The sequence below is a fragment of the Carcharodon carcharias genome, chromosome 5, assembly GCF_017639515.1.
Source record: "Carcharodon carcharias isolate sCarCar2 chromosome 5, sCarCar2.pri, whole genome shotgun sequence".
In the NCBI taxonomy this organism is placed as follows: Eukaryota; Metazoa; Chordata; class Chondrichthyes; order Lamniformes; family Lamnidae; genus Carcharodon; species Carcharodon carcharias.
The window spans coordinates 198,437,096-198,570,780 of NC_054471.1; the positions used below are offsets into that span (position 1 = coordinate 198,437,096).

The window sequence follows — 133,685 nt, forward strand, 5'->3', positions numbered from 1 at the left end:
GCCGGTCCTGTCCTTCCCTCAACCATGTCTCTGAAAGCAACAATACCATATTCCCATGTGTTAATCAACACCCTCAATTCATCTGCCTCACTTGTAAGACTCCTCGTATTAAAATAGATACAATCCGGCCTCACATTATTCCTTTGTGCCTTAACAGGTCTATATGTGCTCTGCCTTCCAAACTGAATTATTTTCTCTTCTATATTTGGCTGTGCATCACCCTCCACTTGTACCTCCATTCTGTGGCATCCTTGACCGAGGCAACACACAATCCTGGAGTCATGTCTCTGGCCGCAGAAGCACCCGTCTGCACCCCTTACTATTGAGTCTCCTACCACTATTGCTCTTGCACTCTTACTCCTCCCACCTCGTGCAGCTGAGCCACCCACAGTGGTGTGAACTTGGCTCTGGCTGCACTCTCTAGAGGAACTTTCATCCTCACCACCTTCCAACACAGAAAAACAGTTCTTGAGTGAGATGCACTCTGGGGCTTTCCTGACTACCTGTCTGCCTCCCTTCTTCTGATTGGTAGTCACCCAGTCCCGCTCTGACCACGCTTCCTTAAACTGCTGAGTGACCATATCTAAAAACGTGCTATCCACGTAGCCCTCAGCCTCGCAGATGCGCCACTGTGTCTCCAGCTGACACTCAAGCTCTGAAACCTGTTGCTCGAGCTGGTCAAGCCGGTGGCACTTCCTGCACATTGGGTCACCCAGACTGCAAGGAGTGTCTAAGAATTCCCACATGCTGCAGGCCGTACAGCACACGAGACTGAGCTCCCTCGCCATACTTATCTGTTTTTATATAAAAGACTGTTTCCATAAATTTAAGCCCTGCTCTGCTCACTGAAGGTCTCGCTCTTTATAGTCTGGTGCTGCTCTTGGCTTGCCCTCCTGCTCTCTTCATTGAACCAGGGTTAATCCCCTCGCTTAATGGTAATGGTAGTGTGGGGGATAGGCTGGGCCATGAGGTTATAGATTGTGTTCGAGTATAATAATTAATTAGCAGTTATTAATTAATTAACACGTTGGAGATGGCAGGGCAGGTGGTGTGCTGTGAATGCAGGATGTGGGAGCTTCTGTATACCAGTGTGATCCAGGGTAAACACGTCTGCAGTAAGTGTTTGCGGCTGCAGGAACTTCAACTGTGAGATATTAGGCTGGACGCTGAGCTGCAGATACTGCGGCACATCAGGAAGGGGGAAAGTTACCTGGACAATTTCAGGAGGTGGTCACGTCCCGTATGACAGGGTCTCCTGATTTGGTCAGTGGTCGAGGACAGGAGGTGTGACTGCAAGTGAGGAAGGTGAGGGGACCCAGAGTGTAGGAGCCTTGGCCCTGGAAATTGTCCAACAAGTTTGAGGCTTTCTCAGCTTGTTTGGATGAGATTGGGGGCTGCAGAGTGAATGAGCTGACTGACCACGGCATTCAAGCAGGGGGAGTTACAAAAATATAGTGGTAGTAGGGGACAGTGTAGTCAGAGGGACTGACACCATTCTCTGCAGCAAAGAGCGAGAGTCCAGACGGCTGTGTTGCCTGGTCAGTGGCAGGGTTCAGGACATCTGCTCGGGGCTGGAGAGGTACTTGTAGTGGGAGGGGGAGGACCCAGTCGTCATGGTCCATGTTGGTACCAATGACATAGGCAGGACGAAGAAGAATGTTCTGCATAGCCAGTATGAGGAGCTTGGCACCAAGTTCAGAAGCACAATCTGAAACATCATCATCTATGGACTGTTACCTGAGCCACTTGCAAATTGGCATAGGACAAATCAGATTAGGGAGATGAATGTGTGGCTCAAAGACTGGTGTGGGAGAAGTGGGTTCTGGTTCATGGGGCACTAGCACCAGGAAAGTGGGATGTGTACCGTTGGGATGGTCTGCACCTGAACCATGCTGGGGCCTATCTGTCACATTAAGTGCAAGTGTGCAGGCCCACCCCCACATGCCAACGGGAAAATTCTGGCCATAATCTAATCAAGCAGAATCCGCATGGCTTCATGAAAGGGAAATCATGCCTGTAACTTTGTTAGAATTCTTTGAGGAGGTAACTAGCAGGATAGATAAAGGGGAACCAGTAAATGTAATATATTTGGATTTCCAAAAGGCGTTCGATAAGGTACTGCATGTAAGGCTACTTAATAAAATAAGAGCCCATGGGGTAGTATATTAGCATGGACTGAGGACTGGCTAACTAATAGAAGGCAGAGAGTTGGCATAAGGGGGGCATTTTCAGGACGACAACCTGTAACTAATGAAGTGCCACAGGGATCAATGCTGGGGCCACAATTATATTAATGGTTAGGATGAGGGAAGTGAATGTAGAATCACATTTGTGGATGATACAAAAATAGGTGGGAAGGCAAGCGGTAAGGATGACAGAGTCTACAGAGGGATGTAGACAGGTGAAGTGAGTGGGCAAAAAAGTGGCAGATGGAATATAATGTGGAAAAATGTGAGGTTATGCGCTTTGGCAGGAAGAATAGAAGGCTGCAGCACAGAGAGAATTGGGAGTCCTAGTGCATTAATCCCAAAAAGCTAACATACAAGTTCAACCGGTTATAGGGAAGGCAAACAAAATGTTGATCTTTATTTCAAAGAGAATGGAGTATAAAAATAGCGATGCCTTGATACAACTATACAAGGCACTAGTTGGACCAAACCTAGAATACTGTGAACAGTTTTGGTCCCTTTGTCTAAGGAAAGATATACTGGCATTGGAGGCAGTCCAGAGAAGGTTCACTAGGTTGATTTCCGGTATGGAGGGATTTTCTTATGAGGAGAGGTTAAGTAGGTTGGGCGTGTACTCATTGGAGTACTCATTGAAACATATAAGATTCTTAGGGGGCTTGACAGGGTAGATGCTGAGAGGTTGTTTCCTCTTGTGGGAGAGTCTAGGACCAGAGGGCATAACCTCAGAGTAAGGTGTCAGCCATTTAAGACAGAGCTGAGGATGAATTTCTTCTCTGAGGATAGTGAATCTGTGGAATTCTTTACTGTACATGGTCATTAAGTATATTCAAGGCTGAGATAGACAGATTTTTAATCAGTAAGGGAATCAAATCAAGGGTTATGGGGAAAAGGCTGGAAAGTGGAATTGAGGATCAGATCAGCCATGATCTCACTGAATGGTGGAGCAGTCTCGATGGGCCAAATGGCCTGCTTCTACTACATCTTATGGTCTTATACTCCATCTGCCATATTCCTGCCCACTCACTTAGCCTGTCTAACCCCCTTGAGGCCCCTTTGCATCCCCCTCAAATCCCACATCAGGGCACCAGCAAGACATGAAATGACGACTGCAAAAGCTGCGCAGACAGGCATTCTGAGGGCTCCACACCACATGAGTAACACTTGTTGATGCTTGATGTGAGCATTGGTTGAAACATCCTGATGTCAGAGTACTCCATGATGACACTACTGATGATGTGAGATAATAAGTTGTATATCGCTAGAACCACATCTCAGAATCTGATTGGCCACAACCATGGTAGCAACTAGCTGCATCATGAGAATACAAAAAACATGAACACAGTGCAATATGCTTGCAAGTGCCAAAAGTATATACAATGATTGTACACCCGTGTCTCCTATTTGCCTTCAAAAAGTACTTAAGCTTTCTTTTCCTATTGCTATGTCTTATGTGGTGGAGGCAGCTTGCAGACTGCTATGCCCTGTTGTTTTGCGATGACTTTGATGAGCATCCTCTGGTAGCCTGAGGCCTAGAGGGCCCTGGCCTGCTAAGGGTCTCCTGCACAGGCGCGGGGCACCCACCATGGCCTGATCTGCTGGAGGCAATGGGATCACTGGCAGGGGGGAGGTGGAGCGACAGGGCACTCTTGGAGTGTATGGGATGAAGCCCCTGATGACGCCTCCCTGATTCCTTGAGGTGAAGGTGCCTTGTCCCCCTCTTGCCTAGTCACAGCTACACATGGCTAAAGAGGTGGAGTGCAGGCTCAAGCACACATCTGGGCGCTGCTGTGTGTTCCACACCTGGGTTTTCAAGGCAGCCCCCACCCCTTCCATGGAGGCAGCCAAGTACGAGTGTGACACAGCCATAACTGCAGACAGAACTGGGTTTCTCCTCCAGCCTTCAGTCCAGTCTGCACGTGGCCTCTGGCATCTCTGCCTGATGGTCCTCTGCCTGTCTCTACATCTCCAATGTGGCTCTATGGTGGAGTCCAGATGCTCGTCACCTGCATGAGGCTGAGCAGGGGCCTGACCTCCTGCAGTCCTCGGAGTGTCCGAGATCTTGGCTGTCACTGATTCCGCCAGCTGTGGACCCATGCTTGTGAGGTGCGGACCAGATTGTGACCCTGAGCCTATTCTAGAACGTGCACCCACCGAGGTGAATGTATCTGCACTGGTAGCGGGTGCAGGTGAATGCCGTGACAGCATCTCCTGAGGCACTTGAGGCATCCTGCTCAGAGGTGGAGTTGGGGGCTGGTTCTGTGGCTGATCCCCCTTTTCTGGCTGGTACCTGAATGAGGAAAAGAAAGATATAGTGAGTGCCTAAGCAGGTTCCCCTATTAAAGCAATGTTTTACTCAGTCACATCTAACAACTGCAGATTGGAAGCATCCTCACTGGCTTCCCGGGAAAGTCCTTTTCACCTTCAGGACAGGCACAAGTGGTCCTCCTCCTCCTCCCCGGCCGCCGCCTCCTCCTCCTCCTCCTCCCCGGCCGCCGCCTCCTCCTCCTCCTCCTCCCCGGCCGCTGCCTCCTCCTCCTCCTCCTCCCCGGCCGCCGCCTCCTCCTCCTCCTCCTCCCCGGCCAGCTCCCCGGCCGCCGCCTCCTCCTCCTCCTCCTCCCCGGCCGCCGCCTCCTCCTCCTCCCCGGCCGCCGCCTCCTCCTCCTCCTCCCCGGCCATCTCCCCGGCCGCCGCCTCCTCCTCCTCCTCCTCCCCGGCCGCCGCCTCCTCCTCCTCCTCCCCGGCCGCCGCCTCCTCCCCAGCTAGCTTGGCAGCCGCCTCCTCGAAATGGGTGAGGATTCTGATGTCAGGCAGGCTGCCTCCAGCTTTGGCCTCTCCCTCCTGTTGTGCAGTTTAGGAGCTCCCAGAGCCTCCCCCAGTAAACGATTAACAAGCAGGGTGTCCTGCAACTGATGGAACATTGATAGCATGAAATGGCTGCCACATGTTCTGTGCACATTCTGTCCCATCTGCTGCTGAGTCCTGTAACCCAACCTCCTGTCCGACATCCCTGCACATTTGCACGCTTACACTGCCCTGCCTGGTTCCCTTATGAGTGTGACTTTGCAGTGAGCAGAGGGTGCCACGTACCCTGCTGCAGTGCAGGAGATCATTCATCCTTTTGCAGCACTACTGGTCAGTCCTCCTGTGGGCCTCAGTGGATGCTAACCTCCGTCCAGGCCGTCATGGCCAGGCAGGAGGGCTTCCTTCCCGGACCATCCCTGGGGAAACAGCCTCTCCTGCCTTTCCTGGGAGGCCTCGAGGAGAATCTGCACAGAGGCTCCCCTGAAGCGTGGGGTCACGTTGTCTGTTCTGGGACATGCTGCCTGTGATGTGGCAAATCCGGAGCTCCTGGCCTGCAGTCAGTGAGTGGCTGTCTGGGGGCCTTATAAATATGGCAGGTCTTCCTGTCCACCCTGCTATGAAAACCAGCGACTTTCTTCTGGATACATAACAAGCTGAACGGCGCAAGATTGCGAGTGGTCTGCTGTCCGGCACCCCCCCTCCCCCCTCCTCTCCCCACCCCGTAGAATTGAATGTTATTTAATTTGTATTTTATTAAATACAAGGGTGCTGTCACTAAATAATCCTCGGCTTTATGAACAAAACCTAATATTGTCTATATTCTGAGCCCCAGACCTGCCACCCAGCCTTTTAACAGTCATTTTTTTTCCTTTTATCGTTACCATCTTCATTGTATTTACTTTTTCCATATCTTAAATGATAAATTTAGGCATGTCATTGCCACCTTTTCTCATTTGAAGCCTAATCTAGCAGAGCCCAGATGGCAACAAGGGGCAGGGTGTAATTTAATTGATTCATGTTCAGCCCATCAGTTGGAGAACAAGTGGGAAATCAAGCGTTGTTTCTGAGGGGGTGGCCCATAGATTAAGTACCTGTCGCATCAGGCCTTCCTCAGGATTCAGACACTGGGGGCAGAGCGCACCCACCCACCCCCCACCCCGAGAGCTGCTAGCCAATCAGAGGAGTGGTGGCTACTGCTGGTAATGCACCCAGGGAGAGGCCAAGGATTGCTGAGGGACCCAGGCCACAGGGGATGCCTGGGGAAGGGGTCATTGGAGAGGCGAGTCAGGGAAGTCAAAGGCAAGGGCAGGGGGGCGGGTGCCACCCCATTGTCCGATTCTGGGCTCTTCAATTGGGCGCTAAGTGCCTTTGAAAGAGGGACCCCCGACCCCACCCCCAGAAAGCTGCAGGGAAACCCAACAGGGTCTTCTGGGAGGCACAGGAAAGTCAGGCCACTCACTTGTTATCCCTGAGCCACCACTTCATTCCAGTAGGGCTCATGCATAATTGGTATCTATTAGCTCCATTATGAGCCTAATTGACAACCTGCTACGGATTGGCGGGTTTCTCCCATGGACCAGTTTCCACCACCTACTTAATCATGATGATGTTTTCCCTCTGCTGGGAGACTGATGTGCAGCTTCTCCTGTAAATCAGGGAGCCTGGCCGCCATGTTCCCAACAGGATTAAAATCACATTGTCAAATGATTTACACTGTTCCCTGATGTTAGGTAGGTGGATTTTCCAGGTATATTGAGATGTGATTAGAATCGGCTCTATAAAATCTAATACAGTCTTGAACTTATTGGGCTTATTGCCCCTTCCTTTGGTAGATATTAAATATTAAGCCTTAATAAGGGGAGCACTTTCCAACTCTACTGAATTGTCACTTGAAAGAACCACCAAGTTTATAGCTGGGTTGAAACCTGTAACCTATTTAAATTAATGTCAAAGAATGAAGCATTATATACATTTAATTCATTTTCTCATTTTAATTTTCCATGACTAGAGGCAAGTAACAATTATGGATGTTTCGAAGAGAAGCATAAATGTTCTCTGATCAAAATGACAATGGCACTTGCTTAGCAATAACTTGCTCACAGACGCCCAGTTTGGGTCCCGCCAGGGTCACTCATCTCCTGACCTCATTACAGCCTTGGTTCAAACATGGACAGAAGAGCTGAACTCCCGAGGTGAGGTGAGAGTGACTGTTCTTGACATCAAGGCAGCATTTGACCAAGTGTTGTATCAAGAAGCCCTAGCAAAACTGGGGTCAATGGAAATCAGGGAATCAGGAAACTCTCCATTGGTTGGAGTCATACTGAACACAAAGGAAGATGGTTGTGGCTGTTGGAAGTCAATCATCGCACTTTCAGGAGTGTGACGGAATACTCCCCGCTTGCTTGGATGAGTGCAGCTCCAACAATACACAAGGAGCTTGACACCATCCAGGACAAAGCAGCCCACTTGATTGGCACCATGTCCACAAACATTCACTCCCCTCACCAATGACGCACAGTAACAGCAGTATGTGTACCATCTACAAGATGCACTGCAGGAACTCATCAAGGCTCCTTAGACAGCACCTTCCAAACCCACGACCACTACCATCTAGAAGCACAAGGGCAGCAGACACATGGGACCACAGCTGCCTGGAATTTCCCCTCCAACCACACACCATCCTGACTTGGGAATATATCGCTGTTCCTTCACTGTCGCTGGGTCAAAATCCTGGAACACCTTCCCTAACAGCACTGCACTGGGGTATTCTTACAGCACAGGGACTGCAGTGGTTCAAGAAGGCAGCTCATCACCACCTTCTCAAGCACAATTAGTGATGGGCAACAAATGCTGGCCTTGCCAACGATGCCCACAGCCCATGAATGAATAAAAAAAAATGGACCAAAATTTGCAGGCTCATACTTCTTTCATAGTTCAAGTGGCATGAGAATGGGAGTGTGGATGGGTTACCTGAGAGGCCCCATTATCTGCAGCAGTTCAAGAAGGCAGCTCATCACCACCTTCTCAAGGGCAATTAGTGATGACTAACAGATGCTGGCCTTGCCAACGACATCAACTTCCCAAGAAAGAATTAAAAAATTATCACAATTGCTTTGTCGTTAGCATATCTAGCTCGTTAATTTGTGCAGTACAATTTTCTCAAAATATGCATGCAGAACCTTATGGAATTCTTCTGGATTCATACCAACATCCTCACACACCCGGAAGCGCTGTGCAGGTGGTGGGGTGGGGGTGGGGGGTGATTCCTTGAATCGGGTCCTGCACTCTTTCGCAGTTTAAGTTCTGAAAAGTTTAATAAAGGGAAAAAAAATTAAGGACATGGCCCTTCATGTAAAGCTGTCACATGAGCCTTTTAGCATTGTATTGATATTCTCTAATTGTTGATCACTTTCTCCATTACTAGTCTTCGATTAATTGATAAAAATTCACTCATGTTTCCCTTACATGTATCGAGATTTTTTATTTATGCACCCAATAAGAGAAAAGGCCATTGGACTCGTACATCCTCGTCCTATTCTTCAATTAGTTTCCTGCCAATATGCTATCCTGCACCCCGCCTCAATCCTCCACCACCATCTCTGCAAAAGGCAAAAAGAACTCAGAGGCGTGTAACCAACTTGGTTTTAGCTTAGGGGATCATCCAGCTGAAATATTAATTCTGTTTCTCTCCACTGACCCTGCCAGGCCTAGTAGGCATTTCCAGCATTTTCTGTTTTGATAGCTAACTTAGTAATTCACTATCAAAAATTCTTCTTTACCCCTCATGTAGAATTAATTATTTTCAAGATTTAGTCATGTGCTGTGATTGCCTCTACTTTTCTTAGGGCTGAATTTCACCCCCCCACCACCCACCCCCGCCATTGGGGGAGGTTGTGTGTGGGGGCGGGCAGGAGTGAGTGTGAATCCGATTGGTGCCCCCGATTGGGTGCACGCCACCATTTTACGTGGAGAGGCCAATTAAAGCCCGCCAAGCGTGACGCGCACCCGGAAGCGCTGTGCGTGGGGTGGGGGTGGGGGAGGGAGGGTGATTCCCTGAGTCGGGTCCTGCACTCTTTCGCAGTTTAAGTTCTGAAAAGTTTAATAAAGGGAAAAAAAAATTTAAGGACATGTCCCCTCAAGGGAAGCTGTCACATGAGCTGGGACATGTCCATTAATTTTTTCAAAATTTTTTAATTTAATTAATAAACTCTTCACGAACCCTCATCCCACCGTGGATGAGGTTTCATGAAAAATGTGAAGGCCGCCTGGGCTCTTCACCTGCTCCCCCCGCCAAAGTTGAACGGGCAGCTTTCTAAACAACTTCAATTACTTTCTTAACGGCCTTAATAGGCCTTTGACAGTTCGGAGGGTGTGCAGCTGAGTTGACTGTGCGCCCACCGAACTGACGATCTAAATGACATGCGGTGAGTCCAGGACGCACGCCCGACGTCAGTATGCATCGTTTTGCGTGTCGGCAAGCAGGCCCCGCCCCCACTCGCTGACTCGAAAATTCTGCCCTTAAAGTCTATACATCACAGGACTGCAGAGGAGGAGTTCTCATTTTCTCTTCTGGGATCCTATTGCACTAATCAATCAAAAAGCAAAACTTAATTCATCCAAATTGCTCATTACTTCCTGAGTTTTGCAAGTCACCTCTGGTTTTCCCTGTACCTATCATCAGGGGCATGCAGTCTACTTTCATGCTGTCCTTGCCTTTAACAATAATAAATACCTAAATGAGATATCCTCTTACATCTCCAACTCTCCAGTGAGCGCAAACTCCGGGTATCAAATTTATCTTCATAGCCCAATGTCCTCAGATGGATATTACCTCTACACCTTCTCAGGTCACAATATCTTCCTTTACCTGGGGATAAAGCTGAACACAATACTCCAATATGAGGCCCCTCAAAGCCTTTTTACCTAATTACCTGTTGCTCTAAATGGTCCAGGCAAATCAAGCCAACGCCAGGTTTACCTGGGCCATGGCCCTCCTGCCACTGCATCTGGATTTTGAAGAAGTGACCAATGATCACTGGTCCAATCACTGCATGAAAAAAATAGCTGGACCAGGTTTATGAGACACAGCCTTTATTTTCTGACACTGTCTCGGGCACTTTCTATTTTTTCTCTTTCTACCTTGCAAATTAAGTTTTTATGGTAAGATATGGAAAGCCTGACTGAAATGTTAATGTACCGCATCGATAGAATAGTTGGTGTTAGCATCTGTCATTTGTTGAAGAACTTTGCTAAAGTTGTTGGGACCAGGCACTCCCATGGATCCATTCTTGGCATGCCATAGCCTATCCATATTTCATTATCCATTTTAACAGGATGCTTTCTAATATTGAATAAGGCTTAAACAACAAACTTTAATGTAGAAAAGTATGCAAAGGCACATCACAAGAGTAATCAAACAAAAATTGGCACTGAGCCAGGATATGATATGAGCAATGATTAAGAGCTTGATTGAAGATTAAGGGGTGTCTTAAAGGACAGGTGAGAGCTCATGAGGCTGAGGGCTTAAGGCATAGATAACTAAAGGCTTAATCACCAATGATGAGATAAAGGGAGTGGGGGATACACAAAGCCAGAGTTGGAGAAGAATTCTTGTAAGATTGTAAGACTGGTGGGTGTTCAAGTTGGTATGGTCATAAAGGAGTTTGAACATGAGGTTGGCTCTTAAATTTGAAGGGTTGTCCAGATGGGAACTAGTATAGGGCAGTAAGCAGAGGGGAGATGATGGATAAACAGGATCTGGTGTGAATATAAGCAGCAGAGTTTTAGATTCGCGAAATTTATTTGGGGGGGGGGTGGTGCAGGGGGGGTTGGGGCTGTTCAGGAGAATATTGAAATAGTTGAATTTGAAAGTGAGAGTATTGGCCAAAGATGGGCTGAGGGAGGGGTAGAAACTGTTGATGTTATGGAGGTTTTAAGTAGGTCATCTATAAAGTGGAGAGCATATGGGGTCCAAAGCGTGGTTCGAGATCAAATAAGACACCAAGGCTATGTGCAGTTGGCTTCAACCCGAAGCAGTCATTGAATAGAGGGATGGAATTAATGATGAGTGTTGAAGATGATGACTTCAAACTTCCCAATCTTTACATTGAGGACAGTGCATCTCATCCAGCATTGGTTGAGGAATAAGCAGGCTAGACAGCACAATCAGTGGAGGTGCAGAGAGAAGTGATCGAGAGGTAGAATTGGGTGCCATCACTATGTGTGGAACCCGATGCCATGTCTATGGATGATGATGACAAGGGACTGCAAGTATATAAAAAAGAGGAGAGTGCCAAGGGTAGATCATTGGGAGACTCCGGAGGTAACTATATGGGAGCGGGAGGATAAGGCATTACTGAAGATATCTGGCTACAGTTAGATAGGTGAAAGTGGAACTGAGAGGGCAACACATGTCAGCTGGATAATGGAGGGGAATAATTATGGGGAGGCGGTGGCGTAGTAGTATTGTCACTGTACTAGTACTCCAGAGATCCAGGCTAATTCTCGGGGGGACTCCGGTTTGAATCCCACCATGGCAGATGGTGAAATTTGAATTAAAAAAAAAACCTGGAATTAAAAGTCTAATGATGACCATGAAACCATTGTCGATTGTCATAAAAACCCACCTAGTTCACTAATGTCCTTTAGGGAAGGAAATGTGTCATCCTTACCTGTTCTGGCCCTACACGTGGCTCCAGGCTCACATGTGGTTGACTCTCAAATGCCCTCTGGAATAGCCTGGCAAGCCACTCAGTTCTGAAGGCCAATTGGGGATGGGCAATAAATGCTGACCCAACCGGCAACGCCCGCATCCTGTGAACGGATACAAAAATTGGAGGAGGGTGGTGGGGCCAATTGTGTTAAAAGCTGTGGGGAGATTGCAGGGGGTCACAGTCAGAGAATGTATTTTGCGACCCTTGTTAAGGCTGTTTCATGTCTGTGGTGGGAGAGGAAAAGGTTCAAACAAAAAGATGCAGAGGAAGTGGGCATGGATTTGAATGGTGACACGTCTAATGACTTTGGAGAGGAAAGGGTGTTTGGAGATGGGATGATAATTTGTGAGGAGAGAAGTCAAGTGTGGGTCATTTTGAGGAGGAGGGTGGTGATGTCAGATTTGAAAGAGAGGGGGGCAAAAGCTGAGGAGAGGGGACCATTTACAATGGACTAGATTGTTTATATGTTCTGGAAGTAGTTGAGATTCCAGCATTAAATGGGGCTCGTTATTGAGTGCATCAGATCAGTCTGGCATTCCTCCCTAGATGCTGCTTTTCTTTCAGCAAATTCCCTATCTACTTTTACTAGGGATACCCACAACTTTAATTTTTTGGGGAGAAAAATATACTTTATTCATAAAATATCTGAAAGAATATTACAAAATATTTCAAAATGGCCACCACAAAAAGTGCAATCTATTCAAGTTTTCCGCATAGATCATAAGGCATTTCAATACAATCAATGAACATTACAGACATTTCAACATGGTCATTACAGACAGTCAGTGCAATGCTATTCAAGTTATCTACATAGATCATGTTGCACTCTGAGGTGCTTCAGTACAATTGTGACACATAGTTTTCACTGCATACATTCATTGTGAGTCATACAGCCCGAGGGGTCTATACAAATTCCAGCTCCTTGGTGCCCTATGGCAGAAAGGTCTTAGACAGCGACCTTTCCCCTTTGGGCCTTTGCGGTGGCTGCCCCAAGCTTTAGTGCATCCCTCAGTATGTAGTCCTGGACCTTGGAATATGCCAGTCTGCAACACTTGGTTGGGGACAACTCTTTGCGCTGGAAGGCCAACAAGTTTTGGACAGACCAAAGAACGTCTTTCACCGAGTTGATGATCCTCCAGCTGCAGTTGATGCTTGTCTCGGTGTGTGTCCCTGGGAACAGCCCGTAGAGCGCAGAGTCCTGTGTCACAGAACTGCTCGGGATGAAACTCACCAAATACCACTGCATCTCTCTCCAGACCATCTTTGCAAAGGCACAATCCACAATCCACAAGGAGGTGAACAACGGTCTCTCCCCCACCACAGCCACCTCGAGGGCAATGTGCGGAGGGAGTGACACTCCTGGCGTGTAGGAAGGATCTGCCTAACAGCAGATGAATGTTGTAATGTGAAATAAAAGGTACTAACTTAATAAGAATATATTGCTGAGCAGAAATTAATTAGCTGTACAGAGAACAAGCTGCATTGATTTAAAATCATTTATCAGGTATTGGGAGCAAATTACCCTGATATATTTTCCTCTATGGATTTAATTTCAGGTTTTGAATTTGAAACTTAGTTGATTTTGAAAAAAACTGAAATGCATTCAAGTTTATTTTAGCAATTTACTACTGAATTTATATCTAATCAGTGGCATACCACAACGTGACTAAATATCACTTGACTGGGAGAAGAGCTGCCCAGCAAAATGGCTCTTCTCAGTCTCACATTTCAGGAGATAAATATGGAGTGAGGAATGCAAGGCTCACAACTGTTAGTCCATGTGACCTATTGCTTTAAAGAAAGGAGATACGACCCTCATGAAATGATTCTAAATTTAACTGTTTGCCCAGCAGTTGATGTTTCAGCCGAGACCAAAAGGTAGAAAAATCAGAGCTCCAAGGAGAGGGGAAAAAAATTAATTACTGCTTAACCGATCGAGTGAACCTCCTGACTTTGGGGATGAACCTTGCGGTGGGATTCAAACCGATGCTTGGAGGCGCACAGACAATGGACAGTTTGGAGAAGCAACTTATTTGTCCCATTTGTCTGGAAATGTTCACAAAACCAGTGGTAATTTTACCATGTCAGCATAACTTGTGTCGAAAATGCGCCAATGATGTTTTCCAGGTAGGTTTTTCAATTATTGCTGATATTTGACCATGGTATTGCTGTTAATTTTATGAATAGATTGAGTATTAAGAGTACCTGCTTTCTGTGTTTATATTTTTAGTAAATGTATAAACTTTTTAAGTAGGTGAAAAGTGCCCTTCAGAAAAATAGTTTTGAAAAGATGTTTGGAGGCCTGCTTGTGTGTGAGGTTGTTTAGATGGCCGAACTGCAAGTAAAAGGACAACAGAGAAGGGAAACGAGAAAGGAAAATATGTCAGATCACAAAATTTGGTGGGAGGGGAGAAATGATCACTGAGTCCGGCTCATTACTTTTTTTTTTAAAAAAAGCACATTCCTCCTTTCCTGACCAATGGTAGATGGCACTGGTGTTCAGCTGCTTTAATATAATTGAAGCAAAAAAAAACACACAATGGAGAAGAACTCCAAAAGAGGAAGATTGACAAGAAGACAAAAGAGTATCTGTAAACAGGTGGTGTGACTGAATCATTTTTCAGGGCTGATTGACATTTTCATTTGGTATGTAATTCTCAGGCTTCCAACCCATTCTGGCAGTCAAGGGGCTCGACTACGGTGCCTTCAGGGGGTCGCTTTCGCTGTCCTTCCTGCAGACATGAGGTAGTACTTGATCGCCACGGAGTTTATGGCCTGCAGAGAAATCTCCTGGTGGAAAATATCATTGACATCTACAAGCAAGAATCATCCAGGTTATGCAATATGCTTTATTTATAGAGACAGCTGGACAGAGAATATATATGCTTTAGTGAATGGTTTGCACCATAGAAGAAACATTTCATTTCTCTGCCGTTTCTCTTTGTTCTTGCTGCTTCATTGTTTGTGCAGAACCAGCCTCTTACAACCATTGCAGAATTACCTGGAAAAACTCAGCAGGTCTGGCAGCATCGGCGGAGAAGAAAAGAGTTGACGTTTCGAGTCCTCAGTTTTGAGGACTCGAAACGTCAACTCTTTTCTTCTCCGCCGATGCTGCCAGACCTGCTGAGTTTTTCCAGGTAATTCTGTTTTTGTTTTGGATTTCCAGCATCCGCAGTTTTTTTGTTTTTATCTCTTACAACCATTCACTCCTCTATTGTTCTATTAGCTGAGGTGGAAAAAGAAGCCAATTTTCCACCAGCTCCATTCAAGGATTCAATTGTTAGTAAGTGTGAAGAAACAATATTAAATATTCCCCTTGGGAATGGAGTAGAATTCCCCACAATGGAAATTCAAATAGGAATGGGTAAAAATGGTCACAGTTTTTAAATTAAGAAACCAGCATGGGTGGAAAGAAGAAAAGGGATGATGAGATAAGTTAGGCAAGTCTGATTAGAGAGCATCAAGCTTTGGACTTAACATCCTGACAACAGAGGAAAGGAAGGTGAAAATTGTTGAGTTCTACAGTTTACATTGTTGGGAAGCACAGAGCAAGGTTCTTTTATATGTAACTGGGCTTTTGGGAGCAATATTCAAATGGACCTTAGTGGTCCAGTGTTACCTCTTCATCTTTTGCTCAGGGTTTCCAGAATAGTAGGAGGCTATTTGGATCATGTCTGCGCTGACTCTTTACTAGAGCAATCCAAAACTATTCCTACTGCCTTGATCTCCCTCAACAGCCCTTTGTCTGCCACTGTTCCAAATAAATATTCAATTTTCCTTTAAAAGATGTCATGGCCTTTGCCTCAACTAGCAAAGAATTCCAGGTTCCAACAGCTTATTTTCTGTTGGAGTTCTAATTCAAGGCCTATTTAAGGCCAGAGACCAATGATTGATGGATAAAAGGGGGAAAATCTGACTCCACACATTTCGTGGAGTTGTTATTTGTAAAATCCTCAAAAATGAAGCTATCTGATGCCATCAGACATCTCTTTATATGACAGCGTACCGTCAACATCACTATTCATATAAAGCCACCTTTAAAGCAGGAAGCTGTGACTGATGGACTGCACTGTGCGGTCAATTCAAACCTCATGCAAACCATTTTAATGATAAAACTAAATTCTCAATGGCAAAGTTAATTTAATCACTTTTCTCTTCAGAATCTTCTGGTCTCATTCATTTAGACAATCTAGGGTTGTGGTTGTGACATATTTTTCCGGATAACAATAATGGGTAAAAGATCTAATTATTGACTTAAAAATTTATATCATGCTTTTCGCATTCATAGATAATCAGATGTGCTTTGCAGCCAATGAAGTCACTGTTGTAATTTAAGAAAACACGTCAGCCAGTTTGTGCACATTGGGATTCTGTAAACAGCAGTGAGATTAATGACAAAATAATTTGTTCTAGGAATAGGGGTTTAAGGCTATGAGTGACTGAATCAGAGACAAAGTGCTATCACTGAGTTAAGTATAGCACCTGATAAGTCCCCCAAGATCGATTTAATTATTAACCATTCATTTACATTTTATCTTGATATCTTGATCACTATTCTATTTTCTCTGAATTTATGATTAGTTATTAAACATTTCACATTTAAAGTTTATGAATTATGCAATGTTCTCTTTGGTTTACACATTTTTACGGCACTTTATATGGTTGGGGTTGGGTTTGGGGATGTGTTGGGGGTAGGGTTGGCGACGTGTTGGGGGTTAGGGGTAGGGTTGAGTCTGGGGGTGGGGGTGTTGGTGGAAGAGGTGCATTTGTTTTTGGAGAAACAGTTAGCTTCCCGAAATTATGGTCACAGTGTACTTTATTCTGCTTTAACATTTCTAATAATTCATCTCCTCCAGGCCTCTGCATACCAAATCTGACCAGCAGTTAATGTGTGAAGAGCATGAAGATGAAAAAGTAAATATTTACTGTCTAACTTGTGAGGTCCCAACTTGCTCAATGTGCAAAGTCTTTGGCGCTCACAAAGATTGTGAAGTGGCACCTCTTCAAAATGTCTACAAACGTCAAAAGGTATCTTATTGATATTTTGTTTTCATTTAGGATATAAATGTCCATCTTAAATTTCATATATATTCATCAGGATATAAATGCTTTAGAAGCAATTCAGAGAAGGTTCATTTGACTGATACCTAGGATGGAGTTGTTACCTTAAGAGGAAAGGTGAGGCTGGGCCTGTATCCATTGGAGTTTAGAAGATTGAGAGGTGATCTTATTGAAACATATAAGATCCTGAGGGGACTTGACAGGGTGGATGCTGAGAGGATGTTTCCCCTTGTGGGAGAGACTAGAACCAGGGGGCACAGTTTAAAAATAAGGTGTCTCCCATTTAAGATGGAGATGGTAAGAATTTTTTTCTCTCAGGGTCGTGAATCTTTGGAACTGTCTTCCCCAGGGCGCAGTGGAGGCAAGGACAATTAATATTTTTAAGGCAGAAGTAGATAGATTCTTGAGTAACAAGAGAGTCAAAGGTTATTGGGGATAGGCAAAATGTGGAGTTGAGGCCATAGTCAGATCAGTAATGATCTTAGCAAAATGGCAGAACAAGCTCAATAGGCCAAATGGCCTACTCCTGCTCCTAATTTGCATGTTCATATATCCTTATTTAAATAAAATCTATGTCCCCAATACTTTAAGAACATGAAACTGGGAGAATTGATTGACAGCTCATCACATACCAAATGATTGCTGCAGATGCGAATTCTGTCACTGATCTGGTTTTTTTTTTATTCATTCATGGGATGTGGGTGTCGCTGGCTAGGCCAGCGTTTTTTCCCCATCCCTAATTGCCCTTGAGAAAGTAAGTAATATATTCCATTTACATAAACTGGGAGCTGTTTGCACCTTGGCAAAACAGTGCAATCACTTGCCTGTATTTTATAGTTTGATTTTGTGCTTTACTCTAATTGGCTCAGATAAAATCTAGTTTTAAATAAAAACAGAAAATGCTGGAGAAACTCAGTAGGCCTGACAGCATCTGTGGAGAGAGAAACAGTTATTTGTTTCAGCAACAGCTGTTGTGCTATCTATCCAGCACTCTGACATCCACATGCTTTTTGTAATGAATGGAGTTCAGATTTTATCATTCTATGATCTGAGAAGCAGCAAACTCCACTATTCTATAGGGTTTTCATTGACAATTTTCTTGCAATTGGGGTTCGTGTTATAAAATGGCCTAGAAGGTTCTCTTGAGAATCTGCACAAAGAGACATTTGTTCATTATCTTCCTTGGTTTTCACCCCTTATAGCCTCCTATCACATGTGGAGCAGCTGTTTGTGATACCTGCTACCTGTTCCCTACCTTCCTGAATCCTGTGCATTTGCTCTTGCTATTTGTAAATACAGATAAGAAAGAGATCAACCATAATCTAATTGAATGACAGAATAGGCTAAAGGGACTGAATGTCCTATTCCTGATCCTTCGTATGTTTGAATTCATGATTGAAACAAACGCTCCTCCTTGGTACTCCTGCCTTTACTGACTGACATATACAATCGCACATGACTTCATTGAAGGGGAAGAGGAAGAGAAGAACATAAGCGAATAACAAATGAAGTTATGCTGTAAAAAAAGCAAGGTGACAAGAAAAACAAGAACAGAAAAAGTGAAAGGAGAAGAGAAGGACTCAGGGAGAGAGAAAAGCAAAGACAGAAAGGGACGAGCGCCTGGCGGGGTTTGTTGGCAGATTGCAAGCTGTTGTTGCTGTGCACTCGGCTATGGGATCGTTGGGCTGAGAGAAATGAAAGATTATTCATAGTTCCCTTTGGTGTAGAAAAGCTGGCGTACCTCAAATTGAGTGTTTAAAAATAATCTTAAAGGAGTTGCTATTAGGTTGCCTGCAGAGTTGTTCAATGCATTGAAGAAATGGATCTTGAGTTATCTTTGTTGACAAGAATAGCCTGTGCTCTGGCCTAATAAGTGTTGCTATTTTTTGCAGACTGAGCTGAGTGACGGTATTGCAATGCTGGTGGCAGGAAATGACAGAATCCAAGCAATCGTTACTCAGCTGGAAGAGATTTGTAAAACCATTGAGGTGAGTAGACCTACACCAGTATATTTGTAACTAAAGCTGTGAAATGATGACTCCCTTCGAGTTATTATCCATTCGATGGCCCTCAAGAAGTGTCTTAATTCAATTAATAAGAACTCCAAGCTTACAGGAGTTGTCAATCCCACTCTTCTATCATTCCCGTGTTCCCTGGTTTATATTAGTTCCCATTCCAGCAAGGCTTAATTTTGAAATTCTCATACTTGTTTTCAAATCCCTTCATGGTCTCACTCCTCCCCCCTCTCTGTAAACTCCTCCAGTCCCACAACTCTCCAAAATCATAACAAACTTCCACTTCTGAATCCCTCACATTCCCAATGATATTTGCTCTATCATTCATGGCCATGTTTTCAGTTACCTAAGCCCTAAACTCTGGAATTCCCTCCCACTGCTTCTCTAAATCGTTGTTCTCTTTTAAAATTCTCCGTAAGTCTTTTTAACAAGTTTTTAGTCACCTATCTTAATATCTCCTTCTATGGCTCAGTGTCAAATTTTGTTTGGCAACATTCCTGTGCAGTGCCTTGACACATTTTATTATGGTTAAAAACATGATGAAAATGCAAGCTGCTGTATAGTGTCAGTGAGTAAGGAGCAGTATTGTTTGGGTTTGTCATTAGCTACCATTTCCTTGCAAACATTTGGCAGCCAGGAGTCTTTAAGTCAATTGATGAAAGGACAAATAAAAAACAGGCAAGGGTCTGGGGCACTGTATCTTTTTAGATATGTCAGATCTATTCAATGTGTTATTTCATATAATAGTAAAGGTAATATCAGTGCCATGCAGGTGGTACTCTGCAAAAGGGCAGCATGAAGCTCTCCAGCATTATAGAGGTGTAGATGAAGTTTACCTCATTAAACACAGAATGAGTTATTCTGTTTCATCGCATATTTTAGTATGGTACATCAAAACCAGACCATTAAAATGCAAGTCTATTTTTTCTTATCTTTTAAAAAGCTGCAGACATCAAAGTGCTGATATCTCAAAATCCCAACAAAGTACAGCACAGCTTCCTAAATTTAAACTTTGAACTGTGGCTTTCCTGTGCCATGTCCAAAAATAAAACCAGTCTTAACCTATTTTCTATTTCAGAATGTGCTATAAACAGAGCAAATTCTGCCTTCCTGTAATTTGCTTCCTTCTGATTTAAATAAAATATTATTTTGCCATTAACATTTTGACAGATTATGTATGAAAATGAAAATTTATTTTTGTGGATAGTTGAAAACGTTTGATCTCAAGGCAGCTACTAACCTTAGCGACTCTTTAAAGTCGCGGAATGAATGTTGGAAATATATTTAATAAAAAATGTCCAAGTCTGGTATTAATAAGATAAATGATGTAGTAATCTCATTAGGTATATTACAATGATTTAACAATGAATTTAGTAACTGAAAAAGATTGCAGTCAATAACGAAAGAGAAAATGATGCTTGTATATTGGATGACGAGTTCATTGAAGCATAAGACAATGGCAGAATATTTCCTATAGCTCCTGAATACATACGGTGTGTGTTACCCATAGATTCATTGTTCAACATGAACTACTTTGTCACGCACTATGAATTAATAGTTTTGGTGTGTTTACATATTAAACCGTGAAGTTTTCCTTTTATTCTCTCATTTCTTTTATTTTCATCAGTATAGAAACAGGCCAGTTAGTTCTCCAAGCTTGTGCCTGTGTTTCTCTCCACGTGAGTTATCTAGTCTTGCTTTTCGTCAAAACATGCTAGTATCCCCCTTTTTAAGCAACGTTTAAAAGACTGAGCTTTGCAGCAGTGAATTCCAGGTCTTATTCATTCTATAAATATTTATTCTAACCTCCCCTTCGTTATTATTGTTAATTCGTACTTATTGACATATAGCCAACCAATGAAAACAATCTACTTACCCTAATATAACTCATAATATTATAGTCACCTCTTGTACGTCTCAACTCCAGAGAAAAAAATACTAAGGGCAGAATTGTTCCATTGTCAGGTAAGTGCGCACCAGTCCTGAACGAGAGTAAAATAGTGCACGATGACGTTGGGCAGGGACACGTTATCATGCACTCTCTCAATATTTCGCTCGGTGGGTGCGCGTGAGAGAGAGGCGGCAGTGTGCCCACCGACATTTAAGAGGCGTGTTAAGGCCTTTAATCAATTAGTTAAACAGATTTTTTGCTGCTCATCCAACCATTTGATTGGCGGGCAGGAGAATAGGCCAAGCGGCCTTTGCATTTTTTGCAAAGCCTCATGCACAGGTGGGATGAGGTTTCAACCAGTGATTTAAAAAAAAAACACTCATTTCTAACATGTCCCTGCTCATCTGACAGAGTCACATGAGCGGGGGACATGTTTTTGACATTTTTAAATTCTTTATGTTTTTAAAATCCTTCGGCTCCCTGAGGCATTTCTGTGCCTTCAAGGAGCTTTCAGTGCACTCAGCCGCGCCCATGTGGCATTTTAGAGCTCGCTCACCCCTCCGCCCCCCCACCCCCACCACCACCACCACCACCACCACCACCACCACCACCACCACCACCACCCTGGCAGCACTGAGCATTTCAGGGCACAATTCACACCGGCCAGCCGTTAATTGGCCAGCCAGCGTGAAATGGCAGCCGGGGCCCGATCGCGGGTGGCGGGCAGTTCCCAGGTCTGCCTGCTACCCCACCCGACATGGTAAAAATCCTGCCCTAACTTTTTAAACCTCTCTACTATGGTATGGTATGCAATCCCATTTCCCTGCCTGGGAGGTTGGTTAGCTCAGTTGGTTCGGTGGCGAGAGTGTGGCGCAGAATGATGCCAACAGCATGGGTCCAATCCCCATGGTGGTCATGGTAGCTCATGGAGGCCTGCCTACTGAGCATGGTTCATGCTTGATACAGGGCTGGTGCCCCACCAGCTATAAAACTACCCGTCCCTTTCTAATCGAGAGGGATGCCTATGGTTCCTCATGGACTGCGGCTAAAATTACTTCACCTCATTACATCCTATTGAATCCAATTTTGTATTGTCGACTCTTATGGTTTGCCATGGAATAAATAAAGCTAACTAACTTAAGTCCCTGGCTTAGCCCTGCCTCCTCCTTTGAAAAGCGAATCATTTTTGCCATCCTTTAGTTCTGTGGCATAATATTTCATCCCTTCATCAATAGGTCCTGAAGATGCTGGTTGTGAGAGGGGTTTTGGTGGTGGATGGGCTGCCCAGAGGTGTTTTGGTGGTGGATGAGCTGGCGCAAGGGGTTTTGGTGGTGGGTGGGCTGGCGCGAGGGGTTTTGGTGGTGGGTGGGCTGGCGAGAGGTGTTTTGGTGATGGATGAGCTGCAGAGAGGGGTTTTGGTGGTGGGTGAGCTGGCGAGAGGGGTTTTGGTGGTGGGTGGGCTGGTGAGAGGTGTTTTGGTGGTGGTTGAGCTGGTGAGAGGGGTTTTGGTGGTGGGTGGGCTGGCGAGAGGTGTTTTGGTGGTGGGTGGGCTAGTGAGAGGGGTTTTGGTGGTGGGTGGGCTGGCGAGAGGTGTTTTGGTGATGGGTGAGCTGCAGAGAGGGGTTTTGGTTGTGGGTGGGCTGGCGAGAGGTGTTTTGGTGGTGGGTGAGCTGGCGAGAGGGGTTTTGGTGGTGGGTGGGCTGGCGAGAGGTGTTTTGGTGGTGGGTGAGCTGGTGAGAGGGGTTTTGGTGGTGGGTGGGCTGGCGAGAGGTGTTTTGGTGGTGGGTGGGCTGGTGAGAGGGGTTTTGGTGGTGGGTGGGCTGGCGAGAGGTGTTTTGGTGTTGGGTGAGCTGCAGAGAGGGGTTTTGGTGGTGGGTGAGCTGGCGAGAGGTGTTTTGGTGGTGGGTGGGCTGGTGAGAGGGGTTTTGGTGGTGGGTGGGCTGGCGAGAGGTGTTTTGTGTTGGGTGAGCTGCAGAGAGGTGTTTTGGTGTTGGGTGAGCTGCAGAGAGGGGTTTTGGTGGTGGGTGAGCTGGCGAGAGGGGTTTTGGTGGTGGGTGGGCTGGCGAGAGGTGTTTTGGTGGTGGGTGAGCTGGCGAGAGGGGTTTTGGTGGTGGGTGAGCTGGCGAGAGGTGTTTTGGTGATGGGTGAGCTGCAGGGAGGGGTTTTGGTGGTGGGTGAGCTGGTGAGAGGTGTTTTGGTGCTGTGTGGGCTGCTGCAGTGGCAGTTGTTCCTGGAACCAAAGGTTTCTTTCAGCATTGGGATAAATGATGAGCTTCTTCTCCTGGTAAGTTTGTGCTGAGAAGGGGCTGAGACAGCTGAAGCCCTTTTCACCAACTTGGCCCTGAAATTGTAGTTAATGAGTAAAGCAGAGGATTAAGCATTTACTTGGCTTAGTTTGGGAGGTGTGATGGGCAGTGGGTAGCAATAAGCATTGATAACATGATATAGTCATAATGCAGCTGCATATTACAGGGTTAAAGGCAACAAACACACTGGATTTAAAAGTGAGAAATTGTTTCAAGTGTGTGATTTGGTTAAATTTGGTAGGACCCAGCCCCAGGTGAGGTTCCCCAAAGTTGTTGATCCAGGCGAAACCCCTCAACTTGTCACCGTCTTGTTGGAACACCCCAAAATTGGAAACCACGGGTGAGGAGGGATGAACTGTCTCCCACCCCCACTCCCACACCCCCCCTCGTACATCCCCCCCTCCCACCCCCACTCCCACACCCCCCCTCGTACATCCCCCCCTCCCACCCCCACTCCCACACCCCCCCTCGTACATCCCCCCTCCCACCCCCACTCCCACACCCCCCCTCGTACATCCCCCCCTCCCACCCCCACTCCCACACCCCCCCTCGTACATCCCCCCCTCCCACCCCCACTCCCACACCCCCCCTCGTACATCCCCCCCTCCCACCCCCACTCGCACACCCCCCCTCGTACATCCCCCCCTCCCACTCCCACTCCCACACCCCCCCTCGTACATCCCCCCTCCCACCCCCACTCCCACACCCCCCCTCGTACATCCCCCCCTCCCACACCCCCCCTCGTACATCCAGCCCCCTCCCACCCCCACTCCCACACCCCCCCTCGTACATCCCCCCCTCCCACTCCCACTCCCACACCCCCCCTCGTACATCCCCCCTCCCACCCCCACTCCCACACCCCCCTCGTACATCCCCCCCTCCCACACCCCCCCTCGTACATCCAGCCCCCTCCCACACCCCCACTCGCACACCCCCCCTCGTACATCCAGCCCCCTCCCACACCCCCACTCCCACACCCCCCCTCGTACATCCAGCCCCCTCCCACACCCCCACTCGCACACCCCCCCTCGTACATCCCCCCCTCCCACCCCCACTCCCACACCCCCCCTCGTACATCCCCCCCTCCCACCCCCACTCCCACACCCCCCCTCGTACATCCCCCCCTCCCACCCCCACTCCCACACCCCCCCTCGTACATCCCCCCCTCCCACCCCCACTCCCACACCCCCCCTCGTACATCCAGCCCCCTCCCACCCCCACTCGCACACCCCTCCTCGTACATCCCCCCCTCCCACCCCCACTCCCACACCCCCCCTCGTACATCCCCCCTCCCACCCCCACTCCCACACCCCCCCTCGTACATCCAGCCCCCTCCCACCCCCACTCCCACACCCCCCCTCGTACATCCCCCACTCCCACTCCCACTCCCACACCCCCCCTCGTACATCCAGCCCCCTCCCACCCCCACTCCCACACCCCCCCTCGTACATCCAGCCCCCTCCCACCCCCACTCCCACACCCCCCCTCGTACATCCCCCCCTCCCACCCCCACTCCCACACCCCCCCTCGTACATCCCCCCTCCCACCCCCACTCCCACACCCCCCCTCGTACATCCAGCCCCCTCCCACACCCCCACTCGCACACCCCCCCTCGTACATCCCCCCCTCCCACTCCCACTCCCACACCCCCCCTCGTACATCCCCCCCTCCCACCCCCACTCGCACACCCCCCCTCGTACATCCCCCCCTCCCACCCCCACTCGCACACCCCCCCTCGTACATCCCCCCTCCCACCCCCACTCCCACACCCCCCCTCGTACATCCCCCCCTCCCACCCCCACTCTCACACCCCCCCTCGTACATCCCCCACTCCCACTCCCACTCCCACACCCCCCCTCGTACATCCCCCCTCCCACCCCCACTCTCACACCCCCCCTCGTACATCCCCCCCTCCCACCCCCACTCCCACACCCCCCCTCGTACATCCAGCCCCCTCCCACACCCACTCCCACACCCCCCCTCGTACATCCCCCCTCCCACACCCCACTCTCACACCCCCCCTCGTACATCCAGCCCCCTCCCACACCCACTCCCACACCCCCCCTCGTACATCCAGCCCCCTCCCACACCCACTCCCACACCCCCCCTCGTACATCCCCCCTCCCACCCCCACTCCCACACCCCCCCTCGTACATCCCCCTCCCACGCTGCCCCTCCCACATCCTCCCTCCCACATCCTCCCTCCCACATGGTCCCCTCCCACATCCCCCCTCCCACACCACTGCCCCCCACCTCCCACACCAAGCCCCGACACACTGCCCCCACACCCCTCTTCCCACACCCCTCTTCCCACACCCCTCCTCCAACACCCCTCCTCCAACACCCCTCCTCCAACACCCCCCATTCCCACACCCCCCATTCCCACACCCCCCATTCCCACACCCCCATTCCTACACCCCCCATTCCTACACCCCCCATTCCTACACCCCCCATTCCTACACCCCCCATTCCTACACCCCCCATTCCCACACCCCCCATTCCCACACCCCCCATTCCCACACCCCCCACTCCCGCACCCCGCATTCCCACACCCCCCATTCCCACACCCCCCCATTCCCACACCCCCCATTCCCACACCCCCCACTCCCACACCCCCCATTCCCACACACCCCATTCCCACACCCCCCACTCCCACACCCCCCATTCCCACACACCCCATTCCCACACACCCCATTCCCACACCCCCCACTCCCACACCCCCCATTCCCACACACCCCATTCCCACACACCCCACTCCCACACCCCCCACTCCCACACCCCCCATTCCCACACCCCCCACTCCCACACCCCCCATTCCCACACCCCCCATTCCCACACCCCCCATTCCCACACCCCCCACTCCCACACCCCCCACTCCCACACCCCCCATTCCCACACCCCCCACTCCCACACCCCCCATTCCCACACACCCCACTCCCACACCCCCCATTCCCACACACCCCACTCCCGCACCCCCCATTCCCACACCCCCCATTCCCACACCCCCCATTCCTACACCCCCCATTCCTACACCCCCCATTCCCACACACCCCATTCCCACACCCCCCATTCCTACACCCCCCACTCCCACACCCCCCACTCCCACACCCCCCTCCTACATCCCCCATCCCCCCCCTCCCCCCACCACTACACCTTCTGTTGTGGCCACAATAAGATTTAATCACAGATACCTTTTCCCCAGACCCGATTGTTCTGGTTTTAAAGGAACCAGTTGGATCAGTTGGAACCAGTTGGATCAGTCTTGAGTTAAAGATAAGGGTAAGTTTATTAACTGCTAAAGGTAAGGAAGGATAAGGCACACGCATATACGGTCATACAGGTTAAAAGTAAGAATTTAGCTTGAAGTAAGTGAAGTAAAAAGGTATACGGAACAGTCCTTGACTCATGGGGAGTAGGTGACTGAGTGATGTGGCTGTTGCGATTCGAGATTCTAGTAGAATTGACTCCGTTAGATGAATAATTAGTTTCGAGGTTCCAGTACAGTTGACTCCAGTGGACGCATAGCCGGTTTCGAGGTTCCAGTAGAGTTGAATTTGGTAGAGAGGGAGAAAGATCTGGATACCTGCAAAATTGCGATTTTCAGGGGTACTGTATGTGGCTGTTAATTCTGAGTCAAACTTCCAGCACTTGCTCCCGCTCAGACACCCACCTACCAGACAGACACCAGGATAGCTTTTCAGTTCAGTTTTAACCCCTCCTCTGTATATTCCATGTGGGAAGTGAATTCACAAATCTGTCCGGTCATCGTTCACTCATCTCCCATTATGTCCCATTGTCTCTACCAGAGGGAGTAGTTAGTTTCTGGGTGTCTTTAGAAGTACCTTGTCTGGCAACAGGGTGGGGTTCCATTACCTCTTAGGGAGTCGCCCTGCAGCATTCCAGCCAGTGACTTGTGTGCATTTTAAAAACTCAGGTCTTATTTTTAAAGTCCAATATTTCTGGATACTATTTGGTGTTTTTCCTTCATTATCATGACAACAATGTATTGTTTTTGATAAGTAGCAGGGGACAGAATGCTCAGGCATTCTAACTGAAGGCAGGGTTGCGAAGGTTGCTGGTTCTATTGCTGAAAGCCACAAGACATCCTGGTGCATGTTGGTGATTCAAGCTGGAGCTGGAGAACAACTCACAACAATTATTTTATTATTCACACCTTTAGACAAAGACCTAAATATTAAAACTCTACCAGTACAATTAACCCCTACTATTTGAGGCACCAGACTGGGTGATTCAATGATTGCCAAGGTGTGACACCCTTAACATTGAATTATGCCTCTCTCATACCATCAAGTTTTACCAATACATTAATGCTAAAAGGTTAGTTAAGGAAAAAGTGGGACCTATCAGAGATGAAGATGGAAACTAGTGTGTAGATGCAGAGGCTGTGGGAAGGGTTTTGAATGAATATCTTGTCTCCGTGTTTACAAAGGAAAGGGAGGATGTAGATATAGTAGTCCAGGAGGAACACTGCGAGATATTGGACGGGATAGTCATAAAGAGAGAGGAAGTACTCGAAGGGTTGAAATCCTTGAAAGTTGATAAGTCACCAGGGACAGATGGATTGTCTTCGAGGCTGCTGAACAAAGTCAGGGAGGAGATAGCAGATGCTTTGAGGATGATTTTCCAATCTTCACTAGATACAGGGGAGGTACCGGAGGACTGGAGAAATGCAAACGCAGTTCCATTGTTTAAAAAGGAATCAAAGGAAATGCCAAACAATTATAGGCCAGTTAGTCTTACATCGGTGGTGAGCAAATTAGTAGAATCAATCCTGAGAGATAGGATTAACTGTCATGTAGAAAGGCATGGACTAGTCAGGGATGGTCAGCATGAATTTGTTAAAGGAAGGTCTTGCCTCACAAATTTGATTGAATTCTTTGAGGAAGTGACAAGAAGGGTTGATGAGGGTAGTGCAGTGGATGTTGTGTACATGGATTTTAGCAAGGCATTTGACAATGTCCCACATGGCAGATTGGCCAGGAAAGTAAAAGCCCATGGGATTCAGGTAATGTGGCAAACTGGATAAAAGGTTGGCTTTGTAACAGGAAACAAAGGATAATGGTCGATGGATGCCCTTGCGAATGGAAACTTGTCTCAAATGGTGTTCCACTGGGCTCTGTGTTGGGACCCTTGCTGTTTGTGTTATATATTAACAATTTGGACGTGAACGTGGGGGGCACGATTGGGAAATTTGCAGATGACACAAAGATTGGCCGAGTAGTGGATAGTGTAGAGGATAGCCATAATCTCCAAAACGATATAGATGGATTGGTGAAGTGGGCGGTAAAGTGGCAGATGGATTTTAACATAGAGAAGTGTGAGGTCATACATTTAGGGAGGTCAAACAGTTACAGGGATTACACAATAAATGGGAATATACTAAGAGGGGTAGATGAAGTGAGAGATCTTGGCGTACAAGTACACAGGTCCCTGAAGGCAGCAATTCAAGTAGATAAGGCTGTAAATAAGGCATATGGAATGCTCTTCTTCATTGGCAAAGGTATAGAATATAAAAGTAAGGATATAATGTTGCAATTGTATAAAACACTGGTGAGGCCACAACTGGAGTATTGTGTGCAGTTCTGGTCACCACATTACAGGAAGGACGTAATACCTCTGGACAGAGTGCAGAGGAGGTTTACAAGTATGTTGCCAGGGTTAGAAAAGAATAGCTACAAGGAGAGATTGGATAGGTTGGGGTTATTTTCCTTAGAACAAAGAAGGCTGAGAGGTGATTTGACTGAGGTGTACAAAATTATGAGGGGAATAGTTGAGTGGACAGGATAAAATTGTTTCCCTTGATGGAGAATCCTAGAAGCAGGGGACATAGATTCAAGATAAGTGTCAGAAGGTGTAGGGGGGACATGAAGAAGAACTTTTTTATGCATAGGGTAGTGGGTGTCTGGAATGCGCTGCCCAAGTTGGTGGTAGAGGCAGAAACTCTAAACTCTTTTAAAAAGTACCTGGATCTGCACCTAAAGTGCTGTAAGCTGCAGGGCTATGGGCCGGGTACAGGAAGGTGGCATTAGAAAGGGCACCTGGGTGTCCTCAGGCTGGCATGGACAAGATGGGCCAATGGCCTCCTTCTGTGCTGTAACTTCTCTATGGTTCTATGGTTCTAAATTCTGGGAGGCAGCACACCATTTGGGATTCGTTATTATGGTTTTCGAGCCTGTGTCCAGTCTCCCTATTAGTTCTCCTATTACCAATGTGTTCACCCGTTTAACTCTTCCCGTGGCCTGTGGGAAACCATACTTTCCCTGGTACAATAGCTTTCCTCGTAACTGCTGTTCTTGGAGTCAGCATCCTTGGAATAATATTCAATATTGAAAATTTATTTGTCAAGTTAATATCTTCAGGTTTCCCCTCATTCCTATTCCTCCTCCACCCAGATGACTGATTACCCAAACCTCATCCTCATCTTCTGTTACTCTGTCTGCCAGTGTGACAGCAACCTCTTGGAATGTGTGTTCCAAAAGCCCATATCCCTCATATACATGATGGAGTGTTCCCTTCTGTTCATATAGCTGAGCAACTTTGAGCAGCAGTAAATGAACTGAGGTGAAGTGGAGTGAGTTGGGTGGGAGGGGGGTGCGTGGGTGGGTGGTGGGGTGGGGTGGGAGGGGGTTGTGTGGGTGGGGTGGGGTGGGAAGGGTGGGGTGGGAGAGGGGGTATGTGGATGGGGTGGGAGGGGGGTGCGTGGGTGGGTGGGGTGGGGTGGGAGGGGGGTGCGTGGGTGGGAGGTACGTAGGGGGAACCAAGCCATCCTGGAAGTAACACATTCAGTGATATTTGCATAACTGCCTTTGTGCCCTTTTTAAACTTCTAATGTGTAGAACGACAGAATGGTACAGCACAGAAGAAGATCATTTGGCCCATTGTACCTGTGCTTGCTCAGTCAAAGAGCTATCCAACTATTCGCACTCCCTAATCTTTCCCCATAACCATGTAAATGGAACAAGGTGAGTACAATCCCACCCAACTAGACAACAATAGATGGCAGATGGTGAGGCCAACCTGTGTCTAAGGCAGCGGAGGGATAGTTTATCTTTGTCACAGTCACATAAGCTATACGTGAGACTCATGGTGGTTTCAGAAATGCCTGTCTATCCCTCTGACTATTGAACCCCCTCTGAGCGTTACATTTTTACACTTTGCCCGCCCACCCAGTGCAGTTTTTTACACATGGTGCCAAGGATGCTTTATACTGCAATCCCTCCCCTCCATTCCCTCGAAGTCTTGACATCCTCCCCAGTATCCAGTGGTGAAGATCAGTTTGAGAGTGTCACGAGGATTCCTGGATTTCCTGCCTCTTCTTACCCCATAGCCTCATTGCCATTCAGTTACAACCATCCTCAACACCCTGGGGCTGAGGAGTGACTACCTCCTGGAACGAGCACTCCAGGAAATTCTCAGCTTCCAGCATGTGTCCTCCCTTGAATGCAGCTGCTCTTCAAACTCAGAAACCCTAAATTTGAGTGCAAGTGGAGGCATTTCCTTCACACTTGTTTATCTCAGAAACATGAAACAAGCATGTTCCGACTTGGCACAGCATGTGTAGGCAATGGATCTCAGCTGTCCATCATTTTACTACAAACCTTTCTGCTTACTTTATACATTTTTTTAAGTTTGGTTGAAAGGTCAGAAAATTGGACTGAATATAGGGAACAGCAAAGGATGGCTAAAATATTAATAAGGAGGGAAAAATTAGAGTATGAGAGAAAGCTGGCCAGATATATAAAAACAGATAGTAAGAGTTTCTATAAATATTTTAAAAAGAAATGAGTTAACAAAGTAAGTGTTGGTCCAATGGAAAGTGAGTCTGGAGAATTGATAATGGAAAACAAGAAAGTGGCAGATGAATTGAACAGGTATTTTGCATCATTCTTCACCATAGAGCTTACAAATAACATCCCAGAAGCAGCTATAAATCAGGAAATGGAAGGGAGGGGGGAACTCAGGAAAATTACAATCACCAGAGAAGTGGTGCTGAGTAAATTGCTGGAGCTACGGGTTGACAAGTGCCCGGGTGGACTTCATCCTGGGGCCTTAAAAGGAGTGATTAGTGAAATAGTTGAAGCATTGATTTTAATTTTCCAAAACACCCTAGATTTGGAGAAGGTCCAATTAGATTGGAAGATAGAAAATATAACTCCACTATTCAAAAAGGGGAGACAGAAAGAAGGAAATGACAAGCCAGTTAGTTTAACATCTGTCATAGGGAAAATATTAGAAGCTAATATTTAAGAAGCTATATTAGGGTACTTGGATAGAATCAAATTAATCAGACAGAGTCAATATGGTTTTGTGAAAGATAAATCATGTTTAACCAATGTATTGGAGTTCTTTGAGGAAATAACGTGCTGTCAATAAAGGGGAACCAGTGGATGTACTGTACTTAGATTTCCAGAAGACATTTGATGAAGTGCCACGTCAGAGAGTATTGAGTAAAATAAAAGCTCATGGTATAGGGGGTAACATATTGGCATAGATAGAAGATTGACTGGCTAAGTGGAAACAGAGAATAGCCATAAATGGGTCTTTTTCAGGCTGACAAGATGTAACGAGTGGTGTGCCACAGGGATCAGTGCTGAGACTTTAACTGTTTATAATTTATATAAATGATGAAGGGATGGATGGGATGGTTGCCAAATTTGCTGATGACACAAAGTTAGGTGGGAAAGTAAATTGTGAAGATTATGTAAGGAGGCTACAAAAAGACATAGATAGGTTAATTGAGTGCAAAGATCTGGAGTATAACATGGGAAATGTGAAATTGTGCATTTTGGCAGGAAGAATAAAACAGAAGCATATTATCTAAATGGTGAGAGATTGCAGAACTCTGAGATGCAGAGGGATCTGGGTGTCCTAGTGCATGAATTGCAAAAGGTTCATACGCAGGTACAGCAAGTAATTAGGAAAGCTAATAGAATGTTATCATTTACTGCAAGAGGAATTGAGTACGAAAGTAGGGAGGTTATGCCAAGCAATAGTGAGAACACATCTGGAGTACTGTGTACAGTATTGGTCACCTTATTTAAGGAAGGGGTAAATGCGTTGGAAACAGTTCAGAGGAGGTTTGCCAAACTAATACGTGTAATGGGCGATTGTCTTATGGGGAAAGGTTGGACAGACTAGGTTTAATCCACTGGGGTTTAGAAGATTAAGAGGTGACTTGATTGAAACATAAAAGATCCTGAGGGGTCTTGACAGGGCTGATATTGAGAGGATGTTTCGTCTTTTGTGCAAATCTAGAACTAGGGGTCACTGTTTAAAAATAAGGGGACACCTATTTAAAATGGAGATGAGGCGAATTTTTTTTTTGAGGGTAGCGAGACTTTGGAACTCTCTTCCTGAAAAGGTGGTGGAAGCAGAGCCTTTGAATATTTTTAAGGCAGAGGTGGATAGATTCTTGGTAAACAAGGGGGTGATAGGTTATTGGGGGTAGGCTGGATGCAGATTTGAGGTTACTATCACATCAGCCATGATCTTATTGAATGGCAGAGCAGGCTCAAGGGGCTGAATGGCCTTCTCCTCCTTGTTTGTAGGTTTAGGATCTCTTGACTGGATTATTTTTGTATACCAGATTTTTAATTAGTGCAATTTGGATCCTTGTAATGTTGTTATCCTCTACTTAATTAATGTTATGCCCTTAAACCTAATTAATTACTGATTATTAACTTTATATTGTTGCCTCTTGGTTTAAATACTTAGCACCTTCTCCCATCTCTGCACTCCCACTCTCACTCTGTTCAGCCAAACCAATCAGTCCTGTGTGCACAGCTTTACAGAAACCTGTGCTATACAGGATATAAACATTTAAACAAATAATACATGTAGTTAAGTCATATTCAGTGTGTTCCTTTCACTGCCTCTGATCCTTCAGTGAGAGGGGGAAACCAAACTAACTTTGTGTCAATTGGGAAAAAAGGTCAGTGGGAGCGCTCCTCCTTTCAATGTATTTTTAATATTTCTTTGTCACTTTGTTGCCACATGGAGACAGGGCCTTGACTTCCTACTGGAAGCCCAACTGAATTACAAGATGCATAACTGGACATCCCTCTGGATATTCGTGTTGCAAATAGTCAAGAGGCCCACAATATGAAACCGGCTTGACAGCTGCTCCAGTGCTACCCAATCCCAAGGGATCACGCTATACGGTCTAGGATGCAGATTCCTCCATTTGTAACGTGGCTTCCGGAGGTCAGACTGCTCCAGTGTGGCCTCAAGGGCAGTCTAAATTCAGATCCTCTGCTGTTTACAAGGAGACACCTAAGGATACACAAGTGTTTGGTAATCCGGAGGAGTCTGGCAGAGAGGTGCATGGAGCAACAAAGCTGCTTAAAAGTCAGGGAATCATGATTTTTAACATCCCTGGAATTTCATGGTGTAATCTTACGCCGGATGACAGTGATAGTAAAAGACGCTGTTAGGTTTCAGTTGGCTATACACAGGGCCTAAAATGTGGCAACACTTGCTACCTTTACCTCTGATTTTACAGATCTTGAGCTTGTATGCGCTACGTGCCCCATATGCATTTTCTCTTCCTCTCACTTCAGATTTTTTTAAAAACTACATATAGTTAGCAAATGCCATACGTGCACACAGAAGATCTCAAAGGAAAACCTATTGCCTGAGAACCCCAGTAGTGTTCTTTTCCAGAAACTGGAAATGTTGCCTGACATAAAATTCAATGCCTAGCTGATTTCAGTTGAGTGGAAACTGCTGCTTTGTTCATTAACCTCTTTTTGTATCTAAGGCACTGTTAAACTGAGTAGTGAAATTTAGTATAGTATATGTAGATACTTATTCCAGATGGAGTTCAATTTGAAAGTAATGGATGAAACAGGATATGCTGAGTGTAGACATGACTTGCAATCCTAGCCTGTAAATATGCTCTGTGAATCTCTTGTTTATTTGAAATGTTAATCCACACTGAGGATGCAGTCTGTGTGGAACTGAAGTCATTGCATTAATATCTGTGGTATGTGCTTACTGCATGAGAGCAATATATTGCTTTGGATGTAGTAACTGAGCTCATGGCTTTGTTTAATCATTATTTACCAATGTATTCTTAAGTCTCATGAAAATGTACTGTAATAATCCACATTACAACAATTCAATCTAGTATATTTGATTTACCTGATTCCTGATACCTGATTCCTCTTTTGATCGTTGTATATAGAAGTTCAAATTTTTATTGTATAAAATTTTATTTCAATTTTAAAAGCTGATGTTATATTTGAATAAGTGAAAATACATTTGGCCTAGCTGAACAAATGAATTTCATTTTAAATAGTTTGGAGGAAATTAACTTAATAGTATGCTGTAAAAATTACTTCCAGATAACTTTGCTAAGGATGATTAAATAAATGTTTACTTTTAACTTGTAACTCTGTAAGTGAAGTGGATTTCATATTTGTTAATAATTTTGAGAGTCCCAATTTTTACATTTTGCCCAAAATCATATTGAGGATCTGGTTTTTGCATTTAAGTGTTGTGCACTGAATGCAAAAAACAAAAAAGAGAGAGCAGCATTATCTCTCAGAGCTGCAACATGCTGCTCTACATATTTGTGGAATGTGAATTTCCCCTCACAGTTCCCCACACAACCAGTTCCCAAACTTTTTATGCTTATCATGAGGAAAGTCCTGGGACAGAGTCGGCCCAGCTTTGCACTAAGTGCGGTAGTGGGCGTGGAAATTGACAGTTTACCCGCCGGCCGCAATGGCAGCTTCTCACGCTGTATTGTCCCAAACCCGCTGGGTTAATTATGCATTCCCAGGAAACACGCTGTTTCCATGGTGGGTGGGCTCTCATTCCCCTGCCACGCCATCACCTCGCTGCTTCATCATGCTGGGTGCCACATTTAAAGTGCAGCCGCACGAACACCTCTCAGTGCTTCCAGCCCAGGACCTGCTGCATGGAAGCCAGGATGGCCCCAAAAGGCAAAAAAGACGCAGCCCTCGGTTTAGTGACGTGTCCATCGAGCGCCATTTGGATGCCGCGGAGGCCCCGCCGTGATGTCCTCTACCCCCAGCTCTGGCCGCAGGAGGGGCAGCAACATTACCAATCTCACTTGGGAGGCAGTGGCAGCGGTGGTCAGTGCCAATGCCCTTCAAAAGAGGACAGCCACCCAGTGCCACAGGAGGATGAATGATCTCCTCCGTTCTGCCAGGGTAAGTCACTCTCCTCATCACTCTCAACTCACACACTCACAAACCCATCACACACTCACAGGGCCCTCACTCACTGTCAGTGCAAGGGTCATCACCATTCACTCTCTCACACTCACTGTCATTGTCCTCATCCTGTCCATGGGACCACCCACCTCCCACACAGGCCAGACATACTTATCATCTGGCCTGGCATGTGTCCCACTTACTCTGCCTCTCCATCTGTATCCATGCAGGACAAGCTGACACACAACAAGAGGGAGAGGTCACAGACTGGTACAGGAATGCCTGAAATCAAGGTCCTCACAGTCTTTGAAAACAGAGCCATCCAGCTGGCCGCCAATGACCAGGACCGGTCCTGTGCTGACAGTGATGTTGGTGCTGCTCAACCAAGTGAGGATCCAGCAGTGCAACATCCATCAGACAACCATGCTGTGAGTGATGTGTCCTGTTTCACAGGCCCCTGCCATGCACTGATTATCCCTCCTTGCTTCCGCTGGCACATCTGGGAAACAGCCGAGGGACTCCTATCGAGCCCCGAGGGAAGCTTTGAAGAAGAACCTGCTGAAAGCCTCCCTGAACTCCCGTCACAGCGCTCCCTCGCACACTTCACCAGCGCAGAGAGACATGCCTTCATGATACATAGCTTTAAAGCAGCCTCGGGATCACAAACTGGTGAGTACATCGCACTTTCTGATCCACAGCATGGGTTGGCAGAGGCTTCCCAGATCCCCGGCACTTGGAGGACTGCTGGAGGCCAGAAATTTGCTGAGTCCGAGTCAGATGACCAGCCTCTGGACTTGGTCATCCCTCAGTTGCTGGAGCTGCAAAGGCAAGTTCAGGAACATCAGGAAGGGATGTCCGCTGCACTCCTCAGATTGCAAGGCACGATGGAGGAATCCGTCAGCCTTCAGGCTGAGGTGATAGCGCCAGCATGTCAACACACCGAGTTCAACACTGGCAGGATGGCAGCTGCCATAGAGACCTTGGTCCTGCAGTGCTGCGCGGGCTGAACTCAATTGTCAATGCCATAGTTGGCCTCCAACAGTGTGTACGTGAGGGGAGTGCAGGGCAACTCGACCTCACTCCAGCCAAATCTTCCCCTCACGGAGTCAGCCAGGGGCCCTTGGGCACCCTTAGGGAGGAGGATCAGCAGGTGTACACCCCAGGTGGGGCCATCCATCCAGGTGACTCCAGGAATGTCCAGCCCACCTGAATCCCTTCTTCCTGTGACCTCAGCAGCTCCAGCTCCACAGGCCGAGGAGGGAGCCACTCCCACACAGCAGAATCCCGTAAGCAGGCCGGGGCCCTCCAGGTCTCAGCCTCCAGAGGATGCCACCAAGGTCATCACAGACAGGGTGTCGCAGTCAGCAGGCTGCCTCCACCTCCACTGTGGATGTCCAGGGAGCATCAAGACATAGCGGCAGAGTTAGGAAAGTTAAGAAGATATAGTTGCACAATCTGGGCATGGGTGTTATCACTTGTACATAATGTTCATTATTTTACTAAACTCTCAAGAATGTCTTCCTGCCAATGGCTCCTTGTTCTGATGAGCAGTGTTCGTGTCACTCAGAAACTGAACTGGACTAGCCATATAAATACTGTGGCTACAAGAGCAGGTCAAAGGCTAGGAACAGTGCGACGAGTAACTCACCTCCTGACTCCTCAAAGCCTGTCCACCATCTACAAAGCACAAGTCAGGAGTGTGATGGAGTACTCTCCACTTGCCTGGATGAGTGCAGCTCCCACAACACTGAAGAAGCTGGACACTGTCTAGGACAAAGCAGCCCGCTTGATTGGCACCCCACCCACAAACATTGACTCCCTCCACCACTGACGCACAGTAGCAGCAGTGTGTACCATCTCCAAGACGCAATGCAGGAATTCACCAAGGCTCCTTAGACAGCACCTTCCAAACCCACAACCACTACCACCTGGAAGGACAAGAGCAGCAGAATAATGGGAAGACCACAACCTGTAAGTTTACCACCAAGCCACTCACCATCCTGACTTGGAAATATATCACCATTTCTTCACTGTCGCTGTGTTAAATCCTGGAACTCCTTCCCTAACAGCACTGTGGGTGTACCTATACCACATGGACTGCAGCAGTTCAAGAAGGCAGCTCACCACCACCTTCTCAAGGGCAACTAGGGATGGGCAATAAATGCTGGCCCAGCCAGCGAAGCCCACATCCCATGAATGAATAACATCAGTGGTAGGGAAACTATTGGAAAAAATTCTGAGGGACAAGATTAATCTCCACTTGGAGAGGCAGGGATTAATCAGGAACAGTCAGCATAGCTTTGTCAGGGGGAGATCATGCCTAACAAATTTGGTTGCATTTTTCGAAGAGGTGACTAGTTGTATAGATGAGGTTGGTGCAGTTGAAGTAGTCTGCGTGGACTTCAGTAAGGCTTTTGACAAGGGCTCGCATGGGAGACTTGTCAAGAAGGTAAGAGCCCATGGGATCCAGGACAATTTGGCAAATTGGATTCAAAATTGGCTTAGTGGCAGGAGGCAGAGGGTGATGGTCGAAGGTCATTTTTGTGATTGGAAACCTGTGACGAGTTGTGTACCACAGGGATCGGTGCTGGGACCCTTGCTGTTTGTAGTGTATGTTAACAATTTAGAATATAGGAGCTTTGATCAGTAAGCTTGAAGATGACACGAAAATTGGTGATGTTGTAGATAGTGAGAAGGAAAGCCTTAGATTACAGGATATAGATGGGCTGGTAAGATGGTTAGAGCCATGGCAAATGGAATTTAATCCTGAGAAGTGTGAGATGATGCATTTTGGGAGGACTAACACAGCAAGGGAATACACAATGAATGGTAGGACCCTAGGAAGTACAGAGGATCAGAGGGACCTTGGTGTGCATGTCCATAGATCCCTGAAGGTAGCAGCACAGGTAGATAAGGTGGTTAAGAAGGCATATAGGATTCTTGCCTTTATTAGATGAGGCATAGAATATAAGAGCAGAGATATTATGTTGGAGCTGTATAAAACACTAGTTAGGTCTCAGCAGGAGTAGTATTTGCAGTTCTGGCAACCACAGTATAGGAAGGATGTGATTGCACTGGAGAGGTTGTAAAGGAGATTTACCAGGATGTTGCCTGGACTGGAGTGTTTCAGCTATGAAGAGAGACTGGATCGGCTGGGGTTGTTTTCATTAGAGCAGAGGAGGCTGACAGGGGACCTGACAGAGGTGTACAAAATTATGAGGGGTATAGATAGGGTAGACAGGAAGAAACTTTTCCCCTTAGCGGAGGCGTCAATAATCACAAGGCATCGATATAAGGTAAGGGGCAGGAGGTTTGGAGGGGATTTGAGGAAAAATATTTTCACCCAGAGGGTGGTTGGAATCTAGAACACACTGCCTGAGGGGGTAGTAGAGGCAGGAACCCTCACAATGTTTAAGAAGCATATAGATGAGCACTTGAAATGCCATAGCATACAGGGTTACAGGCCAAGTGCTGGGAAAATTGGATTAGAATAGATAGGTGATTGATGGCTGGCATGGACATGATGGGCCAAAGGGCCTGTTTCTGTGCTGTATAACTCTATGACTATGACATTCTCGGAGGCTATGTGAAGATCTATGGAGTGTCCTCACTGCATGTTGTCATCATCCTCCTACAATCGAGCGACTATTAGGGCCTCTACTGTGTCTCCATGACAGGAGCATTATCATAGAGAGTATGTGCACTGCCTTAAGCCAGACTGGAGTCAAACATTCCATGGTGTCTCCTCACTGCATGTCATTATCATCTTTCACAAATCTAGCAGCTGTGAGGGCCTCCCGAGCACACCTGCCTTGTCTGGCCAGTCTGAGGGCCTCATCGCCATCAGCATTGCTCTCAATGTCTTCCTCATTGGAGGAGACCTCCAGCTCCTGCATTTCCTCCTCAGCCAGCTCCTGTCTCGATTGCTGCGCAAGGCTGTAATGGCGCAGCAGACGAAAACGATGTGTGACACCCTCTGTGGACTGTATTGCTGGGCTCCACCAGACCAGTACAGGCACTGGAACCTCATCTTCAGCATCCTGATGGTCTGCTTCACCAAGTTGCGAGTTGCAGCATAAGCCTCGTTACACTGTCGCTCTGCTGCAGCCTGAGGCCAGCGCACAGGTATCATCAGCCACGTCCTCTGTGGGTAACCCTTGTCTCTGAGGAGCCATCCCTGCAGCTTCTGTGGACCCTGGAATTCTTCAGGGATCTGAGACGGAATGAGAATGTAGGAGTTGTGGACACATCTTGGATACCATGCGAGACCTGCAGGATGCGTTTGTGGTGGTTGCACACCAGCTGCAAATTCAGTGATTGGAACACCTTGCGGTTGACATAGTTGACCGTGTGTTGCGATGGGGATCTGAGCACCATGTGAGTGCAGTCGAAGGCACCCTGCACCTGTGGGAAACCTGAGATCTGGGCAAATCCAATCGCTCTTGCATCCTGACTTTCCTGGTCCCAGGCAAAATGCACAAAGTTGTGTTGCCCTCATGAAGATAGCATCCGTGACCTCATGAAGACATTTGTGGGTGAAGGCTTGTGACATCCTGCAGAGGTCACCTATGGAGCCCTGAAAGGGGCCACTTGTATAGAAATTGAGCATCACAGTCACTTTCACAGCCACTGGCAGTGGATGCCCTCCATGTCCCCTTGGTGCCAAATTCTGCAGCATCTGGCAGATATGACTGACCAGTTGCCTAGACATATGCAGAATTCAACAACACTGGTTCTCGATCATCTGCAGGAATGAAATGTGGCGTCTATAGATCCTGGGTCTAGCGAGGCACCAACCAATGACAGCCCATGGTGGGTCTTCAGCGGCATGTGCGGGAGCCTCAGCCGCCTCTTCTTCCTGAGGGTGCTGCTCCTCCCTCTGCATAGCCAGGAACCTCAGTCACTGTCTTCTCCATCATCTCTGCTCTCTGTATGCCATGCCGTGTACAATTAGTTCACCAGGCTCCATGCTCCTGATGTACTCCTCCTGCAGGATGAAAGACAGAGATGCGAGGGTTAGCATGGGTGTACTAAGAACCTCTCTTGGTTAAGTCTGAAGGCCCCTTAATGCATCCCGGAGAGTGCTGGACACCACTTGGTTGTCCAGAGTTCAGTGCGCTGCATGGTTGCCCGAAACCCCACCCACACCTGCCCCACTCCACCTGACCAATTGGCAGCAGCTTTGCCCATTGGACTGCAGGCTGTGCTCTCAGCTCAGGCACAGGCATTCTCCTAACCCACACTGCAAGGCTGCACCGTTAGCTTGAACCATGGGGGAGACTGGTCCACACGGGGATGATGACATTGCAAGGGGCTGTGAGCAGCTCCAGCAGTGACTGCTCCATGGCCGGCTTTAGTGAGGAGATTGTTCAATGTGCCCAGTCATCCAACTGTTCTACGATCCACTAAAACGCCCATTAGTTTACAGTCTGTGCTCAGGGGGTGAAAAGCTCTGGAGCATTTGGTGGCAATTTGGTGGCTCTACGTTGTTTGAGTGCCCAGATAAGCCACAGGCCTGGCTCCACGCATGGCAGTGTGGTTGCATCTGATTGGGCTCAGTTGCAGAGGAATGGTCACTTTATACAAGGTGGCTGCTTCCCTCCCTCCCACCCCACATGTGCTTGTGCACTACCTTCAAATTCAGGTCTGCCCTTGCCCCCACCCCCAAGCCGCTTCAACCTCAGGGCTTCCCTTGCCCCCACCCCCAAGTCACCTGAACTGCAGGGCAGCCCTTGCTTTCCCCTTCCAATGCGCCTCAACCTAGAAGCCCAACAGGCGATCTGGGAAAGCGCTGCACAATGTTACTGTGCGCTCACCTCCGAGTTCCCCTCAAAGTGCAGCCCGCCAAGTGCACGCCTTTTATATGCTGTTGTGAAACAGGCTGGTGAGGTGGCTGACGATCCAGGGTGGGGGCGATGATTCCAGCAGACTGTCCTTCCAACAATACGCTGATGTATCACAGTGAGGTTCCCGACATCCGATTGCAGGAACTGTGGCCTGCCGTTAGTGGGCTAAGCGGATGATCACAAACTGGTTTCACAACATGATGGTACCAGTTTCTGGCTGTCTCCCCATGTTGTCTGTTCACACCGCTAAGCACGCCCAATGCCAGTGGGTGGGAAAAATTCTGCCCTTAATGTTGGCTATGCACTTGCCCACCGAAATCAAAGGAAGTCAGCTGCAAGATATTTTAAAGTCCTATTGTGCATTTTCTAGCAGCAAGCGCAAGCATAACAATGGCATGAAAACACATTTCAAATACATAGGGCTCATGGAAAATAACTTTTATTTAGACTAAATCTGTTTCTGCTCTTAATTAGGGCCTTAAATAGCTCCTTGCATTGTTTTCGACCTACTTGGAAGTAAATTTTATGTCATGTTCACTGCAGTAACACATGACTGTAACAAGCTGAGAAAGCATCAAGTGCACCTGATACAAAACAACAGGAGAATCACGTCTAATAATCCTCCAAATTTATAATTTTTTTTTCCCGGCGACAACCACTGTTGAGTTGGAAAGTGACCCAGTGGTATAAGAAACTTTTTTAAAACGGCTTCACAAAGCAAAGTTTGACTCTGTTTATTTATTTATTTTTCATTCATTTATGGGATGTTGGCTTCACTGGCTGGGCCAGCATTTATTGCCCATCCCTACTTGCCCTTGAGAAGGTGGTCGTGAGCTGCCTTCTTGAACGGCTGCAGTCCATTTGGTGTAGGTACACCCATAGTGCTGTTAGGGAGGGAGTTCCAGGATTTTGACCCAGTGACAGTGAAGGAACAGTGATATATTTCCAAGTCAGGATGGTGGGTCACTTGGAGGGGAACTTCCAGGTGGATGGTGTTCCCATCCATCTGCTGCCCTTGTCCTTCTAGATGGTAGTGGTCATGGGTTTGGAAGGTGCTGTCTCAGGAGCCTTGGTGAATTCCTGCAGTGCATCTTGTAGATGGTACACACTGCTGCTACTGTGTGTTGGTGGTGGAGGGAGTGAATGTTTGTGGATGTGATGCCAATAAAGCGGGCTGATTTATCCTAGACAGTGTCAAGCTTGAGTGTTGTTGGAGCTGCACTCATCCAGGCAAGTGTGGAGTATTCCGTCACACTCCTGACTTGTGCCTTGTAGATGGTGGACAGGCTTTGGGGAGTTAGGAAGTGAGTTACTTGTCGCATGATTCCCAGCCTCTGACCTGCTCTTGTAGCCACAGTATTTATATGGCTAGTCCAGTTCAGTTTCTGGTCAATGGCAAACCCCAGGATGTTGATAATGGGGGATTTAGTAATGGTAACGCCATTAAACATCAAGGGGTGATGGTTGGATTCCCTCTTGTTGAGATGGTCATTGCCTGACACTTGTGTGGTGCAAATGTTACTTGCCATTTGTTAGCCCAAGCCTGGATATTGTCCAGGTCTTGCTGCATTTGGACATGGACTACTTCAGTATCTGAGGAGTTGCGAATGGTGCTGAACATTGTGCAATCATCTGTGAACATCCCCACCTCTGACCTTATGATGAAAGGAAGGTCATTGATGAAGCAGCTGAAGATGGTTGGGCCGAGGACACTACCCTGAGGAACTCCTGCAGTGATGTCCTGGAGTTGAGATGACTGACCTCCAACATCCACAACCATCTCCCTTTGTGCTAGGTATGGCTCCAACCAGTGGAGAGTTTTCCCCCTGATTCCCATTGATTCCAGTTTTGCTGGGGCTCCTTGATGCCACACTTGGTCAAATGCTGCCTTGATGTCAAGGGCAGTCACTCTCACCTCACCTCGGGAATTCAGCTCTTTTGTCCATGTTTGAACTAAGGCTGTAAAGAGGTCAGGAGCTGAGTGGCCCTGGCAGAACCCAAACTGGGCATTAGTTAGCAGGTTATTGCTTAGCAAGTGCCGTTTGATAGCACTGTTGTTGACCCCTTCCATTACTTTACTGATGATCGAGAGTAGACTGATGGGGTGGTAATTAGCCAGGTTGCATTTGTCCTGTTTTTCATGTACAGGACATACCTGGGCAATTTTCCACATAGCTGGGTAAATGCCAGTGTTGTAGCTGCCTTGTTGCTCTGCCAGTGCCTGCTGCACTTGCTAACAGATTCAGTGATACTGCCAACTCTGGCTTCAACCACAGGAACATGCTTATGTGTCTCCGAAAGCATCCTCAGAACATTTTTTTCAACGTTTTTTTAAGCTGAGTATTTTCTTTACATCACGCAACTCATCTCGTAACAGAGGAATGTTTCCAAAAGCAGGTTGTTAGGGTTTGTAAAATATGAACTTCCTTCAGTGCTTTCAGTGCATGTGCAGAAACCAGCCATTCCCTCGTGAGTATGACACACTGTCTCTAATTGTCTGCTCAACTTTTGATCCACGTTTCCATCCAGAAAGAACGCAGAATAATGTTTAATGAGTCAGTTCTGGAGCTTTTCTTTTTATCTTTTTATTTTATCCATCTGGACTTGTGCTTGATATTTTGATGCTTCAGGAAAACGTAACCAAAAAAGTAAGCACAGACTTAATTTGAAATTTGTCTTCTCTGAGAGCTGCTGGCAATATCATTATATACCTCATCCCAAGGGGGTATGGTAGAGCCCTTTGTGTTTTGTTTGCCATTTTCCTATGGCAAAGTACTTGGCTTATGTTTGGTGGCTTCCCAAACATCACAATTAAGAACAAGAATCTGGGACTTGAGCCTACATCCTGAACTCCCATGTCACAGGACAGGGCATTGGTGAATCAGAGGCGTACCAAATTTCTTCCTGTTTCACTCATTCTTTCAGTCATGTCCCTGTCACATGACTTGGATAGAAGGTTGGCTAGCGAACAGGACACAGAGGGCAGGCTTAAACGGGCCTTTTTCTGGTTGGAGGGATGTAATGAGCAGTGAGGGATCAGTGCTGGGGCCTCAACTTTTTACAATTTATATAAATGATCGATAAAAGGACTGAAGGTATGGTTGCTAAATTTTCTGATGATACAACGGTAGGTAAGGAAGTAAGGTGTGAGGAGGACACAATGAAGCTACAGAGGGATATACATAGGTTAAGTGAGTGGGCAAAGATCCGGTGAATGGAGTATAACGGTGGGGAAATGTGAAATTTTCCATTTTGGCTGGAGAAATAAAGAAGCATATTGTCTAAATGGTGAGAGATCGCAGAGGAATCTAGGGGTCCCAGTGCGTGAACTGCAAAAGGCTAGTATGCAGGTGCAGCAAGTAATTGGGAAAGCTGGAAGCATTAGAATGTATCATTCATTGTTCGGGGAATTGAATACTAAAGTAGGGAGATTATGCTTCAGTTATCCAGGGCATTGGTGAGACTACATCTGGAATACTGTGTACAGCATTAGTCTCCTTATTTAAGGAAGGATGTAAATGTTTTGGAAGGAGTTCAGAGAAGGTTCACTAAACTAGTACCTGGGATGGGCGTGTTGTCTTATGAGGAAAGGTTGGACAGACTAGGATTGTATCTGCTGGAGTTTAGAAGAGTAAGAGGCAGCTTGATTGAAACATATAAGATTCTGAGGGATCTTGACAGGGTTGATGTGGAGAGCATGTTTCCTCTTGTGGGAGAAAATAGAACTAGGAGCCACTGTTTGAAAATAATGGGTCACTCATTTAGGACAGAAATGTGGAGACATTTTTTTCTCTCAAGGTTGTGAGCCTTTGGAATTCTCTTCCTCAAAAGGTGGTGGAAACAGAGTCTTTGAATATTTTTAAGGCAGAGCTAGATAGATTCTTGAATAACAAGGGAGTGGAAGGTTATCAGCGGTTGGCAAGAAGGTGGGGTTGAGGTTCCAATCAGATCAGCCATGATCTTATTGAATGGCGGAGCAGACACAAAGGGCCAAGCGGCCTACTCCTGCTCCTAATTCATATGTTTGTGTGTTCATGTTCCCTAACTGAAAGGGCTTATGATTGGTTAAGAGGCCTAACTGGGTATGAAGAAATCCATGACAGCAAAATAGCTTAAAAGCAAAAAACTGCGGACGCTGGAAATCCAAAACAAAAACAAAAATACCTGGAGAAACTCAGCAGGTCTGACAGCATCTGCGGAGAGGAACACAGTTAACGTTTCGAGTCCGTATGACTCTTCACTCGAAACATTAACTGTGTTCCTCTCCGCAGATGCTGTCAGACCTGCTGAGGTTTTCCAGGTATTTTTGTTTTTGTTCAGCAAACCAGCTGCCTCATACTTCTTGATTTTCGTGGAAGGTGCCGCTACGTCCTTCAACTGAACATTGGGAAGACCAAAGCCTTAGCAGGCCCAACAGTAAGCTTTACTCCATTGCCCATGAAACCTGCCCCAATCTGGGAGCTTCTTCAGGTAAAACCACACTGTGTGAAATTATGCATAATGTTCCACCTGAAGCAGAGCTTCATATCCCACATCCTGTCCAGCATTAAGATTGCTTACTTACACTTCTGCAGAATTTCCTGCCTCTACCTCTCCACTGCTGTTATCCTCAAACTTGATTATTCCAATGCCTACCGTTCCAGCATTCTCCAAAATCAGCAGCCTACATTTTATCCTTTGCCAAGTCCCACTTGACAACAATCTCCATCCCCAATAATCTACGTTGACTTCCTCCAGCATAATTTATTGGATTTAACATTTTCATTCTTGTATTTAGATCACTCCATAGTCTTGCCCTACCTCTGTAATTTCTTTCAGCCTTGTCGACCACCACCCCCTCCTGGCACCCATTGATTCTATCATCCCATGCCCTTAGAAACTTTGAGGCTGCCCTTTATGCATCATTCCTTCTTTAAACCACTCCATCTCTCCACTTCTCTGCCTTTTTAAAAAAAAACTTACGCAAAACTCATTTCTTCTATGTGGTTTTTGGTTACCCTTCCTAATCATTTTCTGTATTTCTCCTCTGCCCTGTCCCCTGTAGTTCAGTGACTATTCCTTATCTATCGCCATTGTCAAAGATAATTTTTTTTACACCAGAAGCATTGTATAAACACAAGCAGTTCTTGATGTTTTACATATGTGCCATTTGGAACCTCATCCGAGCAGCAAGTATATAAGCATATGAAATAAAGTGCAGGAGTGGGCCATTCAGCCCCTCGAGCCTGCTCCACCATTCAATAAGATCATGGCTGATTTTTTTTGTGTTTTGAATTCCACGTTCACATGTATCCCTAATAACGTTTGACTCCCTTGCCTAAAAAGAATCTGTTTACCTCCATCTTAAAAATATTCAGTGACTCAGCCTCCACCACCTTCTGAGGCAGAGTGTTCCAAAGTCATAGGATCCTCTGGATGAAGAAATTTCTCCTCATCTCTGTCCTAAAACAGTATCCCCTCATTTTGGACTCGCCCACAAGATCCTTTCCACATCCATCTTGTCAAGACCATTCAGGATCTTGCATACTTCAGTCAAGTCACCCCTCACTTTTCTAAACTCCAGTGGAAACAAGCCCAGTCTGTCCAACCTTTCCTCATAAGACAACCCACTCATTCCAGGTATCAATCTAATAAACCTCCGCTAAACCGCCTCCAAAGCATTTACATCCTTCCTTAAATAAGGGGACCAAAACTATACACAGTATTCGAGATTTGGCTTCACCAATGCCCTGTATAACTAAAGCACAGCATCCTTACTTTTATGTTTAATTCGTCTTGTAGTAAGGGATAGCATTCCATTAGCCGCCTTAATTATTTTCCGTCCCTACATACTAAATTTTTGTGACTCGTGCACCAGAACACCTAGATCCATCTGCACCTTGGAATTCTACAGTCGTTCTCCGTTTAAGTAACACTCTGCTTTATTATTCTTCCTGCCAAAGTAAACAACTTCACATTTTCCATATTATACTCCATCTGCCAGATTTTTGCCCACTCACCCAGCCTATCTATATCTGTCTGCAACTCCTTATGTTCTCTTCAGAACATATTTTCTTCCTATCTTTGTGTCATCCGCAAATTTAGCGACCATGCCTTCGCTCCCCTGATCTAAGTCATTGATGTAAATTGTTAAAAGTTGAGGCCCCAACACAGACATCTGTGGGACTCCACTCGTCACATCCTGACAATCAGACAAAGACCCATTTATGCATATTCTCTGTTTTCTGCCAGCCAGCCAATCTTCTATCCATGCTAATATGTTACCCCCTACACCATGAGCTTTTATTTTCCGCTATAACCTTTGATGTGGCACTTTATTAAATGCCTTCTGGAAATCCAAGTACAATACGTTTACAGGCTCCCCTTTATTCATAGCGCCTGTTACTTATTCAAAGAGTTCCAATAAATTGGTTAAACATGATTTCTCTTTCATAAAACCATGCTGACTCTTCCCAATTACCTTGAGTTTTTCCAGAGTGCTTGCCCCATGACAGACATCAAGCTAACTGGCCTATAGTTTCCTGTTTTCTGCCTCCTTCCCTTCTTGAACAGAGGGTTATATTTGTTACTTTCCAGTCTGGCGGAGCCTTTCACTTTTTCCTTTATATCCCTGTGCTCTTTTTTCACACAACATATATTTGCAAGTAAGTGCTTTTTCTTAGGCCAAAAGCATTTCCCTTTGTTTTATTTCCTTGCCCTAGTGTAGCAGTAGAAAAAAAGTGAGATAATCATCTATGTTAATGCCTAATATCTGCTCCAACTGCAGATTATTAATAATCCATTCCTAGTCACCGTTGAGTAATCTGCCTGCACACGTCAGCCCCACTGGTGAATGCTGGTTCATCACATTCCAAATTAGCTGGCAACATTCACAAGAAAATTTAATTCTATGTTCCAAGGCATTGATTCAAGTAAATATACTACAGCACAATGCATTGTCTTCGGGCTCATTTCACGCTCCATTGCTTGCACCACTAAGGTCTTAATTTAAAAAGTAGTCACAATTCCAGTGATAGTTATCTTTTATTGCTCCTTAACTTAAACGAGTGGGGGGAAACCCTGCAGTAACGTATATGTGGAAAGTTACCAAAAAAGGCAAGGTTCACTTGGCATGCATTGGATTGTGGATGACTGACGTGAATTATGCATATTTATGAAGTGAGTGACCTGCTTAATGCACTTGTGACCATTTGTTTGCATTATGAAGTCACCTTTCCCTGTGGAACAATAAGTTCCATCTAATATATATTAATAGGAACAATCATCACTGGGAAAATTATGAGGATAAGATGGGTTGCACAAAGATTTAACATTTCTCGTTAGTTTCCTCTCACACTCTAATTTCTTACTCATTCTCTGCCGTTCTTTATATTCTGACCAATCATCTGTCCTGCCACTCACCTTTGCGCAGGTACATTCTTTTTCCTGAAGTTTGATGCTTTCCTTAACTTCTATAGTTAACAATGGATGGGGGTCCTCCCCTGAGAATTTTTCTTTATAGTACGAATATACCTTTTCTGAGTATTCTGAAATATCCCTTTAACTGTCTGCCACTGCTTCTCTATTGATCTATCCCCTTGCCTAGTATCCCAGTTCACTTAAGCTAGCTCAGCTTTCATGCCCACATAGGAACAGAAGAAGGCAGTTCAGCTTGTTGAACCTGCTCCGTCATTCAATATGATCAGGGCTGATCGGACACTTCAGTGCCTTTTACCCACACTGTCCCCATAACCCTTTATGTTATGTTAATCAGAAATCTACAATCTCTACTTTAAACAGACTCAATGTCTGAGCTTCCACAGCCTCTGGGTTGGAGAATTCCAAAGATTCACAACCCTCTCAGTAAAGACATTTTTCCTCGTCTCGGTCCTAAGTGGCTTCCCCCTTATTTTTAAATTGTGTCCCCTGGTTCTAGACTCCCCAACCAGGGGAAACATCTTACCTGCATCTACCTTGTCTATTCCTTTAAGTATTTTATAGGTTTCAATGAGATCGCCTCTTATTATTCAAAACTATAGAGAATACAGGCTCAGTTTCCCCAATCTCTCTTCATAAGACAGTCCCGCCATCCCCGGAACAAGTCTGGTGAGCCTTCATTGCACTCCCTCTATGGCAATAATATCCTTTCTAGGTAAGGGGACCAAAACTGCACACACTACTCCAGATGCGGTCTAACAAGCTTCTATATAATTGAAGCAAGACTTCACTACTCCTGTACTCAAATCCTCTTGCATTCCATTAGCTTCCTAATTGCCTACTGCAGCTGCATGTTAGCTTTCAATGACTTGTGGACAAGGACACCCAGGTCCCTTTGTACATCTACACTTTCTAATCTCTCTTACCGTTTAAGAAATACTCTGCACATCTATTCCTTCTACCAAAGTGGATAACCTCACATTTTCCACATTATATTCCATCTGCCATGTTATTGCCCACTCACTAAGTCTGTCCAAATCCTCCTGTAGCCGCTTTACCTCTTCCTCACAACCCACATCCTCGCCTGGCTTTGTATCATCTGCGAACTTGGAAATATTGGTTCCCACATCCAAATCGTTGATATATACTGTGAACAGCTGGGGCCCAAGTATCAATCCTTGTGGTACCCCACTAGTTGCAGCCTGCCAATGCCAGAATGACCCATTTTTTCCTACTGTCTGTTTTCTGCCTGTTAGCCAACCCTTAGCCCATGCCAGTATATTACCTCCTATCCCATGTGCTTTTATTTTGCTAATCAACCTCCTATGGGGGATTTTATCAAAAGCCTTCTGAAAATCCAAGGAGAGGGTTTTTCTGCTCGTGGATGAGGTTTCCTAAAAAATGTAAAGGCCACTTGGCCTTTCCGCCTGCCCGCTAACCATAAGATTGGACGGGCAGCAAAAAGCTTCACTCAGTTATAATTTTAATGGCCTTAATAGGCCTTTTAATTGTTGGCGGGTGCGCTGTCGACTCCTGCGTGCACCCACTGACCGAAATATCGCTCGAGTGTGCGATGACGCCGGGACGCTCGCCCGACATTATCACGTGTCATTTTATGCTCATTCAAGTCGGGCGCACGCCCGCTCGATGAACGTTATATCCTGGCCCAAGTAAACTATGTCCATTGACTCTCCTTTATTAATTTTGTCAGTAACATCCTCAAAAAACTCCGAGTTTGTCAAACCTGATTTCCCATTCCCAAATCCATGCTGACTATGCCCAATTAGATCATGATTATTCAAGTATCCATTTATCACATCCTTTATAACAGATTCTAGCATTTTCCCCATGACTGATATTAAACTAACAGGTCTGTAGTTCTTTGTCTCTCTCCCTCCCTTCTTAAATAATGGGGTGACATTTGCTACCTTCCAATCTTCAGGAACCATTCCTGAATCTACAAAATTTTGGATGATAATCACCAATATCTCTATAGCAACCTCTTACAACACTCTGAGATGCAGAATATCAGGTCCCGGGAATTAGCAACTTTCAGTCACATTAATTTCTCAAATACATCCTTCCTACTTATCCTAATTTCCTTCAACTCCTCATTCTCCCTCTTCCCTTGTATCTTGAAATTTGGGAGATTTCCTATATCTTCCTCAGTGAAAACAGACACAAAGTAATCATTTAGCTTCTCTGCCATTTCTCGATTCCCCATCAGGAATTCTCCCGATTCTGCCTGTCATGAGCCCGCATTTGCCTTTGCCAAACGCTTCCTTTTTACAAATCTATAGAAGCTTTTACAGTCCCTTTTTGTTTTTTTTGCTAGATTCCAATCATATTCTATTCTCCCTTTCTTTACCAGTTTCTTGGTCTTCCTTAGCTGTATTCCAAAAACCTCCCAATCCTCAGGTTTACTGCTACTACTGGCAAGTTTATAGGCCTTTTCTTTTAATCTTATACAATCCTTAACTTCTTTTGTCAACCAAGGTTGACTGACTTTTTGGGGTTTTTGCAACCTGAAGGTATGTATAGGTGCTGTGAGCTATGTAATAGTTCTTTGAAGACTATCCATTGCCTATGTACAGTCATACCATTTAATGTATTTTCCCAACCCACCTCAGCCAATGTAGACTCAAAGATTCATAGACATTTACAGCACAGAAGGCGGCCATTCAGCTCATCATGTCTGTGTCAGTCAACAAAGATCAGACTACACTAATCCCATTTTCCAGCGCTTGGCCCATAGCCCTGGAGGCTAGAGCAATGCAAGTGAATATCTAAATACTTCTTAAATGTTAGGAGAGTTTCTGACTCAACCACCCTTTCAGGCAGTGAGTTCCAGACTCCCACCAGCCCCTGGGTGAAAAAATTTCTCCTCAACTTCCCTCTTAGCCTTCTACCTCTTACCTTAAATCTATAGCCCCTGGTTATTGACCCCCTCTGCTGATGAAAAAAATGCCTTCCTATCCACCTATCTATGCCCCTCATAATCTTATACACCTCTATCAGGTCCACTCTCAATCTTCGCTGCTCCAAGGAAAACAACCCCAGCCTATCCAATCTTTCCTCATAGCTCAGACCCTCCACCCCAGACAGCATCCTGGTAAATCTCCTCTGCACCATCTCCAGCGCAATCACATCCTTCCTATAATGTGGTGACCAGAACTGCATGCAGTACTCCAGTTATGGCCTAATCAGCATCTTATACAGTTCCAGCATAACATCCCTGCTCTTCTACTCATTGCCTTGGCTAATAAAGGCAAGTATCCCAAATGCCTTCTTAAGCACTTTATCTACCTGCCCTGCTACCTTCAGGGATCTATGGATATGCACAAGGTCCCTCTGATCTTCAGTACTTTCCAGGGTCCTACCGTTCATAGTGTAACCCCTTGCCTTGTTAGCCCTCCCCAAGTGATTACCCCTCACTTTCCCGGTGTTGAATTCCATTTGCCACTGCTCTGCCCATTTGACCAGTCCATTGATATCCTGCTGCAGTTTACGGCTATCCTTCTTACTATTTACCAATTCTCGTGTCATCCGTGAATTTCTTGATCATACCCCCTACATTTAAGTCCAAATCATTTATGTATACCACAAACAGCAAGGGCCCCAACACCGAGCCCTGTGGAATCCCACTGGAAACAGACTTCCAGTCACAGAAACATCCCTCTACCATCAACCTCTGCTTTCTGCCTCTCAGCCAATTTTGGATCCCATGGGCTTTTTACACTCCTGGCCAGTTTGCCATGAGTGATTTTATCATGACTCTTGCTAAAGTCCATGTAGACCACATCAAATGTATTACCCTCATCAACATTCCTGGTTACCTCTTCAAAATATTCGATCAAATTTGTCAAACATGACCTTCCCTTAACAAATCCATGCTGACTATCCCTGATTGATCTGTGTCCCTCCAAGTGAAGATACCCTGTCCCTCAGAATCCTTTCTAGTAACTTCCCCACCACAGATTTTAGAGTGACTGGCCTGTGATTTCCTGGTCTATCTCTCCCTTTTTTAATAAATGGACAATGTTAGCAGTCCTCCAGCCCTCTGGCACCTCACTTGTGGCCAGAGAGGATTTGAAAATTACTGCCAGGGCCCCTGATATCTCTTCCCTTGCCTCCCTCAACAGCCTGAGATACACCTGAACCGGGCCTGTGGATTTATCCACTTTTAAGGCTGCTAAACCCACTAGTACCTCCCCTCTTTCTATTTTAATTTCCTCCAATATTTCACAGTCCTCCACCCTGATGTCTATACATGCATCTTCCTTTTCCATTGTGAAGACTGACACAAAGTATTAATTGAGGATTGCCACGAGGGGCAGGAGGTTTAGAGGGGATGTGAGGAAGAATTTTTTCACCTAGAGGGTGGTGGGAATCTGGAACTCACTGCCTGAAAGGATGGTAGAGGCAGAAACCCTCATAACATTTAAGAAGTATTTGGATGTGCACTTGCGATGCCATGGTATACAAGGCTAAGGGCCTAGTGCTGGAAAATGGGATTAGAATAGTTAGGCACTTGTCTGACCAGCGCAGGCTCGATGGGCCAAAGGGCCTTTTTCTGTGCTGTAGGCCTCTATGACTGTACCCACATCTTCCGGGTCCACACACAAATTACCTCTATGGTCCTTAATTGGCCCTACTCTTGCCTTAGTTATTCTCTTGCTCTTTATATATTTCAAAAACCCCTTTGGGTTTTCCTTTACCCTAACCATCAATGCTTTGTTATGCACTCCCTTAGCTTTCCTAATTTCATTTTTAAGTTCCTCCCTGTACTTTTTATACTCCCCTAGGGACTCTGCTGCATTGAGCCCTTGGTACCTGCCATAAGCTTCTCTTTTTCCCTTAATCCTAAGCTTTATGCCCCTTGACATCCAGGGTTCTCCAGACTTGCTCCCCCCTTTGTCTTTATGGGAATGTATTTGCCCTGTACTCTCGCTATTTCCTTCTTGAATGCCTCCCACTGCTCTGACACAGTTTTATCTGCAAGAAGCTACTCCTAGTCCACTTGAGACCAAATCGTATCCCATTTTAGTAAAATTAGCCTTTCCCCAGTTAAGAACATTTATTCCTGCCCCAACCTTATCCTTTTCTATAACTATCCTAAATCTAGTTTATGGCCACTATCTCCAAAATGCTCCCCCTACTGATATGCCTTCCACCTGCCTGGGCTCATTTCCAAATATTAGGCCCAGAACTGCCCCCTCCCTTGTTGGGCTTTCTATGTACTGGCTAAAAAAAGTTCTCCTGGATACAACTTAAGAATTTTGCTTCCTCCTTACCTTGCACACTAAAACTATCCCAGTTAATATTTGGGTAGTTAAAATCTATTACTGCCTTATTATTCTTACACTCCTCTGAAATTTGATTACATATCTGATCCTGTCTCTTTCCCTGACTGTTTGGGGGCCTATAGGACACACCCAACAGCGTGTTTGCCCCTTTTGTGTTTTTTACTTCTACCCATATGGCTTCATTTAATGATTCTTCCAAGGTACCATCCCTCCTCGCTGCTATAATTGATTCCTTGATCAATATTGCAACCCCCCTCCTCTCCTAACCCCCTCTCTATCTTGTCTGAATACCCTATAACCAGGAATGTTGGGCTGCCAATCCTGCCCTTTTAGCCAAGCCTCAGTCAGAGCTTTGATATCACACTCCCACGTGTCTATCTGTGCCCTCGGCTCGTCTGTCTTATTCCTCATGCTCCCTGCATTAAAACATATTCCATTTAGCTTTGTTAAACTCACTTTTATCTTATCTAGCCTATGTTTCCTCTGCCTTCCAGACTCACTCACTAGCATTTTAACTTCTAATTCCATCTCAGCTTCTCTCCCCTCTGAACCATTTTCAGGATCCCATCCCCCTGCCAATTTAGTTTAAATCCACCCCAACAGCATTAACAAACCTCCCCACGAGGATGCTGCTTCCGTTCCTGTTCAGATGTAACTTGTACAGGTCCCACCTCCCCCAGAAACGGTCCCAATGCCCCAGGAATCTAAAACCCTCCCTCCTGCACCATCTCTCCAGCCATGCACTCATCTGCTCTATCCTTCTGTTCCTATACTCACTGCTGCGCAGCACCGGGAGTAATCCAGAGATTACTACCTTTGAAGTTCTGCTTTTCAATTTCCTACCTAACTCCCTAAAATCTGCTTGCAGGACCTCATTTCCCTTTCTTTCTATGTCATTAGTTCCAAAATGGACCACAACCTCTAGCTGTTCACCCAACACCCTTCAGAAGGCCCGGCAGCCGTTCCGTGACATCCTAGACCCTGGCACCCAGGAGGCAACAGACCATCCTGGAGTCATGTCTACGGTCACAGAAATGCCTGTCTACTCCCCTCACTAACAAATCCCCTACCACGATTGCCCTTCCACACTTCTTCCTCCCCGTCCTGAGCAGCTGGACAACCCACAGTGCCATGGCCTTGGCTCTCGTTGACCTCCACAGAGGAACCGTCACTCTCATCATTTTCCAAGGCTAAAAAATGGTTTGCGAGTAAGATGCACTCGGGGGATTCCCTCATGACTTGCCTGGTCCCCTTCTTCTGTCTGGCGGTCACCTATTCCCCCTCTGCTGGCAGTTCCTTAAGCTGTGGGGTGACCATGTCCTGAAACATGCTATCTAAGAACATCTCAGCCTCGTGAGCGCACCATAGTCCGCCCAGGTGCTGCTCAGGCTCCAAAGCCCGGAGCTCGAATTGCTCCAGTCAGAGGCATCATCCAGACCTCAGGAGCGTCTAGAATTTCCCACATAGCACAGGATGTGCAAATCACAGCACTGAGTTCCCCAGACATATCTTAACTAAATAGAATATGGACCCTTGCTGTTATTTTACCCTGACTCCTACTTGAGTCTCGCTGTTTTAACTTCTCTCTCCAAAAGTCTTGCTGTTTTAACCTCTCTCCTGAAGCCTCACTCTTTTAGCCTCTCTCCTGAAGTCTTGCTGTTTTAACCTCTCTCCTGAAGTCTCGCTCTTTTAGCCTCTCTCCTGAAGTCTTGCTGTTTTAACCTCTCTCCTGAAGTCTCGCTCTTTTAGCCTCTCTCCAAAAGTCTTGCTGTTTTAACCTCTCTCCTGAAGCCTCACTCTTTTAGCCTCTCTCCTGAAGTCTTGCTGTTTTAACCTCTCTCCTGAAGTCTCGCTCTTTTAACCTCTCTCTCCCAAAGTTGAACTGAAGACCCCACCGCTCCCCATGCCCTTTTCTAACTGAAGTCCCTGCCACTCTCCGCGCCCTTTTCAGGCTGAAGTTGTTATCTTTGTAACGTCTTTAGTTTTGCCTTTTTGTTATCTTTGTAACATCTGGTCTTATTCCTTATGTTGGTATGTTCCTTGTTTTTTTCTCTCTGTCCCTTCCTGATATTCTATGATCCTCATTTTCCATATTACTATTATGGTCTCCTGCCTTGAATCTACCCCTTGATTTGTCACATCTACCCAAGCCTGGATCCCTCACACCCTAGTTTAAAGCCCTCTCTACTTCCCTAGTTATGCGGCTCACTAGAACACTGGTCTGAGCACAGTTCAGGTGCAGGCCATCCCAAAGGTACAGACCCCACTTTCCCCAGTGCTGATACCAGTGCCCCACAAGCCTGAACCCACTTCTCCCACACCAGTCTCTGAGCCACACATTTATCTCTCTAATCTGATTTGCTCTTTGCCAATTTGCACGTGGCTCAGGTAATAATCCAGAGATTATTATCTTTGAGGTTCTGCTTCTTAATTTGGTGCCTAGCTCATCATACTGACTATGCAGAGCCTCTTTCCTTGCCCTGCCCTTGTCATTGGTACCTGCATGGACAAAGACGACCTCCCCCTCCCACTGCAGGTTCCTCTTCAGCCCTGAGCAGATATCCTGAACCCTGGCACTGGGCAGGCAACACAGCCTTCTCTACTCTCGCTCTTTGCTGCAGAGAATTGTGTCAATCCCCCTCACTTTACTGTCCCCTACTACCATTACATTCCTGTTTTCTCCCCCTGGTTGAATGGTTTCCTGTACCATGAGGTCATGGCCAGCCTGCTCATCCACCTTGTAGACATCGCTTTGGTCCACATGTTGTGAACATCTCAAAACAAATTGCAAAGTCTGAGGCTCCCACTGCAGCCTGCTTGATCCCATTGCCTGTCTCACCCATGATCACATCCTCCTGTCCCTCACTGCTGACCAAATTAAATACCTTATTCTCCAGGTGTGACGGTCCTCTGGAACAAAGTGTACAGGTATTTCTCCTCCTCCCTTATGTTGCATAGTGTCTGCAGTTCGACTTCCAGATCAATAATCCTGATCCGGAATTCCTCTAGCTGTTTACACTTTCTGTAGACATGTTTGTCCTAGATTGCCTTGGTGTCCAAAAGCGCCCACATTCCACAGCTGCAAAATAACACCTGTCCTGACGTTACTTATGTTATTTAGTTAACTTAATTTAATTACCCTCTTAATTAACTTGGAATAATTCCTATGTATGGTACATCTCTCTCCCATGTGCACTGAATTCCCACATGAATCTAATTCGCTACTCGCTCGGTCTCCATCTCACTCAGGTGTAGTCTCCTGTCTTGCCACGCACCATTACTGATCATCAAGCAAGAAGATGTTGACAAAATCTAACAAAGCCTTGATGACAATCATTGACACTGTGGTGTTTGGAGAGATGCAAAATACGCACAACAATAACTTCACTGCATTACCTCAAAAATGGTGGGTGAAGAATCTGAGTTCAAAAGGGACACAAGGTGCAGTTCTAAAAGCAACTTATTTTGGACAGCAAATTACTAAACTTGAACTAGGTCCTATAAAGCTCAAAATTGTTCAAAATATGAACTCCCAAAGACAAAAAAGTATTGGAGAAGATTATAGATTTGTTGAATTTGCTACCACATTGATTCAGGTAATTAAAAAAGTACAAGTAGGATGCTACTCCTTTCAAAGGAACAAAGCAACTGCTCTCAGAGCTCCTTGCCTAGTGTTGAGAATTTTGACACGAGCATAGTCATACTGCACGTTGATGTGAAATGCCAAGTTTGCAACTATGTGGATTACACCTCACATGATGATCAAAACATAAAAAGTGATTTTTAAAATGTATTCATGGGGTGTGGGCATTGCTGATGAGCCTCATTTATTGCCCATCCTAATTACCCTTGAAGAGGTGGTGGTGAGCTGCTTTCTTGAATGGCTACAGGCCATGTGGTGTAGGTACATCCACAGTGCTGTTAGAGAGAGGCATGCTGGATTTTGATCCAGCGACAGTGAAGGAATGGCAGAATGGTGAGTGACTTGGAGGGGAACTTCCAGGCGGTGGTGTTCCCATGTGTCTGCTGCCCTTGTCCTTCTAGGTGGTAGCAGTCATGGGTTTGGAAGGTGCTGTCTAAGGAGCCTTGGTGAGTTCCTGCAGTGCATCTTGTAGATGGTACACACTGCTGCTACTGTGCGTCGGTGGTGGAGGGAGTGAATGTTTGTGGATGGGGTGTGAATCAAGCGGACTGCTTTGTCCTGGAAGGTGTCAAACTTCTTGAGTGTTGTGGGAGCTGCACTCATCCAGGCAAGTGGACAGTATTCCATCACACTCCTGACTTATGCCTTGTAGATGGTGGACAGGCTTTAGGGAGTCAGGAGATGAATTACTCGTCACAAGATTCCTAGCCTCTGACCTGCTCTTGTAGCCACAGTATTTATATGGCTAGTCCAGTTCAGTTTCTGGTCAATGGTAACCCCCAGGATGTTGATAGTGAGGGATTCAGTGATGTTAATGCTATTGAATGTCAAGGGGCACATGTGTGGCACGAATTTTGCTTGTCACTTATCAGCCTAAGGCTGGGTATTATTCAGGTCTTGCTGCATTTGGACATGGGCTGCTTCAGTATCTGAGGAGTCGCGAATGGTGCTGAACATTATGCAATCATCAACAAACACCCCCACTTCTGACCTTCTGATGGAAGGAAGGTCATTGATGAAGCAGCTGAAGATGGTTGGTCTAGGACACTACCCTGAGGAACTCCCGCAGTGATGTCCTGGAGCTGAGATGACTGACCTCCAACAACCACAACCATCTTCCTTTGTGCTAGGTATGACTCCAACCAGTGGAGAGTTTTTCCCCCGATTCCCATTGACTGCAGTTTTGCTAGGGTTCCTTGATGCCACACTTGGTCAAATGCTGCCTTGATGTTGAGGGCAGCCACTCTCACCTCAGCTCAGGAGTTCAGCTCTTTTGTCCATGTTTGAACCAAGGCTGTAAAGATGTCAGGAGGTGTGACCCTGGCAGAACCCAAACTGGGTGTCAGTGAGCAGGTTATTGCTAAGTAACTGCTACTTGATAGCACTGTTGATGGCTCCTTCCATAAGTTTACTAATGATCGAGAGTAGACTGATTGGCCAGGTTGGATTTGTGCTGCTGTTTGTGTATAGGGCACACCTGAACAATTTTCCCCACTGCCAGTGTTGTAGCTGTACTGGAACAGCTTGGCATATGCAAGTAATGAGTTATCGGAGAAGTATAATTCTAATTGTTTCACAATGCAGTCACACATTTGTAATGTGCTTATATTACTTTTATTGGATGATGATCTAATGGCTGCAAAAAAATACTTTACTTTCAGTGATCCTTCATGAGGTGGCATTGTTGCTATCATACATTGCATTTCCCTCAGTCTACCAGCTGCACCAACTTTTAGATATATTCAGAGCTTTCTTTAATTATATATATTAATTAATAATATTAATCAATATATGAGATGGATAAAAGTTATTTTTGCCAGTGTCATTAATGTCTTTTTCCCAGCCTGATTTCCTGTTTTAATTTTAAATTCAACCTTTCCCAACTGTGCAACCAGTGCAAATGGCCCAGGGTGCTGCAGCTTCTAAGCTATTGTGCACTTCTGTGCTGCAAATGGCCCAGGGTGCTGCAGCTTCTAAGCTATTGTGCACTTCTGTGCTGCTGCGCCATCAGTTTCCTTCAAAAATAAAACCACCCAAAGTCGCTCTGTTGCTGGTCTTTCCTGTTGCTGTTTATACCACTTCAAATAGTAAAAAAAATTACTTGAATGCAACCCGAGGGTATATCTTTAAGATCAAATTAAGGAACATCTGGGGGATGCCACAAGGGGGTAAAGGCAGCCAGAGGCAGGCTGGCCCTAAAGTAGAGGGCAGTTGATTGATGCTCAGGCATTTGGGGAACGAATTGGAATTGCAGCAGAGAAGTATTCCCTAATGCTTTGGCATCAGTCTGAGTGGGTAGTGGGACAGCTTTTGCTCCAACTAATAAGATTGGAAAGATAACCTTAGGGTTAATCTGGCAAGCATCTGCCATCAGAATGGCAGAAACAAATAGATGAGTGTTAAATCAGCAAGTGACAGAGGGAGTCAATATAAATCCAATTGCAGATTTCCTTTCAATCATGGACCCTACACACTGAACTCATACTATTATCAGACCAATGGACCATCGTATTTGAACAGATTCTCAGCAAATCTAATCTTAACATCTTGGGATTGTATAGACAAATTTATGGGAATACAAGATGCAGAAAATTCTTCCACCCCAAGGACCTATTTTTCATCCTAAAGTCAGAATTGTTGAATGCCAAGTCAACTGGGTTGGAGGAATAACATTGTTCTGAGATGACCTGATTATACAATGAAATCTTTGCAAATTGCATCAAGGGATGTGGGGATAGTGCAGGAAAATTGTGCTGAGATAGAATATCAGTCAAGATCTAATTGAATGGCAGAGCAGGCTTGAGGGACCGAGCGACCTACTCCTGCTCCTATGTTTCCATGCACAATTTCAAAACAAAACACACAACACGTTTGCCATCCAATTGAATGTTTAATATACTTAATGGTATATTTTTGTGTTGCACCAGTAGTCACTTAGAATTGGAGTTTAAATTACATGATTAAGAGAAAAACTGAAATAAGTACAGACAGTGAGTGTTTGAGTTAAGTGGTATCAGCCTAACTGAGCTCAAGGGAACAATGCAATGGATCTAACCATATAAGTGGGTATTCTAGGTGATCCATAATTTTTACCCATCTCAGGTTGACTTTCCTGGATGTCGTCTGACTGAAAAAAAAATGCTATGTAAATTGCTAACCTTTATACCACGAAATTAAAGTAAGTAAGACATTTTTACCAATAGAGGGAGACCTTGTCCTGGGTAAAATCTCTCTACGGACAGACTTCAAGCAGATGCTTGCCTAAGTCTAGATGTAAAATTGGGTCTGACTTTTGTGAGAGCTGCCTCTGTGGGAAGGTGAAACTTTAGAATATCACAGAGCCACAATTTGGAGAGATACCAGAACGACTACTCCCTCACTGCCTTTCTGGAGGACTCATGAGCCCAGATTTTCGTCCGTGTGTCGGATGCGCAGAGTCAGGACAATTCCCGGCTCCACAAACCTGACTTACAAAAATGTCTGACTGGGCGTCAGATTTTACTTGCGGTGTGCGAGCTCTATCAGGATACTGACTAGGTGACCCTGGAAGGAGTGTGGAAGATGCTGGCTCCGGGGGCTGGGCTGGGTAGAAGGCCTGCCTCTCTGCACTTGTACTGTATCGAAGATTTAAAACAAAAAGCAGAAAAACATAGGGTGTGTGAGGTGAGAGCTGGAGGGCTGTTTTATGTTTTTATGTCAACCCCTCCCCCCCAATATACACCCATGCCCCATTCATGCCAATCCATGCCCTCTACCCACTCCCCATGGCCCCTCATAATCTCCACACAAACCCATGCTCCTCTGCCCAGCTCCCGTGGCCCCTCATGCCAACTATGTCAACCTATAACCCCACCCATTACCCATGGTGCTTTATAGCTCCTATGCCAACTTAGTGCCAACTCATGGCAACCCTTGTTCCCCAACAATCACCCCTTGCACCTACCATTCCATCTCACCCAATATCCACCATGGGCAGACCTCAGGACCCATGCTGAGATTAAATAAAATGAAGTTTCAAGTGTCTATTTTTTTCTTAAAAAAACACTGTCAATCATAAAGACCCATTTATTATATTTGCAATTCTTCAACTACAATTATCCCTTATGAAAACAAACATTTCATTCAATTGCATAATCCCTTATAAAAACAAGCATTGGAATTCATGGTCCCATTTCAAAGAGTCCATAACCACTTGGATCTGTCATTAAAACTATGAAATGGCAGGCACCCGAATGTGATAATGGACAATAGTGAAATCAATCATGCAGCACTAATCCCGTAACAGTAACCCTAAGGCTTATGTCAACAGAGTGAAAGAGCAAGCGACCATTTTTTTAACACTCCTGACACTTTTTTTCAAAGAGTGAAGAACAGGAGTTTTAAATGCCTTGACACCTTGATGCTTTTTATTCATTCACGGGATGTGGGCTTTGCTGGCCGGGCTAGCATTTATTACCCATCCCTAGTTGCCCTTGAGAAGGTGGTGGTGAGCTGCCTTCTTGAACCGCCGTAGTCCATGTGGTGTAGGTACACCCACAATGCTGTTAGGAAGGGAGTTCCAGGTATTTGACTCAGCGATAATGAAGGAATGGTGATATATTTCCAAGTCAGGATGGTGAGTGACTTGGAAGGGAACTTCCAGGCGGTGGTGTTCCCATGTGTCTGCTGCCCTTGTCCTCCTAGGTGGTAGCAGTCTTGGGTTTGGAAAGTGCCATCTAAGGAGGCTTGGTGAGTTCCTGCAGTGCATCCTGTAGATGGTACACACTGCTGCTACTGTGCATCGGTGATGGAGGGAGTGAATGTTTGTGGATGTGGTACCAATCAAGTAGACTGCTTTGTCCTGGACAGTGTCGGGCTTCTCAAATGTTGTGGGAGCTGCACTCATCCAGGCAAATGGGTAGTATTCCACCACACTCCTGACCTATACCTTGTAGATGGTGGACAGGCTTTGAGTCAGGAGGTGAGTTACTCGTTGCACAATTCCTGGCCTCTGACCTGCTCTTGTAGCCACAGTATTTATAAGGCTAGCCCAGTTCAGTTTCCAGCCAATAGTAACCCCCAGGATGTTGATAGTGGGGGATTCAGTGATGGTAATGCCATTGAACATCAAGGGGCGATGGTTGGATTCTCTCTTGTTGGAGATGGTCATTGCCTGACACTTGTGTGGCGTGAATGTTACTTGCCACTTGTCAGCCCAAGCCTGGATATTGTCCAGGTCTTGCTGCATTTAGGACACAGACTGCTTCCGTATCTGAGGAGTTGCGAATGGTGCTGAACATTGTGCAATCATCAGCGAACATCCCCACTTCTGGCCTTATGATGGAAGGAAGGTCATTGATGAAGCAGCTGAAGATGGTTGGGCCGAGGACACTACCCTGAGGAACTCCTGCAGTGATGTCCTGGAGCTGAGATGACTGACCTCCAACAACCACAACCATCTTCCTTTATGCTAGGTATGACTCCAACCAGCGGAGAGTTTTCCCCCTGATTCCCATTGACTCCAGTTTTGCTAGTGCTCCTTGATGCCACACTCGGTCAAATGCTGCCTTGATGTCAAGGGCAGTTACTCTCACCTCACCTCGAGAGTTCAGCTCTTTTGTCCATGTTTGAACCAAGGCTGTAAAGAGGTCAGGAGCTTAGTGGCCCTGGCAGAACCCAAACTGGGCATCAGTGAGCAGATTATTGCTAAATTTCACTTTGGTCGCTTTGGCAGTTTATCTTGACGCTTTTGACAGTTGTTCTTCACAGTACCAATGAGTTGATGCCAATGTCAAGGCAACTCACTTTCCAATAATGCTTTTATTTATCATTCCTACTTGGACACATTACAATTTTGCAAGTTTGAAGGGTGCTGTTCTTTGGTTGCTTCATTGGTGGATAAATCCAAAATCAAAACATCCAGGTCCATTAGTATCTGTAGCATGAGAAATTTACAAATTAGTGGGGGAAATGATTTCATCTTTACACGTAGCCTGTAAGCCTCTGCTGTTTGTAGTTAAGTTGTTCATGATGATAATAAAGTGGGTATTTCTCATTTAAAGGACTCTTGTCGGCCAGCACAAGGCCTAGTCTATAAATCAGCATAGCACGGACTCCCTGCTAAGGCCTGTTTCTGTAAACCAAGGGAGAAGAAAGTTCAATTTGTCATTTGATTAAAGCCAAAATTACATGTTTTATCTGATGACTGCTCAGCAACTTTGGAAATAAAGAATGTAACAATATCCGCTTTTGTGAGAATGTTGAGTTAAATTTCTAGTTCATAACCTCATTCCAGCTCTAATATTGGCCTTTTAATTAACTCATTCTGCAGTTAGTATAACTTACAAAATTCGGCATATGATTTGTAAAAATATTTTCCCTACTATATTTGTAAATGTTGGTATTCAAATTTCAGAAGTGTTTTGCTGTTTTTGAACTTTATCTGATTCCCCATGAACTGTTTAATATGCTTCAGGGGGTGAATTTTACAGGACCCCAGCTCGTATATTTGATGAGGGGGAGGCAAGTAAAATAAAGTGGGTGGCCAGCTTGCCACCTTCATGTCCATCCCGATGTGGCCCCATATTGCGCTGGGTGGGTAAAGTGCCAGGCAGCCCACCTGCCCTTTGACCTATTGAGACCCTTAAGTGGACAATCAATGGCCACTTGAGGATCTAACTCCCTCTCTGCTGCAGTAATACATGTGGCTGGGTGTGATGCGGGGGAAAGGACGAGTAGCCCAGCAGGTTTCACTGTATCAGCTAAAGGCAGGCAGGAAGGGAGCCCACCTCCTTTGGGGTGCCCCCTGTGCCCATCGAGAGCACCCCCCCCACCCCTCAAGATTGTGCCCCCACTTTGTGCCTCCCCGGCTTCTAAACCCTGAAATCCCTCCTCCCCCTTGCTGGAGCTGCGAAAACAACTCTAACCAATGTGGCTGAGCTTACCCGAAGCCCAGTATTGATCTTCAGCTCTTCTTGGGACTCCTGGTAGCTCTAGCAGTGGCCACCATTGTGTCCTGGCACAGCTGGGACTATAGCCAACCTGGTGGGACTCTCAGTCCCTGAGGGGCAGAAGTCCCATTCTGAATTCATTCAAGCCAGGCCCCGGAATATTCTCGCGGTCAGATTGAAAGCCAGTTTGGTGCCGACAGAATTTTCGACCAGGGCTGGGGGTGATGAGAAATACGTTCCAACACTGGTAAAATATTACTTCTAGTTTACTCCTGTTATAATTGAATTCTTGTGCAATATTTACATCGTTAATAGAATCATAGGGCGGAATTGTTCCCAGATTTGCATTAAATGCATTTTACCCGCCAACCACGATGGCAGCTTCTCAGGATGTATCATCCCAAACTGACCACATTAATTATGCATTCGCAGGAATCACGCGGTTTCCATGGCGGGCGGGCTCTCATTCACCCACCGCGCCATCATCTCGCCGCTCCATCACGCCATGCGCCATATTTAAAGTGCAGCCGTGCGCACACCTCTCAGTGCTTCCAGCCCAGGACCAGCTGCACGGAAGACATGTCCCCAAAAGGTAAAAAGACTGCAGCCCCCAGGTTTAATGATGCATCATTCAAGCGCCTTTTGATGCCGTGGAGGATCACCCTGATGTCCTCTACCCCCCCTCCCAGCTCTGGCTACAGGAGGGTCAGCAACATCACCAACCTGACTTGGGAGGTGGTGGTAGCGGTGGTCAGCGCCAATGCCTTGCAAAAGGGGACAGCCACCCAGTGTAGAAAGAGGATGAATGATCTCCTTCATTCCACCAGGGTAAGTCACTGTTCTCATCACTCTCAATTCAACCACTCTCAAACCCATCACACATCCACAAGGCCCTCATTCACTGCCAGTTCAAGAGACACCATCATTCACTCTCTCACACACACCTTCATTGTCCTCATCCCATCCGTGGGGCCAGTCACACAGGCCAGGCACATTTATCATCTGGCCTGGCAGGCGTCCTGCTTACACTCTCTCCATCTCTATCCATGCAGGACAAGCTGGCACACAACAAGAGGGAGAGTTGGCCCCCAACAGTGTGTTCGTGAGAGGGGTGCAGGGCAGCTCGATCTCACTCCAGCTACCCCTTCTCCTCAAGGAGTCAGCCTGGGGCCCTTGGACACCCATAGGGAGGAGAACCAGCAGTTGTACACTCTGGCCGTCCACCCAGGTGACTCCAGGAGTGTCCAGCCCATCCGAGTCCCTTCTTCCTGTGACCCCATTAACTCCAGCTCCACAGCTTGAGGAGGGAGCCACTACCACACAGCAGGACCCCAAAAGCAGGCCGGGGCCCTCCAGGTCTCAGCCTCCAGAGGACGCCCGCCAAGGTCATCACAGACAGGGTGTCGCAGTCAGCAGGCTGCCTCCACCTCCACTGTGGGTGTCCAGGGAGCACCAAGACGTAGCGGCAGGCTTGGAAAGGTAAAGAAGATATAGTTCACAGCCTCGGCACAGGTGTTAATCACTTGTACATAATGTTCATTATTGTAAATAAACTCACAAGAATGTCTCCCTGCCTATGGCTCCTTGTTCTGATGAGCAGTGTTCTTGTCACTCAGATGTGAAACCTTTCTGCACAAGATAAAGGCAGGTGTCTCAGTGCAGGGCCTCTTCCCTGTGTCTGTGCAGCTTTCAGACCAAAGTGATGGGCCAGCCTCATGCTCCCTGGACACATTACTGATGCCTGCAACTCAATGGTGCTGGTCATTGCTGCCAGAATGTTGTGGACAGGCGTCACAGAGTTCCCTCATTCTCTCTGTGTGCTCTCAGCACCTTTAATGTGGGGCTGGCCCCATCTCTTCAGCATCGGGGACCAGTGACACTGTGCTCCTGGAGGGATCAAGTGATGAAGGCGGACAAAGGGTCAGATGCTTTTAAAGTTTCATGGCTGTGCCTCCATTATATGACCCTGATCACGAAATGCAAGCGAGCTGCCCTCAGCCAGACAGGAGTCAGACATTCTCAGAGGCTATGTGAAGATCTATGGAGTGTCCTCACTGCATGTCATCATCATCCTCCTGCAATCAAGTGAATATTAGGGTCTCCGCTGCATCTCCATGACAGGAGCATTCTCACAGAGGGTATGTGCATTGCCATAAGCCAGATTGGAGTCATACATTCATAGATACAATGTGAGGATCTATGGTGTCACCTCACTGCATGTCGTCATCATCCTCCACAAATCTAGCATCTATGAGGGTCTCCTGAGCATGTCTGCCTCGTCTGGCCAATGTGAGGGCCTCATCGCCATCATCCTTGCCTTTGAGGACCTCCTCACTCTCATCACCATCGACACCCTCCTCATCCAGCTTTCCCATCCCCTCCTCATCCAGCTCCTCCATCCCCTCCTCAGCCAGCTCCTCTCCCCATTGCAGACCCAGGTTGTAAAGGGCTCAGCAGACGACGATGATCCATGACACTCTCTGTGGTCTATATTTTAGGGCTCCACCAAACCAATCCAGGCACCGGAACATCAGCTTCAGCATCCCGATGGTTTCCACCACCAAGTTCCGAGTTGCAGCATGCGCCCCATTATACCTTTGCTCTGCTGCAGTCTGAGGCTGCCGCATGGGTATCATCAGCCATGGCTTCTGTGGGTAGCCCTTGTCCCCGAGGAGCCAACCCTGCAGCTTCTGTGGACCCTGGAAGACGTCAGGGATCTGTGACCGACTGACAATGTAGGAGTTGTGGACACACCTTGGATACCATGTGCAGACGTGTGGGATGTGTTTGTGGTGGTCGCACACCAGCTGCACATTCAGCAAATGGAAGTCCTTGTGGTTGACACAGTTGACTGTTGTGATGGAGATCTGAGCGTCACGTGAGTGCAGTCGATGGCACCCTGCACCTGTGGGAAACCCGAGATCTGGGCAAATCCAATCACTCTTGCATCCTGGCTGCCCTGGTTCCAAGCAAAATGCACAAAGTTGTGTGCCTTCACGAAGATGGCATCCGTGACCTCATGGATGTATTTGTGGGTGGAGGTTTGTGATATCCCACAGAGGTTACCTGTGGAGCCCTGAAAGGAGCCTCTGGCATAGAAATTGAGCGTCATGGTCACTTCCATGACCACTGGCAGTGGATGCCCTCCATGTCCCCATGGCGACAAATCCTGCAGCAGGTGGCAGATGTGAGCGACCAGTTCCCTGGACATGAGCAGTCTTCAGCAACACTGGTTCTCAGTCATTTGCAAGAATGAAATGTGGCATCTATAGACCCTGGGTCTAGCCAGGCACCGACCAACAACTGCTCACTGTGGGTCTTCAGCAGTGTGCGCGGGACCCCCAGCCTCCTCTTCACCCTGAGGGTGCTGCTCCTCCCTCTGCCTAGCAAGGATAAAAGATAGAGATGCCAGGGTTAGCATGGGTGCACTAAGAACCTCTCTTGGTTAAGTCTGATGGCCCCTTAACACATCCCAGAGAGTGCTGTCCACCAGTTGGATGGCCAGAGTTTAGTGCGCTGCATGGCTGCCCGAAACCCCACCCACCTCCCCCCCTCCACCTGACCGATTGGCAGCAGCTTTGCCCATTGGACTGCAGGCTGTTCTCTCAGCTCAGGCACAGGCATTCTCCTAACCCACACTGCAAGGCTGCACTATTAGCTTGAACCATGGGGGGATACTGGTGCTAACCGGGATGATGACATTGCAAGGGGCTGTGAGCACCTCCTCCAGTGACTGCTCCATGGCTTTAGTGAGGAGATTGTACAATGTGTCAAGTCATCCAACTGTTCTGCAGCTCACTGAAATGCTCATTAGTTTGCAGTCTGTGCCCGAGGGGTGAAAAGCTCTGGAACACTTGGTGGCACTTTCATGTCTCTGTGTTGCTTGAGTGGGCAGATAAACTAGAGGCCCGAATCCAGCCAAATCAATGTGGCTGCGCCTGAACTGTCTCAGCTGCAGAGGAGTGTTCACCTTATACAAGGTTTCCCTACTGCATGGCCGCTTCCCTCCCCCTCCTCCCCACATGTGCTTGTGCTCTAACTTCAATCTCAGAGCAGCTCTTACCCCCCCAACACGCCTCAACCTCAGATCAGCACTTACCCCCCCCAACACGCCTCAACCTCAGATCGGCACTTACCCCCCCCCAACACGCCTCAACCTCAGATCAGCACTTACCCCCCCCCAACACGCCTCAACCTCAGATCAGCACTTACCCCCCCCCCAACACGCCTCAACCTCAGATCAGCACTTACCCCCCCCCAACACGCCTCAACCTCAGAGCAGCTCTTACCCCCCCAACACGCCTCAACCTCAGAGCAGCTCTTACCCCCCCAACACGCCTCAACCTCAGAGCAGCTCTTACCCCCCCAACACGCCTCAACCTCAGAGCAGCTCTTACCCCCCCAACACGCCTCAACCTCAGAGCAGCTCTTACCCCCCCCAACACGCCTCAACCTCAGAGCAGCCCTTACCCCCCCAACACGCCTCAACCTCAGAGCAGCTCTTACCCCCCCAACACGCCTCAACCTCAGAGCAGCTCTTACCCCCCCCCAACACGCCTCAACCTCAGATCAGCATTTACCCCCCCCAACACGCCTCAACCTCAGATCAGCCCTTACCCCCCCCCCCAACACGCCTCAACCTCAGATCAGCACTTACCCCCCCCAACACGCCTCAACCTCAGATCAGCACTTACCCCCCCAACACGCCTCAACCTCAGATCAGCTCTTACCCCCCCAACACGCCTCAACCTCAGAGCAGCACTTACCCCCCCCCCCCAACACGCCTCAACCTCAGATCAGCACTTACCCCCCCCAACACGCCTCAACCTCAGATCAGCACTTACCCCCCCCAACACGCCTCAACCTCAGATCAGCCCTTACCCCCCCCCCCAACACGCCTCAACCTCAGATCAGCACTTACCCCCCCCTCAACACGCCTCAACCTCAGATCAGCCCTTACCCCCCCCCAACACGCCTCAACCTCAGATCAGCACTTACCCCCCCCTCAACACGCCTCAACCTCAGATCAGCACTTACCCCCCCCCAACACGCCTCAACCTCAGATCAGCACTTACCCCCCCCCAACACGCCTCAACCTCAGAGCAGCTCTTACCCCCCCAACACACCTCAACCTCAGATCAGCACTTACCCCCCCCAACACGCCTCAACCTCAGATCAGCACTTACCCCCCCAACACGCCTCAACCTCAGATCAGCACTTACCCCCCCCAACGCGCCTCAACCTCAGATCAGCACTTACCCCCCCAACACGCCTCAACCTCAGATCAGCACTTACCCCCCCCAACATGTCTCAACCTCAGATCAGCCCTTACCCCCCCCCCCCAACACGCCTCAACCTCAGATCAGCCCTTACCCCCCCCCAACATGTCTCAACCGCAGGGCAGCCCTTACCCCCCCCCAACATGTCTCAACCACAGGGCAGCCCTCGCACCCTCCAATGTGCCTCAACCTTGAAGTCCAGCAGGCGACCATCACGAGCGCTGCGCAACATTACTGTGGACTGATTTTTGGCCGTCTAACTGCCGAGCATGCCCAATGCCAATGGGCATGTAAAATTCTGCCCTTGGGATGGTTGCAGCATCAAAGGAGGCCAGTATGTCCGTGCTGGATCTGTGCAAGAGCAATTCAGCAAGTCCAGCTCCCCCATCCTTTCCCCACAGCCCAGCAAATGTTTTATTTCCACGTGTTTACCTAATTCCCTATTGAACGCCACAAACGAATCTGCCTCCACCACCTTTTCATCAATGCATTTCAGAACCCCTAACTACTTGCTGCGTAAAAACCTTTTTCACTCATGTCGCTGTTGGTTCTTTTGCTACTCACCTTACATTGGTGTCCTCTGTTTCTCGGCCCTTACATCAATGGGAACAGATTCTCTCTACCCAGTCTGGACCTCTCATGATTTTGAACACCTCTTTCAAAACTCTCCTCAACTTTCACTTCTCTTAGAACACAACCAGCTTCCAAGTAACTGAAGTCCCTCATTCCTGGCAGCATTCTCTTCTGCACCCTCTCTATCTTCTTAAAGTGTGGTGTCCAGAATTGTACACAATACTCCAGCCAAACCAATGTTTTATAAAGGTTCATCATAACAACACCTTGCTTTCGTACTCTGTGCCTCGACTTATAAAGTCCAGGATTCCATATGCTCTTTTAACCACTTTCACAACCTGTCCTGCCACCTTCAATGATTAGTGCACATATGCTCCTGGGTTTCTATGTTCCTGCACTCCCTTTACTATTGCATTCTTTATTTTCTATTGTCTTTCCTCATTCTTCCCACCAAAATGCATTAGTTCACACTTTTCTGCATTAATTTTCATCTGCCACATGTCTGCCCATTCTACCAGCTCTCTATGCCCTCTTGAGGTCTATCGCAATCCTCCTCACAATTCATAATGCCTCCAAGTTTTGTGTTATCCACAAATTTTGAAATTGTGCCTTGTGCACCCAAGTCTAGGTCATTGATATCATGGAGAGCAGTGGTCCTTGTATCAATCCCCTGGGGAACCCCACTATATACTTCACTCCAGTAAAAGAAAACTATTCACCACTACCTTGTTTCCTGCCACTCAGCCAACTTCGTATCTATGCTGCCGCTGTCAGCCATCTTAATTTATTGTATTACCACATTATGTTCACTAGAGCTTAATTGTGCATTCTAAATTTCCAACTTCACTATTTTAAGTCAGCTTGTTCAGAAGCATGCATTGGAAGAATCTCAAAGTGTAGAGCTCCTGGAATGCAACTGGTCTCTATAACTCGCTGTGGTTGTTGGATGTTGTATTTGCATTTTATAATTTCCAGCTTAACATTTGAAGATATGTTACCCTCCAAAATCTCAACATATTATAAATGCAAGTTATTTATTTTAATAAAGTGCTTTTTCATGACCTTAGGATTTCCCAAAGCACTTTGCAACCAATTAAGTATTTTTAATTTTCAGCCGCTGGTGTAATGGAGGGAAATTGCATTGTGATATTTTGATACCTTTCACTATTAAACTTGTCAATGAGCACTAGACTGACAGCTCAGTTTGGTGGATGATGTGTTGAGTAGTACATACAATATCCGTGAGTCAGGTAATACACATGCTTGTCTCTATAGCTCCTTCTGAGCACTAATGTATACACACGTAAAATGCATGATGGAGCTCATTCAGAAATGCGATTGAATAGTGTTCCAGATAAACCTAGAATGCCCAATGTGTATAGCCAATATAATGTGCCTGCCATAATGTTAGCTCCAAAGCTCAAGAGTAACATGACTGACTCGTGCCCACAACCTTCTGACAGTGAGCTTTCTGTCTCATCTATGATAAAGAAGGGCTGGAGCAAAGGAGAATTCTAAATTACCTTCCACTGCGGAAACTGGTTACATCTTCCAAGGATGTCATTTTAAATTTAATCGTCAAGCTCCTTGTCCAATTTTGATATCTAGGCCTGGACAGTGAGTGCATTTTACAATTAGGAAGGGCAGGACATCAAAAATCAGCAAAACCTTGACCTCCCCTGTTGCCTGTATTTGAACTTTCTAGTAGGCTCACTGGATAGCAGCTGCTGAAGTGTCTCATTTCAAATCTTTTCTTTTCACAACAGTTTTCGGTCAAGGTCATGGAATTCAAAACCCAATAACCATTGTTGTATTTGTAAAGAAGTTATTAGTACATGGTCTGCTCCAATAAATCTGAAATATATATTGTAGAGAAAAATAATTGAATTTTTGGAGAAGCCAAATGGGTGTCATCTTTTATTTCAATGTGGTCTAATAAAATATCTCAGAAACAGTACACTGTTAAGTTTATGAGCCTGTTAAACAGAATGGTATTACCTCTGCACTTGTCAATTCAGTTCTTGTGCCTTAAATTTTGTGAGTGAACTGGGATGCATAAAAAGCTTCCATTTATTTATTGGAAAATCTATATAGACCAACATGAAGGATACCTTGCGGTGATTCTATGCACTAGCCCTTTGCAACCTTGCATAATAAACTCCATTAGTAGGGCTGTAGCAATATTGCTACAACAGCATGAAACATTGTTGATGTTATAGCGTCGATCTTCGGACAACTTTTCTTAATGGAAACATTTAATTTTATTTACAAGACAGCAGCAGCAACTACACTTGTATATCAAACTCCACAACTAAAAAAGAACTCTGACTGTAGAGGTTCCCCACGCTGCTAACACATTAGTTTGCACAGATCATGTGAGCTTACAACACAGGATTATTCTTTAAGCTACAGTCCTATGTTTCCCAGAACAATAATTATTACGTTTCTCCCCCTTTAACTTTTCCATACATTTTATATTTACAAGGATATTTATCTCATGAAATTACAAGTTCAGTCTTCCAGGTAAAAGTAAAAATACCTGGAAAAACTCAGCAGGTCTGGAACTGTATTCCTCTCCGCAGATGCTGCCAGACCTGCTGAGTTTTTCCAGGTATTTTTATTTTTGTTTTGGATTTCCAGCATCCGCAGTTTTTTGCTTTCAGTCTTCCAGGTAGTTTCCTGATCCGTGTGGAATATCACAGCTCCATGACTTCAGATTCATTTGCAGGAACGACGTTCTCTGGAACCGCATTTACATCAGGTGCCTCATTAGACACAGGCAGTTCAGTGACTTCCACCCTGACAGAGACATCGGGCATGTCTGTCCTTGGTTGAGCAACTTCAACAGGAAACACTGGCTCATCAATGGTTACAGGTGGAACATCATTTTGTTGCGTGATCTCTCTTTCTTTTAAATGGTCCATGTATTTATGGGTGATCCGGCCCTCCACTTCCACGTGGTATGACAAAGGTCCGGTCACAGAGCTTACTTTACCAAGTAACCACTTTGATCCTCCACTGAAATTCCTTACCTATACTGCTTCTCCAACAGTAAATTAACAGCTCTCAACTATGCAAATCATGAGTCGCTTTTTGGTTGCCTCGACTTTTCTCCACCTTCCCCTCCAAATTGGGAACTGTTAGACTTAGTCTTGTCCAAAGATGGTGCCTCATCAGTAATTCTGCAGATGTTGTCCCTGTCATAGCGTGGGGAGTTGTTCTGTAGTGAAATGGAAAATGAGCAAGCTTGGTCTCCAACGAATCACCTGTTAACTTTTTCATTCCTACCTTAAAAGTTTGAACTGCCCTTTCCGCGAGTCTTTTTGATGACGGATGGTACACTGCAGTCTTCGCGGGGTTAATACTGTTGAGGTTGATAAATCATTGGAACTCAGTGCTCATAAATGCAATGCCATTACCTGAGACAATTACCTCTGGCAATCCACGGATGGCAAAGCTTTGGCTTGGTTTTTCTATAGTGGTGCCTGATGTCAACGACTCTACCTCATAAACATCCAGCAACTTGGAATGAGCATCTATAATCACTAGAAACATGGTTCCAAGGAAAGGACCGAAGTAACCAAATGCAATCTCACCCAGGGTCTACCAGGCCACCCTCATGAGTATAATGGGACTACACAGGCAATTTTTGTAGCTGTTGACATTGCACAGTGTTTTACCACATTTTCAATATTGTCGTCCATCCCTGGCCACCAAAGATAACTCTGTGCTATCGTCTTCATTCAGGGGATCCCTGGATGGGCACTGTGTAGCTCTACTAAAAGTGGTTCCTTTCCTTGTGCAGGAACTACTACCCGTGCACCTCCATAATAGAATACCATCCTGACTGCTCGTCTCGTGTCTTCAGCTAAAAAATGGCTTCAATTCATCAGAGACTTGTCCCTGGGACCAACCATGTAACACTTGGTCTCTCACTCAAGACAGGACTGGATCACAATTCATCCAGTTTCTTATCTGCCTGGCACAGACTGGTGAGGAATCTAGAAAATTCATCACTAATATGAGTTCCTGTGGAATTGGGATACGTTCTTCATTCTCTTGCAAAGGAAGGTGACTTAGGGCATTGGCATTTGGTATATGAAAGGTGTGTTCATGTGCTGCCAAAATTGGGGGCCATTTTTGTATTCTTGCAGAGGCTATGGAAGGTATAGCCCATTCCTCACTAAACAGACCCAGAAGTGGTTTGTGACCTGATGCTATTGTGAAATGTCACCCGTGCACGTTTTGGTGGAATTTCTTTAAACCAAAAATAATTGACAGGGCTTCCTTTTCAATCTGAGACTATCCTTTTTCAGCTGTGGTAAATATCCTGGATACATAGGCCTATTGGCCTCTCTGTGCGGTCGTCCATTTTGTGAGATAGTACTGCTCCTATTCATAGGGAGACACATCGCAGGTTAGCACCAATTCCTTCATCTGGTCATAATGCACTAGTGGATTTGAAGAATATAACAGCTGTTTTACTTTCATGAAGGCTTCTTTTTTGGGGTGCCTCCCAAAACCAACACTGGTTTTTTCTTAGCAGTGAAGATAGAGGGGCTAGATTTGTGCTTAAATTTGGTAGAAATCGCTCATAATAATTTATCATTCCTAAAAATGATTTAAGTTCAGAGGTGTTCTTGGATGCAGGTGTGTCGCTTATTGCTTTAACCTTCTCTTCAGCTGGGTTTAACCCTTGGGCATCTACCAGGTGGCCCAAATAAATAGAGTCATAGATGTCTACAGCACAGAAAAAGGCCCTTCGGTCCATCAAGTCTGTGCCAGTCAAACAAGTACCTAACTATTCTAATCCCATTTTCCAGCACTAGGCCCATAGCCTTGTAAGCAACGGCATTGCAAGTGCACATCCAAATACTTCTTAAATGTTATGAAGGTTTTTGCCTCTACCACCCTTTCAGGCAGTGAGTTCCAGATTCCCACCACCCTCTGGGTGAAAAAATTCTTCCTCACATCCCCTCCAAACCTCCTGCCCCTTACCTTAAATCTTTGCCCCCTGGTTATTGATCCCTCCACCAACGGGAAAAGCTCCTTCCTGTCTACCCTATCTATGCCCCTCATAATTTTATATACCTCAGTCATGTCCCCCCTCAATCTCCTCTGCTTCAGGGAAAATAACCCCAGTCGATCCAATCTCTGCTCATAACTAAAACTCTCCAGCCCAGGCAACATCCTGGTAAATCTCCTCTGCTCTCTCTCTAGTGCAATCACATCCTTCCTAGAATGCGGATTCCAGAACTGCATGCAATACTCCAGCTGTGGCCTAACCAGCGTTTTATACAGTTCCAGCATAACCTCCCTGCTCTTATATTCTATGCCTTGGTTAATAAAGGCAAGTATCCCACATGCCTTCTTAACCACCTTATCTACCTGTCCCGCTACCTTAAGGGACCGGTGGACATGCACGCCAAGGACCTTCTGATCCTCGGTACTTCCCAGGGCCCTACCATTCATTGTGTATTCCCGTGCCTTGTCTGTCCTGCCCAAGTGCAATAGCTCACACTTCTCTGGATTAAATTCCATTTGCCACTGATCAGCCCATCTGACCAGCCCGTCTATATCCTCCTGTAATCTAAGGCTATCCTCCTCACTATTTACCACCCCAACAATTTTCGTGTCATCCACGAACTTACTGATCAACCCTCCTACATTCAAGTCTAAATCGTTTATATATATCACAAACAGCAAGGGACTCAACACCGATCCCTGTGGAACCCCACTGGACACAGGCACCCAGTCACAAAAACACCCCTCGACCATCACCCTCTGCTTCCTGCCACTCAGCCAATTCTGGATCCAATTTGCCAAATTGCCTTGGATCCCATGTGACTTCATTTGCCTGAAAAGTGCATTTTTCCTTCTTCAGGTGCACTCCTGCTTCGATAAATTGATTCAGGACTTTCTCGAGGCTAGCCTAGTGTTCCTTTTCTGTGAATCCAGTTATCAGTACAGTGTCTAGGCAGACGGCAACCTGAGCTAGTCCCTGTAGTAAGCTTTCCATTTCCTCTGAAAAATGGCACAGGCTGAGGAAGCACCAGGGGGCAGGTGTGTATATTGGTATAACCCTTTGTGGATATTTATGATTACAAGGTCCTGGGAGGCGTCATCCAGTTCCAGTTGCTGATAGGCGTGACTCATGTCAAGCTTTGTATATCTTGTCCCTCCTGCTAGTTTGGCATATAGGCCTTCAATGTTGGGATAGGGTACCTGTCCAGTTTGACTTCTCTGTTGGCCGTTAGTTTATAGTCCTCATAGATCTGGACAGCCTGGTCTAGTTTAAGGACAGCGACCATGGGTGCTGCCCACTCTGAGAATTCAACCACTTTTATAACACATAACCTCTCTAGCTGGTTCGACTCAGCGTCAACCTTCTCTCTCAGGACGTGTGGTACCAGTCTTGCTTTCAAGAAACGGGGGGTTGCTTCTGGGTCCACATAGATCTTGGCCTGTAGGCCTTGGATTTTTCCCAGTTTATCCTTGAAGACGGTGTCATATTTTTTTAGCAGCTCTGGCAGTTCTCCTGTTTGCAGCTGGAAGATTTCGGACTAGTTTACTTTAATCTCCTTCAACCAATCACACCCTAGAAGGCTTGGCCCTTCATCATGTACCACCATCACTGGTAGGTGATTGGTGTCTGTAATGAACAGTTGTTCCGGTGATACCTTTTACTTGGATTTCTTCGCCTGTGTACATTTACAACTTGGCTGGTGTTTGTTCCAAATTTAATTGTTGATCACCTTTATTTAAATATGTGAAAGTGTGTTCTCCTATTACAGTGGCAAAAGCAGCCCTGTCTACTTCCATTTTTAATTGTTTACCATTCACTTGCACTGTGATAATAATTGGCTCTGTCTTCTCATCTTTCATGTTGAATAATGAATAAATGTCAGGATTGGTCATTTCTGGCTCTTCTACACTATAGAATTCATTGGGCTTCGTCTGTTGTTTGGAAGCCTGTTTAAATCTCACTTTGCAATGTCTCATTGTGTTCATTTCTGTGACAAAAATAACATTCTACTGCTTTAAATTGTCAGTCGCTAGAACACTGATTGTTTCTACATTGATGAAAGTTATTTTTCAATTTAGTTGCTAAGCTGTTTCCTTTCATTTTTCAGTTAGTGGTGGCTGTTTCCTGCCTCACAGCAGAGTCCCGGCTTTTTGCGCCACTTTCGGCTGACTGTTCCCACCCAACTAGGAGAATAGCGCCATTTTGCGCCCCTTGAATCGCTTGTGAATCCCTTAGAGTGCTTTCCATTGTAAGTGCTAACGCTTTCTTTAAATCAAGATCCACTTCAGCCTTTGCTGAATAGTGTCTTCCTGAACGGCACATACCAAACGACCTCTGAGCATGCCGTTGAGGGTTTCACCGATAATCGCAATATTCCATTTGTTGTTTTAATTTCACCACATAGGTGGCAATGGTCTCCCCCAGGCCGCTATTCCATGAATTGAACTTGAACCTCTGCATTGTGACTGAGGGCTTGGGTTGAAAATGTCCCTTAATGAGGTCTACAATTCACTGAAAGTCTTTGAACCTGGAGCACTGGGGGCCATCAAGCTTCGAATTAAACTGTAGGCTTTACTCCCACAAATACTCAGGAGAATTGCTCTCTTTTCCTTCCCCGAGATTTCATTGGCTTGAAAGTAGACATTCTATATATCGAGACCAGTCAGCTGTGGCTGGCTCAAAGGGATCGATCCTGCCAAACTGTGGCATCTTGATTAAGTTTATCTTCCTTTCTTTTTAATTATCTTAGATACTCACAATCGCTGGGCGAGGGACAGCACCAAACCTGATTTATCCTTGTCGCCAGTTTGTTATCGAGTTGATCTACAGACAACTTTTTTTAGTGGAAACATTTAAACTTTATTTACAAGACAGCAGCAGCAACTACACATGTATATTAAGCTCCACAATTAAAGAAGAACTCTGACTTAGCGGTTCCCCGCGCTGCTAACACGTTGGTTTACACAGATCATGTGATCTTAAAACACAGGATTATACTTAAAGCTACAGTCCTACGTTTCCCAAAACTATAATCACTACAGCTGAGTAAGATATCACTTTGGTCAGAACTATACAGTCCACTGCTCCCCTCCTCCTTGTAAAAGTTACATGAGCTCCCTTGTTGCCTCAGTTGCTAAAGGCACCTGCGACTGAACAATGAGGACTAGAAGTCCTGAGATTTGATTCATGCTCTGTGCTGAGTTGACTGATCTCTGCTGGGCGGCTGTAGAGGTGCTAGAATTGGACTCAGTGCATTTGGACCAGAGATGCCAGATCCCACTTCTAATTACTGCTTAGTGGAAATTTCATGTGTGTGCATGTCTAATGAACAGTAGATGACTTTGATTCTAATACCTTATGGTTTAATAACTAATATAAGCCTATGACTTATAAAAACAAGTAATCACACTGAAAGTGCAATGGAATATGAAATTTAACTTTCAGAATCATTAATCATTGATTTTCTTTATTGGTGCCTCCTGGATGTATGCTAAGTTTAATTATACCGCTGGTCCCTAAAATGCTATAACCAGCAGGTTGTGTGAATCAAGTCACAATGACTCATAATAGCATGTTGTTCCATGAGTGTACTTCATTCACGTTGACCATTTTTCATAACCAAACCTGGTAGACGGTTTAAATAATTTCCTGGCTTAGTAAAGACCAGCAATTCAACAAAGGCAAAATACTGCGGATGCTGGAAATCTGAAACAAAAACAAAAAATGCTGAAAAAACTCAGCAGGTCTGACAGTGCCTGTGGAGAGAAAGGCAGAGTTAACATTCCGATTCCATATGACTCTTCTTCAGAGCTAAAGGGAGGTAGAAATGTGGTGAAGTATGTACTGTTTAAAGGGGGGTGGGACAAGTGAAGCTGGATAGAAGGCCAGTGATAGGTGGAGGCAAAGGAGGGATTGCAAAAGATGTCATTAAAAAAAAGGTTGTTAATAGTGGTGATACTGGCTAAAGGAGGTGCTAATGGTGACATTGAGAGTGGAAAGCAGAAGGTGATAATGGCCGGACCAGGGTAAGCACTCTGGGAAGTGACAGATGGCCCTAGTGGGGGTGGGGTGGGGGGAGGGGATGGAGGTGGGAGAAAAGATCCAAAATAGGCCAAAAGCTGGGGATAAAACAATGAATAAAACCGGAAATAAATTTTAAAAATAATAATAATGAAAATAAGTGGGAAAAAAATAAATAAAAATTAAAAAATAAAAATGAATATAGACAAAAAGGGATCAAAAAGGGGTGGGGATGGAGAGTGAGTTCATGGCCTGAACTCAGTGTTAGGTCTGGAAGGCTGTAAAGTGCCTAATTGGAAGATGAGGTGCTGTTCCTCCAGTTTCAATTCCTTGGTCTCAGAACCAAACTGGATGTTGCATTCAGCAGCTCACCCATCAAAGCATATTGACATTGAGTTTTTATTGTGGTAGAAATATTATCCTATGGAGATTTTCTGTTGACATGATATACTCATTTGAAAAGCTGGTGGAGAAGAAAGTCTTTATCCTGTAAGTTTGTAATGGATGTAAAGCCAGTGTTGTTACACGCTGTATACGCCAACGACTGATACTTGAGGAATTGCAAGCTTCAGCGTGTTAACAAATCAGGTGAACTTGAACCTGTGCTGCAAACTGAGCCATTTGTCAGGGAAGGTTGGGCAGCAAGGAACTGAATGAGGCATTAGGGCCTCATAAGTGATGTTCAAATCTTATTGCTAACAGCTCGGATAAATCTGTTGATAATTCCATTTGAAGAAACAATAATCGGTTATTTGACCAAGTTTCCTCTCCTGTAGGTAGGCCTTGGATATCTCAAAAAAAGTGCCTGTTCTTTTTTGTGTGAAATTTTGTGAGATAAAAGGCTGGGGAATAGAACTTTTTCATCCTGAGCACAAAACTTCAGCATGGGTCAGCAGGGATAGATGCTGAATAAAACTCCCTCTCATCCATCCTAACAAGCTACCTGCGCTTCAACCTCTGAAGGGTAGCCATTATTGCACCATCCTGCATTTTTTCCATTCCAAACAGCAGTCATTCTGTGGTTTTGCTTACTGAGATTGGCCATCTAGTACTGGTTAAAGCTAACTTAGGGGAAGGAGCATGTTGTGGGCCGATGCTCACTAGGAATTGATTAAGACTGACCAAACTTAAGTCATACAGCCAACAGTAAGAGGATAATCACATCCCATCAGATCAGCTTAGATGTAATTAAAAGCGAAATACTGTGGATGCTGGAAATCTGAAATAAAAACAGAAAATGTTGGAAAAGCTCAGCAGGTTTGGCAGCGCCTGTGGAGAGTGAAACAGAGTTAACACTTCACATCTGTATGACTCTTCTTCAGAGCTGAAGAGAGGTAGAAAAGTGATGAATTTTAAGTGTTGAAGAGAGCTGGGGTGGATTTAAATTCAGGTAAGTACAGGTAAAAAAAAAAGGCCATTCTCCATATGTGAACCCTGATACTATTGAAACTCTGATCAGCCATTTGGCACCACAGTTAAACCCAAACCTGTCCACTTCTATATTTTCTGGCAGGGATTGCTGGCTGGCATTCAGAAGCTGATTTTTTTTCTCTCTCCTTAATTTTATGACTATAAACCAATTGTAACCCTCCACCCATCACCGTTAAACTGAAATCAGCTTGCTCAGAACAGATTAGGGATCAAATCCAGATTTTCCTGGTTTCTATGTCTCCATACACATTGCGCAACATATTTGCCATCATGGTGGATATTGATACTGGCACCAAATATTTGTGTAGATGTTCACTGCTCATGTATTTCCTGTTTTGGCCCAGAAGTTTCCCAAGTGTTCTAGTCTCCCACTGTAAATTTGGCAGGAGGTCAGCAGAAGCCTCAGAAAAGTGGCCAACCACATTATTTTCCTGGGGTGTCCATCAGCCTCTGGTCAAAGCCACAGTGAGAGACCAGAAGAACTTCTGCAGATTTTAGGGGCCCTTGTTTGCAATGCCCCCAATTCTGTTACAAGTCCTGTGCCCTCAGTATATTGTACCCTGTGCAAGGTAACTTGAGACATGACTTTCTAGCTGCGAGTACGCTCATCAGGATCAGAAGGGAGGGTTGCTTTTAGATGTCTCTTACAGGGTAGCATTTGTGGAGTAGAGGGTTGGGCACCTCTCTTTGGGCAGGGAATGCTTTCTAATTTCAGAAAACGTGGTGTAACTTTTGTGGCTTTCTTTTTAAAAGCCAGTTTTGTCCACTGCAATACCTTGTGTCTGTTATTTGGTTCCACTGTCGGCTCCCCTTAAGCCATAAACAAACTTTCACATGTTTGCAGGATAACAGCCGAAGACAAAAGCAACTCCTTTGTGAAAAGTTCGATACTCTGTATGCTATTCTAGAAGAGAGGAAAAAAGAAATGCTTCAATGTATTACTCGCGAACAGGAGGAGAAAGTGCAATATGTACGATCTCTGATGAGGCAACACGGAGATCACCTGGAGGGGGCAAGCAAGCTGGTAGAAACAGCTCTGCAACTTACAGAGGAACCTCAGATGGCAGTGTTCCTGCAGGTCTGTGCGTCAATTGGTTTTCGTATTTCTGTGAAGATTGTACCATGGTGGATTTTTCTGATTTTATTTACAATCCAGGTCATTTGATACATTTCTGTTCACAGAATACAAAGCAGCTGATCAAAAAGTAAGTCGATTTCAAGAGGTAAGCAATTAAAAACACATTTTTGTTTCTGCTGTGTTGGTGGTCCCAGCAATACTTGTTTGAGTAAAATCTCTGATTTTCATTAATGAGGCACCTTACATGCCCTTCCATTTCTTATATTACCTCCTAATCTTTCTTGAGCTCTCTTTCACAAAATCTCTCTTTCTTCTTCTCTCACACACTTACTCTCGCATCGTGCCTCTCTCTGTCTCACTCACAATCTCATCTGTTCTCACTTCCATAGCTCCTCTTTCAGTGGAGTGTAAATGAATGACTTGCCGTCTCAGTACAATACTAATGACAATAGGAATTTTGCCTCTGGTAGGAATCATGCATAGTTTCTCAAAGATAGAAAGCATTGTTTCTCAGACAGGAAGTACGCATTGATCCATGTAGATAGGACGCAGATGTTATTTCTTCAGACAGTAACAACTGTCCTTGGATTCATCCATGGGAATATAGATTTACACTGTTTCTGTGACCTGATGGAATAAACACAGTATATCAGTATAATCATATTGAAATATATATTCAAAAGTTTTCAGTGGTGCAACCAGTTGCTCCTGGAGAGGGAAGAGGCAGCTTATGATACTGAATGGGATCCTAAAATAGCTTTCACGGCCTTTGTAGTTAAAACTAAACCCAACTGACCATTTCAAACAAAATTTCTCCACACCAACACATTTTCAGATGGAAGCTAATTAAAAGATTAATGTAAATAGGGAAATGTAGTACTGGCAAAATACACATAGATGAAAGAAAAAAAATGCTACCCCCTTTTAGAATATTGCAATGAACATTGAGAAAATTCAGACATAATGAGCATCTTCCCTCAGCCCAAACCTGCATTCATTTATTAGAACAAAAATTAAGGTCATAAATATTGAAGTTTGAATTAACTATCTGTCCATCCCAGAACAGTGCTGTGTGAATATTTCCTCTAGTTATATATTTCACAAAGACGTCAGTTCACAACTATAAAGAGATGTTCAAAGATTGAGATTCATCTGCTTGATCAGGCTCCAGGCACTTTGCACATCTAAGGTGGCCTGGTTAGAAGGTAGCTTTTCAGACTTTCTGTTGAGGAGCATGTCCTACCCCAAGAAAGTATCTCCAGTGTGCTGTCTCATGGTACTAAATTCTAATCAGTTTCCCACTTGGCTGCAGAGATTTCCTTGCTAAAAATCTGCACAATTGTGCTAATGTGGCTGGATTTGGAAAGATAAGAGATAAGAATATATATGTTTAAAGATTAGTTTAAGTTAGGTTTTCTTACTTTTCCTAACACCAATGACATCAATATCAAATTAACATTATGTGGAAATGGAAGTAATTATAAATGGTAATCACAATATAATTGAGAAATGCTCTCTTAAGTCTGTAACATTTTAATTGCGACTCTCATTTCAAATTCAATCTGATCGTGATATCTCTAGGCGGACATTGCATTAAACAAAATGGAGAAATCCTTTACTTAGCTCCAGTTTAATCACAGGTGCACCTTAATTATTATTCCAGTTGATTCTCAAATTTCAGTGTACATGTCAACCAGTCTGTAATAATATTTTATTGCCTGACTCTTAGAGTTATTGATACTTCAAAAGCAGCTCAGTTGGAGCGAACGGAGCCTGGGTATGAAAACATGGATCATTTTGTGGTCAATCTCGGAAGAGCCGAGCAGGCGCTGCAAAGGATAAACTTTCAGTCAGGTACACTTTGTTTTAGTGCATTATTCTTTTGTTTATTAGAACAATTAGGGACCATGGTTAATTTTCTCCATTAACTTTATTGAAAACATGGGGTGAATAAAAAGTGGTGTCAGACTGCTGGAAAATCTGAATAGGCTTATATTGGAATTAAAATTCCAACTCCCTGCAAAATGATTAATGAACATTAGAAAAAAGTGAGTTTAACAAGTCTATTTCCTTCTTGCTTTTTAAGGCATTTAAAAGATCACTAATGTAAAACTTGAGTCACATTCCACAACTGTGCAATCAAATTTTACTTCAGCTACTGGCATCAACAAATGGGAAAATTCTAAGTATTATCATTGAAGTGAAGAGTACACATGAATTTTTTCCAAGGGAGGTTTCAGCAGCCATTGATAGGAATATCATAGTGGAACAGAAGCAAGAAAAGTTACTTGACAGCTTAACCATACATGAGCTCTTGTTTCTTCATTGTCCCTAGTGCTGTACAATTTGCCCCGGCAATTATAAATAGGCAGACTTTAGGAACCCAACACCCATCAGAACTGCATTACTAGAAGTGCTCATACAGTGCAAAATGGGACATTAGATATCTAGTGGGCAATATTTTTTTCTGGGTATATATGCAAATATGGATGTAAAGTCATGGATGGCCAGGCCATTGTTTATAATCAACAGCCCATTAGTGAACAAGATGGGTTTTACGACAATTTGGTTGTTACATTGTCACCATTAGTGATACAAGTTTTTTATTCCAGATTTACTTAATTAAATTTAATTTAAATTCCCCAATTGCCATAGTAGAATTTTAACTCATTTCATCAGATCATTACCCCAGATTCCTGGATTATTAGTCCCATAACATAACCTGGTTCTCAAGTCTGGTATTGGGGAAGCTTCAAATAGAGGCAAGGTGCTTCCTTCCTATAGAGAAAGATTTATCAGAGGAGACACCATGGAGGGAATTGTCCGTGACCGCTGGCGTTGGGCATATTCGGTGGCGTGAGCGGACAACATGACAAGAAGGCCAAAAATCGGTTTCACAATGTCGTGAAACCAGTTTGAGATCATCCACTCAGCCTGTTGATGGCAGGCCACATTTCCCGCCTTCTCTGTGGGTTATAGGAAACAAAAGGACAGCTTTATTTAAATGCAAGGCTACGTAGGAATATAGGAACAAAATTAGGTCATTTTGGCCCTTGAGTCTATTCTGCCATCCTTTATCTCAATTTCATTTACCTATCTCTTGATGCCCTGACCTTAATAAAAATCTATCAATCTCAATCTTGAGAGTTCCAATAGTTCCAGCGTAGACAGCCTTTTTGGGGAGAGAATTTCAGATGTATGGATGTAACTTTCTTACTGGAAAATGTGAGGGTGCCCATGATATTCTCCTGTCACTTCAGAAGGCAAGGAGTCACAGCCACTGCATACAAGCTAAACGGCATGGTCAGAAATAACTACAGAAGCAAAAGGTTGTGTTGAGACATTAAGTGACATGATACTCAATGACAGAACTGGAAGCTGTCTACCAGGTATTAATGCACACTATTCAGAAACCCACTTCTTTCAGTCCCATGCAGCACATTCTTGGTAATGCAATCTCTGATGTTAATTTCCACACAATTATAAAGATTGAAGACCACCAGATAGTGCAGGATGCTTGGGTTATGCGGGTTCTCTTTCCTTAACAAACTAGCCACTCAAACAACATGGGTGTCTTATCTTATCAATGATGCCAAACCTAAATACATTTGAAAATGATCTACATTTGTTTAGTAATGTTGGACCTTGCATATGCCAGTTTCAAACACACCTGATCCAGGCCAGACATCCAGCCAACTGATACCACCCCACCCCATCCCACAAAGAGTCCAACGGCAACATACACTTTCATATGTATGCTGTAGCCTGGAGCTATGGATAGTGATGGTAGGGGCTACAATTTCTTTCCATCACATGGATGTGTGCAATCCATTGATGACCAGGAATCCCTCTCACCGCCTACCATTGGCGTATATTGGAAGGATTTGAAAGTTGACACTTAACCTGTTTGGCCACGTTATGAATGCACTTTCCTTGGCTACCAGTTCCTGGAGTGGGACTTGAACCCAGAGCTTCTAGCTCAGAGGCAGGGACATTACCACTTCACCACAAGATCTCCCACAGTTTTGTCCAGCTAACTTCCTAAGCACCTGCAACTACTGCTCAAATTCTATCCAGGTCTTTGACATGTCCAGCACAAGTTCTCCAATGTTATCCTCTCTGAACTCGCAAGCTCCACCCTATGCAAACTCCAACGCATCCAGACTTCCAACATCCATATCTTATCTTAAAAATCTGTCATGGATCAAAGGCACCCATTGGAATGAGGCTGCTTTTTGCTGAGGCCTCCAATTTATAGAATAGCAGTGTATAAGACAGTAAAAAGCACAGAAAAGGTACATTTGAAACACTCTCTCAAGTTAAATCCTGACAGTGCTAGAAACTTTAATTCTTGTAGAGGAGACTTTTCAAACAAAGAATGATCGCTACACAGAATAGACTTTCAAATAGGATAATGAGATGAAAACCTAAACAAGTTCACAATATGGGATAAAGCTACTCGACTCCAGTACTATGACAATCAAAAATGAATCCTACTACCCTAATCTCTCCCCACACTTTTGTATCTTCAAATATGCCAGATATTTATCCCAACCGTGGCCTTGTGTATAAAATTCTGAAGAGCTTTTTATGGCTTTGCCTATTTGCACTTTCAGAGAATTATGTATTTTAGCCTATTAATCTTTTTATACATCTGCACTTTCTGCATTATGTGTATATTCCCATTCCTTGTTTTTCACAAAAAACAAGTTACCTCACACTTATCGACTTTAAATTCCATATTTCACCTGAAAATATATTCTGATATCCTATTTAATTTCCCCTGAACTCTTTTCAAGTCCTCCTCACTCTTTGCCAAACCTCCTATTTTGTCATCAGCAAATATTGAGATCAGGTTCCTTATAATTCATTGGTTGTGAGGCACTTTGAAAGATAGTGAGGTTGTGAAAGGTGCTAAATAAATGCTAGTCTTTTTTCTTCCTTTCTCTTCCCAGGTTCAATATCATATATCAAAAGTGGTCCCAGCATTGACCCCTGGGCTGTGCCCCTTCCAACACTTCTCCAATCCAAGCAACATCATTTACCCTAACTCTGGCTGAGAAATTTGTCCACTTAGCACTGGTTTTTCAAGTGTTAAATGGTCTCCTAATACTCCAATGTGGTGGGCAATACACACTCATTGTATGTGCACTATCTGCCATATAAGACCAAAAGCTCAGTGGCAGTGCCTTTACCTGAAATCTGTGCTAAACCCTCTCTCTATATGAAAATAAAAGACTCAATGGCTTGACGGCCCCCACAACTAAGTCTGCACTGAATTCACTCAGGAAAGCCAGGCCTACGTGCAACAGTCCTGTTGGGCTAAAACCAACAAGGAAATTTAATAAAATATATACCTAGCTGAATATGGAGCCTGGGTGAGAGAGGGCTGGATAATGGTGCAGGAATTCCCCTCCCAAGCCCACATTAAAAGAATTCGATTGCTGCCAAATATTGAACCTTCCACACTGTTGACCCCACTAGGCTGCCACTTCAACCCTCACCTCCAGAGATTGCTCTGCTGTTTTTGGTGGTTGTCCGATATTTTCCCTCACTGTCGTGGCTGTGCATAGGGCTTTTGTAGAAGTATATGCAGGCTGTATGTGGTTGGGTCCCATTAAATACACTACTGACATAACTTAAAAGTTCATCAGTGTTCTCAAAGTTAAAGACATCTTCCGAATTTTCTGTGGCTGTACCATGGTTTGGGTAACTGCAGGAAGCATTTCAAACAGGTGTACTTTTGAATGAAACTTTTTAGCATGTTATACTAGGGCTTCCTAATTTTCTGGCAGATTGGTTTGGCTTCTGTCTGTCAACACATTACAAATTGGGCACTTTAGCAGGGGGTAATGACTCATGACTCAAGTGAATTACTAACTCCCCTTGGCTAATCGGGAAGGCTGATGTTAATGATCTGGATACAGCAGGTCTGAGGTTCCTAATGAGTTCTCTTTACTTTTATTGTACAGAGTGCCAGGGTGAAGAAGAGGAAGAGTTAGAGGAAGAAGAGATAGAGGAAGGTGGAGTGGCTGAAGAGGAAGGAGAAATGACTGATGGTGAGCAATCAAAAGTATAAGCAGTTGCGCCTTTAGCTTCATCATCATTATCATCATCTCATTTCCGATCGTCAGACCTCGGGCTACAATGATGCATCAGAAATCAGAGCTTCAGACGAAAGTCAGTTTTCTTCAGCTTGATGTAAAATGAGATACTCATTTCAGCCAATTCTGGTTGTAACCATCCAAGAAAAATTTGTGAGATTGTAACATCAAAGACTAAGTTAGCTGAATATTAATCCTTGTTTCTTCAGTTTTCTGAAAGGGAAAGATCAATAGATGAATTTTAGTTCAAACTATTAAACTTAGCATTTGCTGATGCTTAAAAAACCTGCCAGAAAAGAATGCTGCAATTATGACCATTATGGGCCTCAGAGGTCAAGAGTCCTAATGTATTGAAGCCCATTTGTTTGCAACTTTGGCTATGGGATTTTCAAATATCTCAATCACTAACAGTATTATCTAGGTAGTCCTCTTATACAAATCTTTCAGACCAACTGATACACATAGTAAGGTTTCCAGTGTACTTTCAAGTTGTTGTTTCATCATTGAATACATGCATAATGTACAAGATCCTGTTTTTTTGGTTGAGAATATAGCATAACAATTTTGTTCCTTTTGTCTCTATGATCTGTATTGTGCTGAATATTGAACAAACTGAGATCACTTCCCAAAGCTGGGAATGGGTAAAGTCAATTTTTTAGAAGACTGAATTAGAGGTGACCCAACTTAGCATTTTGTGTTAACTTAAAGCATTTTAATGACATCATTAATGAACTCCTTTACCTGATTTATGTGCGAAGGTTATCATTCTTACAAATCAACACATTTATTTGCTATAATTACTGAATTGAGATATCCAACCAGAGGATATTTTCCGTTATTCAATCATCACATATAAATATACAAGAAAACTTATTTTGATCAGTACAAATGATGTGGTTCACAGTAACTGAGCAAACTGGAGTCCAGAAGAAGGCTGTGAGACCACACATCAGTCTGCCATTATTTATTCTTGTCAAGGAATCTTGCAAACATTATAGTGTTATTTTTACAATGTCTACATCCTCAAAGTATGGCTAAACTATAGCAACCACCAAAGGATTGTCAAGAAAGATCTGAAAGGCTCACAGAAGCAAAAAGAAACTTGGAGTTCAAGTCCAGGGATTGAAAGAACACCACTGAGGTACTACGCCACCGGCTGAAGTCTAACTTGGTCAAAGGAAAGGGATGTAAAGTTCGGCAAAATCATTCTAGGATACAGAGTATTTACCCTGGAATCCCAAATGTCTGGTAAGTTTACATTGTTGTCTATCCTTTCATACAACCTTTCAGTGTAGTAAGTAGCGGAAACAAACTGTGCATAAACATAACATATCAATAAAAATTGCATGTCCATAAAAAACTTGGTTTATACTTTACAAATAGGAGATCCTTAGTCCAGTTGTCTATAGTTGCACCTCATTTACTTTTTTAAGTCTCTCCCAAAATTCTATTCGTAACTGTTTCTAGTTGCATTGTATGTATATTTTTACATAATATAGCTCATGAATTGTCTCTCTTTGTATTTGCAGGTGATCGATCAGCTCCATTGTATTCTACTGGAGAAGGTGTAACATTTCAATGGGCGATGATGGGTGCAAGAGGACAATTGGTGAGGAGGAGTTATTGCTGTGGTCACTGAACAGCATTCTCATATAGTCTCAAACTATAGTCTGTGACCAAGTGGCAGGAGGGCTTGGCCTAGGTTGCCAGATTCTCCCACAAAGTTTACCCAGAATTACCACAAACTCAGGCAAGATTCTGGACTAGCGGGGTGTCAGCAATAAGCAGCAGATGTTAGCTTTTGGTACCCTTCTCCTCAACCTTTGAAGCTTCTGGAGGAGCATGAATCAGATAACGCTAATATGTGATCTAGGAACTTCACATCCACATGTATGAGCTTCACTTATATAACATGCTGGAACAAGCAATTGGTAAGGGAGGGGTTAATTCTACTCAATCTGCTTAGAACTCTGGTACAAAATCAGTAAGTTTTCATCAGCTGCGCCAGAATTCACTGTGTCATCTAAGACCTTCTCTGTGACTATCTGGGGTCAATACCCCCTTCACTTGTAGTTGACAGCCTCCTCATTCACATTCTTTTCTGGCACATCCTTAGACAAATGGATCCATTGAAAAGCCAGGCACCCAGTCTTCCTTGCATCTGAAAAAGAGAAAACAGAACTGAATTAATGCTTAACTGTGTAAATATATCCAATAGGATATTTTTTGCACTGGAACACGGGAACATAGGAGCAGGAGTAGGCCATTTGGCCCTTTGAGCCTGCTCTGCCATTCAATATGATCATGGCTGATCTGGAGAAAGCTATGGCAAAGATTGGGCTGAACTATAAGTGATGCTTTTGTACATGTTGCTTGTTTATTTTGAATGAAGCATCTGATTGTAATGAAGGTTAACTACCATTAAACATTTACAGAATAATAGTTGTTCTAATATTTTCTATTTATTACAATAAAGGTGCTTATCCCTTTCAATTTTGTTTCATGTGTGCTCTTTTCATCCTTCAAACCAACCTTTGAAACAAGCTGGGACCTTTCAGCATTGCTGCTTCTCCTGGAAGAAAATGGTTTCTTGAATGCTCAGTCCAGACTAATGCTGCTTTCATCTAGTGCCTCTGACAATGAAGCAATGTTCATGTAATGGCACTTCTTGTCTCAAAGTAAATGTTACACCAGCATCTTTTCAATAGCGTGTGAGAAAAACTCACACTCATGTAATACCCTCAACAGGTCACAGAGCATCTCAACCTACTCTGTAAACAATGTGAAATTAAATGACTATTTTAAAAATATATGCATTTCTTGAATGGTCCAGTTGAAGCAGGATGCAGGATTCCTGGAGCTTCAGCTGTGACGTAGGTGTGTGTATTTTCCCTGATAATGTTGGTGAACTGGAAGTGTTTGTTTTTCTAATCTCTGTCGCCATGGAGATAAGCTTGGGCCTCTGATCCTCCATTCGTTGCCTGACACACATTTTGAGCTGGTAATCAGGAGTGAGAATACTGGCTGATTCTTTTTTCGTTTCCTCCTTAACCTCTGGTGTTGAGGCCAATTGTGGCACCAGAATTGGAGACTGTCTAATTTCAAACTGGGACTTCAACCTCTGGTGACCTGTGTCTAGCATGTCCTACACGCTTGCCAGTGGTATCGAGTAACAACCAGGACGCACAAGTTTCCACTTAAACCATCACTGCTTTATTTTGGTAAAGGTAGCTTCATCACTAAATATCCCAATTACATTAACCAAATACTCTCTCATGTGTGTGATATTACCCATCTGTCCTCAGGTTGATCAAGCCGGCTGGTGTGGTACTTGCTCACAAAGTCCAACTTTGGGTCTGCTTCTAGAGTGTTGGTCCCAGGTCCTCCTGCCTCGCTCAGTCTTCAGTCTTCCTTTTATCCTCCTTTCTTCGTGTGTGACCATAGCCGCTGGAATTCGGCTTATCAGTGGCATTGCATTGTTGATTAACTCATCCCTCGGGCCCATCCTGCTGGTTGATTAAATCATCTCTTGTGTTGTTCTTCACAACAGGACACAAAGGGCCCCACCTCATGGTGAGGACACCTCTGGCTCCAAACGTGATCAATTCTGTTGCGTTGTCGTTCAGTATTAGAGCAAACACCACGACTCGTGGTTGAATAGTTTCCAGTAAGCTTACTATCATTCAAGAATGTGATCACCAATCCCTGGTCATACCCAGCTCTCTGCATTAGCTGTTTTCTGACACATTCTTGTTAGGTTAACCCTTTACTGGATACCACACCTGAAAACTTCCAACCCTGTAAGACTTTGAACAAAATTGTCTCACCTTGATTAACAAATTATGAGGTGTTACCAGCAACAGCAATAATTCATCCATAGCCCAGGCTTTCCTACCATTCAAGTGGAAGAGAGTGAATACATATAGCAGGAGGGCAGGAATTGCACATGCTAATTTGCTTGGCTTCATTCCCTGTAATATTTAATTATCCTGAAGTTGAATCTGAAAATTGATTCTTTTCTCCAGATCAGGGATATGATTATATCCTTTTCTGGATGTTGTTTGTAGTTGGGTGTACAATACACAACCATTTCAGGATCAGACACAGGTAGCCACTGTCTCTTTTCATTCAGTTTTCCTGCAAAAAAAGCAGCAAGAAAAACTGCTCCTGTCAGACCACCAGGGATTGTGTTCCTTGTTCATTTATAACAGCATTGTTATCTTGGTTCCAGCAATTGACAGCAGAGTTATGGCCACAGAAATGTGTGGATGGATGTTAGCAATTCTGTTTTTAATGGAATTGCACAACAATGCTTTATGAGACAAACTGGACCCGATTTGGCAATTGAGAATGAAAGCATAGTTGATTTTACCGCTTCCAATTCAGGCTTCAATTCACCATTTATCTCCAGTGGGTAGCAGAGTGGGGTTAACCTATAATGTAAAGGAAAAAATCTTTTTTGTAAGACAGCAATAAAACAGGGGTTAGTGCACAGAAGCATCATAAGAAATTGAGGCAAGAGTAGGCCAAATGGCCTCTTGAGCCTGCTCTGCCATTTAATAAGGGCTGGGATTTTCCAGCCCTGTTGTGGGAGAGGCGGCGCCCCAGCCAGAAGCCCATTGACTTGCGGCGGGACCGGAATATCCCGGGCGGAGGGCGATTGCAGAAAATCCCGCCCATGATCGTGGTTAATATTCAACCCCAACTTCCCCCAATCCGTCCAATTCCCAACTCCCTTGATTCCCTTGTTTTCCAAGGATCAATCAATCACTGCCTTGAATATACTCAAGGCTGAATATTCACAGCCCAAAGATTCACAACCCCCCAAGTGAAGAAATTTCTCCCCATCTCAATCTCATCTTAATGTACACCAAAATTCCTCTGAACACCAACATTTAATAGTTACTCACCATTTATAGGATATTGTGATTCTCTATTCTTCCTACCAAAGTGAAAAACCTAATTTTTCCCCATATTATACTCCATTTGCCACCTTCTTGCCCATTCACTTAACCTGTCTATTTCCCTTTGTAGACTCCTTGTGTTCTCCTCAAAGTTTCCCATCTAGCTTTGCATTGCCAGCAAACTGGAATACATTACAGTTTGTCCCTTCCTCTAAGCCATTAATATAGTTTATTAATTACAGCCTGTTTGCCAACCTGAAAATGACCACAGACGCTGCCAGACCAGGTTTTTGGGAATGAAGTAAGCCAGGTGGATAGAGTGTTAGTAGGGGAAAATTTAGGCAACAGTGATCATTGTATCATAGGGAAGAATTATCGCCCCTGTTGGGGTGGGGTGGGGGGGGGCAGTGCAGGAGCAGGCAAGGGCAGGCGCGCCTCCGATTGGCGCCTCCGATTGGGGGCGTGCTGCCATTTTACATGGGTAGGCCAATTAAGGCCCACCCAGCATGATGTTCGCCAGGAAGTGCTATGAGCTTCCTGTGTGGGCGGGGGCGGGGGGGGGGGGGGTGGGATTCCCTCAGCCGAGAGTGCGCTCTTTTGCGCATGCGCACGAAAGAGAGCACTCATCTCCCTGAGGCTAAGTGCTGCCTCAGGGAAATTGATGCCAAATTTAAAAATGGTAAAGGTGCAAAAACAAAATTTCCCTGACCTGTCCCCTCATGTGACACTGTCACATGAGTTGGGACATGTCCATCACTTGAAATCATACAGTTATTAAAATTTTTAAAACCCCCGTGAACCCTCATCCCTCCCGTGGATGAGGTTTGATGCTTTTTCTGAAGCCCGCCAGGGCTCCCGGCCTAACCACCAACCCTTAGATTGGTGAGGTTAATGACTTTGTCAATGGCCTCAATAGGCCGTTGACAGGTCGGCGGGCACACAGCTCATTCGGCTGTGCCCCCACCGACCTGAAAATTGAAATGACGCAGGGTGGTGTCGGGAGTTCCGCCCGATGTCATCCAACATCATTTTATGTGTCCGTGAGCGGCCCCCATCACCAACCTAAAGATCCTGCCCATAAGGTTTAGGATGGCTTTGGAAAAGGACAAGGAACAACCCAGAGTAAGAATAGTTAACTGAGGGAAAGCCAACTTCAAAGGGGTGAGAATGGATCTGGCGCAGATCAATTGGAATCAAAGGTTGGCAGGCAAAATGGTAACTGAGCAATGGGCTGCCTTTAGAGAAGAAATAGTTTGGGCACAGATAAGGTACATTCCCATGAAGTGGGAAGGCAGAGCAAATAAATCCAGAGCTCCATGGATGACAAAAGAGCTAGATATTAGGATGAAGAAGAAAAAGTGTGCTTATGAAAGATGTCAGGACAATACAACCAAGACCCAGGCTGAATATCAGAGGGGTAGTGAGAAACATATAAAAGATGCAAAGATAAAAGACTAGCAGCTAATATAAAAGATAATCCAAAAGCCTTCTATAGGCTGTCACACTCACACAATCTAAATTCATGGATTTTTTGAGAATGGACACTTTATGTTTAAAAGCCAAAATGAAGTTGAGAGGTAGGTGACTTTCTTCTTTCCTGTCAATATACACAGAGCTACACATGGCCCTGGAGCTAACCTGCGTGTCTAGATAAGACATTAAAGTGCAAAGGAACTTTTGGAACATCTCGCTGAAAAGTCATTAAAGTGCAACAAACCTCTCCTATGGCTGCCCTTACCCAAATAATTGCAGAAAATAGCTCACAGTAGGCCTGCAGACTTCTTACCTTCAGAGTGGAATTCCAAAGAATGAGTATGAAAAAAACCTATTCTAGCACAATGGTATGTGAATGGGTGAAACTCAGATCCTATTGGGTGCCAATGGCCAGGTCATCAGAGACCATTTATGAAGATAATGTAAAACAAATATTATGGTCACAGGACAGAAACCAGTTTTCTGATAATGGAGGTTTCATAAGACACATTTTTAGAGCAACAAAACAGAGAGAATGTTCCATTTCAGCAAATAGAACAGAACCCTGCCTAACATCTATCAGAAGGTAGAGGATTTGGAATGGTTTTTACCTATCAGTTTGAGGAGCCAAACCAAGTTTTCGCTAGGATTTCAACCGCACTTCACCTGGAATGAAGCCAAAGATGCTACTACTACAAGCAAAAAAATCACTGTGAATTTATCTTCATCAACTTCCAGACTCTATTCCTTCAGTGGACCAAAAAAGGAATCACAGGCCTGCAACGTTTCACAACTTCATCACGAGAGAAACAAGTGGGACGTGATTTTTTTGGACTTTTAAGACCTCAGTGCATACTACCATTTTTGTAATCCCAATCTTTTGATATATATGTGTGTGTGCGTGTGTGTCTGTCTGTACGTGTGTGTGCCTGTGTCTGTGTGCCTGTGTGTGTGTGTCTGTGCGTGCGTGTATGTCTGTGTGAGCATTGTAGGGTGAATAGTTGTGAATATATTTCAGGTGTTAAATAATGAACGTTTATCCATTTTAAAACCTTACGAGAAAGTCTGTCATTTGTCTATCCTTAACAGTCATGGCACTCGGGGGTTAAAACAATTTTTATGTCTTTTTAAGAACACATCTGTCTTCGGTCAGTCAAGAGTGGTAAAAGAGGGAACCATTCTACCATCTCACCCATGTCCTTAATAAGGTATATAAATAGTAAAAAGTTGGTCAAAAGAGGAGTGGAACTGATTAGGGACCAAAAAGGGAATTTATACATGGAGACAGGGGGCATAGCTGAAGTAATAAATGAATGCTTTACATCTGTCATTACCTATGAACTTGGTGCTGCACAGGTCATGGTGAAAGAGGAGGTAATTGAAACACTTGCAGGAATTAAAATTGATATCAGGAAGTTATTGGGTAAGCTGGCTGCACTTAGAGTTGATAAGGCACGAGGACTGGGTAAGATGCATCCAAGGATACTGAGAGAAGTGAGAGTGGAAATTGTGGAAGCACTAGCCACAATTTCTGAGTCTTCCTCAGACACAAGTGTGATGCCAGAGGACTGGAAAATTGCATATGTTACATCCTTGTTCAAGAAAAGAGTGTAAAGATGAGTACAGCAATTACAGACCAGTCAATTTAACCTCAGTGGTGGGGAAGCTTCTAGAAATAATAATTCAGGACAAAATTAATTGTCACTTAGGCAAATGCAGCTTTTTTAAAAATACATTATTTCATGGGATGTGGGCATCACAGGCAAAGCCAGCATTTGTTGCCCATCCCCAATTGCCCTTCAATCAAGTGGCTTGCAGCACCATTTCAGAGGGCAGTTAAGAGTCAACCACATTTCTGTGGGTCTGAAGTCACATGTAGGCCAGACCAGGTAAGGATAGCAGAGCTCCTTCCCTAAAGGACATTAGAGAACCAGATGGGTTTTTACAATAATCAGCAATGCTTTCATGATCACTCTTACTGAGACTAGCTTTCAATACCAGAATTATTAATTGAATTTAAAATTCCACCAGCTGTCATTTGAACCCTTGTCCCCAAAGTATTAGCCTGGGCTTCTTGATTATTAGTCTAGTGACATTACCACTATGCCACTGCCTCCCCCTAATTCGATTTTGTGCCACATAACATAGCCCATAAATAAAAGGGACAGTTGCAACATGGATACAAAATTAGCTAAAAACAAAAAACTGCGGATGCTGGAAATCAAAAACAAAACATGACTGACAGGAAACAGAGAGCAGTGGAACAGATGTTTTTCGGACTGGAGGAAGGTTTGTAGTGGAGTTCCCCAGGGCTCAGTATTGGGACTCTTGCTCTTCCTGATATATATCAATGACCTCAACCTTGGGGTACAGGGTACGATTTAAAAATTTGCAGGTGATATAAAACTTGGAAGCATTGTGAACTGTAAGGAGGATAGTGTAAAACGTCAAAAGGACATAGACAGGTTGATGGAATGGGTGGGTTAGTGGCAGATGAAATTAAATGCAGAGAAGTGTGAAGTGATTCATTGTAGCAGGAAGAATACAGAGAGACAATATAAAATAAAGGGTACAATTCTAAAAGGGATGGAGGAACAGAGGGCCTGGGTGTATATGCCCATACATCATTGAAGGTGACAGGACAGATTGAGAGAATGGTTAGTAAAGCATTCAGCAACCTAGGCTTTATTAATAGAGAATATATTCTCTTTTTTGCAAAAATATACTTTATTCATAAATCTGCCCCAAGCTTAACTGTGTCCCTCAGCATGTAGTCCTGGACCTTGGAATGTGCCAGTCTGCAACACTCGGTCGGGGACAACTCTTTGCGCTGGAAAACCAACAAGTTTCGGGCAGACCAAAAAGCGTCTTTCACCGAGTTGATGACCCTCCAGCTGCAGTTGATGTTTGTCTCAGTGTGCGTCCCTGGGAACAGCCTGTAGAGCACAGAGTCCTCTGTCACAGAACTGTTCGGGATGAACCTCGACAGAAACCACTGCATCTCTCTCCAGACCTTCTTCGCAAAGGCACAATCTACAAGGAGGTGAACAATGGTCTCTTCCCCACCTTGGACTGTATTATCAAAGCAAGGAAGTTATGTTAAACTTGTATAGAACACTGGTTCAGCTCAAGTGGAGTATTGCATCCAGTTCTGGGTGCCACACTTTAGGAAAGGTGTGAAAGCATTAGATATGGTGCAGGAAAGATTCACGAGAATAGACCCAGGGATGAGGAACTTCTGTTATGTAGATGGATTGGAGATGTTGGGGCTGTTTTCCTTGGAGAAAAGAAGGTTGAGAGGGGATTTGATAGAGGTATTCAGATTAGATAGGGAAAAAAATGTTCCCATTGGTCAAAGGATTGGGAACAAGAGGCCACAGATTTAAAGTAATTGGCAAAAGAAGCAATGGCAACATCAGGAAAAGCTTTTTCACGCAGCAAGTGCTTAGAGTCTGGCATGCAGTGCCTGAGAGCGTGGTGGATGCAGGTTCAATTGAGGAATTCAAGAGGGAATTGGATTGTTATCTGGAAAGGGAAGAATGTGCAAGGCCAAAGGGAGAAAGTGGGGGATTGGCAGTAGGTAAATTGCTCCTATGGAGAGCTAGCATAGACATGACTGGCTGGATGACCTTTTTATTATTTATTTGTTCATGGGATGTGGGCATCTCTGGCCAGGCCAGCATTTATTGCCCATCCCTAATTGCCTTTGAGAAGGTGGTGGTGAGCACTCTCTCTAATGCTTTCATGTGGCACCTTATTGAATTCTTTTAAAAATCCAAATGTCCTACTTCTGCTGGCTCCTCTTTATCTACCCTGTTGGTTACATCCTCAAATCCTTGCCTTTCAGAGGACAAGAAAAAGACTGTAGGGTACATTTTGCCTCTGGTCACTAATATGAATCATAATTTTGCCATTTTATGCTCTTCAAGTCCTTCCTAACTATTCAAGAAATATAAATGTTTGGAATTTGCCGGGGCAGGTAAAATGGAGTGCCCATTAAGACATTTTCCTGTACCCCTTAGTTCAAAAATATTTTGCTCTATAAGTTGCTGGAAATGCAAATTGCTAACAGCTCAGCAAGAGTAATGGTCTCTGTGATCTTGGTGAAAAACTGGAATAGCAGTGAATGTTTTTATCCAGTGTGGTGATGATTGCCTGGCACTGATGTGGCATGAATATTACAGTTTATTGGCCAATGACTATATGAATGCAGCAACTTCATGAAACTCACAGGGAGGTAAAGCACATACCTTTTTTCCCAAGCTAACAGCAGATTGTCCGGCAACTTGTGGCAATCGTAATTCATGGGGTATCTCTTCATCACCACAAATTGCTGAATGATTTGCATGTTAACAAGGATGCGCATCATTCATCCAGTTATTGTTTAGCAAATTCCAGCTCAATATGTTACATTAGTAAAAGCAACTTATAAGTATACATTTTGCTGTGTTATCTTAGCTGTTTGGATACATACTCTTTACTCCTGATTTAGATTCTCGGACTCAATTATTTGTCGATTCTCTTTATTACTTGTAATAATAAAAGCAGATAACTGTCGGTGCAACCTATCGTGGCAAGTCTAATGCAAAATATTTAATCTTGTACCTTTTTTATACCAACCAAACAGTAGCCCCGTCTTTGTTCTCCAAAACAGCTTGTGGATACACAGTTGACTGTTTGAGAAAGGATTATTGTGCAAGAGGAGAAAAACTAAGGCCAAGCATGTTGGATGTTAGCCCATGTGTTAAGTATGAATTGATTCTGGGGGGAGGATTTTGCCCTTGTCGGGTGGGCTGGGTCAGGTGGAGGTGGTCAGGAAGCCGACTGCCACCCACGATTGGGGCTGGACTGAGAGTTCATGCTGGCCGGCCAACTAAGACCTGCATGTGTACAGGTGGGCGCAGAAAAAGCTCCCTGAGGTACAGTTGCTGCTCAGGGACCCGAAAATTTTGAAATATTAAAAATAAAGATTTTTAAAATGTTATAAGACATGTCTCTTCATGTGATGCTGTCACATGAGCAGGGACATTTTTTTAATGAAATGTTAACATTTTTATTTTATTTTTAAATTGCTGTTGGAAACCTCATCCCGCCCGTGGATGAGGTTTCCTAAAAAGTGCAAAGGCCGCTTGGCCTTTTCGCCTGCCCACCAACCGTAAGGTTGGATGGGCAGCGAAAAATAGCATTTAATTTAAATCTTTAATGGCCTTCATAGGCCTTTTACTTGTCGATAGGCGTGTTACACACATCCACTGACTGAAATATTGTGTGAGTGCGTGATGACATCGGGTCGCTTGCCCGACATTATTGCGCGGCATTTTACACTTGGTTGGATTGGGCATATGCCCAACTGATGAGCGTTATATTCAGGCCTTGATGTTAGAAAAGCCAACGTTTGGTTGAAGCATCAAGACACTAAACAGCTTGCAAGTTGAATTTGCTTTGGTGTGTTTACAGTTTAATTATTGGCATCAGTGAGGGGTGGATAGCTAGACCAGCTATGCTTTTGCCAGTTTTAAGGACGTGGTGATGAATTTGAGCTGAAATGGACTGAGATTAAGAAGATGATTACTCCAACATACCGGCCAGGATTCTGTCAGGCCATTGGGCGCGTTGCCCACTGGTCAGAGAACTGGCAGGGAACCCCCATCAGTTTCGTGGGGTGGCATTTTTAAGTGGTCATTGTTGTGTCTGAGCTCCCTGCTGGTGAAGGTCCTGCCCACCAGGAGCTACAAGCAGCTCCAGTTGCTGACAGCACCACCAAGGGCAGTGCCAGCTGGCAGCAATTCACCCACCAGAGGCCCAGGATCACTGCGGGACATCAGGTCAAGGGTGAGTGAAGGTGGGATAGGATTGCGCGAGAGGCAGGGCAGGGGAGCCAGAAGCAAGGCCAGGGGTGGTGGCTTTTAGCAGGCACCCCCTTCCCGATGCTGGGTCCCTTGGTCAGACATGGAGTACCCAACTACGAGGGACACACCCCACCCCGAGAGGCCACTGGCAAACCCTGAAGAGGCCTTCGGAGGGCCCCAAGCAGCCATCACCCATTGTTTTAATCTCTGAGCCACCATTTCATCGCAATGGGTTCAGGGATAATGGGTGTCAAGGCCCGTTAGTGAGTCTAATTGCCATTCTACTGTCATCAGCCGAAAATCCTGCCTCAGCCCCTTCTTCACTCCAATTTAACTGGGGGAGGTTTTGCTGCTGCCGGGAGACTGATGCAGGGTCTTTCCCATGATTAAGCGGGCCCAGCCACCATGTTCCCCTCTGTGACGGCCAGTATAAAGTACCAGCACCCAGTGTGTTGTGTTTGTTCCTGAGGGAGGATCGTGTGAGTTTTCAGGCTTGAAGAAACTCGTTCTGTATAATCCACAATCTTTCTGATGAGCCATTGGGTCAGTTGCTTATTTGCTTAATTGTGCTGTACATAATCAGCACGACATTGTTACGAAATTTACAGCACTGTAAGGTGTTTGGTCACCTTAATAGTCGCAGCTTATGTTGTTGGATTCTTCCAATGTGATTTTGTCACAACAATTTATGGCATTTTATTTGATTCTAGTATGTCCTGTTATGAGAACCCAGTTTTCAAGCTGAGAACAGATTTATAACTAGTGATAAACCCTTAATTGCAACTGAAAATAGGTATTATCCAATGACAATAAAAACAAAAATTCTTCGTTATTTCCAGTATTTAAACTTTTGTAATTATATGCATGTCTGCCTAAATTGAGGAATCACCCACGCTTGCAATAGATTAAACATTAAACAATATCAGATCAACTATTAGTTGGCTTGTGACACAGTCCCACTTTCCTGAAGTGAATCAGACTGACATTTCCACTTCCCACATTTCTCTCCTAAACGGGATTCAGAAAGTAGCATAAATTCCTTTATCAACACTTTTATAGTAGATCAGCATTTATGAACTGACATCTGGCACTTAACTATTAAATTTGGCTCCTTTCTCTTGGAGCGGAATCATAAACCTTTGGTATCAAAGTGGCTTAGAATATTTTTATTAATAATTTTCTTCTCTTTTCCGCTGACCCTAATTTCTCTTCGTTGTTCTTTGACATGGAATTCAGGCTTATTCAGATATCGTGTTTCTCCTTGGCGGCCATGGGTGAAGATGCTGACAAGCGGCAATGCTTAGCCAGGTGGACTCGCTCCCTCTCCTCACCCCTCAAGAGGAAATGTCCTGCTACTCTTTACTTCTACACTCACTGACCGAACCTGGCCATAAACAGACCATAATTCTTAATTTGTCTCAATGGTGTTCACAAAATGGCTACATAGGTGTGTCCACACTTCAAAGGAATTTATTGGCCATGAGGTACTTTTGATGTGTAGGGAATCTGTTAGGACAGGACGTAAGCACAGGTCTTCATTATTCCCTCACATTTTTCCTCTTCTTTCCTTCCAAAAACCTAAACTTGAACATAAAACATCTCCCTTAGCAGCCCAGTATCTTAACTGCCTACTCTTTCAAACCTCATGCGTGGGCTATCTCTGGTCCTAGTTGGTGATCAACAGTTAATTGTCTATTCATTAGCTAATCAACACACACACACACACTTTTGGAGGCTGAGTATTGTAAGCAGTTTCCATTCCTGGTCCCCTGCTACAATGGTTCTTGGACTTTAGGATTTTATAGAGAACAAAATGGCTCAGACACAGGGTTCGGCTCAACTACAAGCTTACTGTTTATTAGAAATAAATGTCCTAATGCCCTAATACAAAACTCTGAGCTGGTTTAAACGACATAACAACTCGCTTGGTTCATCCGATTTAAATCCCTCCATGATTCGACCTCCCAACCATGACACACAAAGTCACCATGACTTATTATGAAAAACATTTACTGGAAAAAAACCACAGGCAAAACCCCATGTTTCTACCCCAGCTGTACTTAGTTCAGACCCCGGCCCCCTGGATTTGGCCATTACCCTTAAGTTATTCTAACCTCAGCCCCAATACCCCTTGGATTTGGCTGATAATTTACAATCCTCCACAAGGTTGGTCCTTCCAGTGAGAACTGTAGGTCTGTGAGCCAGGTTGACCCTTCCTGATCCTTCCTCTTGACTGCAGGACCGCTCTTGTCCTTTTTATGATGAACCTTATCGAAATATCATGAGCACACTTGCTGAGCCCATCCTGCTGGATGGTAAGTGCCTCTTTGATCCTTCAAGTCTGTTCCAGGCAGATCTACTCAGTGCTAATGTTGTTTCCGCAACTGAAAATAATGAATCCCACCAAGGTGAGGTATCCCTGGCTCCAAAGCTGATCTTTATGTGAAAGGTTGCTCTCGTTCCGTGACAGGAGTGAATGGATGTTGTCTGGGGCCATTTGGTTGTGATAATGGCCTCCTTCATTTCTTAATTCAATTACATGACGATAGTCATCCTGTGTTCACTGCTGTGACGATGTCTTAAATTCCAGTCTTTTTAATAGCATCCATTCTGTTGTGATGTTGGAATGCCTGAGATTAACCCCCGCCCCACAATGTAGCCCTGCCTCGGTGTGTTTTGTTTTGAGGCTGGGCTTCCGTTCACTGTACTTGTGTCTGTAAGGGTTTGGGGTTCTTCCATCATGTTTTATACAGCCCAGTTGCAGAGGACTCTGATCCCACAGTATTTTAATGAATTGTGCAGAAGAGAAACTTTGTGTCTCACAATACTGCATCGTCATTTTGGATAGCTGCTGAGAGTTTCTGGATATATGACCTGTACTTGGGCAAAGTGCTTATTATGCCATCTAAAGTGTCAAAGTCTGAGCCCTACAGCTGCAGTTATCCCTCTGCTCATGTCATACTGATTTGGTGTTGAAAAGCCACAGATCCTCTTAGGAATTCATCTTTGAATCAGTAGCATCTTAACCATAAAGTTGTTGCTTTATCTGATTCTAATATATATTATAGGCCAAATTTAAGAGAGTAATGCAGCTGTTTCATGCAAACAGTGAAGTAGGAATGTATATCTCAAGTTCAGATTCAAATATCATTCTTGAGTCATTCAATAAAGAACTAACTTTTCAAATGCTTTTTTGCATGTTATAATCCTCAATAAAACCCTGGGATCAATTATTTCAACTGTATCTAATTAGTTATAGTTTCATATTCTCTCTATTTTTTACTGGGACAATCATCATAAAATCTCTATCTACAATGAGCTTTTGCATAAGGAATTCTACGCACAGCTTTATTGTTTTATTATTTGGTACATGTATAGCACTGAACCTCTAACCACAAGTACAGATAATAGATATGTAATGTTCTATTCTTTCCCACAGGTCAATACTGAAGTCACAAGAAGGAAAAAGAGGGACAGTACTAATGACACAGCCTATGGAAATGATTCATTCACAATTGATTTATTGTTTAATTATGAGATGAAGATTGCTGCCATTTATACAAGCTTGCAGTATGGATCACTTATTCGCTTTTCTATTTGCTGATCATTGCTGTGTGAAGAAATTAACACAGTGTTATAGCTTCTCAATTAGACCAAATACTTTTTGTACATTTTCACTTACGCAATTAAATGTAAACCCTAGGATAATGTTGATGTGACACTATTGCAATAATAGGCCTTCTTAACTGAAAAGACGACTGATGCATTGTTTGAAAAAAAACCTTTATGGGATTATTGTGATATTTTGCATGGATCAGTTAGTTTAGAATTTTCAGACAGCTGAGTGCTATTATTTCCCCATTATAATAATTTGTTTAATTAGTTTGTTATAATTTTATTCGAGACATGGCACATGTAAAATAAAGTACAATGTACAGTGGGATAATTGAGCTCTATCCCACTTTGGTGAAGAGTCATACAGGTTCCAGTAATAGTTTGGAACAATAGATGATGTACTAAAAGGCATGATAGAAAGATGGGGATAGATGAAGTTCATGAGAGAGAGAGAGAAAGAGAGAACAGTTCATCTGGTAGGAGGATTTTTTGAATCCAACGTATTACTGCCCACTGATGTTGCCTTTATGCTGTTTAATGAATGATTTTGGAATGAGGATGGAGTACAGTAAAAGCTGTAATTCTGGTTGACATTATTATGTTGGTCCTTTAATGAAATGATTTTGAATTAAGGAACCTTTTGTAAATATTGGCCAAATGACTGACAAAGCAACAATTGAAACCTTGCATACTAAATCAGAGTAAACAGCAGCTTCAACACAGTCTGGATCACTGATTACAGCCGTTTCAGTGAGTGCACACCATGTAGTTCAGGGTTTGTCACTTTAATTCATCACTGACCTGCAAATGAAGTCAGTTTTGCTTTTACTGTTTGTTACATAAATGTTAAAATGTAATTATTTCTCATAATTAAACATTGTTGATTTCTGAAAATGTTTGTTTAAAAGAAATGTTTGAATCATATTTCATTTTCAAATTTTATACATGTTTTAGTGAATTGATTATGGAATGAAATCCATAGAAGCAAGAGGCAGATATGTAATGATAACTGCTGATTAAAAACTTTGAATCCTACGTATAAGTTTTACTTAATTTTATTCATGTCATTATTTCAAAACTTAATTTAATAATTGATTAATAATGACTCAAATTTATGATTTGCCTTCAGTGCAAGTTGTATACTAAAATATATCTAAATTTATGTTCAAAAATGTAAGTTGACATTGTAATGCCGCTTTTTGTATGACGCACAAGATATCATTCAACATATTTTGCAACTCTAACAGATATTTTTTATATGAACAGAATATCCCGTCATTTATTATGGAGTTTTACATAACCTGCTATTTTCTTCAAACCATTTTTCGTAGATTTTGGATAATCACTTAACCTCATACATAATTCTGAAGTAGAAGCTAAAAGCAACATGCTGGAAATAAAAACATCAAACAATAACAGTGTGAAAGAAAAGTTAAGCTTTGGATCAAACACTTCGGTGTCAGCTGCATCTAAAATTCAATGCTGTTCCGATATTGTATAATTTGTAACAGTTACACTTAGTCACACATCATATTCACAGCATTAATGGGCGCAAGTTGGCTCTTAAGTCTTTGTATCATAATTTATTGCAGTTTAGCCCACTCTAGATGACCCCGGTTGTTTCACACTGATATTTTCTTTGTCACAATAAGTGATCTTGGAGGAATTGAGTTTTTGGTCTATAAAACGCAGGCGTTAAGATATTCATCAGAAAAGATGCTAGAAGGGTAAAAGTTCTGAAGAGAGAATTGGGCTGTTTGAGCTTTTCACCACCACAGCTACATTCTGCCCTTGTATCACCTGAAAACACATCAGGTTCCACATTAACAGTGATGACATCCAGCTCTACTTAGCAGCTCTCTCCACACTTCAATTTCCTCAAAATTGGCAGACTGAATGAGCAGAAATTTCCTCCAGTTACATATTGGGAAGACCAACGTCATTGTCTTTAGAGATAAAAATTAAAAAACTTCGGATGCTGGAAATCCAAAACAAAAAATAAAAAACACCTGGAAAAACTCAGCAGGTCTGGCAGCTTCGGCGGAGAGGAACACAGTTGACTTTTCGAGTCCGTATGACCCCATGAGTCATGAGGATTCGAAACGTCAACTGTGCCCCTCTCCGCCGATGCTGCCAGACCTGCTGAGTTTTTCCAGGTATTTTTTATTTTTTGTTTTGTCATTGTCTTTAGACCTTGCCACGAACTCTAATCCTTAGCCACCAACACCATCCCTCTCCTCAGCAACTGTCTGAGGCTGAACCTGACTGTTTCCAACCTTGGTGTCATATTTGACCCTGAGATGGGTTTCTGACCACATAACTGTGCTGTCACTAAAATCACCATAACATCACCTGACTCCATACCAGCCTCAGCTCAACTGTTGCTAAGAACCTTATCAGTGCCTTTAATAGCCCTAGATTTGACTATTTCAATCCATTCCTAGCTGGCCTCCCATCTTCTACCCTCTATAAACTTAAGCTCATGTCTGCTGTCTGTCCTAACTTTTAACAACTTCCACTCACTTTTTTGTTTTGGATTTCCAGCATCCGCAGTTTTTTAATTTTTATCTCTAAAGACAATGATGTTGGTCTTCCTAATATGACTCATTGACTTACACTGGCTCCCAGTTGAGCAGCACCTTTCATCCTAGTTGTCAAACTTTTGTTTGATAATGTCTTGTGAAGCACTTGGGTGTGCTTTACTGTGTTAAAGGCACTGTGCAAACATTAGCTGCTGCTGTTGTTGAGGGGGTAACCAGCAGAGCAATTCAAGATTATGAAGAGTTATTATAAGGGATGTCTAATGACACGTCAGCCAGATAGTAACAGAGGAGATTGGAAACTATGTCTTATACTGAGCATGGTTAGAATGGGATTTCTCTGCCACAAAATGTGGTTGAAGCAGAGTCGATGTGGATACTTTAAAGACAATTAAACAGGTGCTTAAAAAAATAGTCTTAACGATATGGGGCAGGGAACAGAATGTGGAACTAAATTAGGTGGAATATGGGGAAAAGTGATCTGGATTATCTGTTCCTGCTCACTCCACAGCAGACTCCCAGAGTTACCCATGGTTTACTTTTCCTACATCTTAAAATATTTCACAAATCTCCTGCCCTTTGCGTTAGAATTTTTTCTAAGAAATAGGCCTTTTACATGATTGACAGTATTTCATATCGTATGAAGACAATGCTAAAGATTTATCCCAAAAGGCCTGCATCAAAATATATCTGTTAGCTTGCATCATAAAACACGTAATGCTGTCCTTATCTAATTAGCCAATTCTTCTCCATAGAAACAAAGTTCATGTTAGGACTTTGGTAATTTTTTTAAAAAGGCCCTTTGGTCTAACAAGTAGATTGAGATCAATTTAATCTCATCAAGTCTGCCAACACAAAACTAGTTGAACAAAAATCAAGCTAAGGAAAACTATTTTCCAGTACTGGTGTGTTTAAGGTTAAACTTGCAAGATATTATCCTCAAGACAATTACTATTTTGAAGAAGTTTATTAATTCTGTTCCAATCCTAAAGCCAAGTGTTAATTAAATTGTTAGCTACTCTATCACCCAACCAGTAAATCTTGTACATTTGACTTCGTTATCTTACACATGGTCTTTTAACAGGATCCAAAGAGGCAGCTGGATAACCCTGGTCTCTTTATAACCATTAAACAGCCTCTCCAGACTGAACAAAGTGTTGAGTCAAAATAATGCTTTTAAAGAATTTTTATTACTAAAATATAAGTGACAAAATAATTATTTCATGCTGAACAATTATTTCATGAATATTCTATTTATTTGGTAATTTTGGAATTGAACATTTCTTTCAGATTTACACGGGTTTCATAAGACAGATTCGGTTAGTGCATTGTTTAGTGACTTTGCGGTCCACATGATGAATCTCAAAGATTAAACTCTAATTTGATGACAGAATGAAGTCATTACAATGTTAGATTCAAAATACATAAATCACTTGCCAACTGTGTCCATAATTTTACGATTGTTGTCGGCCTGCATCCACTGATTCTCATTCTTGGCAATCTCGATCATTTCCCTCAAGATGTGAAATGTCAGATCCAAGGAGTTGGGTGGGTCAGCGGGTCTCTTGGAACGTCTCGCAAAGGTTGCTATCATATCTTGGTTAGCTTTTTGGGCGGACATGAGGCTTTTTGCATTTAAGGAAATATCACGGAGGAAACGACTGGCTTCTTTAGCAAAGACATCTTTCACCATCTGCAGGTAATCTGGAGGTAGCTGAGAGTGAATCATCATGTACTTGGGGTTTTGCCCCAAAGACTGGAGTAACTTTTCCTGCAGATTGTAGGAAAGAGGCAAATCATTTTCTTCATCAGTGGCTGTGTTGACATTGGGATCGTGGATGTCGAAGACTCTCAGATCTGCGGCACGACACACAGCTGGGGGGATGCGAGTGGCAAGTAGTAAACAGGCTGCAAGGAAGATCAGGGGAGCTGGCATCATGCTGGATCGAAATCTGCAAATAAAGACATGAGAGTCTGAGTTATAACAAAGACTGTTGCAGCGAAAATACGTTTTCTTTAGTATAGCAGCACTTAGTTTTTAAAGAGGTAAAGAGTTCATACATTGATTGCAATTATTGCAATTTATTTTAATATTCTACTGTAAAGCATTTAAATATATAGTAATACCATGAAATATCTAACAGGCAAATGACATCTAAAAATAATAAATTATTTGAATAATTGGTTGGTTTAGGATATTTTTTGGTTTATGTATATTTGATGAAAATAAATGAAAGGAGCTGCTTGTGTCATTTTCTACTGCTTACTCAGACCTCATTACTATTTTGTTACTTTGGATATAGACTTAGTGCAGACTTTAAGAGCTGTGCAGAAATGGAGAATGCCCTGTTAATTCTGATGCACAAAAACATTACTCCTTAAGGCATACTTTGTGCTTTAGAGTTAAACTCTACACTAGGAAATTGTATCCTGTAGGGATTTCCTGTTTTGGAATTCTTGCCAATTTTGTCAGTAAGAGGAAATTCGCTGCTTACAAATTAACTGAAGGAGCTGTACTTAACGATAAACTTGTCGATTACTATAGATTAGAAATATTAATTCTGCAATGTTGAGTTTATAGATGCATATAACTTTCACTAACTGTGTTGATGCAAATATTAGCAATCATTATGCTTAAATGTACATATTCTTTAAATATATGGAATTTCAAAAGACAAAATTGTACTTCATCTGCTGCTGATAGGAATATTTTCAATGTATATTGTCATAAATACACACCAACATGAGAGGATTTTTAACACTTATTGGAGTTATACAGATTTATGTGTACTTTATTAAGCCATGGTTGGGATTTAAATACACTCCATCAGTGGAAACCACTTGCACTATTTACAGGGTAGAATCCAAAGCATAGTGTTACATATATTTTAAATATTAGTTACTTCTATAAGTAAGGTACTGTGATGCTTTAAACCCACTAATTAAAAGGAGCTGAAGTAGTGTAGAAGTAAAGCAAACCACAAGATAAAGAGAATACCCTAAATGTTGTCAATCTGAACAAAGTACAGAAAATTACAGCAGGAATTAAATAAGAAGTTTTGGGTAGGATCCTTCATCACTGGAAGGTCAGATGAAAGGTCTCATCTAAAACAACAATCCATCATCCTCTTTCAGGCACTGGTGACATGCACCTTTTCAACATTCTCTGTTTTTACAGCAGTTTTCATGTCACTTATTTTTGGCTTGCTATCATTCTATCCTTCAACAATAAATAAAATGACCATCACCACAAAAGAGTTTAAAGAGAAGCTGACACAGATCAAAGATATGTTGAATCTCGGAAAAAGACTTTTGAATGAAGTGGATGCAATTGAGAAAACCCCTGAAACACAATTGTATCTATTGATTTACAGAACAAAACATATACTTATGTGAAATGTTGAACTTGCCTTGTAAAAATGTTCTTGTGCTGACACATTTTGCATTAGCATAGATTAACCAAAACACCCAGACAATATCCTGCCTCATCTTCACAAAACATTTGTAAAAATATCCAGATTTTTAATTGTAATATCAAGCTGTAGTCACAAAAGAAACTCTTTTTTCTGTAGAATAAAAGGCATTGAAGTGGTGGAAAATTTGAGCGTAGAATGATTTGTCACTGTCTTGAATTTTCCAACCTTTTAAAAATTAGGAGTTATAAAGTCTACATAAAGGTTTAAATATAGGCCACAATGGGGCAGAATTGGGAGGCACTGGCATAGTGGTATTGTTGCTGGACTAGTAATCCAGAGACCCTGGATAATGCTCTGGGGACACAAGTTTAAATCCTGCCATGGCAGATAGTGGGATTTGAATTCAATAAAAGTCTGGAATTAAAAGATGGTGGATGAATTAAAAAAAAAGAATTGTGGAGCTTTGGAAACACACTGATAGGTAGTACTTTGTGGATGCTTACATCTCTATGAATATCAAAAGCTATAATTTTTTTTATTATTCATTCACGGGATGTGGGCTTTATTGGCTGGGCCAGCATTTATTGCTCATTCCTAATAGCTCATGAGAAGGTGGTGGTGAGCTGCCTTCTTGGACCGCTGCAGGCCATGTGGTGTAGGTACACCCACAGTGCTGTTAGGGAGGGAGTTCCAGGATTTTGACCCAGTGACAGTGAAGGAATGGCGATATATTTCCAAGTCAGGTTAGGGATTGACTTAGAGAGGAACTTCCAGGTGGTTGTGTTCCCATCTATCTGCTGTCCTTGTCCTTCTAGATGGTAGTGGTCGTGGGTTTGGAAGGTGCTGTCTAAGAAGCCTTGGTGAATTCCTGCAGTGCATCTTGCAGATGGTACACACTGCTGCTACTGTGCGTCAGTGGTGGAGGAAGTGAATGTTGGTGGATGTGGTACCAATCAAGCGGGTTGCTTTGTCCTGGATGGTGTCCAACTGCTTGAGTGTTGTGGGAGCTGCACTCATTCAGGCAAGTGGGGAGTATTCCATTACGCTCCTGGTTGTGCCTTGTAGATGGTGGACAGGCTTTGGGGAGTCAGGAGGTGGGTTACTTGTTACACGATTCCTAGTGTCTGACCTGCTCTTGTAGCCACAGTATTTATATGGCTAGTCCAGTTCAGTTTCTGGTCAATGGTAACCTCCAGGATGTTGATAATGGGGAATTCAGTGGTGATAATGCCATTGAATGTTAAGGAGCAATGGTTAGACTCTCCCTTGTTGGAGATGGTCATTGCCTGACACTTATGTGACACGAATGTTACTTGCCACTTGTCAGCCCAAGCCTGGATATTGTCCAGGACTTGTTGCATTTTGACATGGACTGCTTCAGTATCTGAGGAGCCACGAATGGTGCTTAACAAATCACCAGCGAACATCCCCACTTTTGACCTTATGATGGAAGGAAGGTCATTGATGAGGCAGCTGAAGATGGTTGGGCCGAGGACACTACCCTGAGGAACTCCTGCAGTGATGTCCTGGAGCTGAGATGACTGACCTCCAACAACCACAACCATCTTCCTTTGTGCTAGGTATGAATCTAACCAATGGGGAGTTTCCCCTCCCCTCCACTGATTCCCATTGATTCCAGTTTTGCTAGGGCTCCTTGATGCCACACTCGGTCAAATGCTGCTTTGATGTCAAGGGCAGTCACTCTCACCTCATCCTGGGAGTTCAGCTCTTTTGTCCATGTTTGAATCAAGGCTATAATGAGGTCAGGAGCTAAGTAACCCTGGTAGAATCCAAACTGGACAGCAGTGAGTAGGTTATTGCTAAGCAAGTGCCGCTTGATAGCACTGTTGATGACCCCTTCCATTATTTTACTGATGACTGAGAGTAGACTGAAGGGGCAGTAATTGGCCGGGTTGGATTTGTCCTGCTTTTTGTGTACAGGACATACCTGGGCAATTTTCCACATTGCCTAGTAGATGTCAGTGTTGTAGCTGTACTGGAACAGCTTGGCTAGGAGTGCGGCAAGTTCTGGAGCACAAGTCTTCAGTACTATTGCTGGAATGTTGTCAGGGCCCATAGCCTTTGCAGTATCCAGTGCCTTCAGCCGTTTCTTGATATCACATGGAGTGAATCGAATTGGCTGAAGACTGGCATCTGTGATGCTGGGGACCTCCGGAGGAGGCTGAGATGGGTCATCCATTTGGCACTTTTGGCTGAAGATTGTAGCAAATGACTTATCTATTGCACTGATGTGCTGGGCTCCCCAGTCATTGGGGATGGGGATATTTGTGGAGCCTCTTCCTCAACTGGGTTGTTTAATTGTCCATCACCATTCACGACTGGATGTGGCAGGACTGCAGAGCTTAGATCTGATCAGTTGGTTGTGGGATCACAGCTCTGTCTATCACTTGCTGCTTATGCTGTTTGGCATGCAAGTAGTCCTGTGTTATAGCTTCACCAGGTTGACACCTCATTTTTAGGTATGCCTGGTGCTGCTCCTGGCATGCCCTCCTGCACTCTTCATTAAACCAGGGTTGATCCCCTGGCTTGATGGTAATGGTAGAGTGGGAGATATGCCAGGCCATGAGGTTACAGATTGTGTTCGAGTACAATTCTGCTGCTGATGGCCCACAGTGCCTCATGGATGCCCAGTCTTGAGTTGCTAGTTCTGTTTGAAATCTATCCTATTTAGCATGTGGTGGTGCCACACAACGTGATGTGGAGGCGAAGTTCCGCCTTCAAGTACTGTGCAGTGGTCACTCCTACCGATACTGTCATGGACAGATGCATCTGCAGCAGGCAGGTTGGTGAGGATTAGGCCAAGTATGTTTTTCCCTCTCGTTGGTTCCCTCACCACCTGCTGCAGACCCAGCAGCTATGTCCTTTAGCACTCGGCCAGCAGTGGTACCACCGAGCCACTCTTGGTGATGGACATTGAAGTCCCCCACCCAGAGTGCATTTTTGCATCTCACCATTGCCACCCTCAGTGCTTCCTCCAAGTGGTGTTCAACATGGAGGAGCACTGATTCATCAGCTGAGGGAGGTGGCGGGGGGTGAAGGGGGAGTTGTGGGTGGGTGTAGGTGGTAATCAGCAGAAGGTTTCCTTGCCCATGTTTGACCTGATGCCATGAGACTTGAGAGTTGATGTTAAGGGATTCCTTCCTCCTGACTGTATACCACTGTGCTGCCACCTCTGCTGGCTCTGTCCTACTAGTGGTGATGGGATGGTGATGTTTGCAAGATCCTGAGTATGACTATGTCAGGCTGTTGCTTGATTAGTCTCTCCCAATACTGGCTCTAGCCCCCAGATGAGAGTTTGCCTTCTAGTTCGATGCCGGGAGGTGCGTCCAGTTTCACTCCTTTGAACTCTGTAGCTGTTGAAGAGTCAACATTGCTGTGGGGTTTGGGGGTCACACGCAGGCCAGCAGATTTCCTCCCCTAAAGGACATTAGTGAACCAGATGGATCTTCACAACAATCAGCAGTGGTTTCATGGTCATCTAATTCCAGATTTTTATTAGATTCAAATTCCAACATCTGCTGTGGAGGGATTCAAACACAGCTCCCTAGAGGATTACCCTGGGTCTCTGGATATTCCAGCGACAATACCACTATGCCATCACCTTATCACTTGAGAACAAAATTTGGAGAGCAGTGAGTGTATTACACTACACTTACTAATACTACACATCCTTAATCATGAGCTGGCCATACTGTGGTGAGAAAAAAAGACCTGGGAGGGCAGTAGTCATGGGAGACTCAAACCCAACTACCTGGGCTGAGACTATCATCCATCAGTGAGGTTGTGACCATGATGTCTATCTGATCCACCAACACATGTAGGGAGTTTTTGTAATGTACAAGTAGCAATGCTCAACTGTTATGACACAGGAACCTCCCAGGCACCTCTTGGGAGCCATTCACTTTCCTCTTTACTGTTCCATTAACTAATAACAAGTCCTGTATTGCCACGAAGTTCATTAAATCCAGTCGCAAGCTAGCACTGAAAAAAGGGATGTCAAGTTTTGAAGATCTCCTTTTGTCAAATTACAGAACTGACTATTTTCTTTCAAAATTTTCAAATCCTCAACTGCCTTTTTGAATGGAACATGTCTTTTCTCTTCCATTCAGCAACACATGACAGACTTAAGCAATGGTAACAGTAAATTAATTTTATTAATTTGTAGCACTTTGAGAGTTTGATATATGTTGTGTTTGTCCTTTGTGTGACGTAAATTTGTGTGTGTAGGTTCTAGAAGTTCTTTTCTTTTATATGAGTTATCACTGGTGGGTGACTGCAGAGCCCCCAGCTGGATCAGTGGCAAAGCTGCACCTTTTCTGTTCATCTATGCTACTGATGGAGACCAGCTCCTTGAAGATAAAATAGTGACCATTTCAGAATCCTACCTTTAGCTCCAGCAATGCAAACTGGTGAAATTCACAGTTAAACTTGGAGATGAGTGGAGCAGGACAAGTCAAGTTGGAGAACTAACCAGGAGTCTACAGAAGAATTGGATAAAATCTGGAAATGTGAAAAATAGTAGCAAATTGTCTTCATGCAAATGTAATGTACTGCATCTTTAGGGGTAAAAGGGTGCCAAAGGTATACTATAAATAAACTGGAAATAACTAACTGTTAACTGGAAAAGGGGTTTGAGTGATAGAAGATTTTCCAATTGATGCAAAAAATCTACCTCACCAATATCAAAACTTGTATTTTTAGAGCATTTTAATGTAATAAAACATCTCAAGGGCAGCAGAGACACGTGGAACAACATCACCTGGAAGTTCCCCTCCAAGCCACTCACCATCCTGACTTGGAAAAATATTGCCATTCCTTTACTGTCACTGGGTTAAAATCCTGGAACTCTCACCCACAGTGCTGTTAGGGAGGACCTACAACATAGCGGCTGCAGTGGTTCAAGAAGGCAGCTCACCATCACCTTCTCAAGGGCAATTAGGGATGGTCAATAAATGCTAGCCAGTGGAACCCACATCCCATGAATGAATAAGATTAAAATCACAGGAAATTATAAAGCAAAATTTGACTCTGAGCTAAGTAAGGAGATATTAGTGCAGATAATAACAAGTTTAGTCAAAGAGGTAGGTTTTAAGGAGGTATTGATGCTGTATCTTTCAAGGTCATAGGAATCAAGTGACATCTCAATGAATTAGCAAATAGCACACATGACCCCTTTGCTTAAACAAAGGTGCAAGGGTTAAATCTTAATTTCAGAAATGGATTGTGGGGAAAGGGCAGGTTCTGTTAATGTGAGCTATTATGGGTTCAGAAGGAACAGGCCACGTCTGATCAATTTACTGGCGTTCTTGCTGGTCTGTTTTCAGATAACGCCAAATTAGATGCATTAAGAAAGAAAAAGAGAGTTTACATTTATAGAACACTTTTCCTGTCCTCAGGATGTCTCAAAACACTTTAAAGTCAATGAAGTACTTTTTAACTAAAGCCATTGTTGTAATGTGGGCATCTTACTTATGCTAGCAAACAACATTGAGCTAAATAACCAGATGATCTTTTTTGATGTTGTTAGTCGATATTGGCCAAGTTACCCTTACTCTGCTTTCAAATAGTGCAGTGGAAACTTTTAGATCCACGCAACAGGGCCGATGAGGCCTTACTTTAAGGCCTGATCCCTTTTCCAACAGTACTGCACTGAATTCTCAATCTAGATTGTGTGCTCATAGGACGCTTAACTCCACGGGCAGGATCTTTAGCTCAGCGGGTGGGCGCATAACCGACCCGGCCAAGCGTGAAATGATGCGTGTTGACTTTGGCCAAGCAAGCCGATGTCAACAAGCACTCTCGTGATAGTTCGGTCAGTGGGCGCATGCCAGAGCCGGCAGCGAAGTGAGATTACATATTAAATAGCAATATACTTGACGTAGCAGCAAAGATTGTAAACCGAATCCTTGAATGTTCACAGGTGGAGGTCCCCCAGCCTATTGCTTCTGTGTCAGCTCTATCTTAGAGCAATTAAAATTAATACCACTCCCTTCTTCTGCTTCAAACATTATCATCTTCTCTCTTGAAAATAGTGTAATAGCCACAGCCTCACATCTTCCCTGTACCAAAGCGTTCTTTACTTTAACAGGCTTTCTGCATCAGGTCTGAGGGTTTTGGTGACGTAATTGTTAAAACCAACAGTTCAAAGTTTGTACACAGTGAAGAAAACAAATAAAATCTTACAGCATTTGGGTAAGGGTTGACTGAAGTTGAAGGAAGTGGTGTTGAAGTTGTATTTGGCCTTGATGAGACGACATCTGGAACATGCTGTTCAGCTCAATCTCAATATTACAGCAAATGTATAGAATTTGTGGGGGAGCAGAAGACCAAAAAGAGAATATGATTTTAGGTTTTGAGGAATGTTTGCCTTCCCTTGGACTTTACTCTCTCTGAGAAGATATTGATAGAGGGATAAGATTTACACAGTGTGAAGAATTTGGAACAAAGAATGCTTTTCTATTGCACAGAAAGTCAAAAGAAATAGAAAATTCACAAAAGTTTATGAACATAAGAATTAGGGGCAGGAGGAGGTCATTTGGCTGCTTAAGTTTGCTCTTCCATTTGATAATGTCATGGTTGGATCTGATATTGAAAAAGAGGGTCATAGAATTGTAGAACATTTCATTAGGAAAGAGGATATAGGTTTATTAGTTCCAGAATCACAGGAGGGTAGCTTGAATGGGTGGGGAGATGCAGCAATGATCTTCTCCTGCTCATGATGGTATTGATGAGGCTAATCTGAATAATGTGGAACAAGGGAGGAAAGACTAAAACTGGCACGAAGGCAATAATGTCAGATAGAACTTTTTCGTACAAAGAATGATCAACACCTGCAATCATCTTCAGGGTAGAGGAGTGGAACAAAACAGTTTTTTTTTAACTAGACGATTAAAGTTCATGAATGCATTTTTTCTTTATTCTGGAGGGATATGCTAAATTGGGCCAATTAACCTCCATTCATCTAAAGATCTTGTAACTATTTACAAACTGAGTTGAAACTCACGCGCGTGATGTAGTTTTGAGTCCAATGGTTCCATTGCAACATTGAGTGTTGTCAAGGTGCATGGAAGTGATGGAACTGAGATCCACTACTTTAAATACCACAGATGTTGATGCATGTTCTATGGCAGGCTGCAGTATAGTCAATCATGGGAGTATTGAAGATGGCTATACATAAATGGGTTTTGGACTCCTGCACACCACCCAGGCCAGCTTCTAATGTTGAATATAAGATTACATATGATTACTCAACATGGAGCTAGTGCAGAAGAAAGCAAGCTAATTGATATTCCCATGCAATTGAGGAGAGATACTGCAGCAGTTTGGTCCTCTGTCATCAATGACCACCACTCTTACCCTTTCACTCACTTGTGATTGGTGTCTTTCCTTATGTCATTGATATAAAAACATCAGTATCAGTATTTCCCACATTGTGTTGGTGCATGCTTCAAGAAGGGGAAATGACAGTCAATGCTCAGTGTCTAGAGCTCTATTTGAATGCAAATAATATGAGTACAAAGGACAGATCCATTTTATTTGGGTATCGTATTTGATTACATTCTTTAACAAATTGTTTGAAACATTTTAAGGTAAGTATATTGTACAGGTTATGGAATGTCCAATTAACATGATACCAAAAATTGTTGTAATTGTCTTGATGAATACATCCAATTCTTTTCTGATATTCCATAACTGCCTTACCTTAGAATTTTTCTTTTAAATTTAAGGGCAGTGTTTTGAGTAATTGTTGACTTGGCCCATCAAGGCTGTTATCAACTTGATAACTGATTGTGTGTGTGTCAGTTTTATTCAATTGGTTGAAGTGCTGGCTCTGGGTCAGGTTTGTGTTTTGATTTCATAAATAAGGTTGCCACTACACTATAGTAATGAGGGAGTCTATAATCCATTGGTAACCATCATTATCTATGGGGCAGCCCTGCCACCCTACAAATTGCACTCCCATCTTTCAAAGTTATTGCAGTCAGCTCACCGAAAAAGGGTTTGCACCTTTGGTTCTGAGTGATTTTTCACCAGAATTCCACACTACAGCTGGATTCTCAAACTTTTTGAAATCACGTGGAGTCAAATATTTCATTTGCTGCTTCAAACATGTGGAAACAAAATTATTGCTGATTAGCTGCTACTTTTTCATCTCTATTTATGGATTTGCATTTCTCATTGTTGTCATGTAGGCCTTTCACACATTTACTTATAGTTCAGCTCACTATGAAAAACATGTATTTTCAGGAAAGAAAGGATGGTTTTCCTCCAGAAATTCTGGGAGCAGTTAAGAACATTGCTGATCTAAGAAGAGTACTATTTTGAACTGTCTAATCTACAAGCACATTTATCTTCGCATTATAGACTCTTTGGAGATACTGACTACTAATGTCACTGGATTAACTAATTTTAAATACACTTACCAACTCTCATTGTAGTGATGGATCCATTGACAAGTACAGTCACTTCTCTGCATCAAGTCTTGAGTACCATTTTTGATGTTCAAAATAATTTTGATTAAAGGTTTCATAAGGGGCTCAATGTTATATTAGGTACTTGCTAAATAATTAATGTGACACAGCACTGCACAGTGTATTAAAGGCTGTTAACAACAAGAGAATGGGAAGTAGAAAGGGGAGAAGGTCAGATGGAATTTTAACAGGGCATAGTTGAAGCAATCCAAAACAAATCCAATTTCCTGCTCTCACAGATGCAATAGCCACCCACTTCTTGCTGTAAAACGTTCCAAGTAGCAACAATCCTCTGACGAGAGTTTTCTCCTAATCTTTATCCTCACTCTTAGTGATAACTCAGAGTTAAGGACCCCTCATCACTGAAAGCTGAATCAGAGGCAATAATCCTCCCCAATTCACCGTATCAAAATCCTTCATAATTTTAAAAATCTTTTTTAAAGCTGTGAAGTGCTGCTAAATGATTAGTAGATTTAAGGTGTTTTTAAAGTAATTAAATATGTAAAATTATTTAAAAGTGTTTTTATTTTATTGCTTTTTGTTTTCTGTTTTGTGGTGTCTGTGAATGCCTGTGTAATGTGATCGAGAGCCTGATGACATCACCGTTGTTTCATACTGGAAATGCCCAGTAAAGAATAGTGCAAATCAGTTGCAGCATTACTGCACTTGTGATGGAGGTGAAACTCTTACCGGAGACATGGCTAGATTTCTCAGAGAGACATAAGTCATGGCTAGCCCTTGCTTTCCTGCTGCTACCAACTCCAGACTATTGTTTCTCACCCCTGGTATCATTATGGGTGAAACTATACAACATCTATAGCCAGAATCCTTTCCTAAAATGGGGCACCAAAAGCTTCCAACTGTACCCTAAGTGTGATCTAACCATTGCCTTTTGTAAATGTGTCATTACCTCTTTGCTAATGTATACTTTGCCCCTATTTATAAATCCTTTATAATTTTAATCTGCTTACCTTCAGTCCGCTTTTGCCCTTTCAGGGAGTTATATATTTTTATTTAGATTTTTCCCTTCCTGTTCAGCTTTCAAGGAGGAAGAGGTGGGTTGGGGTTCCACAGAATTTCACAATATATTACAGGGTTCCTTAACAAAGTTGAACACCAATGGTCTATTGTATTCCTATCTATGAAAAGGTTGAGCATCATTCCCTCCTCCCTTCAGTTTTTGCTGAAAAACATGCTAACTTGCAGCAACATTAATGCTCAACTGAGATCATTGTACTCTGACCAGGGATTCAACTTCCCAATCTATATGGCTCAGCACCAATCAGCTATTTGTGGAGCTCTGCCTTGCTGTATTTAAAAGGCACTCATAGATGTTCTTGTATTGAATTGTTTTAAGTTTGGATTTCAATGAGAATAGGTAACTGAAATTAAAACTGACATATGACTTATCTGTAGCCTTAATGCCATAGTAAATTGAATTATTCCCCAATTATACTGTCAATGTATAATCATGCCATGAAGAAAAGAGTTGACGTTTCGAGTCCTCATGACCCTTCGACAGAACTTGAGTTCGAGTCCAGGAAAGAGCTGAAATATAAGCTGGTTTAAGGTGTGTGTGTGTGGGGGGTGGAGAGATAGAGAGACAGAGAGGTGGGGGGGGGGGGCTGTGGTTGTAGGGACAAACAAGAAGTGATAGAAGCAGATCATCAAAAGATGTCAATGACAATAGTACAATAGAACACATAGGTGTTAAAGTTAAAGTTGGGGATATTATCTAAACGAATGTGCTAATTAAGAATGGATGGTAGGGCACTCAAGGTATAGCTCCAGTGGGGTTTTTTTTTATAATGGAAATAGGTGGGAAAAGGAAAATCTTTATAATTTATTGGAGAAAAAAAAAGGAAGGGGGAAGAAACAGAAAGGGGGTGGGGATGGGGGAGGGAGCTTACGACCTAAAGTTGTTGAATTCATTATTCAGTCCGGAAGGCTGTAAAGTGCCTAGTCGGAAGATGAGGTGTTGTTCCTCCAGTTTGCGTTGGGCTTCACTGGAACAATGCAGCAAGCCAAGGACAGACATGTGGGCAAGAGAACAGGGTGGAGTGTTAAAATGGCAAGCGACAGGGAGGTTTGGGTCATTCTTGCGGACAGACCGCAGGTGTTCTGCAAAGCGGTCGCCCAGTTTACGTTTGGTCTCTCCAATGTAGAGGAGACCACATTGGGAGCAACGAATGCAGTAGACTAAGTTGGGGGAAATGCAAGTGAAATGCAGCTTCACTTGAAAGGAGTGTTTGGGTCCTTGGACGGTGAGGAGAGAGGAAGTTGAATCTGACTCCACCACCATCTAGACAGAGAAGATAGAGATGAATGTTTTACATTGTTGGAAGGGTTGAGAACCACAGGACACCAATTAAGGTGAATGGCAAAAAGAATTAAAGGTGACATAAGGAAAACATTTTCTATGTAGTGAGTGTTTAGGATCAAGAATGCGCTGCCTGAGAGGGTGGTGGAGTCAGATTCAATCATGGCTTTGAAAAGGGAATTGTATGAGCACCTATAGAGAGAAAAATTGCAGAGCTATGGGGAAAGGGAGGAGTGGGACTAGCCAAGTTGCTCTTAGAGACCACAGAATCACAGTGCAGAAGAGGCCCTTCGGTCCATCGAGTCTGCACCGACGTCTGAGAAACACCTGAGCTACCTACCTAATCCCATTTACTAGCACTTGGCCCATAGCCTTGAATGTTATGATGTACCAAGTGCTCATCCAGGTACTATTTAAAGGATGTGAAGCAACCCGCCTCCATTACTGTGTTTTTGATGCATGAATAATTTGTTTTTCAAGCAACATCACTACTATTAAGAATCTTGGGTTTGTTAGTGGGCTTGTTATTTCTTCGATGGTCTTCAGATTCTGACCAGTTCTGGGCTTGAGATGATGGAGCTACCCTTGTTTGGCCAGGCTTTTTACCCAGAATTAGCCAGCTGGCTGACTGTCTAATTGTGCTTACACCCTTAGCTCTCTCCATTTTCACAGGAAGCAGAAGTGATGTCCCTCATACCTCAGTTGACAGTAGGCCTGTCAGTAAAAATTGGCTACCTCTCCATCTCCCTTGGGGAATGGGTCGCAAGGAAACATCTCTTGATGTTTCAAAAATAAACAGACAGCTTACCACAATAGAAACACTCGCGGTGTCTGTTTGAAATAGGCTTGCATTCCACAAACTGGTTTGTTTAGTTTGAAGTTACATCTTCAAAGCTGATGATATTTTGTGAATCCATCATATTACACAACACAGCACTTAAACTCATTCCTAAATCACGTGAAGAAAAAAATGACAAAGAAATCTCAAAACGTGGCACAGATTTTATTGCTTAGCATTTGGTGTTATGGTTCATTTATTAACAAGTGTCCAGCAAACTGACCTCACTGAATGGCTCCTCATTTTGTCTCCTATTGATCAATTTGGCTATGTTCAGATTCAGTAGAGGAACGAGTCAGTAAATTGTGAAAAAGCTGTGTTAGTGATGTACATCATATCCTTTCCATAATATTTTCAATATTGGTTTATATTTTAACTTATATTTTGTGTGAAAATGTTTCTGATGCTTATGCAAAAGAATCTACACATTTTAATTTTTAATCAGATATTCATAGGAAAAGTGCCATAAGAGAATAATATTTTTAAGATTCTTAATCGCAGTGATGTCACTTGAAAAATAAATGATGCTTGCATGAAAACACAGTAATGGGCTACTCAATGGCAACTATGTTGGTCCATTTCCATACAGAAATGCTTCTCTCAGTGTATTATTGCAGATTTGGGATTTGTTAGCTCATATGAAATCAAGAGTCAGAGCGTAGAAAACATTTTCAAAATCAATAAGTGTCAATTCCACTTCTAAAAATCTATGACATGCCCACCCACATACCTGGACTCAAGTTAACTACTTAATAATTTCTTTATGATCGCTTTTAATTTGGATGTTAGTACCAGCTTGGGGCTCGTCAAGTCACGCTTAAACATAGCACATTTAAAAATGTTTGCATAAAACATTACCAGCTGCAACGAAGTCCAGGAGGAGCCTGTTTGAGGAAGGAGACTCTAGGAAATTGTATTCAGTTGTCTATTTAAAAGTGAATCATATAATACACTTCCTCAAGCATCTATTACCTTTTGACCATAATGAAATTATTTCTATTTACATTCAGTGACAGAATTAGGCATATTGCTTTGTACAGCACACTCTCAATTCCCTAATTGTTAACCAAGACCCCAATCTCTAAAATTGTTGTTTTATTACAATGCCCCAAGATGCCCAACTCAAATTACAGGTTATTCAAAAGCCAACAATCTATCCGCTTTAAGCATTGCATTTTCTATGTTATCCAAATAGGCCTCAGGTCTATCGCAGTGATTTAGGGGCTCTGAAGAGTTCTGTGCAATTTCCAGTTTGTTTGAAATTTTTTTTGTTGAATTTTTCTATATATATATTTCATGAAAAATGTTTTTTTTTTTGCATTTTCATTCACTGTTTTCATTTTTGATATATATACATAAATACACACAAAGACCATAAGACATAGGAGCAGAAATTAGGCCATTCGGCCCATCGAGTCTGCTCCGCCATTCAATCATGGCTGATAAGTTTCTCAACCCCATTCTCCCGCCTTCTCCGCGTAACCTTTGATCCCCTTATCAATCAAGAACCTATCCATCTTGGTTTTAAATACACTCAATGATCTGGCCTCCACAGCCTTCTGTGGCAATGAATTCCATAGATTCACCACTCTCTGGCTAAAGAGGTTTCTCCTCATCTCTGTTCTGAAATGTCTTCCCTTTTCTCTGAGGCTGTGCCCTCAGGTCCTAGTCTCTCCTACTAATGGAAACATCTTCCCCACGTCCACTCTATCCTGGCCTTTCAGTATTCTGTAAGTTTCAATCAGATAACCCCCTCATCCTTCTAAACTCCATCGAGTATAGACCCAGAGTCCTCAAACGTTCCTCATATGTCAAGCCTTTCATTCCTGGGATCGTTCTCGTGAACCTCCTCTGGACCCACTCCAGGACCAGCACATCATTCCTGAGACACGGGGCCCAAAATGGCTCACAATATTCTAAATGTGGTTTGACCAGAGCCTTATAAAGCCTCAGCAGCACATCCCTGCTTTTATATTTATATAGGAGGAAGAGAGGGTTGGGGTTCCACAGAATTTCACAATATATTACAGGGTTCCTTAACAAAGTTGAACACCAATGGTCTATTGTATTCCTATCTATGAAAAGGTTGAGCATCATTCCCTCCTCCCTTCAGATTTTGCTGAAAAACATGCTAACTTGCAGCAACATTAATGCTTAACTGAGATCATTGTACTCTGACCAGGGATTCAACTTCCCAATCTATATGGCTCAGCACCAATCAGCTATTTGTGGAGCTCTGCCTTGCTGTATTTAAAAGGCACTCATAGATGTTCTTGTATTGAATTGTTTTAAGTTTGGATTTCAATGAGAATAGGTAACTGAAATTAAAACTGACATATGACTTATCTGTAGCCTTAATGCCATAGTAAATTGAATTATTCCCCAATTATACTGTCAATGTATAATCATGCCATGTTCAACATGATACAAATGGACAGGGTGAAGTGCCCTTGCACAGCTGCATACATCTCTACTTAAGAGCAGTTCACTACTCCAGGCTTCATCTCGCAGCGAATTTTAAAAAGCCATCAGACTTAGTTATGCAGATATAATGGAGAACCTGCAGCTGTTTGCCTTAGAGAAGAGAAGGTCGAGAGGAAATTTAATAGTGTTATGAGGGATCTAGACAGAGAAGATAGAGAGGAGCGTTTTACATTGGTGGAAGGGTTGAGAACCACAGGACACCAATTAAGGTGAATGGCCAAAAAAATTAAAGGTGACATAAGGAAAACATTTTCTATGTAGTGAGTGTTTAGGATCAAGAATGCACTGCCTGAGAGGGTGGTGGAGTCAGATTCAATCATGGCTTTGAAAAGGGTTTTGTATAAGCACCCATTGAGAGAAAAAATGCAGAGCTATGGGGAAAGGATGGAGGAGTGGGACTAGCCAAGTTGCTCTTAGAGACCACAGAATCACAATGCAGAAGGGGCCCTTCAGCCCATCAAGTCTGCACCGACATGTGAGAAGCACCTGACCTACCTACCTAATCCCATTTACTAGCACTTGGCCCATAGCCTTGAATGTTATTATGCACCAGGTGCTCATCCAGGTACTTTTTAAAGGATGTGAGGCAACCCGCCTCCACCACCCTCCCAGGCAGCGCATTCCAGACCGTCACCACCCTCTGGGTAAAAAAGTTTTTCCTCACATCTCCCCTAAACCTCCTGCCCCTCACCTTGAACTTATGTCCCCTTGTGACTGACCCTTCAACTAAGGGGAACAGCTGCTCCCTATCCACACTGTCCATGCCCCTCATAATCTTGTACACCTCGATCAGGTCACCCCTCAGTCTTTTCTGCTCCAACGAAAACAACCCAAGTCTATCCAACCTCTCTTCATAACTTAAATGTATCACCCCCAGGCAACATCCTGGTGAATCTCCTCTGCACCCCCTCCAGTGCAATCACATCCTTCCTATAATATGGCGACCAGAACTGCACACAATACTCCAGCTGTGGCCTCACCAAGGTTCTGTACAGCTTCAACATGACCTCCCTACTTTTGTAATCTATGTCTCGATTGATAAAGACGTGTCCCATATGCCTTTTTCACCACCCTACTAATATCCAGAATTATCATGAGGAAGCCCATTGTGAAGCACCCAGTGGCAGGGATTTGGCCTGTACTGCCAGGTAGGATGGATAGATGACTGCAATAGCAGCATTCAAAAGGGAATTGGATAAATAGTTGACGCAGAAAGGAACGCAGGGATTTGGGGAAACAGAAAAGTGTTCTCCGAAAGATTTGGCACAGATTGAAGGAACCCATGGCTCCTTTCAGTGTTTTTTGTGTTCGAAGTTTGGCGGCTTTGAATTCCCGTGCTGGAGCTGAATACGATTGGGGCAAACATAACATGGTAAAAGGCAGCAGGAGTTTTTGGAACTGAAATGTGGACGGGTCAACTCATTTCGAAGCTTCATTTTCCGTGAAAGCGTTAAATATTTACAACCTTTAGGGGCTGGCTATAGGAAACGTACTCCTGTTAGGCGGTGGATTGAAAAGATAACGTGTTGCAGTCTACTGCACAAATTAGGAACTGGATCTTTTGGGGTCCAATTGTGCTCTCTTCTCTATTGGAATGTAAAGCCCACTGGAGTTGCGAACAACCGTCAGACCAATTTAGACTCTCAACCTCCGGAACAAACAATATTCTCATGCATTCCCACCAATGCCCATATAATATGGTTACAAAGTCTAGATTAAAATATTTTACAAAACCGCTTGATTGGGATACGCTGCTTTTGAAGGAGATGGTTCTGGGCACCGTGTTACATACACAGCGCGCTCTCTCTCACTGGTGTGCTGGAATTTTTCCGTGTCCTTTGCCAATGAACCTGTGCAACAAATTACAAATGAATGTTTCTCCGAAGGATAATGTACCCCACTATTCGCCAAACGGAGTCCATTAAACCGTTTGAGGACCAGCTTATCTACCTACTCAAGCGCAGAGCTTCAACCTGACACTTAGGAAGATTGTACCGGGGCTTGGAAATACATCAGGTAAAATACACCAGGTTATCGAGAACAAGTTAAACACTGCAACTTGGCTCAAATAAAAGCAAAATGCTGCGGGGGATGCTGGAAATCGGAAATAAAAACAGGAAGTTGTGGAAAAACTCAGCAGGTCTGGCAGCATCGGTGGACAGAGAGAGAGAGAGACGGAGTTAACGTTTGGAGTCCGTGTGACTCTCTCACTCTTGACCCTGTTAGCTGTTTCTCTCTCCGCAGACGCTGGCAGGACCTGCTGAGTATCCCCAGCGCTTGCTGTTTGTGTGGCGGGGTTTGCTGATGGATCTCCGCGTGGGCTGCACGAAAAGGAAAGTTATGTCTTTGTGTAAGTCCGACGTGCAGCTCAGGTTCTAACGCGCACCAACCGGGTGGGGCCGGTGTTTGCCACATTCCGAGGAAGTTGCTCGCACTCCCATCGCCGGTTCCTGGCCAAACTTCAGCACAGCCTGTGTCAAAGTAAGGGACCAACTGGCCGACAGTAACAGGACACTGATTCAAAGCGGCCACCACTTACATTTCAAATAACACCCACGGCTCATTGCTAAAATAATTGTAAAATAATCCTGCACCTGGTTGACCATCGGACTTGAAACATCATTTCTGAAATTCAGACCGAACCAGTCTTGTTGGAGTAGATGTTTCCTCACTTACCTGATTATCCTTGAGCTGGGAAATGCCAAGTGTGTGTCTTCAGTTGGAGAGAATGGATCATCGGCAGCGGTTTTTTTCGCTGGACTTTAACTCCATGGGATCTCCACGCGGTTTATATAATATCCAGGGGACTGGGCTGACGTCAGTGTCCCCGCAGACATTAGCTTGTAAATGGACTGAGACATTACACAAACCAGCCATGGCCTGTCAGCTCGGACTGGTACAGTACATAAAAATATATAATGCAGCCCTAGATGACACATTCTTTCCCTCCGAAGCACATCTATTAAATTTTAACTAGCCAATAACTGGCGTGCAAGATTGCACCGATTTAAAAGCGTTATTTACTAATAAACCAATGATTCGCCTTTTTTTTTAAAAAATGTGCGAATTTTGATCAACAACTTACATCCAACGCACAGACATGAAGCTTTCTTCGCGTTTGAATGTCATAAAGATGACTATAACTGAGCTGCAGTTGGTAAAACTGGAGCTCAGTTGCCGAATGATGCAGATCAGGTAGTCCTCAGGCCAAATCCCGGCCAGCTACCTGGGTCTCCGGCCAGTTAGCTGGCCTCACCTGGGGGCTGGGCTGAACCGAACCGGGTCCGGCCAGGGACGGGGGAAGAAATCCGATATGTCCATGGTCCGTAAGTTTCAATGACGCGTGCGAGCGTCAGCCAGATAGAAATGGATTTGAGCTGCAAATGTTCACAGTTCACTCTTGAGGAAACGGCCACTCGAATGAACAACCTCAATGGCGTTTCTTCGTGTGTATCGGCGGAATTCTACCCCAGCAATAGTCATATAAATATGAGCTTCAATCACCAGCATCCAAACCCCCAGAAGTGTTTACCGTTTGGCTGGCTCTGTACTAACATTAAAACATGTCTTTTTTTTTGGAAGTTGACTTTGCACCGGCAATATAAGGTACACTGAGATTGTATCAATTCGTGACTTCACTCAAACTATTCCATACTCACTGTGTTAATACTTCACGTTAGCTTTAATCAGCCCGCTGTTTGGCACGCACGGAAACCCATGTTTCAGAGTCTCCAATTCAAGCTACTGAAAAACTTAAACCCACCCTAGGCTGTTTGTTCAATATGGAGTGGAGACTATCTCTTCCCCTCCTATTAACACACCCCGTTTACCTAAATCCAGATTAGTTGTAGGATGCTGAATACAAAGTTTAGTGGCCTCTCTCAAAAGTAAGCTGCGGAAATAAGCAGTGAGCGACTACCCAGGGAGACGGTGGATGGGATACCGCAAGTTGAGTAATATAGACAAGACATGGTAAGAGTAGGGCTGCTTAGGAGGATCAGGTGTCTTTGGACCTGTGATTCCACAAAAGCTCTCCATAATTGGTGATTTCCAGGCCTCATGCCTTGGTCTGTTGTTCACTAATTGTTGGAGATTAATTGCCATGATTGGCCAATAATTCCATCATTGTTGTATTATGTCACAGTAGGAAAACTTGATGGACTTAGCATTTCTGTTTACCATTTCCTGCATTTCTAAATGTGTGCATGGATTTTACTAAGATTACTCAACTAAAAGCACACAATTTACCAGAGAAGATAACTCTGCACTTCCCACTGCTTCTTCAGCCAGGAACAATGTATCCATTAGGATTTTGACCTGGGGTGGAGTCCTGGGTGACAGATCGACACCTCAAGGTCCGATTAATGAAATAGTCCCGCTGTTCAATTATAAGTGGCCTCACAACAGAAGCTCTCATTCAATGCCAAATATATTGTATAACTCATCTGCAAATCGGGGAATAAAGCCGGTTTAAATGTTAATTAAGATATTTTGGTTTATTTGCCAAAGATAATTATAAATATAATTATTTATAAACAAATTCATAACTTTGTTGCACACAGAACATAGAGGAAATGAGCAATCTTATTCATGTAAAGGTATTTCCAGGTGTCTGGATTAAACGTAAACAAATTGAGCCGCGGAGAATTTTAAATTAATTTTAATTTGTCAGTATTGCATTCCTTGTAAATGATTGCTTTTTCACACGCACATGCATGCGCGCGCGTGCACACACACGCACAAACACACACATATATGGCTCAAGTCATTTAAAATTATTTTCCGCCAGTTATGTTGTAAACCTGAACATTATTAAAACCAAGGAAATGGTAAATATGCAACATTATAAATTGTGTTCCGCACATTCTGGCATCACTTGCATGCAGGACCACAAGTTTCCTGTTCTATTCCGTCTCCAAACAAAACCAGGGGTTTAACTAAGAGCTTGATCATGAAGCCAAAGCCCATTCAAACTCTCCCCTTATTGCATTCTTGTTCAGAAGCGCTAAAGTACTTTCATTCTGCAATTATCTGTACATTGAGTCAATTATCTGTACTTTAGTCAAACTAGGAACATTGACACTTTTCTTGGAGATGATATCAGCCCCACTGAATGCCGGAGCTCCCCGCTGTGCTGAAATAACCTGTTCGGATGGATAGCTCCTCGGTGCTGAAAGTCAGAAGCTCATCAGCGTTCTCCGTTCGGTTTAATATCATTCAGAAGGGCGCATGGAACACAGTGGATTGGGGTGGAGTGGGAAACAGACATTGAAAAAGTCCGGTCATTCTAAAACGCTTTTCATTTAGATTTTCATTACCATTGATTAAAAGACACTTGATAAAACAACTATTTCACCTCTTTTCTATTTTTCCTTACTTCTGTTGAAGAGTCATACGGACTGGAAACGTTAACTGTATTCCTCTCCGCAGATGCTGTCAGACCTGCTGAATTTTTCCAGGTATTTTTGGGGTTTTTTGTGATAAAACAACTTCCCCGTTTACCTCGTTTTTATGGTGTAAATATTGGCTGGATTGCACATTTAAAAGTATGATTTTAAGGATATTCTCAGCAACCTGACTTATTAGGCAACCGAGTGCAACAGGTTTCACTTGTGGCGCTGATAAACAATTATAAAATAATTATGTAGCTCCTGTAGCTTTCTTAACCACGACTGTTTTCCACATTTAACTTAAATTATTGTCGTTTTGGAAAGATTGTGGTAGCCTTGTAATTTAACAATTTAAAACAACCTAATGCACATTAGGTGTTATTGTTCTTTTCAATACAAGAAAATCTTTGCCAAGGAATAGATGTCAAACGATGAAAATCTGTTGTAGGTCCAATCTAAACCTGTATACATCAGTTCTCATCTACACAAATCCTGACGTACTTCTTTGCTGTAACATTTATCACAGTTTACCAGCCATTTTTATTACCTGAATATCCAAAGCTTCAAAGTTGACATAATATCCATAACTCAAAGCAATCCATTCATAGTTCAATCAGCAGTAATACAAGTAACAACAGGATAGAAACATCACTAATTTACTGCGCACAATTTCGCAATTTACTTGGAAACAAATTGTACCGAGCAAACGGCTAAAGATATAATGGGATGACCATTAATTCATAGCCATGAAAATCATTTTCAGTATTATAAGTGGACTGATTAAATATTCAAGTTACTCAAACTTTTTTGAGCCTGAATCAATTTGGCACTTTTGATAATTGCGGAGCATTAACGACAGGTATATTTTGGGTTATCATCTCTAAATATTGCAGGGTCTCAATATTCCACTTCAAAATGCTTTGAAAACTCCTTTCAGGCTTAATCAATAGAAAGCCTAATTTTAAAATTGTCCACAATGTCTACAGTATTTGATATACCTGGATGAAATGTGATTGGCATTTACAGTATTAAACACCTGTCACTTAATGTTAGGCACAAAGAACCAACTGGCATTGTTTTGGCCATGGACTGGGTTTCTAAGTTCTGTACAAAGACGCTGGGCTTTAGATTATGCTGTAACATTGAAATATTTTCGCAAGTTCTTGATTTTGGTAAATCTAATGATTATGTAAAAAAATAAGTGACCTTAGTTGGTCAGGACCGAAACTGTAGATAATTCTCAAATTTCCTTCTCTACCAGGAGACAATTCCTGGCCTAAACTCTGAATTCTGCTATGGACATCAATTCTTTGCAATCTTGGACAGAAAACGACATTTCCCAAATAATTCTCCACCAGTTCACATTGTTCACTCTGTGGAATAACTGAGACGTTGTTTTGTTTGCCGATTCAACACACCTTCAATATACGGAGCAAGCAAATATGATCCTTGGCCGGAAATTCAAGCTCCCAAGAACAAATGAACCCATTGTCAGACTTGGGAGTATAACAAACTTCCTCACACCATCGGACAATTAGGACCTGGGAGTACGGCAAAATAGTTCATCTTCTTCCACTGAATAGCAAATTAATTTCCTTCCCTCCTCCACTCCCACTAAACAAAAAGTCCAGCTCTTTTTCTCTGCTCAACTCCATCCTTTCCTTTTTACTCCCTTCCCCCCTGGCTCCCTGTTCTGCTCCTTTCCCCCTTCCACTCCCAAATTCACTCGCTCGGGTGATTCCAATTCACATTTCCCAATCCTCCTCCTCTTATTCCCCCTATCCCATATACACTTCCCACACTTGAATCTAATTTCTCCCTACTCCCTAACCCTGGTTGATCTCAATATTACAAGTGATCTCGCCTCCCCACATGCGACACCATGGGAGGTTGCTAGCACATTAAAAATCGTGAGTAAATAACATACACCATCACAAACTTCCTAAAACATTCCTGTGTAATATTTTCTGTGATGCTTCATAGCCTATTCACATCTGAATGTGTCTCTTCACAAATGACTGTGGTCTAGCCGACTTTCAGATTCTTAAAGCTGCAGGACAGGTAAAAGCACCTGATCAAATTAGGTGCTTATGTTAGAAAGTTTAAACTAAAAAAAACTTATACTTAGAATGACTTATGTTTCCTATCCTCTGGCACTTGGCTTTATTTCTGATAATGCATGGCCATCTTTAAGTGCTGGGTCTTTCAAACTCCGTCTCCAAAACTATAATGGTTCCATACTATCGCCAACTTGTTGATTGACCTGTCATTGAAATAAATCATGTTTCTCACCTGCTAACCCTCCTGTAACTGAAACCACTATTTATTTCAATAATGTAGCACAATTACCCCCTCTACTCCTAAGAAGGACACACATTTATAGTCTTCCAAGGTATATTACTGTCTATGAAACAGCAAATCTTCCTGAGCAGCACTCCTCATTTAATTTTTTTTCTCAATGTCAGAGTACATTTTAAATGAATGTAACAAGGGCTGGTGCATTTATACATTGCTGTCGTATTCCATGGTGTTCATTATCACATTATAGAAGTTCTTCCAAAGAACCAGAGTGTTTTATTTTCATAGAGACAGATAATCCACCATTTAATCAAAAAAAAAAGCCTAACATCACTTTCTGACCGCAAACTCATCAGTAACCATGAAGGCATGATTTACAATGGCAAAGCAGATCATAAAACCACATGGCACATAGTAAATCAGCTATATTGAAATACTGTGAGGCAGGTGAGAGTAGAGCTGTCTTCACTACAGAAGATACCACAGAGCTATGCCAATAACTCCAGGATGATTTGTAGTTAACTAACACAAGCACAACTCTTTCTGTATCATTGAGGATTACCACAACACTGAGCTCTTGTACTACTGGGTTTTTCCAACCATTTCCGGGGGCATTTGATAGATCAGCCAGTCCGTAGTCCAGAGATGCATCAAACATTTTTAAAATTATTTCCGCGATCTATTTGTAAGGATCAACACTCTCATAGCTTTCTCTATAGAAAGGAGCTATCAAACAATAGAAACTTTATTAAATAGCAGGTGCAGTCAATGGAAACCATGTAGCTATAAAGCTCCTCTCATCGACTCAACTGGCTTGAAAAAAAGTTTCTGTTCATTCATGTTCAGGTGGTGTCTGACCACAGAAACATGATGCACGTAATAAGCCCATTTTCCATGAAGAACCTATGCTTTTCCCACTACACTCAACTTTTGGAGACTGGCCCAAATTATTGCAGAGTTGCTGGGAGACCAGCCACTGCAGCCATAATGATCCCCTGAAGAATGCCAGGTAACAATACATACATGGAGTGAAACACACATCTCAACTAGAATTAATGTAGCCCGCCCATCATCAGGGTGTTTATAGCAAAGATTGTGCTGTTTGAACTGCTTAAGGACGGTACTCATTCATAACACAGCAAAGAATGTTCAAAAAATCATGATGTGCTGCATATGGGGGAAATGGTGGCATAGTGGTAGTGTTGCTAGACGAGTAATCCAGAGACCCAGTTAATGTTCTGGCAACATGGGTTCAAATCCCCCATGGCAGCTAGTAGAATTTGAATTCAGTTAATAAATTTGGAATATAAAGCTAGTTTCAATAATTGTGACCATAAAACCCATCTGGTTCACTAACATCCTTTAGGGAAGGAAATCTGCCATCCTTACCTGTTCTGGCTTATGTGTGACTCCAGACCCACACATAAGAAAAGTGGTTGACTCTTAACTACCCTCTGAAAATGGCCTAACAAGCCATTCAGTTCAAGGGTAAATAGGGATGAGCAACAAATGTTGGACTTGCCAGCAACACCCACATCCCATAAAGGAAAAAATACACAATCAGAAGTAACCATACAGGATCCATGGAGCAGTGATGGCAAAGGAGGAAAAAAGGAATGGAATAGAAAGGAGCAGCCAGAAAGATTGACAATTGCTCTCAGTATTTCTTGGGTCTTCACAAGCATTGCAGCTGAACTAAACACATGTTTAGAGAAGCCATGCATTTTATGTTTCCAGCTAATTAGCCTAAACTGGCATCTCCTACCATCAGTTGGTATCTGAGCATGACCCTGTACTCATTCTGGTGACTTCAGTTTAAATAAATCTTAAACATTATATTTTTACTAAAGGGAAATCCTGTTTGACAAATTTATTGAGTTTTTTTTGAGGATGTAACTAGTAGGGAAGACAAAGGGAAGCCAGTAGATGCAGTCGACCTGGATTTCCAAAAGGCATTCGATAAGGTGCTACACAAAAGGTTAATTGGCAAGATAAAGGCTCATGGAATTGGGGTAATGTTTTAGCATGGAAAGAGGGCTGGTTAGTGGGTATAAAGCAGAGAGTGGGCATATACAGGGTTTTTTCAAGTTGACAGGCAGAGAATAGTAGAGTGCCGTATGGATCAGTGCTGGGGCCTCAGCTATTTACAATCTATATTAATGACTTGGATAAAGAGACAGGGAGTAATGTATCTAAGTTTGCTGATGATGCCAAGCTAGGTTGAAAGGTAACCTG

At 44.0% G+C, this 133,685-nt stretch overlaps 2 protein-coding genes and 1 long non-coding RNA gene across 3 annotated transcripts; 2 read left to right on the plus strand and 1 right to left on the minus strand.

The window, feature by feature from the left end:
- The first annotated feature begins 13,506 nt into the window (after positions 1-13,506).
- trim54 (tripartite motif containing 54) lies at positions 13,507-104,707 on the plus strand. The gene is made up of 9 exons (XM_041188555.1): positions 13,507-13,831; positions 14,366-14,538; positions 16,561-16,732; positions 18,658-18,753; positions 81,494-81,727; positions 81,832-81,854; positions 83,457-83,581; positions 87,700-87,786; positions 103,497-104,707. Exons 1-9 carry the CDS (start codon positions 13,664-13,666, stop codon positions 103,505-103,507), a joined length of 1,089 nt encoding a protein of 362 aa, XP_041044489.1. The 5' UTR covers positions 13,507-13,663; the 3' UTR covers positions 103,508-104,707.
- On the plus strand, positions 88,729-90,321 carry LOC121278284. Its single transcript, XR_005943090.1, has 2 exons — positions 88,729-89,079; positions 89,361-90,321. It is a non-coding gene; the product is annotated as an uncharacterized LOC121278284 (long non-coding RNA).
- A 2,923-nt stretch (positions 104,708-107,630) lies between the features above and the next one.
- On the minus strand, positions 107,631-108,151 carry uts1 (urotensin 1). Its single transcript, XM_041188707.1, has one exon. It carries the CDS (start codon positions 108,149-108,151, stop codon positions 107,642-107,644), a length of 510 nt encoding a protein of 169 aa, XP_041044641.1. The 3' UTR covers positions 107,631-107,641.
- Between the last annotated feature and the right edge of the window lie 25,534 nt (positions 108,152-133,685).

Excerpts from the sequence above, each read along its gene's own strand:
- trim54 (XM_041188555.1), top strand. The coding sequence starts at position 13,664 with ATGAACCTTGCGGTGGGATTCAAACCGATGCTTGGAGGCGCACAGACA. Across the intron at positions 16,733-18,657 it reads ATGTCTACAAACGTCAAAAG|ACTGAGCTGAGTGACGGTAT; the intron begins GTATCTTATTGA and ends TATTTTTTGCAG. Across the intron at positions 18,754-81,493 it reads AGATTTGTAAAACCATTGAG|GATAACAGCCGAAGACAAAA; the intron begins GTGAGTAGACCT and ends ACATGTTTGCAG.
- uts1 (XM_041188707.1), bottom strand. The coding sequence starts at position 108,151 with ATGATGCCAGCTCCCCTGATCTTCCTTGCAGCCTGTTTACTACTTGCC.